Source organism: Dromiciops gliroides, chromosome 2 (assembly GCF_019393635.1).
Source record: "Dromiciops gliroides isolate mDroGli1 chromosome 2, mDroGli1.pri, whole genome shotgun sequence".
NCBI classification, from domain to species: Eukaryota; Metazoa; Chordata; class Mammalia; order Microbiotheria; family Microbiotheriidae; genus Dromiciops; species Dromiciops gliroides.
The window spans coordinates 547754432-547898610 of NC_057862.1; the positions used below are offsets into that span (position 1 = coordinate 547754432).

Below are 144179 nucleotides of genomic sequence, written 5' to 3' on the forward strand. Positions count from 1 at the left end.
CTCACTGAGGGCTCCTCTTGAAGGATTCTCCAATCTTACTAGTTATCTGGGTGCTTCCATCTCAGGATATTCATTCTCCAAAGATCAGGAAAGAAGAAAGATGCCAGGAACAGAGGCACCGGAGGTTTTCATGGATGCATGGAGTTGAGTGTGGAGACAAAGCAACTGCACCTGGTGCTCTTTCCCCCAGCCCATGGGCTTACATTAATTCTCCCTCCTCAAAAGCCATCTTTTGCATTCATACTCAGGTCTGACTCAGTCAACGCACAAAGAGGTGACAGGGAAAAGTCAGGAGATGCTTATTCATGCTCTCAAGTCAGGGGAAGGGCCTTTTCATTAACTTCACCAAGGTTCCACATGTATTAGAACATAGCAGACTCTGATGTTAGGAATGACTGAAGGCAAAAGAAAAGTGGGATGGCAGAGATAGTAGCAGTAGTAGTAGGCCCCCACCAGTCACAGACAACCATGGATCAGTGCCTTGAAAAGCCACAGGCCACAGTGTGGCAGTGCAGTCCAATACAGGAGCTGCAGCTCCTGAGCGACATAACCAGTAACTGCCGCATCCCGTGTTGTATCTACCCCATGAGGAGTAGCTGGAGTGTCCTCTCCAGGGTGCTGGCCTGGGCGGATCAATATGGAAAACAAGCTGTTGCCAATGCAGCAGGTTTTCCCTCTCTGTGACATTGGTGGATCCAAAGGAGAGGCAGAGCCAGTACAGTTTGGCACCAGTGCCTCCGCAGGAGTTGCCAGAGGGATGTGATGCCCAACATCCAACTTCCTAAGGGACTCGGACTCCTGATTTTTCCTCGGGGTTAACTCCCGAAGCCTTTCCCATATATGGGTATAGCTGCAAGGCAGCAGAGGTTTAAAATCAGGGTTTCCTTCCCCTAGGGGAGTTGCCTGCCAAAGCTAAAGAGCCCCACCTGCCCGAAGACTTCACAGGACCTTGTTTTCATGTAGAAGACAAAGGGACAGTGTAGAGCTGCACTTCTGGGCACTGCATTCTTAGTCTTAGCACCATTCCATGCTCTGTGAATTATCTACACCTCCAGTGCCAACTGAGTAAAGGGACAGAACATCAGCCCCACCATTCCTTCTTCTCTCTACTCTATGGCAGCCCATTAATACCCTGCTCAGGAAGCATCAAAGCCCTGGAAAGAGATTCCTCCGTTCTGCCCTTCTGAAGTAGGCTGGTCAAATTTGTCCCCTTCTCCAAAGGGAGAGGGGGTATAGGGAAAACATCATCAGAAAGAGCCTGAGTCATCGATGGATCCAGAGATGTAGTCATGGGCATGAGATGGCAGAGATACTGTCATGGAAACAACAAACATGAACTTGGACAGATTTTGAGGGAGGACAGAAGGACCTGGGCATACTCTGGTCTGTGGGGTCACAGAGAGTAGGGCACGACTGAAATGACTGAACAACAATAACAAATGAAGAATATAAATAATTTGCCTCAAATCATACAATAGTAAGGGGCAAAATCCAGGATATTAACCCAGGTCTCATGGTCCCACATCCAATACTCACTTCCTTCTCCAAGCTGTGACTCCATATGGGCCACATATGGAGTAGTGATGTATGTTTGTGTATGTTGTCAACACCTCTTACTCATGCAATGTCATGTGGCTTTATTTTTAAACCTTTTGAAATAGAATAGAAATACATTAAAAACAATGGTGAACCAAGCATCATCCCACCATGAGTGGGCACCTCACAAATAGGAGTATCTCAGATCAGCATCAATCATCATCTCACTTTTTTTTTTAGCACATTAAGGTTTATTATATACATATAATGTAATGATCAGTCAATGTCACCTCATTTTGGACCCCAAAGCAACTTAAGAAAAAACCTAAGAGGAGATACTTGAAGTCATCCTTCTGTTCTTTGTCTAGGATAGAGTTGCCATGCCCTTATTTTGTCCCACGGTAGGTTGGCATGTGGTCTAGCTGACTTACTGTGTAGAGAAAAGATTAGAAAAATCCCCATCTGTACCTATCAGAAAAACACCAACCCACCTCCCTCAGGTTTGCCCTGGCCTATCTGCTTCCCATACACATTTGGTACCACCTATTTCTAGCCCAAATTCTTATTTTTATAAGGGCTCTGCTACTGTTGGAGGTAGCCTTCCTCTGAGGCCCTAGAAAAGACAGGGGCTAAGGTCAAGGAGCTTGAAGCCACCCAGAGAATCTCTGACATAAGCTTTTCCTCTAATTGCATATCTTGGGGTGCCCTAGTCTCACATTCACAACTAGAACTAGCATGGATCCTTCAGGGCATTATCTCAAGCATCAGAATATGTGGGAGATGTGTTTCCTTCCCTACCCAGCAAAACGCCAGCAATCTGCCCTGCCCACTGCCTCATTCATCCTTTTTCTCCCAGGCCCACCTTCCCACCAAGATCAGTTGCTTCTCCCCAGCATGTGCTACCTCCCCTGATGGACCTTATTATAAGATTTAGCCAGAAGGAAGGTCTAAAGACAGTGGCAGGGTAGTAAGGAATGGGCCAACTCCTGGCTCTGTGGGTCAGTGGTAACAAGAGAAGGAGGAGTTGGTCTTGGAGAGGATTACAGAAGATGTGGTATCTTTGGAAGGAAACTAAGTTTCAGTCATCTAGGGACCTCCAGTTCACCCTCCATCTTCTCTAATAAGTTCAGTGGCTGGCTCAGTCTTCTCCACTCCAACATTGCTCCCTTCAAACACCCTGGCTTCCCAGTACAGCAGTTTCCCCAACACCGATTTGATTTGTCTCACCCATGCAGCCACACATAGGAGTGGCCATGTTAGACAGTCCCAAACACACACCTAAATTGAATTTGCCCCAGGTGCCAAAATTTCTAGGTCTTCTCAGACTTCACAGGACCTTGTTTTCATGTAGAAAACAAAGGGACAGTGTAGAGCTGCACTTCTGGGCACTGCATTCTTAGTCTTAGCACCATGCCATGCTCCATGAATTATCTACACCTCCAGTGCCAACTGGGTAAAGGGACAGAACATCAGCCCCACCATTCCTTCTTCTCTCTACTCTATGGCAGCCCATTAATACCCTGCTCAGGAAGCATCAAAGCCCTGGAAAGAGATCCCCCCCTTCTGCCCTTCTGAGGTAGGCTGGTCAGATTTGGCCCCTTCTCCAAAGGGAGAGGGGGTGTAGGGAAAACATCATTGGAAAGAGCCTGAGTCATCGATGGATCCAGAGATGTAGTCATGGGCACCACAAAGACTGTGCCAGCTGTCTGCATTCTTAACTGGCTTCTCCTGACTCACTCTTCTCCTGGCTCTGCTCCTGACTCCCACTTTCTCCATTCCCCAACAGCCTTTTCATCCTGGAAGATGCCACTTCCTCCGAGGCCTTCTCACACTGGAAAAACCCTCCACCTGCAATTTTATCCTCTGATTGAGCGGTTCCTCCCCCAAAACTGCCATTTTGGGGATGTATCCAGACCAGATTCGTGCTTACTCTACTCCTGACTCCAGACTTCTCCATGCTTCTAAGTAGGTACCTTCTCCCTCCCAAGACTCCAACCTCCACTTCTCAGTTCCCTTTTAGGTGCTGCCTTTCCTTGAGGACAGCGGCTTTCTTTTTGCTTGTATTGGTGTATTCTCACCATTTAGTGCAGTGCCTGGTTTAATAAATGTATGTTGGCTTGGCTTCTGATTTGTAGTTATAGGTGGACAAGATTGGGGGTGGTGGTTCTTTTTTTTTTTTTTTTGCAGGGCAATGGGGGTTAAGTGACTTGCCCAGGGTCACACAGCTAGTGTCAAGTGTTTGAGGCCGGATTTGAACTCAGGTACTCCTGAATCCAGGGCCGGTGCTTTATCCACTGTGCCACCTAGCTGCCCCGGGGGTGGTAGTTCTTAATACATATAGTGCATTGGTTAACCAGGTATGAGTAGCTTGTTTATTCTGAACATCAGGTGAGAGGTGGGTCAGTGGGCAACTCCCAGCCTACGAACCCAGCAGGCAGCTGACTCCTGGTTGAATGACACATGTATTGCCATCTTTCCTCCACCCCCAAAAGAATCAGGACAAAAGGCTGGGAGCCAGGTGGCTGCAGGATAGACATGTCTTTGCCATAGTCTTTGATTTTATATGAATACATTAGTCTGAGGAGGGGAAGGGAGGAATTTTGAACTGAAAATAAAAAGCTGTCTGTGCTTTAAAAAAAAAAAAAAGACAGTTCTCTTAATGTGGACAGCATCTTTCTCCCCTGAGTCCTCATTCTTTGAAATAGCAAGGCTGCCCACTTTTCACAGATGAATGTGACTAACCAGGGATTGAGTTGAATATCAAAGATTATCTTAAATCTTCCCAGGACTCAGGGCTAGAAAACACCTTAGAGTACAACTGCTCCAAAACTTTCAGGAAAGTATAGACCAAAGGGGTTAGATAGATAACCCACTCAAAGGTTCCAAAACTGGTAAGCAGCAGAGGGCTCAGATCCTCATAATGACCAGGAATGGGCCAGCTAAATATTGATGGATGGGCTTAGCCCTTTTCAGAAATGGAAACCCATGATCAACTTGTTCTACCTCATATTTGCAAAAGAACACTAGATCTATGTGGCATAGGAAACCCTTCTTGTAGGTCCATTTTAGCTGTGTGGACTATATACTCCTTCCCCCAAAAAAGAATCATTTCCCTGACCTATGCAGTCAATGATTTTTCAATGGAATCCCAGTCAAGGTCTCTCGATCTATTGATTTACATGTTCAAGTATGCTCTTTGCAGAAAGGCATTGTCACACTACTAGGCAGAGTGGATTTAGGAAAGAAGTTAGAAAGTTCCTCTGGGCTTCTTTCTATTAAACTGCTCAGGTACTGATCACAATGGGAAAGGAAAATAAATGGGCTCACAGGGCACAAGTCTTGGCTCATCAAGTGGCAACTTTATGCCAACATTGGCATGAACCTTATCTGGAGCTGAAGAAAGATTCTGCTGCTACTGTCAGTGCCATATCAGAGAAATAGTACAGTTGACCAGGAAGACTGGGAGTTACATGGGAATGGAAGGTCCAACTGAGTTGGTGAGGGTGTGAAGCCTACTGGCACAGATTCCTCCATCTGCCTCTATTTCCAAGTAGGGCAGTTCAAGCCAGAGGCCCAGATATCTCTAAGAGTATCAATATAATCTCACCTTCCAGGCCTCCAAGGACCCATAAAGGAATCTACTCTGTACTCACTTTAGCAGCTACCTGACCCCACTTATTAGGTAGAGGTGAGTAGTGCCTCACCACTGGAGTCCTTTCTACTACTTCTGTGACTGGTTTGACAATAGTAGCCTGAAGTTAGATGAAGGTATTTCTGGATGAAAATTCTCTCAAGGTTCAAACTATTTCCTTTGCCATAGTATTTCTACATGTTCTCCTATATATACCCCTGAATTGGTCATAAGTTTTTTCCTTGTATGCAACCGGTTGAAGTTGGTTCTCTTAACTACAGGGTGATTGAGAACTCTCTCCTTCATAGTTTTCATTTATGATCTCTTGAAATATAGCTCTGGGAAACCAGGCTTTTTAAGGCCCATTGTGATTCAAATGGAGTTGCTTGACTATGTCTTTAAACCCAAATTACCCTGGCTTTCACTGATTGGTTGGTAATAGGACCCAGCCCAATCTTCACTAGCTCATTGTTTGGGTTTTGATGGCTTAGAGTGAGTGTAAATAGTAATTGTTTTTGTTCTGGCCAGAAACTCTGAGCATCCTCCCCTCCTAAATTATTTTTTTTTCTTGAGTAGGCAAACTAGGCCATCTTTTGCTTCATTTCTTACCTAGTCTTAATCACTGAATGGGTGTTGCCTCAAACAAACTGAGACCTGGTAAATACCTTAGCTTAAAAAGGCCAAGGTCTCCCATTGCATCCTGGGCCATCACCTGTTATGTTGATCTATGTCTTGCCAGTGGATTCAGATGACACTAGAGGAGAGAGTGAGGCTGATGACTTTACACAGCTCTGCCTCACTTAATTCACTTGTAATCAAGACATTACCTTCATGGTATCATTGGTCCTCTTTGAAAATGAAGGATGAGGGCAGGTAGGTGGCATACTGGATAAAGCACTGGTCCTGGATTCAGGAGGACCTGAGTTCAAATCCAGCCTCAGACACTCGGCACTTACTAGCTGTGTAACCCTGGGTAAGTCACTTAACCCTCACTGCCCCACAAAAAAAAAAAAAAAAAAAGAGGGAAAAAAGAGAGATAAGACTAAAGGAGGAGTACTTCCAGGCTTGTCTAAGAAAATGTTTGGGATGGAGTAGAGAGGAGTCAAATGTTCAAGTCAATTGTCTGTGATCATGGACAAGTCACTTAGCCTCTTCCAATCTAGTTTCCTAAACTGTAAAATGAGAGGGTTAGATTAGATGGCCTCTGAAGTCCCTTTCAGCTCTAGATCTATGACTATCTAAATGCAAGATATTACATATACTATTGTCTTCCCTCCCCAAACTGATCCATAAAGCCTGAAATTCCTTTACCTGAAGAAAATGCTCTAATTCCTCTAATGGAAATAAAAGGCTTGTAATAAATTCAGTCAAACAGTAGGATATTTAGTATTGGAACACCTAATAAATGCTGGTTGATTGATTTTTCCCATGGAGGAGGGGCTTAATGAGATAAATCTGAATGGAGAGGGAATGCCATTGAGAGATAAGAGGGGTAGGATGGTTGTGAGACCCCAAAGACAAAGTTGGTTGACTTTGTACCTTTGCCCCTACCCTGCTGGGCAGATATTTTATACCCTTCCCCACCCTCCATCCACACACCCTGGCAGCAGCTACACTTGGTAGACCAAGGTCCCTGAATTTACCTGGTTTCTAAATTATGGCATCTTAGAGACCCTACTCTGTTCTGCTCACCAAGCTTTTTCTCTTTTCACTTTGAAGCTTGCTTTTAAAGAATAGAAAAAAACAATGGCTTTTCAATAAGCCCTAGATGAGCATCTGGCTAGCTATGGACTCTTAAAAGTTCAGGTCCCTATAACATTTGTCTAAAAGCTTGCAGGTATCATTCAAACAAGAAGTTTCCCAGGCACTGGAGCTGATCCCTTTGATTAAGACAGAATAAATCAGGTCCCATAGTCAACCTGATTAGCCTTTGGCTGGTCTCACCTTATCCCCTGATGTTTGTGTACTCTTGGTTCCTGTCTTCCTGACCTTGACTACCAATTCTGGAAACAAACCCACTCTTACCCCCATCTCTTAGTGGCTTCCCACTTGGCTCTAATCCACAATTCCAGGGCTGACAGTATTTTGATTCACATACCTCTTGCTACCAATCTATCTCAATGTCTTAAGAACACAGATCTTACATTTAGAACTAGAAGGGCTTTCAAGGTCATCTAGTCCAATAATAGCCCAGAAAAGTGATTTGCATAAGGTCTTTTTTTTTTTAATGGTCCATGAAACCATACTTTTCATTGATTTTTAACATTCATTTTTTTTAAATTTTGAGTTCTGAAATCTCTCCCTCCTACCCATCTTTCCCCCACTGAGAAGGCAAGCAATTAAATCAATTATACATGTGAAATCAAGCAAAACAAATTTCCGTATTAGCCATGTTGCCAAAAAAAAGGCGAGGAAAATAAAGTGAAAAAAAAATATGCTTCAATCTGTACTCAGACTCCATCAGTTCTTTCACTGGAGGTAGATAGCATTTTTTTTTAGTGAGGCAATTGGGGTTAAGTGACTTGCCCAAGGTCACACAGCTAGTAAGTGTTAAGTGTCTGAGGCCGGATTTGAACTCAGGTACTCCTGACTCCAGGGCCAGTGCTCTATCCACTGCGCCACCTAGCTGCCCCAATAGCATTTTTCTTAAGTCCTTACCTTGGATCACTGTATTGATCAAAATAGCTAAGTCATCAAAACCATTGATTGTTGAACAATATCGCTGTTACTGTGTACAATGGTCCCTTGGTTCTGCTCACTTTGTGCAGTTCATGTAAGTTTTCCCAGGTTTTTCTGAAACCATCCTGCTTGTCATTTCTTATAGCACAATAGTATTCCAATCATATACCACAACCTGTTCAACCGTTCCCTAATGGAAGAGCATTTCCTCAATTTCCAATTCTTTGCAACCATTAAGAGCTGCTGTATTTTTGTACATATATGTTCTTTCCCTTTAGTCTCTTTGGAATGCCTAGTAATGGCATTGCTGGCTCAAAGAGTATGCACAGTTTTATAACCCTTTTGGCACAGTTCCAAATTGCTCTCCAGAATGACAGAATCAGTTAACTTCCAATTTTCCCACATCCCCTCCAACATTTGTCATTTTCCTTGTCATACTAGCAAATCTGATTGATGTGAGATGGTACACCAGAGTTTTTGTAATTTATATTTCTCTAAATATTAGTTGGTTAGAGCAATTTTTCATAAGGCTATAGATAGCTTTGATTTTTTCTTCTTCTGAAAAATACCTGTTCATATCCTTCGACCCTTTATCAATAGGGGAATGTGTTAAGATAATGGATTTAGCAGATACTCAGGGATAAGGCAACAGACTGTTGATTACTTACTAGACTGTAAGCACATCTGGCTGGTACTTAAGGATACTTAAGTAATTGTTCTCAGAAGCTAACAACTTTGAACTTTGACCACCTTCAGGCCCAGTGAACCAATCAGCTTGAAGAACCTCGCATTTCTGGGAGGGGAACAGGAAGGAGGAAGCGGAGGCTGTCAAGAGAGCTCAGCCTCTTTGGCTGGGAGAGATGTGGTGGCAGAGAACTTCAGAAGTGAAAGCTAGGGAAGTTTAGGATCGTCAGGTTATAGGAACTCTGTTCTCAATCTTTCTCTTTCTTTTACAATCTTTCAATAAACCCTTAAAAAACCTAAATTTGTTTATCAGTGATTTTAGTCAGTTTCCCCCCAAACTGGGGGGACAGATTAGAACCCACATTTAGAACTTTAAATTACACAGGAATGACTTGCATTTTTGTAAATTTAGCTCAGTTCCCTATATATTTGAGAAATAAGGCCTTTATCAGAGAAACTGGCTGTAAAATTTTTTTTCCAGTTTTCTGATTTCACACTACATACACATATTACATACAGATATAAATTGGAGAAATATTAATTGCTCATGGCTAGGCCAAAATGAATAAATGATTTAGACACAAAGTGTGATATCACAAGCAAATTAGTGGAGCATGGAAAATTTTACCTGTTGGATTTATGGATAAGGGAAGAATTTTGATTGCATGAAATTTAAAAAGATTTATACAAACAAAACCAATGCAGCCAAGATTGTGTCATAAAATAAATTTGGTTGGACGACTTCTTTGACTATTTTTCCAAACAGTTTATGTAGTACTGGAATTAATTTTCTTTAAATATTTGGGAGAATTCACTTGTAAATCTATCTGGTTCTGGAGACTTTTTCTTAGGGAGTCCATTGATGGCTTATCCAATTTCTTTTTCTAAGACAGAGTTATTTAAATATTATATTTCCTCTTCTGTTAATCTGGGCAATTTATATTTTTGTAAATATCCATTTCACCTAAATTGTCAGAATAATTTGCATAGGGTCTTAAAGTTAGGTAAAATAACAGAGTCAGGATTTAAATCAATGTCCTTTTACTTTATATCCAGCATTCTTTGCAATGAGCTCCACTAGGTAAAGACCCAAAAAGACACAGAAGACCTTTCCCAAAGTAAATGAACTCAAATTTATTTTAACTTACATCTTTCATCATTTTTGGGGGGTGGGGGGGTGGGAAACAACCCACATTTCCTACCCATTAGGAAAGTCTCTAATTCTTGGCTGGCTTCAGATCTCTTTTATTTCAGAGTCCAAAATGTATTGAAACAGACATCCAGCCAGATTACCTTTTTCTTAGACATAGCATAGACCAGTCTGGGTCAGACTAACTCTTGCTTCTCATTTTTCTATCTACTTGGACACATTCCCTCAGATTTTATGCTGGTTGCCACTAGATGGTGTGCCTGCTCATTTTTGTTGTGATCTCCACACCACATCCAGCCAATTTTTTTTAAACATTCTTTGTTACCCAAGTACATACAATAATGTGGCTTGCAATTATAATCACCTTTTTATAAGGGATTTTAAAAAATAACTATAAAAGGACAGTCCACCAAACCAAAGTTTATGTGCATCTGGGATCTCATCCCCACTTGTCCTACTTCCAATTTTTTTTACTCTAATTTAGAATTAAATTCTGATGTTTTTTAGATAAGAAATCCCCCAAGCCTGTAGCTGTACGAAGTTTCAGAACATGTCTCTGGTCTACAAGACAAAGTTTGTTCCTAGTACTTAGTCCTAATTAGTTAATGCTGTTCTATGCCACATAAGGACATGTAAAACTTCCTAGGGGCCTTTATAAACCATGTGCCCTTTCCTAAGTCAATAAAGACAGAAAATGGCATCTGTCCAGACTGAGATCCCATTTGTATTTCTGTCCCAATTAGGAAGAAACGGTCATCAAACAGAAGAAAAGTTTTATTTATTCTATTGCATATCCTCATTTTTCTTTTTGTGAATAGATAGTTTAAAGGAAAACTCATCCCTTCCTTTTCATCTCTTTTCTCCTGCAACCTAGATAATATCAGTCAATAACCAAATACTGAGGGTTTATTCTCTAAGCCCTGAATTTGGAAAACCATTAGCTTTTAATCCAATTAATCTTCTTGCTGGATTATTTAAATCTAGTTTAAAGCTTGTGAACTTTAGTTAGCTTAACCTCCCTCTCTACTCCTGTTTCCTGAACAGTGGAATATTTTAAAGAGCCGGTGAGAGAACTGGTAAAGCACTTTGTGAACCATAAACAGCTATATGTTTCAGCTATTGTTTTAATGATATAAAGAGTGGGATTCGATGATCTTTAAAAACCCTTCCAACTATCACCCAATTTTTCACAGCGTTTTAAATAGCAAATTAAAAAAAACAATTTTGATGTTTTTTTCTACAATGTTATTTTGTTTTCCTAGGATTAGGTTTGAACCAAACGAGTCGATTACCCTCCATTACCATATTATTACCATTGTTTACTTCACTCCAAACTTTTCTTTAACCATATCCCACTCTCAAAATATTATTCCAAACTTCTGACTGTATAATTGGACGATATCTTAGAGGCCATTTGGTACAGTGGACAGAATACCAGACTTGGAGCCAGAAAGACTAAATTCAAATCCTAATTCGCACATTTATTATATGAGCAAGTTACTTAGTATCTCAGTCTCAGCCTACTCTTTTATAAAAAGGGGATAATAATAGCATCTACCTCATAAGATTGTTATGAGGACCAAATATCTATAAAGTGCTTTTTAAACAACTCAGAGAACTTTATGTGAACTAATATCATCATCTTATGTCCTTTTATTCCTTTTATTGTCCTTTTATATGTCCTTTTATTCCTTTAATATAAAATTTCTGATCCATACACCAGATCAATGCATAAGACTTGGAAGCATATATGGTATCTACTTTGCATATTCATTAAGATTTAATAGATCTTTAGATCTTTGTTATTATGACACTACCTCGAATAGTAGGAATGAGAGTCATGATTTCTGAACTGGACCTACAGATAACTCTAATAGTAGCAAATATTACTATGGACTGGGCTTTCCAGGTGCTCCTTCTGCTCTGCCTGGAGAGTTCAAGCTCAGCCAAAGGCCTGAAGATATGGTTACAGTTCTAAGACATTCATGGTTTTCTCTTCAAGAGGAATTCTCTGATGCTGAATACAGATTGTTCTGGATAAACGTTTACTACCCCAACCAAAATGTAAACTCTTTGAGGGACTGTGTATAACAAAATGGGAAGCCCTGACAATATAAAGAGATGACTCCCTCAGCCAGATTCCCTGTCACCAGGGCCTTATTTTTTTCTTCTATCACCAAGCAAGGGGTTAAAAGGAAGAAGATAAAGTCTATCCTACTGTTAACTATCTTTCCCTACTTTCTCTTCTCTGAGAGTACTTTTTTCCTACCTTGTCCACCATAGCCCAGCATATAAGTAGTTCAAACACAAAACAAAACTACAGCAAATTCTGCAATACAACCCTGTACAGCTGAGGTAAAACACAAAAACATTCTCAAGCTACTCATCTAGGAAGCATTTAAATGATCACAAAGTCCTTATCCTTCATTCCCTTCCTGTCTACTCTGCATGTCCTTGTTGTTGGTCTCCAATCTCAGGGTTACAGTTCTTTTATTAATCTACCCTGCCTCTTAACTGTAGGCCTAGGCTGCATTCTTAAATTTCCCTGTTGCTGGCCATAGCAAACATCAGAAAACATCATGGCTACAGGTCCATCACACTTTGACTTCCCACTATCATGGGAACCAAAGGCTTCACCAACACAACCAATGCCCTGGATCCTCTGCACAGAGGAAACTCTGGAAGCCTTTCTTTTGGTTATGGTCATTCAGTTGAGACTGCTTGTGTCAATAAATACTTCCTGAGTTTTACCCAACCCTGGTTTTGTTTTTTTTTGTTTTTTTTTCTCATGCCTTTGCTTTTAATGCTAAGGCTCTTCTAGACAGCAGTTTCTCCACATTTTCTACTCTAGATCAACACATCTTGCATTCTTTCACTTCCAGATTTTCTAAAAGTATTCCATATCCTGGCATTGTCAAGCCTGTTCGGAGAGCCTTACTCTTTTGAAGGTCACCCCACTCCCTTTCTCGGGGATTCAATAACTCATATCACATTACTGATATAAAGACAATCATTACTTTGCCAAGGAAATCCCTCACTGCCATCCACTAAAACATTTTAAAATACACAAGACTCCACATTTATATTCCACACACCTACCATCAGGATCCCATATAGGACTGCATATCAATCATAACAACTTTTTGGTGTGCATGGTCTTTTTGTAACATTGTCTTACAGTCTTTGTAGCATCCACAGCACTTAACACAGTGCTAGACACATAGTAAACCCTCAAACATTTGCTGAATTCACTGAACTCATGGCATTTCTATCCAGTATGAATTCTCTTTTGTTGAGTAAATGTTGAGTGATCAGTGAAGACTTTTCCATATTTGCTGGCTTTACTGCCAGCATGAGTTTTTCGATGTTGAGAGAGAGAAGAGCTCTGACTGAAGGCTTTGTCGCATTCATTACACTTATAAGGTTTCTCTCCAGTATGAGTTTTCTGATGTTTCGTAAGGGATGAACTCTGGCTAAAGGCTTTCCCACATTCCTTGCATTTATAGGGTTTCTCTCCAGTATGAGTTCTCTGATGTCGTATAAGGGCTGAGCGGTCACTAAAGGCTTTCTCACAGTCATTACATTTGTAAGGTTTTTCTCCAGTATGAGTCCTCTGATGCTGAGTAAGAGCAGAGCAATAACCAAAGGCTTTCCCACACTCAGTACATTCATAGGGTTTCTCCCCAGTATGAGTCCTCTGATGTTGAATGAGCCCTGAGCGGTCACTGAAGGCTTTCCCGCATTCATTACATTTATAGGGTTTCTCTCCAGTATGAATTACCTGATGTTGAGTAAGAAACGTGCTTTGACTAAAGGCTTTCCCACATTCATTACACTCATAGGGTTTCTCTCCAGTATGAATCCTCTGATGTTGAGTAAGGTATGAGCTTTGATTAAAGGCTTTCCCACATTCATTACACTCATAGGGTTTCTCTCCAGTATGAATTATGTGATGCCGAATAAGGGCTGATCGGTGACTGAAGGCTTTCCCACATTCATTGCATTCATAGGGTTTCTCTCCAGTATGAATTCGCTGATGAAGGGTAAGGTGTATGCTCTGACTGAAACCTTTTCCACATTCATTACATTCATAAGGTTTTTCTCCAGTATGAATTCTCTGATGGAGGATAAAGGCTGAGCAGTAGCTAAAGGCTTTTCCACACTCGTTACATTTCCAAGGTTTCTTCCCTGTACAAATTCTCGGATCTTTAATCAGGTCTGAATTCTGTTTCAAGTTCTCTCCAAGTGTATCACATTTAAGAAGTCTCTCACCTGAAGGAATTTTCTGTGGTGTAACAATGAATGACCTCAGGCCAAAGTTTCTCCCAAACTCATTACACTGATGACTTCTATCCCCTGTAGTTTTCTTGTGGATAGCTGTGTCTTGGCTTAAATGTTTCTCATAGTTTCCCTGTTGCCCCTCTAACTGTCCTTCACATTGCCAGGTTTTTTCCAGCACAGAATCTGTTGTGAGTCTTTCCATTAACACCCCATGGGATGATTCTTCTTCAGAAATGTCCTGTCTTGAAATTAACTCCTCAGTTTCAGGTCTAATATCCCAATCTGAAAGAAATGGAAAATGTCAATGTCCCCTGTATTCTGTGTTAGAAGGGAACTACTTTAGTTGAAAGAGAATAATGAAACTGAAAACAATGCCTACATGGGGAGGAACCCGACAGTATGTAAATAAAGCTTTACATTCTTGGGAGAAGGGTACCAGAAATGGCTGTAAGCCCAAGGATAGGTGGGGTGGAAGGGCAGCTGCCACGCCAATTATTCCCTAAGCCTTTCTAAAGACATCAGGAAGCAGCCACGGGGACAGCATAAATGGGGTATTTTGACCAACTGAGGGTGTAGTGAAGGAAGAGTTAACATTGTGGTGACATAAGCTTAAAGAATCTGAGTGGCAATGTGACTGTTGGTGCTAGGGGTCTGGCAAAAGTTTTGAGTTGACAGAGAGCAAGAATAATTCAGAGGAGCTTTAGTGAATGCTACAGGAGAATGTCAGTAAATGCTAGGACAAGCAAGGAGATTCATCTGTGGTTTCTAAGAGACCATGTTCAATGATTTGGGTCCCACAACAAAATGCTGTGATGAGAAGTTACTTAAATCTGTTCTAATATTTCTTTGAACTTGGAGCAGGCATGATTATGAGTGACATGTTTGTGACTGAGTAAAGAAGTGATGTAAGAGGGGCCACAAGTCAGTAGAGAAAGAATAAAAAAGATACAAAGTCTGGAAAAATAACCAAAAACCTAAGAATCAGAGACTAGATAATATGAGATTTAAGAGTAGCTGAAAAAGGCAGATTGAGATCAGGATATGTTTCCTGGAAATGCCCAAATTCAACAAGCAAATCCAGCATAAATTCCTATTAGGGTTACTTTAACAGCACCCTCCCCTCCCCCCCCCCCCCCCCCCCCCCCCCCCCGCCCCAATCTATTCTGTATTTGTCTGTCAGACTAATCCTCACACTCAAAAACCTCCCATGCATCCAGAATAATGCCAGATTCTTAAATTTGGCCTTCCTATCCTTCCACACTCTAACCTGATGCTATCTCCTTGTCCTAACTCCACCATGATCCCTCTGTATCAGAGCGGTATTTGTCCTCTCTTCCAAGCCCAGTCTGTTCACTGCTGACCCCATGCCTTTGCTCATGTAGGTCTTTCTGACAGAGACTTTTTCCCCTTCTCTAATCTCTAGACATCCTCCAGGGACAAGCTCCAATTGTATAAACTCCACAAAGTCTTACTCAACACCAGCAGCCTACGTCAATCTCTCCCTTTGATACATTTCTAAAGTACTATCTGTATTATTTATTTGGGCACAGTCAACATGTGCCCTTGAATTGTTACTGAACTATTTCGTGGATATGTGTCTGCCTTATCTCTCTAACCTGTGGCTCTAGAGCAAAGCTTCTTAAACTGTGGGTCGTGACCCCATGTGGGGTCACATAAATGAATGGGGGGGGGTCATGAAAAATCTGGAAACAGTAAAAGCTTATGTATATCTATTTTATATACCTATAGACCCAGGGTCACATAAAAATTTCTTGGGAAAAAAGGAATCACGAGTGGAAAAAGTTTAAGAAGCCCTGTTCTAGAGGACAGGGGCTTGGTCCTCCATTATTTATATAGTCCCCAAGTACATGGCAAGAGTGCTATGCATAAAGCTGCCCAAAAAGTAAATTGTTAAGGGAAGGTGAGACATAAATATGACAACTAGCTAAAAAAAAAAAAACCTGTTCCAAAGAGAAAGTTATTCACACCACTTGGCACCCAATTAATCAAGAAATTATTTAGAATCTGCATGCCCAGCATTGGAAATAGAAATATAAGACATGGCTCCTTCTCTCTAGCTTACAGTACAGGTAGAGAGACAAGACCAATACCGTTAAGTGTATGTGTGTTGTAGTAGAAGACTACTGGACAGGGGAGTCAGGATATATGAGTTCTAATTCCAGCATGGCGCCAACTCACTGTATGATGCTGGAGAAGTCCCTCTGAGCCTCAAGTCCGTCTAACTCTAAAATTACATGGTTCTCACATAGTTTTACATGAAACAATTAGAATAATACTACCAAGTATCTAATCAAGTGAGATATTTTGTAGCACAAACTACAAGTATAATAAGAGTCCAGAGAAGGATGGGATTAATTTAGGCTGGAACAGTCAAGAAAGGATTTAAAGAACAGGGACTTGAACTGAATCTTTAAAAATTAGAAGATGGATGACAGAGGAGGAAAGGGGAGGGACTTTTGCTATGGAGGCCCAGACAACAGAGAGTTCAAGTTAGATCACAATGAGGAAAAAAAGTGAATATCTAAGGTAGGGGCCAGAGAAAAATAACAATAACAACCAGTGGCACAGACATTGTGCTTTAAGGTTTGCAAAGCACTTTGCAAGCCTTATCTCATTTATCTTCACCACAATCCTGGGAGATAGGGGCTATATTATTGACACTTTACAAATGAGAAAGCTGACACAGATAAAGGTTAAGTGGCTTGCTGTAGGTCACATATACAGTAAGTCTCTGAGATCAGATATAAACTCAGTCTTCCTGACTCGAGGTCCAGTACTCCACCCCTTGCACCACCCAGCTGGAAAGGACTTGAAAATTAATGCGGAAGAATTTAGATTTAATAAGGTAAGCAACAAGAAAAAGAGGTAAACAAGTCATGTGGTAAGGATGAAACAACAGCCTGGGTACCTCTGAGATACTAAGAGTAACAACAGCAGGAGGCCCCCAGCACATTGGCTGGACCCTCCATAAAGGTTTATGCTAAGACGTGGACAGAGTCACACAGAGTCACACGGGATGAGGCATCATAGAAGAGTTGCGCCTTGCAGCACTTGAGGCAGTAACTGCACAATACGAAGCAGAGCATTATCAAAGTGAGGAAAGCAAGAGGGACCATGTAACTAAATGAGCTGACATTAGCAAGGTAATGTTTACCTAGATAAGTGTAGATGCAGGATGCAGGAAGGACAAGGGTTGGGAAGAAAGGAAATCAGCTAGGAAGCTACTGCAGCAACCTGTGTCAGAAGTGAGGAGGCTCTGACTTGGATGATGGAAGTTGCCATTCAATGATTTAATTCAATTCAGTACCTACCATCCTGCAGGCAGACCCTCCCCTGGTCCCAAAGAGTTCAGTGGAGGAACTGTAAAAGGCAAATGTGATGAGTGAAGAAGAAAAGTCCAGGAAAAATACTATGAGAAACTGAAGGAAGAAGAAATTGTTCCGCCACGTACGTAAGGGCATTTGGGCCAGGTGGACTCTCCCTTCTCCACAGACACGGGAGAATCTGACTAGACTTCCACACAAAATACTTCAAAGCTACAACTCCCATCCACCAGTTGGACTGTTATTTCCAGTGACTCCCCCTTACCTATTTCCTACACTCACCTAGATGGGCACCTTTTGAGTCTTCTCTTTCCAGCATCCATGGCTCTTTTCCTCGTTCCAATTGGGAGATTGCATCAGGCTTAGAAATTGGAAGTCCTGTTAATGACAAAAGAAATGGATATTTATGCTGAGGATAACACAATCACTTATTTTTCAGGAAAAGGAGAACATGATGGAGTAATCTGGGAAAAATGTGAAGGGGTTCTGAACAGTATTCAGTATTATGTTCACAGGAAGCGGGGGGAGTTGTGATGCATTTGGAAAGCAACTGGTCCCTTTTAGCCTCCCAATTATAAGGATGGGAGCCTCTCACTAGCTCTTCAGGTATATGCAAGGAAAAGACACTTCAACCCAAGGTCACAATAAATTACCCACATCTAACTAGAAAAAGTGAAACGATTCCTAAATCCCAAAGCAAGCCAAAATTCAGCTAAATCCTACACTTCAGAAGCCCTCAGCTGTCACAGAAGTGAGAAGGCCCAAAGAACAGATTGACACGGGGAAATCGTCCTTACCCAACAAGACCAGGTTTCTATACCTCTCCAACATTACGTCCCTGTACAGGTTTCTTTGAGCAGGGTCCAGTTGTTCCCATTCCTCTTGAGTAAATTCCACAGCCATGTCCTTCAATGTCAATGATTTCTGAAAGATCAAATGCATTCCTACAGTTGGCAACACCAGAGTTGACAGAAGGGATAGACAAGAAATGCTCTTTACCAGAGTTACATATGCCAAGTCAAGTCTAAGTGTCTATTTATTACACAACTATCACTGCACTAAATTCTCTGGTAGATTCGACTACAGTATGAGGCACAGTCCACAACCTTGAAGCATATAATCCAGTTGTGGCTAAACACATACATGTGAAATTAAGCAACATAACATATGTAATCAAGTGCCAAATTATGTTCTCTAGACAAAAATGCTCTAGAGGTTCTACAGAGCTCTAAATACAATGGCAATAAAGAAAGCCTTTAAGGAGGTGGGATCAGAATTTGGCTGGAAGGTGTTCTCAAGAAAGCATTCCAGGTACCTGATGGTTTGAGAAAAGCACAGGTAAATATATTGAGACTTAAGAGTAAAGCACGTGATGGGAAAAAGAAGAAAATTAGTCCACCTGAAGCCAGAACTTCATGCTAGGAAGTTTTTACTCTAGTCCCTGTCTTGTTGTCTGTGTACTCTGTGATATCCTTTCTTCTGTAAACTTTTTTACATCTAAAAAAATCTTTAGGAACAGTCCATACATGTATCAAGAATTCTGTGATGAAAACAAGAAAGGAACAAGCAGGCTTTTGGCCTCAGTACCCCTTTAAACTCAAAAATTACTGAGGAAGGGGCAGCTAGGTGGCGCAGTGGATAAAGCACCAGCCCTGGATTCAGGAGGACCTGAGTTCAAATCTGATCTCAGACACTTGACACTTACTATCTGTGTGACCCTGGGCAAGTTACTTAACCCTCGCTGCCCTACCCCACCCCCCAAAAAATTTCTGAGGGCCCCAAAGAGATTTTGCTTATCAATATTTACAACATGGGAAATTAAAGCTGATAAATGTATATTAATTCAATAATACATAAATTAACTATTTTTTTAATTAGTGAGAACAGAAGTGCTTTATATGTTTCTGCAAATCTTTTTAATGTCCTACTTAACAGTGGACAGATGGATTCTCCTATCTGCTTTTGCACTGTCTGCTGCAATGTTGTTCTAGTTGAAATAAACACAGATGTGTAGTTGAAAAAGAGTATTTTAACAGGCAAATCACCTCTTAGTATTGTTATAAAAAGAGTTCTGGCCTTGTGGAACCTCTGAAATTTATTTCACTGATACAGAAATTCTAGTCTGAGTGACTAAGAGGCTAAATGCCTTGCCCATGGTCACATAGTCATTAGGTATCATAGGCAGGATTTAATCCCATGTCTTCCTAACTCCAAAAGCAGTCCAAACCGCCAAACCACATGATCTCTCATAACCTAAACAGACTTGTTAAATATGTGGGAACAATACAGTACTCTGTGGGGTCCTCAGACCTAGAGGAAGGCCTCAAGCATGTTAGCCAAGTCCTCCGTGGAGAATTTCACAAAAGCCATGAACAAGAATAACCCAGGACAAGAAGGCCTGAATGGATTAAGGTATACACTGGTAGAAGGAGGGCATACATCAATGTCACAGATTCACTGAAATACAGATGAAGGGTCATTATCATTACAATCTATATGCTGACCATTTTTATTCTTACTATAAATTATTAAATTCACAATCCTACATAAAGTGGTCTCGGAAGTAGTGGTTTCCTAAGTTTATTTTTCCCTGGGGCTCGATCCTACTAGTAAGTCAGTCATTGAGAGGCCATAGATCTGCAGAACTGAGTCTAAACCCAGTGACTCCTGGCAGACTACTTGAGTAAGCACATACAAAAAGGCTTTATGTAACTCATACCCAAGTGCTGATCCTAACACCAACTATAGGTGAGTAGACAGAAAGCTAGAACATTTCCACTGCCTTTCTCTTAAAATCTCTGTTTCAGTGAAATCCACTGACTGATGTTTTTAAAATTCTCAGACTTTTCCTTAAACAGTCTCCAAGAGGTCTCAAGGTTTTTTCCTAGTCCTGGCAAAATAGGGCCCAGCACTCCAGCTATGCCATTTTTTAAAACATAGACATTTTAACCCATTAAAAAAACTTAAGCGACACACAGGAAGACAGTCATTAGAAGTAACATACAAGACGAATTGTGACATGAGCAGGCCTCTCCCAGTCCATATAATCCAGCCTCCTTGCTCGCCCCCAGCACCTTCTCTCTGGGATGACCTCCAATTCACTCTGCATATACTTTGTAAACATAGCTGTTTCCATGTCATCTCCTCCATTAGACAGGGACATATAATTTCAGCATCTAGCACTGTCCTACATATTGTGGTAAAAATTATTTGCAGTAAAGATTAATAGTTGGGGCAGCTAGATGGCGCAGTCAATAGAGCACCAGCCCTGGAGTCAGGAGTACCTGAGTTCAAATCCGGCCTCAGACACTTAACACTTACTGGCTGTGTGATCCTGGGCAAGTCACTTAACCCCAATTGCCTCACAAAAAACCAAAAAATTTTTAAAATATATATATATTTAAAAGATTAATAGCAAAAGTTTTAGCTGAATCATTTGGGAGGGGCCACACCTGGCCCACCCTGAGATTACTTATGCTACTGAGAAGGACCTCCCCTTTTGGGGGAGGAAAACCAGAATGTGACCGGAAGGGAGGGAACTTCCGGGAGATGGGGTGTGTTCAAAGAGTTCAAGCTCTTTGGGCCTTGCAGGTGATGCTGGAGGGTCTTGGACCTGGCAGAGGCATGTGTTTTGCTCCATTTCAGGCAGCTGCGTTTCTAACGAACAACTGTAAACTGACTGGGGTTGGTGAGTTTAACCCTAAATTCCTCTGAACTAGCTTAATTGGGAACACTCTGGGATTGCATAGGCTAAGCTTAAAGTTAAGACTATCTATCTGTATTTCTACCTCCTTATTTCCTTAATTGGTTTCACCTTTGTGATTTAATTAATTCCCAAGTAATAAAACCTGATCCTTTATGAACTAAAGCTCAGAGGCTCCTTTTCTTATTGGCCTGGGAGGAATATATAAAAAGGAAAGTTCAAAGGGCAGATTAAACCTAAAAGAGTCCCTCATATTTTCGGGACCCCAACATTAAGGCGAGTCACCCAAATAATGCTCCATATATCCAATTTTGGCCCTCACAATATGGACAAGCAAATGTCTATTGAAGATGATACCCTGAATGTGTAATCATGGGTAATATCTTCATTTTACATTCTCATTTTTATAAAAGTCTTGGGGGGTGGGATTCAGACCTGTAATTTCGATGGAATGGGGAACCCTCAGCATAGAAATTCCCTCCACTGATAAAGAAATTCTAAGAAAATTGCCCGAGGGACTACAAGGCTGAATGCCTTGAAGCCCCAAACCAGCCCTTTATGTACTATCATTCAGAACCTAAATAGACCTGTAAAACATGTGGTAACAATACTATGCTCTCTACCCAATTCAATTCAATAGAGAATGAATGCCTACCATCTGTGCTTGACCCTGGAGAGAAAGAGAGGTGTCTGGGGAACACAAAGATAAAAACAAAGTCATCCCTGCCCTCAAGGAGGTAACATTCTACTGGTATTTGGGGGAGGGGGGGTTGGGATGGGACAGAGAGACAACAGCTGGAATGCAAGGTGCACACAGAAGTAAGATTTGGAAAGGGAGAGAGCACTGAGGTAGGGTTCTAGGAAGCTTCCAGGAGGTATAAATGGGTGAATATTGGTTAGGAAAATGCTAAAGAAGGAGGTCAGAACTACTATTCAACTGTAGAACACATTTTCTACCACTGGGCTCTTTGAAATGTACCAGGCAAGGGAAGAAAACGCATCCATTCTTTGAACAGATACACCATTTCCAGAAAGAAAAGAAACCATAAATCACCTGGGGCTTGGTGGTCAGGACCACAGCAGTCATTTGATCCTCCCCTGAGTTCTTCTTTTGGGAGAGGGCTGAATCTTGAGATGGCAAAGCTAGAGAAAAAAAAAAGAAGAAACTTTTAAGAGAGATCCATCTCCCCTGGTAGCTCCAAGGCTAAGTCGGAAATCCCCACACCTAATGGGAGTCCCCTCTAATATACTGCAATAACCCCTTATTGTTCTCCCTGCTTCCAGTCTCCTTACCTACAAATAGTTCCAACTTCCACACAGGTGTCCCCAAAAAAGTCCTTAAGCACAGGTCTGACCACATCATTCTCCTGCTCAAGAAAAATCAATGGTTTCCTATTGCCTCTAGACTAGAATACCAATTCTTCAGCTTGGTATTTAAGGTCCTTCATAATATGGAGCTTACCTCCCCTTCCAAATTTTTTATACATCACTACTCTCCTTCTTATAGTCTATAGTCCAGCCACTGGTCTGCTTGCTGTTTTCAGAATTCAGCATGCCATATACCACCTTCATGCCCATGCACAGGATTTCCCTCCTCAGAAGATTGAGCTTCCTGGAAAACTCACTTTATAAGCCGGCTGCTAGAGGAAGTCTCTTGGAAGTTTGTGCTCTCTCCTTCCTTCCTCAAATCTGTATCATATATACATGCACACATACACACTATGTGTGTGTGTATGTGTGTATATATACATATACATGTATATGTCCATGTGTGTTTACATGTTGCATCCTCAGGAAAATCTGAGTTTCTTGAGCGCAGATTGTTTTATGATTTTTTTTGTCTTTGTATCCCCAGCTCACCTTGCACATAGGAAGTCATCTAAAAAAATGCTAAATCATACACTACTGGGGGCAGCTAGGTGGCGCAGTGGATAGAGCACCGGCCCTGGCGTCAGGAGTACCTGAGTTCAAATCCAGCCTCAGACCCTTAACACTTACTAGCTGTGTGACCCTGGGCAAGTCACTTAGCCCCAATTACTTCACAAAAAAAAAAAAAATCATACACTACCATATCCCAAAAGAGGGAAATCAAACAGGAGCCAAGGAACTGATCCCACCATTGCCTAGCATCACAGAACAGCCATGAATGCTGACTTAAGTTCATTTAAATCTGACACTTTCCTTATCTTCATGGTAAACTGAAGTTAGGGCAGAGTGAAATAAGGAGAACAAGACAGATTACAACTATAATAATGTCAATGAAAAGAACATAAACTCTAGGTGCTTTTAATAATCAATCCTGGTTCAACAGAACAGATAACAAAACATACTTTCCCTCCATAACTGAGAGGCAGGACACAAAAGAGGCGCAACATTCATTCTAGAGCTGAAAGGGGCCTCAAAAGTCATCTTAATCCAACTCCCTTAAGGGAAACTAAGGTCCCAAAAGGCTATGACTTGCCCCTGTGAATCCAGATCATCTGACTTTTTTTGGTGGGGCAATGAGAGTCAAGTGACTTCCCAGGGTCACACAGCTAATGTCAAATGTCTGAGGCCGCATTTGAACTCAGGTCCTCCTGACTCCAGAGGAGGTGCTTTATCCACTTTGCCAGGTCATCTGACTTGAGGCAATGCCCTTTCTTCAGTACCATACATTATTATACAGGGTCCCTGTATCAGTTCTTTTGTCTTGACTGTTTTTCTTTGTTACAAGAGAAGGTTTGATTCCAAAACTAGAGATCTGGTGGTGGAGAGGCTCTATCCAGAAACAAGTGGGAAGTTAAAAATAAAAGCCATCAACCAAACTTTTTTTTCTTTATGACAATACAGGCCTGGTCTGGGAATCAAACCTATGTTATAAAGTCACAGTTCTACCTCCTATCTGCTGTGTGATATAGAGGCTAGCATTCAACTCTGCCTTTCATCTATGCCACTTGAAGGAAAAAATTCTTATGCTCTTCTTGAGCTTAGAGTATATGCAAAACATTAGTTTGTAGAACTCTTTCAAGAAATTGCCTTTTTAGATAGGCCATATTATATATAGAAATAGAAATATGTTCTTTCTATAAAAATACTTAAAAAGCCATGAATTCCTGCCTAATGACTCTGTCATTACCAAACAATGGCATCTTTTTTTTATTAAACTTTAATTCTTAAGTTAAAACACAAAATAAAAGTAGCATTTCCTTGTATACAGAAAGATTGCATCTGAAACTATGCATCTTGATTGTGTATGGCATGCTTTTCTTTTCAAATATTTGATAAAGTCAATGTGTAATTTTAGAAGCTGCTCTAATTTGTCTGTGAGTCTTTCTGGCCTGCTTTCTGTTCTCTTCTGTACAAAGTTAAAGATGCTTCAAAGACCCACTTTTCTTTTCTTTTCTTTCTCACTACCCCTAGCCTCCTCTGTACCATATATACCCAAACTGGTGGGGGGGGGGGAAGGAGACATTTCAACAAATACACAGTCAAGCAAAACAAATTCCCATGTTATGTTGGCTGTCTGAAAATGTGTGTCGTATTTTGTACCTTGAGTCAATCACTTGTGTCAGGAAATATGTAGCATATTTCATTATGCCTCCTCTGGAACTGTGATTGTTCACTGCATTGATCAGAGCTCTTAATTTTTTCAAAATTGTTCTTATTGATAATGCTATCATAATTATTCTCCTGGTCCTGCTCCTTTCACTGTATCAATTTATACAAATCTTCCCAGGTTTTTCTAAAATAGTCCCTTTCATCATTTCTTGACATAATATTCTATTGCATTCATACACGATAATTTGTTTAGTCATTTCTCAAGTAATGGACAAACCCTTAGCTTTCCAGTTCTTTGCTAAAACAAAAAAAGCTGATATATACATATATAAACACACACACATACATATATATACATATATACATACACACACATATACCTATCTTTGTGTATATGGGTTCTCCTCTTTCTTTAATCTTTTTGGAGTATAGGCCTAGTAGTGATAGCACTACCACTCAAAGGGTATATACTGTAGTATCTTAAGCAACGATTTTCTTCTATTCAAATCTATTTCCTAACATGTAAAATGGAAATGATATGTGCCTCAATGAATTTCTATAAGGATAACATAAGAATAAATATAAAAGTAATTTGACAAGAGAAAACTTAATTTAACAAACATTTATTAAACTGTGCTGGATACTAAGAATACGAAGATAAAAATTACAGTCTCTTACTTCAGAGTTTATATTCCACTGAAGGATACAACATATATACAGACTAGTACAAAAATAATCTGAGGAGAGAACATTAGAATCTAGGGGAATCAGGAATGAGCTGCTATAGGAGTTAGAGGGGTCCCCTTTAAGCGGAGGCTAAATGACCACTTTTTAAGTATAACATTATAGTGGGGATTCCTTTTGGTCTAGATGGCTACTAAGTTCCCTTCCAACAATAAAATTCTAGGATTTTAAAAAGATTTCCCATAGGATGAAGTACATGCACTGAACTTTAAAGGAAGCACAAGATTCTGCTAGGGAAAAATCAGTCTGCAAGCACTTATTAGGCACTTCCTACATGCTAGGCCCTGTACTAAGAGCTGGGGGTATAAAGAAAGGAGCTCACATTCCAAGAGGTGTGCAACATGTACATCAATACATACAAGATACATACAGAATAAATGGAGGATATCTCAGAGAAGAGGCTCTGGCAGCTGAGGAGACTGAGAAAGGCCTACTGCAGAAGGTAGCATTTGAGCTGTCTTGAAGAAAGCCAGGGATCCTAAGAGGCAGAGGTGAGGAGAGGAGAAAAAACATTACAAGCAGGGGTATATCCAGTGTCTAGGTAGAAAGACAAGAGGACAAAGAGCAGCAAGTAGTCCAGTAGAGCTGCACTGCAGAGTACATAGAGGGGAGTCAAATGTAACAAGACTGGAAGGTAGGAAGGGACCATATTGTGAAAACCTTTAAATGCCAATATAACTTTCTATCTGATTTTACAGGTAATGGGGAACCACTGTAGTTTACTGAGGGGGGAAGATGGCATGTATGACATGGTCAGACTTACATTTTAAGAACAAGCTTTGTGAGTGGAGAAAAGGAAACAGACGAGAGATGTTGTGAAGGTATTAACAAAAAGATCTGGTGATGGATTTTATATGTGGGGTGAGTATTGAGGATGACAGGTTATAAATCTGGGTGACTGGAAGGATAATGGCACCCTGACATTAACAGCGAAGTTCAAGAGGGGAAGGTTTAATTTGAATGTGTGGAGTTTGAGACGCCCATGGGGCATCCAGTTTGAGATATCTAAAAGGCAGTTGATGATATGGGACTGGATCTTAGGAGACTAGAGTGAAATACAGAGATCTGGCAGTCATCTACATAAAAATGAACATTAAACTCATGGGACCTGAGGAGATCACCATGTTATCCAGCACAGAGGGAAAAGAGAAGGGGGCCCATATTAGAGACTCGTGGAAGACTCATGATTTGTACATGTGCCATGGATGAAAAACCAGTAGAGGAGCCTCAAAAGAGACCATCGGACAGGCAGGAGGAGAAGGTGAACAAGTGTATCAAATTGTACAAAAAGGATGAGGATTAGGGAAAAACCCTTAGTTCCAGCAACTAAAAGATCACTGGTAACTTTGAAGAGAGCGATTCCAATGGAATGACTAGGTTAGAAGCTATACTCCAGAGGATTTACAAAAGAGATGAGAGGAAGTAGAGGCACCACATAGAGCTATATTTTTCAGAATTTAGCTGAGAAGGAGAAAAGAGATATAGGCTAACAAGCAGGGTTGGTAGGATCAAGAGTCTTTTAAGAATGGAGGAGACATAGGCATGTTTGTAGGCATCAAGAAAGAAGCCATTGTAGATAGGAAAGAGAATGAAGATTAGAAAGAGACTAAGGATTAGACTGAAGACTGAAAAGAAGCTGGAAAATATTTTGTAAGATATGTTATAGTGAGGATTCCTTTTGGGCACAAGTTATGATAAATGACCACTAGAGTCACTTCCAATACTTAAAATTCTGTGATTCCCATATTCTGTTTGATATTGGGGGCAGGTAAACTGCTGGAGAAAGTGAAAGAGGAAAGAACCAAGGGTATGCGTAAAGAAGCTGACCTTGATCACAAGAAGGGCCACTTCTTCACTAGACTGGAGTGAAAAAGATAGTGGGAGAAGATGTAGGAAAGATGTAAGAAGAGAAAGAGAGAAGAGGGAGCTCCTGTCAAATGGACTTAATTTTTTCAGTAAAGTAGGAAGCAAGGTCCTCAGCTGAGAAGGCAGGTGGAGGTGATACCTCAGGGCAGCTTAAAATCTTTGGAACAGATGCTATGTAGAATGGGATACAGAGTCAATTACAGAGAGCAGAAGGATTGCCTTGCTGCAGTGAGAGGCCAGCTGAGATTCCATAACATAATCTACAGTGGATCCAATTAAGGTTTCTGACATCCTCCAGTTCACTCAGCAGTAGGGGGAAAGGAAAGGAGGCAGAGAGTAAGAGTAATACTGGATCAGGGTTTGGTGGGGTATGATCAGTAATAGAACAATGCGGTGCTTTTCCCCCCAAGATGGCACTGAAAGTGAAGAAGGACGTGGCTGCCCCCAAAACAGAAGCCAAATTAAAGGCCTTGAAAAACAAGAAGGGGGTTTTAAAGGATATATAGCCACAAAAAGGGGGAAAAATGTGCATGTCCTCCACCTTCTGGAAACTCAAGTCCCTTCAGGATTGGAGACAGTCCAAATACACTAAGAAAAGTGCCCCCAGGAGGAACAAGCACAATCAACATGCATCATCAAGTTTCTCTTAATCAATGAATTTGATATGAAGAAGGAGACCACCACCAACCTGGTATTATTCATTGTGGCCAGCAAATGCCAGATAAAAGGAGACTATAAAGAAGCCATATGACATTAGCACAGCCAAGATCAACGCACACTTCTGGCCTGATGAAGAGAAGCTGACATCCGATTTGCCCCAGACTAAGAAATTTTGGATCCTGCCACAAAAAATAAAATCATCTCAACAACCAACTCGCTTCACATATACAATAAATTTCCTAGCATACACTTTAGAAAATGGGGCAAGGGACTCGAGAGTAGAGGACACTGTAGAGTTCAAATCATTCACTAAGGTGTTGAGATCAGGAAAGAAGCAGGATGTAGGCAAGGCAGGGGGAACAACCTGGGAAAGAACTGAGGGATGGAAAGACTGGAGGTCACGGTGAGGACAAAGAGGTCAGGCTTGTAAGGCACAGGGAAACATGGGATGATACAAGAGCTGATAAGACACAAGAATTTCAGAGTCCATGAACATGGAGGTAGAACATTTGTAAGTGGTGGCAAGATCATGAGTAGGACTACCATCTCTGTGTGTAGCTAAGTGAAAGCATAGATCATAGAAATTCAGTTGACTGAGGAACTAGAAAACTAGGGCATTTAAGGGAATGTTAATATTTAAGTTGAGGTCCCCAAGTTGTACTAGCATTGTACAGGCATTGGAGTGTAAAGAAAGGCTGTGAGTCAGCCATGAACTCACTATGAGGGAGAATGTCCTGAGGGGTCACTAGATAAACCATCACCAGAACCCAGACCGGCACTAAATCTGGATAGTGTGAACTTGTCGAAGAAAAGACTGCTAAGCAAGGGTGTCAGAGAGAAGACCATTGGCGGCAATGGGAAGTAATGAGCATTCCGACTCCCCTGCCACAACCAGTGAATTGGGGAGCTCAAACTATAGTCAGAACCCAAAAGGGTGATGAGAGAAGCACAATGATCAGAAGGAAGCCTGATCTGAGTGACTTACAGAAGATGGAAAGGCTGAGAAAAGAAGAGATTAAATTTGAAATGAAAGTTTGTTAACTACAGAGCAGACTCTACCGAGGGCACAGCACAGGCTGTTCAAGAGTGGGACAAGGCAAGGGAAAGAGGAGGCCTGAAGTGAATGGGAACAAGAAAGTGGGCCCCTGAGGCTGGGGGCAAGGGCAGTGCAGGGGGAAGGGTTAGTAGCAAGAGGTTCTGCATCACCATAATGGGGAGAGTAATGTTAGCCATTGAGGGATGAGTTCAAGCAGAGTATCAGTGAATGGGGACAGAAGCACTGAGGGAGAGAGGGGAGGCTGTGCTCCTTCATTTCTCAAGGCCCATCTTCATCTGAGGTAGAGCCTCGTATGGGGCCTGCTTGGCTCCAGCTAAGCTTCCTCTCAGTAGGCATAAGGAGGACATATGACCTCAGCTCTGGGAAGAAGGGGCATTCTAGGCATAGGAAACAGCATGTGCAATGAATGGCACCAACTGGACACAGAATGCCAAATTCTGGGGACACCAAATATGCCAGTTTGGCCTTCATACGGAATGTGTAAAGGGGAATAATGTGAAATAATGTGAAATAAGTTTGGAAAATAGAGGCTGGAGTCACACTAACCAAGCTGAGGGGGTTTTATTTTATTCTAGAAGAAACAGAGAGCCACTAATTCCCAACTCTTATAGTAAAAAGCTTAGAAAGAAGTAGAGTGCTTGAGCTCTCCTTAACTTCCAAACCCCACCATAGGTGAAACCAATGCTTAGGAGAGTGCAACATAGTATATATAAATAAAGGAAGGTGAAAACTAAGCTGAAAAAAAGAAAATCTCTTGAAATCCCTAACATCTCCCTTACTAAGCTTCCTAGCTCTTTAATTATCATACTCAGTAGCCTCCTTAAAGTGTTTTTCTACTTTCCCCACCCTTGGGAGATTAACCCCTGTTCTACTTGGCCCCATCCTTCTTTTAATCCTTACCTCTCTCTTCAAGAGATTGGGGTAATTTTTCCATGGTCACCCCTTCCCTGCTGCCTTGATATGTATAATTTCACTCAAGTCCTGATCTCCCAGGTATAATAAAGGGAAATCTCTCTAGTACCAAAAGCTCCAACTTCTTATGGCTCCAGCCTCTTTCCTGAAGTTCTCTCTGGGAGTCAGACCTGTCTCCTTCCTAGGATGAATTACAACTGTGAAGGTATCTTCTACTTTCATTCTCAAATTCTCAACTTGTCCAGGGAAATGAGGATTTGATAGTTTTAGGAGTAATTTTCTTCAGTTAGGTTCTTTTTTCTGAAGTTCACATTTCTTTCCCAAAGTTAATCAGCCTCGTGGAATATCCAGGCTGTTCCCCAGCCTCTAGCAGGAGCTACCAGGAGGAATAAGAGAGCAGCCCATGATAGGATGCTATCAACCAAAGAGATCCACCAGCCTCATCCACGGCCCTTGAAGAGGTAGCCCAGAGACCCTGGAACACACAAATGACAAGGTGAGCATCAAGCAACTGTGAACTGCCTTCAAATAGGCACAAAGAGTTCATTCAAAAACACACCTTTGGGGGGCGGCTAGGTGCGGCAGTGGATAAAGCATGGGCCCTGGATTCAGGAGTACCTGAGTTCAAATCCAGCCTCAGACACTTGACACTTACTAGCTGTGTGACCCTGGGCAAGTCACTTAATGCCCATTGCCCCAGGGGGAAAAAAAACACACCTATGGTATAATAAAACTAACTCATGCTCTGGAGATGGAATTAGGAAAACATGCATTTGAATGCCACTTTAGGCACTTACTACTGTCAAAAGTGAATTTTGGGAAGAACATAACTGACTCTATTTTATGACACTGTCTCCTTCATCATCTCCCTTCCCATAATCTTTTTTATTTCCTGATAAAAGTATTTTATTATTTTCCAGTTACATGTAGAGATAGTTTTCAACATTTGTTTATATAAGATTTCAAATTTCAAATTTTTCTCCCTCCCTCCCCTAGACAGCAGGTAATCTGATATAGGAGATATATATATATATATATACACATATATAATAACATTAAACATATTTCTGCATTAGTCATGTTATAAAAGAATCAGAGCAAAAAAAGGAAAAACCTCAAAAAAGAAAAACAGCATCAAAAACAAAAGAAATAGTATGGTTCAATCAGCATCCATATTCCACAGTTCTCCATAATCGCTTTACAATTTAGAATAATTCCAGGAACTCACCCACTTCTCTTTATTCATATAATAAGGCATAGAGTAGGAGCTTAACAAATGCTAATTAACTGATAAAGAAAATACAGTTATTCCTTCCACATCAAGGGGGTTAGGGGAAGACACCCCCACAATCGAAAAATCTGTGTAAAATTGTTTGGCCCTCACTTCATGCCAGAGAAGGTCGGAATTTTTTCTTTTTCTTTTATGGGATGTTTAGAGTATTAAAAGATGAAATATGTGGATGTAAAACTATACATATATTTTATGCAATTTGAGTTTCTAAACATTTTCTGTGTCGTCTACGGCTTCTGCAAAACTCCCCCAAAATTCCCATTTAGTTTTTTAAGGCAAGTCACAATTTATTGATACTGCAATGGGGAAAGTCATGATGTAAAAGGGATAACTGTATTGTCTTCTCCTGTCTAATGTAAATGGCTATGCTAAAGGCTTTTATAACAGCTGGAGCATAATGGGGTTTTTTTTCCTTTTACTAAAAAAGTAACTTTTCCTTTCAATATGTCCTACTTGATTTTACCCAAAATTCTTCATCAAGCTGCTCAAGAGAAGTGGGGGGGAATAATGGATTCCACAGATGATATATATGATATACATACACATATACCTACACACACACATATTTGTAAATTCTTGCAACACCATCTGTGTGACCCTAGCCTAGCCAAGTCACTTAACCAGACTGTTTGTAAATCTGTAAAACAGAATAAAAACATCTACATGGTGGTAGTGTGAGGCTCAAAAAAGATAATATAAGTCAAGTACTTTGCAAACTTTAAGGCAGGACTAACAAGGTACTTTTTTGTTTTGTTAGGCAACGGGAGTTAAGTGACTTGCCCAGGGTCACACAGCTAATAAGTGTCAAGTGTCTGAGGCCAGATTTGAACTCAGGTCTTCCTGAATCCAGGGCCGGTGCTTTATCCACTACACCACCTATCTGCCCCCTTAACAAGGTACTTTTTTTCAGAACTACTTTGTAAGATAAGCACACAAACAAATAGATACACATCAAGACACAAACTCTCCCTGCTCTTCTTCCAACAAGTCATTATAGTACCCTTGATCTTGGGCTGGAAGGACCTCAGAAACAGATTTACAAATAAGGAAACTGGCGACTACGGAGGTTTGAGGACTTGTCCAACGTCACACAGTGGTGGGATCCGAAAAATGTCTAATAATAATAATAATAGCTAACATTTATATAGAGCTTACTATGTGCCAAGCACTTTACAATTATATCATTTGATCCTTACAACTTTGGGAGGTAGGTGCTACTATGAGCCCCATTTAACAGAGGGGGAAACCGAGGCAAACAAGGGTTAAGTGACTTGCCCAAGGTCACACAGCTAGAAAGTATGTAAAGCTGAATTTGTACTCAGGTCTTCCTGACTCTGGACCCCAAACCTACCTGCCCCAATCTCTTTCCTCCTTAGTCATAAATTCCCAAACCCGACCCTCGAGAGTGTCTGGGGAGCTCGCACTAGCTCAAACACAACCACACATGAACATACAAGACCACACAAAACAGTTAAGTCCCAAAACGTAAAAACACACAACACACGCGCAAGCGCCAAACCCAAGCCAGGAGCGAGGGGCGCCCATAGCGCATGCGCGTGTTGTCCCGCTCAGCCCCTCCCCCAAACGCTAAATCAGAGGCCAAAGGCTCCCGCCAAAACCCAGAGATTAAGGTTAGATGCCCGTGCAAGGAGGAACCGGGAGCTTCTTCCTCCAGTCATAGATCCCTTGTCCCCCTCCCCCACCTCGAGGGCACACACACCCACATACATATTCTCCAGTCTTAACTCACCTCCCACGCGGGAGCCGGACCAGACTAACAAAAGGACCTACGAGAGACCGGAAACGGAATTTCCCTTGGCTCTTAGAATCCCCCTTACCGATCAAACTACAATTCCCAGAATCCTTCGGGCTTTGTTACTTCCTGCTTCCATACTCCCATTCCCACAAAACTACTAGAATACTAAATCGGATAAGACTTTGTGCCCTGTTGCTTCCTTCGAGGGAGGTTTCATGCTTCCGCCTTCCCTGACCCGCATTCATTTATATTCCCGGTTGACCTCGGTCCCGGAACTGTTCGGAAACTTGGGCTTTGCTCAGATCAGAAAAATTGCCCCTGAGCAGCTTCGACCCTGCAACCAAGACCCGGTGGTTACCATGGAAACCAGCCCCACTCTGCCTGCCAATGACTTTATTCTTTCTGGCTCCTGGGGAAGGGTGGCCCAGGGCAAGAGTGAGCCCTAATCTCTTTCCCTTTACCTAAGTGTGTTTGATGTTTGTACTTGGAGGCTTAGAGACTAGAGTCCCAGCTAAACCACTTAGCAACTAATTCATCTGGAGCAGATCCCTTAACTTCTCAAGTTACCTCATAAGAAAAGTGGGGACAATAATCCTACAATTTACCATTTATGAATCGCCTGCCAAGTCCCTAGGGATACAAAGGCAAAACAATGAAAGCCTCCCCGGCTTAAAGAAACTTAATAAAAGGTCATTTGACATGGAAAAAAGTGTCCAATGTGGATAAATCACCGGCCCTGGATTCAGAAGGACCTGAGTTCAAATCTGACCTCAGACACTTGACACTAGCTCTGTGACCCTGGGCAAGTCACTCATTGGCCTGCAAAAAAAGAAAAAAAGTGTCCAAAATGTACGTACTCTAACCTACTGCTTGGCATATACCCCCTAGGAAGTCACTGTAAAAATCCGGAACCTGGACTCAATGGACTCTGTCTTCTGTCTTTTTCTTTGTTCCCTTCTCTCTTATTCTCAACAAGAGGAGGAGGTAGAGAGAGAACTCAAGCCTCTCTGGCCAACCAAATCTGTATGGCAACTAGGAACAGTAAGAGAGGGTGTGTTACAACCTCTCTTTTAACACAGCTCTGAAGTCTATTATTTGACTTCTCCATTTTCTTGGTTCATCAGGAGGGTTCTGTGAGAGGCCTCTCTTTATGTTCTGGTTAATGACCAAATTTTCATCTTCTGTCATTAAGCAGTAATCAGGTATAGTACAGACTATAGACTTCGATCTCGACTCAAAATCATATTAGCTTGGCTCCTTGGAGCATGGCTACTACTTCTCTACCTCAGGAGTCTAGAGTGTAACCCTGAAGAGGGAGGAGGTATTTTCTAATACTATTTGTTCATGAGCCCTCATCTCTGTGCAACCCAATACTAAATGACCAGAAAACAACTTCCCAATATCAATCAACATCACTTACCTTTTACAAAGGAGTATTTACTGAGAAAGTATAGTAGTGACCAAACTACAACAAACTCAGATGGACTCACACTCCCCTCTACACACTCTGTCCTTGGGGAGAGTAGACTTAAAAGTGATTCCTACAAAACATCTCCCCTAAAGAAGTGGGAGGTTAGGGTTATTTCCTGGCTCTGAAAATCCTTTACTCCCTTTGCAATCTCTACCAAATTCACTTCTGGGTGTGGAATAGCCATTGTTCCCTTGCTGGCAGGACACAATGTCGCAGCTACCAGGTTGGTTTACTACTGGGCTGGGCCAAGTAGGTTTCTCCTCAGAACTGGCTCTTCCCTGGATGCAGCTACTATAGCTACCAGTAGACTCTATACTCTCCAGTTTCTGGACTTATGATGGCTTTTCTGACATTTCTAACCTCCCATGGTCATAACTTTCTGTAACCTGGGCTTCAGTAGGCTGGCATAGAATAAATCCCAGTTCTGTGGTGATCACCGCCAGCACCTGAACTGGGGACAAACAGTATATGCCAGAAACAAACAACACTAAACCCATTTCTCAGAGCTAGGATAAAAGAAAGGTAGCAAGGGAAGCAAAGTCCTTTCTCACTGGTTCAGTTCATGGCATCTACATTGGGCACAAGAGATAGGAGTCGCCAAAAAGATGGCAGAAAAGAGAATTAATGACTCAGTCTCATCAGTTTTAAAGACTTGAGCAGCCAATCAAAGGAGGTCACCCCCACCTCCATGGTAGAAACATAGCAGACTTTATGTTAGGCAGCTTAATAGAAGGAAAGGAGGAAGGATGCAAGGGAGAAAAACAGCAGAAATAATATTTTCTTTCAACATTTAGAGTGTTTTGTACCTATCACACTCATTCTTTTCTATACTAAACCTATTGTATGATAGATTAGTGTGTTATGGCATGGCCTTCTGCTGTATTGTAAGCTCAGTGACAATAAGAACCATGTCTTAATTTCATTTGTTATCTCTTTGGAAACTAACAATCCATTGCATATGATAGGAGTTTAATACATAGTTGTTGAATGAGCAAATCTAGGAACCTGGATATAAGCAACCATAAAAGCAATCACCTATCAGCAAGCATAATAATTAATTATTATTATTGAGCACCTACTCTGTGCTAGACACTGGGATACAGAGACAAACATGAAATAGTCCCTGCCCTCAAGGAGTTCACATTCTATCTGGGAGACACATGTAAAAAAAAGTATATATAGACTATATATAATGTAAATACCAGGCCAAAACAACTAAAAGACTAGGTATTGTCAAAGTACTATCCTACAACAAACCTAAGGTGTTTATAGTCCCACTCTCTCTATCCTCAGGGTCTGCTTAGCTTTGTGGGAGGGCCAGGTTTTTTAGGCAAATGCTTTGTAATCGTTGTTCTTGGCACAGCATTTGAGTAAATGACTTTTCTATAACCTTTAAAAAAAAATTTGTCAGCTATAAGAAGTAGCTGAAGAAATCAGAGAGAAAATAGGAAAACTTATATGAAAGAACAGAAAGTAAGGTGAACAGAACCAGGAAAAAATTATATATATATATGTGTGTGTGTGTGTGTGTGTACATATATACATACATACACATGTATACATATATATGTATATGTGTGTATATATACATATACCCACAATGACAACAAAATAGAAAAAAAAAAGGAAAGATGAATGCTATGTTAATTATAATGATGAAATGTGTGCCTAAAGAGGAGTGTGAGAAAATAATGGGATTTGGCAGATACTCAAAGGCCTCACCTGGAGATTAATCTAAACTGATTGAATTAAGTGAGAGTGATTGACTTTGCTGATTAGCCTACTTAAAGTTAATTATATTGTAACCACACCTGGCTGGCCCTTAAGTAGGTATTTTTCTCAGAAGCTAAGGACTTTGAACTCAGCCCCAGACCACCTTCAAGTCCAGTGAACCAATGGTTTTGGATGACGCTAACCAATCAGCTTGAAGCAGTGTGAAAGGACCACTTCTCTTCTGGACCTATAAAAAGCTTCCACACTCATTTTGCTCGAGCAGTTTGTGGTTGAAGCCGGCTTGTGGTGGAGGACTTGAGGAAGAACCAAACCAGGCTGGAACTCTAGGCTAGATAGGCCTTTTCTTAACTTTCTGAACTCCACCTGTTTTCCTTTTTACTAATACCTAGTATGGGGGCAGCTAGGTGGCGCAGTGGATAAAGCACCGACCCTGGATTCAGGAGTACCTGAGTTCAAATCCGGCCTCAGACACTTGACACTTACCAGCTGTGTGACCCTGGGCAAGTCACTTAACCCCCATTGCCCCACAAAAAAAACAAAAACAAAAACTAATACCTAGTATGCTTTAATAAATGCTTAATGCCCAAAGACTGATACTAAAGTTTCTAATTTAAGGTGACCACACATTTAGATTTTTAGACATCATAGGAGCAAAAAAAAAAAATGATATCATCTCTCCACTCCCACCCACCATCTTCGCAGAGGTAGGGAATGATAGGTATGGCTTACCTGCCTATATCATCAGGCTCAGTTGGTTAGTTTTGCTGAACTATTTTTCCTCTTTCTTCTTTGTTACAAGGGATAGTTCTATGGGTAGGGAACAAGGGAGGTATATATTCAGAAATGAAGGTTATATGAAAACAAGAGATGTTATAAAATTTAAAATGTAAAAAAGAAAAAGTTTGGTAGCAAAAGAGAAATTGAATAGTAACCATAGAGGGCAGCAGGTTCGAACAATAGGTTTAATATAGTAGATCTTTTAAAAAAACTTTATGAAATGTCTGGTTTCAGCTTGATTGTTAGAAATTTGACAGAGTGGCAGGCGTTGACCAAAGATTTCCCCAAATTCATTATGTTCCTGGTTTATTCACCAGCATGACGTCACTGATGTTGGATGACAGATGACTTGCTACTGAAAACTTTCCCACACACACTGCATTCATAGGGCTTCTCTCCGGTATGAATTCTCTGATGTCGAGTAAGGGATGAGTCATCAAAGAAGCATTTTCCACATTCACTACATTCATAAGGCTTCTCTCCAGTATAGGTCCTCTGATGTCGAGTAAGGGTTGAGAGACCAAAGAAGGCTTTGCCACATTTGTTACATTCATAGGGATTGTCTCCATTATGAGTTTTCTGATGTTGAATAAGGGAAGAATGGATGAAGAAGGCTTTCCCACCTTCATGGCATTTATGGGGCTTCCCTCCAATATGAATTATGTGATGTCTAATAAGGGCTGAGTGCTGACTGAAGGTTTTTCCACATTCATTACATACATAGGGTTTCTCTCCTGTATGAATTATACGATGTCGAACAAGGGCTGAGTGGTGACTGAAGGTTTTTCCACATTCATTGCATGCATGGACTCTCTACTGGAAATTTTCTTGCAAGTCATCATTACTTGCCTGAAACTTTTCTCTTGGGAAAAAGCTTTCTTCCAAATTTCCCCTGAAGTGTCCCTCCTTTGCCTCTCCAATCTTCTCTCAGGTACATGAATTCTTCCAAATACAAGCTCCACAGGAATGTCTCCTCTGAGTTTTCCCATTAATGTCTCTGGTGATTCTGCTTCCTCAGACCTATTGTGTTTTGGAGTTAACTCCTGAGTCCCAAGCCTATTTTCCCAATCTAAATCAAAGAGAAAACACAAATATCAAGTATTTCCTTACTGGATTGGATTATGTATTAGCAAAAGAATTGCAAAACTAAAAATAATGCTAATTATGTGTCTCTGGCATTGGTAGGCTCTCAAACTGCCCTATAATCTTAGGAGGAGAAAGAAAATAGGGGACAGAGTAGGTTGGTATACATAGCCCATTAAGCAAGGTGCACACATAGAGAGCTTATCCAGTAAGAGTAAAGAAGGGGGAAATGACCAGAGGGAGTTTTTTAAATGGTTAGAAAATATGCACAGTGACAGCAATATTGTTCCATGAAGAACTGTGAATAACTTAACTATTTTCAGTGACACAATGATCCAAGTCAATCCCAAAGGACTAATGATAAGGCATACTATCCACCTCCAAAGAGAGAACTGATATTGATTGAACATAGAATTAAATATGTTATTTTTCACTTTCTTTTTTTCTTTTATTCAAGTCTTCTTATACAAAATGACTAATATGTAAGTGTTTTATAAATTGCACATGTATAACCTATATCTTATTGTTTACCACCTCAGGGAGAGGGGAAGGGAGGGAGAGAAGAATAGAATTTGGAACTCAAAACTTTAAATAAAAATGTTTACTAAAAAAAAGGTTCGAGAATAGGGTATAAGTTGGAAAAAGAACGTCTAGTGAATAAAGAAAAGAAGTGGCCCCTTCAAATCATAAGAAGAGGGCAAGAACTCCTGGCTTGGAAAGGATCCCATGAAGATGGAGGCAAAAGAATCAAATGTGAGGAAAAAATGGCACCCCCTCCTCCCCAAAAAGGAAAAAGAGACTTTTCCAGTGGGTCCATGACAATAACAATTCCAGCAGTCCTTGGAGTCCCTGAGAGATTCCCAAATGAATTGCTGAGCTATTACTTCTAGTGAATCTCATCTGCCTGATTTTCTTCCACTTACCAGTAGAGGTATGTTGTGGGATCTCTTTTTCTGCAGTTCTATTTAGATTGAGTATCCATGGTTCTTCCCCTTGCTCCAACTGGAGAATCACATCAGGCTTAGAAATGGAAAACCCTGATCAACAAGTAAAGGAAATAGAGCTGGTTTTGCTGGGGACATATAACTGTTTCAGGGATCAGCCCCAACCCCTTAGGCAACTGGGTAGAACCTGGACCTGGAATCAGGAAGATCTGAATTTAAATCCAGTTTCATACAATTACTAGTTGTGTGACACTGGGCAAGTCATTTAACCTCTGTCTGCCTCAGTTTCTTTATCTGTAAAAGGGGGATAATAATAGCACCTACTTCCCAGGGTTGTTGTAAGGATAAAATAAAATATTTGGAAAGTGCTTAGCACAGTATCCAGCACAAAGTAGGAACTTAATAAATGTTTGTCCCCTCCCTTAGTCTGCAGAAAAGTGAAAAGGATATCATAAAACTCAGAAGGAGGTACAGAGATCTCTGAAGGGAAATTAAGGTTACATTGCCAGTAAGTAGCAGGTCCATTGGAATTCATTTATGGTCTCATTGACAGACAATTGGGAATCTCAGACGTATAAAATTACCTGAACTTTAACTTTAGGTGAGAAGCTCTGGCCTGGGAGAGCAGAGAATGAGGTTGGACAGCCTCAGGAAAAGAGGAATGAATCTGCCTGTCTTCAACTCTATAAAGACTTTTCACATAAGAATGGAAAGAATAAACAAACACCTGCATTGAGACCCAAGGGGGTTTAGGAATTACTCATCCTAGAACCAAAAGACTGAACAATGTAACAGTTCCACAGCTATTAACAATTAAGTAAATTGAGGTAGAAAATATGCACCAGTGGGTATATGGTCAAACCACTTAATAACATATTTTTTTAAAAACTTTGTTCCATTTAAATGTTTCAAAAAATTATGGTTCAATTTGGAGTTGAAAAGAAAGGGGTACATTGTCATAGAATCATAGTGTTTATTGTACATCTGATAGGACACCTTAGAGATTGATTTAGCCTAGAACAGTTTAAAAAAATAAAAGGATTTGTAGAACAGGGATTTGAACAAGAAGCAGCTTGGGATCATTGAAAGCAGTGCACAGTTTCCTAAGGGTTATCCAGTTTGTTCTCTTCCTGTTCAGTAATGAGCCTGGGCTACTGTCTATCCACAACACTTATCCAAAATAGAGTGTCCCAAAAGTCTTAGTGTAGTTTTAAACTATTAATGCTATCAAACTATTAAGCTTAAAACTACACCAAGACTCTTATATGTGCCAATAGACATGCAATGGGCCACCCATCCAACTATTTGTCATAATCTGGGTAATATGTATTCTTCATCCACTTGGGTTTTTCTATATGAATGTCTAGGGTGATCTTTTGAGTGATTGTGCATTTCATAGGATCATAGATTTGGACCTGGCAAAGATCTTTAAGACCATCAAATCCAACCCTCTTATTTAACAGATGAGAAAACAGAGGCACAGATAGTTTAGTTATCTTGCTCAGGTATCATATCTTCCTGTAGTCTTCTCTTCTCTGGGCTAATCATCCTCATTTCCTTCATTCCTCATATGACATGATTTGAAGACTCTTCACTATGCTGCTTCTAGATATTCTCCAGTTTATCAATGTCCTTAACATGTGGCATTCAGAACTAAATAGAACACTCCAGATTTGGTCTAGTCGGGGCAGAGTATAGCAGATGATAGTTCTAGACATGATGCCTCTCTTATTCATACTAAGATTAGGTTTTTTTTTTAATTTTTGCTGCTGTATCACTATGGACACATATTAAGCCTACAATCCATTAAAATTCCCAGATCTTTTTCAGGCAAACTGATATGTACTCATGAAGGCTTCATCCTGTGATCATGAAATTGATTTTTAGAAACCATGTAAGACATTATGCCTATATACTTAACTCAGATTGACAAATGGTTCTGTGACCTCATCAAATTGGGTATTCCCTCCAATGAAGAGAATTGCAGTCCATCCCTGCCTGCTTATCCTGTGTGATTCACATCCCTGTCTTCCCCTAAGTGCACCAGAGGGTGTCCATCCCACATGCTGGAGGCCTTCTTTTGACATTGTGAGGATACCAGTGAAACACATGGTCTGTCTTTGTTTATTCCTTGCTCTTGCCACCAAACTAACCCATCCTTTTTTCTCATCTGTTTATTTGATGACATCTTTTACTGTGTTTCTCTTTCATAATTCCTTTTTTAGACATTTGTTGCAGTCTACCCACAAGCACCATATGCCTCCCCAATGCTGTCTAGGTGATATTTATCTGTGTTGACAAAGAACCACCCCTGACTAATCTGGGTCTGGTCATTCAACTAATTCTGAATCCACCAAACTGTACTGTCATTTAGGCCACTTCAGTCTTGTCCAAAAGGCATGAGAGGCTTCGTCAAATGATTTATTAGTTAGACTATATCCACATGAACTCCCTGATCTTATAATCGAATTTAAAAAGGAAATGAAGTTAGTCTGAAGTGACTTGTTTCTGCTGAAGATGGGGATCTGGTACTCAGAAGAGTGGTCAGGACCGCAAGTGTAGATTTGGTGGTCATTTGCATAAAGGTGATAGTGGAATCTGTGGGAGAGAATGAAATGGCCAAAGGAGACAGTACAAAAGGAGAAGAAAAAGGACCAGAATAGATATTTGAAGAAACACCTACATTAAGAGAAAAGATGAGGAGACAGCAAGAGACAGAAAAGGGTGGTTAGAAAGGTAGAAGACCAAGCGAATGTAGTATCCCTGAAGTCTCTTCCAATTATCACCTATATATTTACCTATTTACAAGTAGACTGTAAACTCCTGGATGGTAAGGTCTGTTTTTCTTTCTTTGTATCCCCAGTCCTTTGCAAATGAGAGTATGCAGAAGGGGCAGGGAGCCTTAGAGGTTGCAGAGGGTGGAGGAAGCTGATGGTGTTCCTGTTGGATGGTCTCCTTCTCAGTGAAGCCTCTGACATAGACTCATCAGTGTCCCTTGATGCCTTTTAATTGTCCTCTTCTACTCTTGCTCTGAGCTATCCAAGGGAGCTCTAGAACTCACTCTTGCTTTCTTGACCAGACATTTCTGGATTCACCATGTGATGTCTCTCCTTATTACTTGCTGCCTCTCAAGCCTTTATTTTCATTTATAAATGTATAAGTGTCTCTAACCAGAGCCTGTTCCTTTTCTTTTGCCTTGACACACTCTAACATATCATGAAATCCTGCCCTTTACTCAACACTGACAAAAGCATTACTCTAACACCTTGAGTGTTGAACAAAGGCCACTAGAGTTTCAGAAGAACTCCCACAAGCTTCTAGTGTGTGACCATACTTAACACATATTAAAACATGAATGGGACCACAAGATTTAAAGGTAACTCTAGTCCCCTCCCTAGTAGTCTTCCTTTTTTTTTTTTTAGGACGATTAGGGTTAAGTGACTTGCCCAGGGTCACACAGCTAGTAAGTGTCAAGTGTCTGAGACTGGATTTGAACTCAGGTCCTCCTGAATCCAGGGCCAGTGCTTTATCCACTATGCCACCTACCTGCCCCCCTAGTAGTCTTCTCCAAGATGTAGTGTTACCCTACTGAGGGAAGAGAAGTATTTTCTAAAAACAGGGAAGATTTTTAATCTCAGGACAAAGTCATCCTTACCCAAAGAGATCATGTTTCTGTAATTCTCCAACATCACATCCCTGTACAAGTCCCTCTGAGAAGAGTTCAGTTGCTTCCACTCTTCCTGGGTGAAGTTCACAGCCACATCCTTGAATGTCACCAATTCCTAAAATACAAACATTTTTGCTCACCCATGGTCCTTTTCTCCCCATGACCTAGATGGAAGAGCACTGGGAGGAGTTTATGGTTCAGAAGTGGTATGGTAAGGTATGTGACCTGAAGAAGATAGTTCTTGATCTCTCTTATATTGTACCCATCAACAATTCACTGATGAAGGAGAACAAAAGTTAAGCAAAGCATGTTCCCTAGAACAGGGTCTTTTAACCTGGGGTCTGTGAACTTGTTTTTTTCTTTAATTTTGATAAATGCATTTCAATATAATTGTTTTCCTTTGTAATCTGATGTATTTCATGCTATGCATTTAAAAACATTACTCAAAGAAGGGTACACTTCACCAGTCTGTCCAAAGGATCTGTTAAACAAAACAGATTAAGAAACTGTGACCAAAAAGGAAGGAGATCTATTAGTACCAGATCTCAAATTATGCTATAAAACAGTAATTATACAAAGATTTGGTACTTGATGATTTGGTAAACTGATTGCCAAAATGGTCTGGTAAATTATTTGGTTAGAAAATAGAGAGGTTAGTTGGTTGAATAGATTAATTATATAACAATCAGCATAATAACTGGGTACCCAATAAACCCAAAGACCTCAGATACTAAGTAAAGGATTCACTATGTAATTAAAAACCTGTGGGGAAAACTGGAAAGCAGTTTGACAGAAAATGAGTATAGACCAACATTTCATATTATATACCAAGATAAGCTCCAAATGGATATATGACTTAAACAGAAAAGGTGACATCATAATCAAATTAGAGGATCTGGGAAAAAATTACCTTTCAGATCTATGGAAAGAATAAGGGTTTGTGACTAAATGAGTAATAGGAAATCACAGAAAATAAAATGAACAATTATTATATAAAATTGAAAAGATTTTGTAGAAATAAAAATCTAACAGTTAAAATTAGAAGGAAAATAGATAATTGGGAAAGATCATTGCAGTAAGTTTCTCTGAAAAAGGTCTCATATCCAAGATATATAAAGAATTGATTCAAATTTATAAGACTAAGAGCCATTCTCCAATACATAAATGGTCAAAGGATATGAAGAGGCAGTTTTTAAAGGAAGATATCTAAGTTATCAATAATCATATGAAAAGTGCTTCAAGCCATCAATAATTAGAGAAATACAAAAGCAGCTCTGAAGTTCTATCTCAAACCCATCAGACTGGCAAAGATGTAAAAAAAAAAGAATGGTAACAAATATTGGAGGATCTACTGTTGGTAGAGCTGTGCATTTCTGGAAAGCAATATTGAACTATGCCCCCAAAGTTACTAATATGTACATCCTCTTTGACCTAACTATACCACTGGTAGGCATATGCTGCCAAAGAAATCAGGTGAAGAGGAAAAGCACCCATATGTAAAAAATTTTTATAGCAGTTCTTTTCATAGTAACCCCAAACTGGAAATTAAGGGGATACCCACCTATTGGTGAATGGCTAAAAATTGTGGTATATTAATATAGTGGAATATTATTTTGCCCTAAGAAATGACGAAATGGATGGTTTCAAAGGAAACTGGGAAGATCTCTTATGACCTAATGCAGAGTGAAGTGAGGAGAACTGGGGAAATAATTTACACAATAATGACATTATAGGAAAAAAATAATGGAAAGACTTCAGAACTCTGCTTGATGCAATGATAAACTACTAGTTCAGAGGTCTGGAAATAAATTGCACCACCTACTCCTGCCAGAAAGGTGATGGACTTAAAATCCAGAATGAAATATGCATTTTTAGATATGACTGATGTGGGAATTTATTTTGGTGGACTATGTGAAAAATTAAAATAAATGTAAGAAAAGAATCCTTGGTCCTAGAGAGTCCATCATCTATTGGGATAGAACTAATTTCTTAGGTATGAGGAAGTAGGTCTTTGGTTACTGGAGGAGCAAATGAACAAAGAAGTTTCAGAACGAAGGAAGAAAAAGTAACCATAATCTGGAAAATGAGATGGAATGACGGCAAAAAAAGGGAGGGAAAGCTCATTTTACCCGGAACTTGGCTATCAGGAACACAGCTTCCATTCCCTGCTCTCCTATCCTCCCTTCTTGGGAAAAGAAAGAGTTTTGAGAAAGGAGGGCTGAAGAGAGGAAAAGGAAGCATAAGAAAGACTGATCTGCTTTATACCAGACTCAGTGGGCTAGAAGTCTCCTCACATCGATTGTACATATATAACCTATATCAGATTACTTGCTGTCTTGGGGAGGGTGGAGGGAGGGGAGGGAGAGAGAAAAATTTGAAACTAGAAATCTTATAAAAACAAATGTTGAAAACCATCTCTAAATGTAACTGGAAAATAATAAAATATTTATATGGAAAAAAAGAAATCTCTTCACATAAATTAAATATGAACCTCCCATCCCAGTAACAGGGAAGGCAAAGGCATAGTAGTCCTGCCTTCTCCCTGAATCAGAGCCATGGGCATTGATAATCATTAATAGTCATCAAATCATCCTGGGCAGGACTGACTTTGTGCCTGTGCTCATAGCATGTTGCACAAGACAGCTCTATTCCTGGGAGATGGAAAATGGCTTGAATTCACACCTCTATCCTCAACATGAACATATAACCTCATTTTGCATGGGTAACTGCTTTTAATGGGAGAAAATACTTTAATACCCTTTCTTGCCTCAAGAAAATATATGAAGAATCCATTCACTCACTCAGAAAATCAGTTTCATGGATATAACAGTATCAAAGAAACATCATGGTACATTGGAAAAAACATACAACTGGAACCTAGAATATCATACTGTTGTTACCAGTCTGCCCCACATAGACAACCCCAGCCAGGCACATTGCTTAACCTCCAATGTCCTCTTCTGTAAAATGGGGCTAATAATGAGGTAATGAGTGATCCCACTCATGAACATTAGTTTAATTACTTCATAATAATCCCTCCTCGATACCCAGGCTGTATAATATCAGTTTCTGAAAGGGTCACATGAGAAAATAGATGGGAAAGCATGTGAAATATTTAAAAATATCATATATTCACAAGGCCTTCTTGGTCTAACTCAACCCAATTCTCAGACCTACTGATTTAAGTCTGGAAACTCATTAACCTTTAGAGAAATACACTTTGTGGATTTCTGGTATATATGGAGATGGGTTAGTTATTCTCTCCATCCCTGTTCACTTTCCACATGAATAAAAGATAGAAATAGTGCCTCTCTCTCGTAGCTTTAGACTACACATTGAGCATTGCAAAACTGAAAGAAAAGAGAGTAAGCTAGAGGACACAATAAAGGGCCTTATTATGAAGTCCCAAGCAAACTCAATGAATGAGGGAGAGGGCAGCACTAGCTGAGCCAATTTTCCTCTTTCTAGCTCTATAAAAGCAGCTTTATGCACTGATAGGATAGAAGAAAAAACATACTGGAGCTGCAGTCAGAAGACTTGAATTCAATGAAAAGTTCCACCATTTACAAACTCTCAATCTCAACTCTTTGACTCTGTTTCCTCATCTGTAAAATGGAAATAATGCTCCCTTCCTTTGAAGGGTTGTTGTGAGGATAAATGAAGTGAAAGTGTTTCAAAAACTGTCAAGTTCTATTATGAGTTACTCCTCTTTCTCTCTAAGATCAACCATACTCATCCTTTATCCTCTGCCCAATCTCTTATCACCCTCACCTACTTTCTCATGCACATGGGTCACACTATCCATGAGAAAGTGACCTTCACTGCTCTTTCATGTGGTGCCTCCACTCAAGTTCTGATTTCCCTGTATAGAATGGTCAGTGATTTCTCCAACATCAGGTACGATAGGATATTTTCCTTTTAGGAGTCTCAAGTCTCAGCCATGAATGCCAGAGCTGCTGTCAGAGTTGGTTGAGCATCCTTCAAGTCCTTGCTTTCTTCCTGAAATTGAAACCACACGAAGATCCAATGAGTACTTTTTATGCTAGAGTGAATTTCTGTTGCTAGATGAAGTGCTTCTACTCAGGAATCAAATTTATGCCTATAAAATGTATGCATCATAAATAGAACATGTTTAATAAATGTCAGTTATGGGGCAGCTAGGTGGTGCAGTAGATAAAGCACTGGCCCTGGATTCAGGAGTACCTGAGTTCAAATCCAGTCTCAGACACTTGACACTTACTAGCTGTGTGACCCTGGGCAAGTCACTTAACTCCCATTGCCCCACCAAAATAAATAAATAAATAAATGTCAGTTGATTGAATTAATGGAACCAACTCTCTGGATCCCAGGTTGGATCCTATATAGATTCTACTAAGACCTGCTGAGAGAAGATAGGAGAAAGTCAACATCAGGGACCCAGAAAATACATCATCTGCCCTCTAGATCCTACAGAGATAGAAAAACTGTACATCAAATACAGGGTCTATTTATCAGATGAGCATGAGGGAGAAGTGATGGGCTGTTCTAAACATAAATAGAGCTTTGGTTCAGATACAGTGAAATACAGAGATAGATGATAGATAGATAGATAGATAGATAGATAGATAGATAGATAGATAGATAGATAGATAGATAGATAGATGATAGATAGATAGAAAGAAAGAAAAAGAAACAAAGAAAGAAAAGAATACACAGAGATGTGTAGAATCAATGCCAAACCCAAGAGACCCTAACCTAAAGACCTTTAGACACAGGATATGCCTACACCTCCAGGGATAGATTCTGAGAATTCTGTTCAGTTCAGTTTATCTAACATGAAGCACACATTATGTACAGGTATTTTCCTAGGTATTAGGGGTACAATATGAAAAATGGCATGGTCCTTTGCCTTTCAATCGACTAGGGAAAATGACATGTATACATAATACAAGGGAGAACAGGATAGAGATCTACAGAGTTCTAGGAACATTAGAGGATGGAGAGACTTTTAGGGGAGAGATTCTAGAAGGCCTCAGGTAGGAGATGGTACCTGAGCTAAGTCTTGAAGAAAGAAAAAGATTTCAACAGGTGGAATGGAGGAAGGCCTACATTATAGGTATGTAGGATGACTGGCATAAATATATGGAAGCAGAGAGTGGTGCGCTCAAATACCAAATAAGCCAAGAAGAGCTGCGTGAGATGAGGCTGGGGCTGGTAAGGTAGTTTGGGTCTAAATTAGGACATCTCAAATTTCTTTTTTTTTCTTTGACATCTCAAATTTCAAGGAAGGGCAGTGTCTGTATTTCATCCTAAAGGAAATAGGGAGACACCAAAAGTTTTTGAGCAGGTAAGTGACATAGTCAGACCCAATGACTTTTACCAGATATATAAAAGATGGACTGAAGAAGGAAGAAAGTAGAAGGAGAAAACCCAGTTAGGATCAGCTCAGCTATAGAGATAAAAACATTCCTTTCCCTCTTCCTTTGTTTTAGAATCCTTTCTTTGTAAGAAAGCTGAAAGATATTTATAAAAAAGAAACTACATGGGGCAGCTAGGTGGTGCAGTGGTTAGACCACCAGCCCTGGAGTCAGGAGGACCTGAGTTCAAATTTGACCTCAGATACTTAACACTTACTATGTGTGACCCTGGACAAGTCACTTAACCCCAATTCCCTTACAGAAAAAGAAAAAAAAAAGAAACTGCTAAATTGACATTTCCCTTGAGCAAGCTTAACCTGGGGTAGGTAGAGTTGACTGGCTGAGGTTCTGAATAGGACTGATGGCACTAACACCCAGGGTCACGTGGAGGGTGAAAGGAGTAGACACGGCCATGTGAAGTTTACTAACTCCCTTCAATTCTCACCACCATTCCTGTTACCCACCCCTAAGGACAAGGTAGAAGTACCTCCCACTTCCCTTGAGTAACTTTGAATATTTTGGATAGGGCAGAAGCCTGGTGAAGTAGAAATGCACTGAAATTGGAGTGAAAAGATCTGGGTCTAAATCTTGGCTCTGCTACTTACAATTGGTGAGCAAGTCATCTAACTTTTCATAGTTTCATGAACAGAAGACATTTGGAACAAGGACCCTGGGGTGGGGGGAAGATTTCTAGGCTTACTGTACTCTTCTCTGGATAGACCACATCTGGTCTGCAAACTGGAGCCTTTCCAGATAAGGATAACCAGGATGATGAGGGAGGGGACTCAGCTGTGTTACACAATGCCTGGCTAAAGGATGTAGGAACATACAACCGGGAGAAGGGAGGACTGAGCAGAGAGTGAGAGCTAAGCTAGAAGGATCATCATGTGGAACAGGATAGTGTCCCTAAGGGTAGAACCAGGGATAATGGGCATTCAAGTATAATAGGAATAACTTCCTTACAGTTAGAGCTGGCAAAGCAGAAAGGGTTTAGTGAGAGGTCGTGAACTGTCTACTACCAGGGGTATTTAAATACAGGCTTCCCTATTTAAACCACTTTTGGAGTATTAATACTTTGTATATATTTTTCATAATACTTATTGTAAATATTTTGTTTCCCCCAGCAGAATTCCCCCTTGAGATTAGGAGTTGTTTCATTTAGTTTTGCACACTCAAGTGTCTACCTAGCAAGCCCTTGATAAACGCTTGTTGATCAGATAATTCTGTTGCGGTATGGACACCAAGTTTATAAAGGACAGTGATAAACTATTCAGAGGAAGACAGTCAAGATGAGTACTTGTCGGGGATGCTTCCTGACAAGGTACAGGTTGGATTAGATGAGCTCTGAGGTTCCTTCTAACTATCAAATTCTATGATTTTATGACTGGGAGGCAGTGGAAAGAGAAAAGAAAGAATCAATGTGAAAAGTATATCGGAAGTAGGACCAACAGAACCTGATAATTAATTGAATATGACAGGTGAGAGAGAATCAAAGTAAATACCAAGGTTTCAAACACAGAAGACTGGGTGAACTGTAATTTCCCTGATAAAAAATGGCAAAATCGGGAGGAAAAGCAAGGTTGGGAGTAGTGCATAAGTTTTATACATATTGTTTTGGGTGCTAGAGAGACATCCAGGAGGTGTACTATAGGCAGCTAGAAAATCCAGGTCTGCAGCTTATGAGAAAGGGGGCTTGGATCCACAAATGTTCTCAGGGTCAGGTTCTACAGACTTAGGGAACTGGCTGAAAGGCAAGATTTAAAAGAAGGGTTCTCTACAATAAACTGTCTTCCCACAAGTGCCTAAAATTTCCCCAATTAGAGAAAAGAGTTAAATTAACACCATTCTTACAAAAGTCAGGGGACACAGCTATTAATCATTCACATTTTTGTGTGAATACAGGATTTTTGAGGTCCTGTCTCTTCTAGATGAGAAAGCTGGCATGGAATCCTTGCTTTGTCACTAACTATGATGGTGCAATCATAAGCAAGCCTTCAGAACTTCAGTTTCCTCTTCCATAAAATGGGACAATGGCTAACATGATGCTTAAGGTCCCTTTTAGCTCTTAAATTCTAAGATTTATTATCCCTGGGGACACTGGTGATACTGATAATAAAGATTTCTGAAGGAAACAAAAAGCATTTGTTTGAAGGAGGCAATGTAATTGAAAAGTAACTGAAAGCTTTCAGTTTATACAACAAATGAACACACTAGCAAGAATATTACAAAGTAAAAGGCAAACTTCTGGCACCATTTGCTTTATTCAGTATATGAGTAGATTTTTCAGTTCTATCGACTTTGTCAAGGCTGGGAGCGGGTCGGCTTAGAAGCAGCCAGCCAGCATTTGGCTGTTTGTTTCAGTTCTCTTAAAAAATAAAGGTGAATTATTCTCTTCATTTCAAGGCTCATTTGGAATCAAAGATACTAGGTGACAGCTCCTTATGATTAGACTAGTAGCAAGAAATGAGACACAGGCTCTAGAAAAAACAGTAAATAGGGGGCGACTAGGTGGTACAGTAGATAGAGCACTAGCCCTGGATTCAAGAGGACCTGAGTTCAAATTCAACCTCAGACACTTGACACTTAGCAGCTGTGTGACCCTGAGCAAGTCACTTAACCTTGATTGCTCTGCTTAAAAAAAAAAAAACACAGTAAACATTGAAAAACTATCTTCTATAGTAGAAAGAATCAGAAGCACAGGGTTTAAGTACCTCTCGCCACTTGCAAACTATATGATACCCTGGCAAATCACTACCTCTCTATGCCTGTTTCCTTGTCTTTAAAATGGCAGGATAGTTGTGGGAAAAGATTGTTTCACGAATTAATGCTCCATAAAAATGTTTTTTAAACTGTTGGATTAAGATGGGGCAGTCATAGCCAATGGGTACAATACAGTTACATTTTTCAGTATGGTATTTAGAGCAACTTATTTCTTAATATATTAGGTATATGCAGACAGGAAGGAGAATTAGCCCTTCCAGAGAAGGGTAGGACAACTGGAGGACTGCCTGCAATCCAAGAGATCTGAGAGTGGCCAGAGTGGAAGTCTCAGGAAGGTTGGGGGTAAGGGGAGAATTCAAAAGTAGCAGCCCAATGAATATGAAAATCATGATATATCACAAGATGTTGGAACTGAGGGAAAAACCCTTTGAGATTACTTAATCCAGTTCCCTCATTTTACAGCTGAGAAGAACAATGGCCAGAGGTTAAAGAATTTAGCCAAAAAACACATAGCCAAATCTGTGCAGAGCTAGGATATGACTGGGGTTTTCTAGTCTAGTGTTCTCTCCACTACATCTCAATGCTTCATCCACTTTCAAGTTTTGTTTGGGTAAAGGAACCAACTTTTCAGGTCCCACTGAAGGTCAGAATCTGACCTGGAGAGATGTGGCTTCTGCCTACAGCAGTGAGATCAGGTGGCAGGGGAAGCCATCCACAATGAGCTGGTCTCTCATTGATGGAGGAATTGGGGTTGTGCTAAAAAGAAAAGCTGTGGCCTAGGGTAGTTTATGTCTAGAGAATCTGCACAAACACACAGTTGATCAAAGTGGATGGTTTTGTCAGCCTCGCCCCCTCCCTTAATTCTACAGAAACTGTTCTCTCATGGGTTAACAATGACACCTCTCTGATGGAATATTATTGTGCTATAAGAAATGACATGAAGGATGACTTCAGAAAGGCCTGGAAAGACATGTATGAAATGATGTATTGTGAAGGGAGCAGAACCAAGAGAACATTGTACACAGAGGCAGCAATATTGTTTGATGAAGAGCTGTGAATGACTTGACTATTCACAATAATACAATGATCCAAGACAATCCCAAAGGACCATTGAAGAAACATACTATCCACCTCCAAAGAAAGAAATGATATTGATGGAACAGACTGAAGCATACTATTTTTCACTTTCTTTCATTTTTTCTTTTAATCAAGTTTTCTTGTACAAAATGACAAATATGGTAATGTTTTACATAATCATACATATATAACCCCTATCTGATTGTTTGCCACCTCAGGGAGGAGGCAAGGGGAAGGAGAAAAAGAGGGATAAAAATTGGAACTCAAAACTATTTAAAAAAATCAATGACACCTCTCCTGAACCCACCAAATCCAAAGGACTTTTCTTAGTTGTCATGCCCCTCTACTTTACATTAGAATTAAATAAATTATTCTTTCTACTGGGGAACCTCCACTCTTTCACCAACTTCCCTGTCACCTAAACTTATTTCTCATATCCCCTCCAGTCTTTACTGGAATTGGCCCTTACCTGAAGACATTGCATCCCTTGCCCCCTCTTTTTCCCCCTAAAATCAATGGGAAAATGTGTGTGTGAGAAGGGGCAGTAGTGAAGTGACCATCTTCACTACCCAATGTCACCTTTAGGTCATGGAAAAACTGGCCTGTCTCTCCTTCCACGTTTTCCACTGCAGAACTCTTCTTGGGGGGCTAGAAGGACCCTTAGCAATCACTTGGTCCAGGGGTTCTTAACGTTTTTTGTACCATGGGCAGAATGCATAAAATAAAATACATAGGGTCACAAAGAAAACCCAAGGATAGTAAAAATAAAGATGTGATATCTTTTTCATCCAAGTGCATGGGGGCCCCCTGAAATCTATCCACGACCCCATGCACCCCATATTAAGAACCTAGTTGAATCTAGTTCAACTCCTTTTTACACAGGAGGAAACTAAGTTAAAGAGAGGAAAGGAGGAGAAGGGAAGGCAAGACTAGGCAAGAAAAGGCAAGGCAAGTTTTAAGACAAGGGAAGGCAAGGGAGAGAGAAAAAGACAGAAAGGGGGTGGAGAAAGAAAGAGGAGAGAGAGAATGGGGGAAAGAGGGAGGGAGAGCAAGAGAAAGAGAATGGGAAGAGAAACAGAAGAGAGAAAGATGAGGGAGATAGAGACACGGAGGAGAGGGGAGGAGTGAGGGAGAGACGAAAAGACGGAGAGACAGGTGTCAAATACCACCTCCTCCAGGAAGCCCTCAGCTTCTTTCTGATTCCCATTGCTCTCGTTTGGTACCAGGTCATCTCCCTGGCCAGACTACCTACTCCGTATCCTCCTCATCCAGGTGACCCCTCCGACCCCTGTGAATGGGCCGGTATGAATGGCCCGAAGCTGCGAGCAGGCTGGAATTCACCGTACCTCCCGGTGCAAAAGCCATTAGGATGGATGGACACTGGCCTCTTGTCTGACCCTACCCTGTACATCCCGGAGGAGTTTCTCCCCAGCTCCAGAAACTCTCCTCAGAGTTCTCTCCTCCCCCGAAGCTGCTCAGTCACTTGTCCTCCCTCAGGTTCTCACCTCTCCGGCTGTCCCTTTTCGCCCAGACTCTGAGAAACCGGTTCTCTGCCCCGACTCGCAATCCTGGAACCCATCCTGGAATGACACTAAGCCTATGAGAATGTCTCCCCAGAACTACGATTCCCAGCAATCCTTTTGATCGATTCACTTCCGGTTTCCAGTCTATATTCCCCCAGGGCCTTAGCAACCCAAGTTCAAGAGCCTCACAGCACGTAGAAATGAGCCTGATCTAGGTAGAGATGCTGCGAAATTGAATCTCAAAGACAGTCGAATGGATTTCAGGAGTCAAAGACGGAGGATCCATCTGCGCAAGCGCGCTCGCTTGGCTCCTGTCATACTACATTGCTAAAACACTCGGATTCCGTTTAAAGCACCCTGCGAGTTAGTCATCATGGTAACAACCTCCATGGGTAATGTCATCCTCTTCCTGGTTTTTCTCGGGGAAGTTGTTTCACTTTGCAGAAGAATCTGAGACCCATATAGGTTAAACAAATGATCGTGAGAATAGGAAGTAGTTCAAGACCTAGGGTTCTCTTATTCCACATCTAGTGGGTTTTTTACTACACCAAAGATCCTTAAACTTTTTTGTTAGGCAGTCTGATGAAGTCTTTGGACTCCTGTAAATACTTTAAAATTCATATAATAAAATACACAGCATTACAAAGGAAATCAGTTATATTGAAATATAATTATCAAAATATTAAAAGAAAAATTTGTGATAGAGTAACATGTGTGCTTTATTATTAATGCATTAATATTAGTGTAGGTAGATTGAGAAGAAAAGGTTTGGAACGCATACTGTGATGGATGTCATAGAGAATCAGTCAGGGAAAAGTAAAATTATTGCCATGCAACAGTGATAGCTCTGTTAGGGTTTGGTAACGGAGTGGAACCGGTTATGCACAATTATATGACTTCCTCCAGTGGTTTTCAGCTGCACATGAGAAGGGGAGAAAACCGATGTAGGGAAGGGTTGGGTTTGGGAAAGAGATGAGAGGAGATAGGACAAGGTGGCAAGGAATTTAAGGATAGAGGACAGTATAATGTTTAATTAGTGTGTCAGACTGAATTCACTCTAGGATCTTCAGAGGAAAACAGAGGTAGCAAGCAGAGCTCCATCCACCCCGTGTAAATAACTAGGTAATACTATATATAGGTACCTACATGTTAATAACTAGATATATACATATAAACGCTAGGTAATACAAGATATGTAAAGTAAATCTCACAGGAAGAGGCATTATTGGGGAAGGGGGAATGGAAAAGGACTCTTCTAATTTTATTCCTCTCCGCGCTCCTCTTCTCCCCTACTACCTCAAGCGACAGGTCAGTTAGTGAGCATTTATTAATCGCTTACTAAGTATCAGGCAGTTAAGCACTGCAGATGCGAAGAAAGGCAAAATGAACAAGTCGGTCTCTGCTCTAAAGAAGTTCACCTTCCACAATGCCGCTTTATCTTGGCACACCCAGGAAGTCTGAGGAACATTGTCCAGACTCTGAACAAACTACCTGAACCTCTAGATTGTCCGTCCCCACTTCCCGCCCCCAACCCACACACTACACCAAGGAGCCCAGGGCTGACAAAGGATCAGAATGAGCTTCCACTGGGCTCGCACAAACACGCTCTCTGGGATCCGAGCACAAGAGGGAGGAATGGGGGAGCGCCTGGGGAGGGAGCCTCGGGAGCCACTCCAGGGTCCTGCCCCCGAGCCCTCAATCAGAATTGAGCACCTCACTGGGGGACCAAAGGCACGAAACCTGAACTGCGGTGCCGCCCAAGGGATTCTGGGAGTGGTAGTTCAATGATTGGGCTAAGCCAGCGCTTCCTTCCGGTCTGGAAGCTGGTTTCCTTTGTGGGTCCCGGACCGGTGCAGGGCGGGCCGGTCCACAATCGGGGGCGCCCGCGGCTAGCCGGGCCGGCAGCTGATCGAACGGACCCGGGTCATGGTGTGAGTGTCCGGGGTCCGGGGAGGGTTCTGGGGCCGGAGAAGGGCGACGTTGTGTGGTTCTGGGGGCCGAGGACCAGAGACCGGGAGAAATCTCCCTTCCTGGGCATGGATGGACCGGACTGACCCCCTTCCTTCCCCAGCAGTGGGGAGCTGAGGTGAGCCCAGCGGAGCCGTCCAGTACGTGGTTCTGCATCCAGTATGTGTGACTGCCGGGAGCGAGAGTTTGGAGTTGGGAGGATACGGAGGGGGAAAAAAAGGAGGGCGTGTATGTGTCCGTGTCAGTGTCCGTGTCCATGTCCGTGTCCGTGTCCGGGTGTGTGTCTATGTACACAGTCTAGCTCTGTGCGTGTGTACATTTAGCTGAGCCAGATTCTGGAGTTCTTTTTCTTCTTCCCGTTTGCAAACAGTGCCTCACTTTCCTCCCGATGCTACTTCTCATGCTATTAACTCCTTGTGACTGAAGGCGGTGGATCTCTGCCGTTCTGACACCAGCCTTCCGCGTGTCCCTCTTGAGAGTCTATGGGGAGAGCTGGTTCCTCCTATTGGAGAAACAGATCATTGGATCCTCAAGCTAAAGGGACGTCAGCGCCTAGATGAAGGAGCCTGGCTTAAGAATGAAGACCGAGCAGAAGTCTCCTGGGGCGTAGTGTATTCCTCCTAGAAAGACACCCAGACTTAAGCCTGACACCAGAGTTTCAGGGAAGAGCCCGCACAATCGATGCTGACACTGAGGGAATTGGTAGGATTCGTGATAATCATGTAAGAGAAAGGTCAGGATCTGGATGAAGTCACAAGATACACAGAGAAAATGGAACAGTGGATGTCCATGGAGCATTTGACTCAAATTCTTGAGGGAAAAGGTAAGAAATAATCAGACAAGATAAATGTTTATTAGGTGGAGAGGGGTATGAAGGAAACCATCTTCTCATTATGGGAAAGGGGTAAACGGGTCTCAGGGGAAGATACCCCTGGCCAAAGAATTGAGGAAAAGATTTCCCAATCTCAGTGTCATAGGATTAACAAATGAGAATATTCGAGACTTGAACATATTATATCAAGGGCATCCAGACTAGTACACCCCTTCTAGCCCTGCCTTGTATAGTTACAAACTTACCAAAGCCAGAGAGAACATCCCCCACAAGATACTTCCTTGAAGGGACCAGCCTAATTTTCTTGACTTTATTTTAACCTTTCCCTCCAGAACTTTATGCCACGTTGCTATTAGATCAGAGAAGCATAGGATCATAGATTTAGAGCTGAAAGGGACCTTAAAGACCCTGGTGGGGGCAGCTAGGTGGCACAGTGGATAAAGCACTGGCCTTGGATTCAGGAAGACCTGAATTCAAATCTTCCCTCAGACACTTGACACTACCTGGGTGACCCTGGGCAAGTCCCTTAACCCTCATTGCCCTGACCAAAAAAAAAACCCAAACTGTTTATAGAGGCTATCAGTACCACACCCCTTATTTTATAGACAGGAAACTAAGGCACAGAGAGGTTGAGTCTGAGGTAAGATTGGAACTCAGTTCTTCTTCACTACAAGTTCAGTGCCCTATCAATCCACTATACTATGAGTCTGTCAAAGGGATTTTTATTAAGTACTATTACATTTTCATATTATCCTCATGAGAGCCCTTTAAGACAGATAGAGCTTCAATATCTCTCTTTTATAGATTGGAAACAATGATTCAGTGAGGTAAGTGTTACAGTACTTAAGGTCAAGGTTATAGCACTATTTAGTGATAGCTGGCACTACCATATAGTTTAATGTACTCATAAAGTCATAATTTAGCAACCATAGAAATCACTGAGTCCACCCTTCTCATTTTTTAGATAAGGGATTAAGGGGTTTTGGGGGGGGGGTTTGCAGGGCAATGAGGGTTAAATGACTTGCCAGAGTCACACAGCTAGTAATTGTCAAGTGTCTGAGGTCGAATTTGAACTCAGGTCCTCCTGAATCCAGGGCTGGTGCTTTATCCACTGAGCCACCTAGCTGCCCCCTAGGAATTAAGGTTTAAAGGCATTGAGTGACTTGCCAAGGGTCACAGAGCTTGGTGATATAAGAACCAGGAACAGAATCCCCAGGTCTCCTTACTCCTAGTCTGGTGTTCTTTCTATTATCCCATGTGGCCTTCTGGTCTATGTTTTTTTCATTAGGCCAGTCTAAATTTCTCATAGTTAAGTTCTCATCGGTATGACAACATAGCTGCTTTCTCCAAAAGAATGAGCATATAATTCCTCACACAAATTGAGGGCAAAGAGGGGGCTTTTTTGTTGTTGTTGTTGTTGTTGTTATGGGAGAAGACTGAGCATCAAAGAAGTTGTTAATAGACTCAACATTGTACCCATCTGTGACCTCAAGAATATTTTGACTCCAGGACTACAGTCCTTTTACCTGGAATCTACCATGAGCTCAGAGTAGGGATCCTTGGCCACAGTGGTCACAGCCTCCTGTGACCTTCAATACGGCAGGCTTCTTCTGACTCCTTTTTGAACAAGTTCTTTCTTAGAAATACGGGGATCCTGGGCAGCTAGGTGGCACAGTGGATAAAACACTGGCCTTGGATTCAGGAGGACTTGAGTTCAAATCCAGCTTCAGACACTTGACACTTACTAGCTGTGTGATCCTGGGCAAGTCACTTAACCCTCATTTCCCTGGGTGGGGGGAGAAAGAAATATGGGGATCCAGCCTAACTTGGTGTGGTGGAGTTTGTAACCTACTGAGTATGATAACTATAAGATAGAATCAGCCACCCTTATGGCTTCTTTTATTCCTCCAGCTCCATCTTCTCAGGACCCTGGCTTTTCTCAAGAGGGAAGCCCAGAAGAAGAACAAATGACAATTCTTTTTCTAAAAGCCAGGTCGCAGGTGAGTTGGAGTTTTCTCTTTTTTTTGAAATGCCTAGATTGTGGATGCATTTAATCCCTTCTCTTGAAAACTCCTTTCTCCAAGAATTCCCCATACAGGCATTTATTTGAGTGCCATTTCTTCCCAGGGAGGTGGAGCTCATAATAGTGAATGACTCAGGGGCAGCTAGGTGGCACAGTGGATAAAGCACTGGCCCTGGATTCAGGAGGACCTGAGTTCAGATCCGACCTTGGACACTTGACACTTACTAGCTGTGTGACCCTGGGCAAGTCACTTAACCCTCATTGCCCTGCAAAAAAAAAAAATAGTGAATGACTTCATAGAAAATGCTCCCCTGTTATTGAGTACTCTCCTTTGGTGCCCCTGTCTTCCCTGTTTAATAGCCACTCATTCATTTAAAAAAACATTTGGGGGGGGGCAGCTAGATGGCACAGTGGATAGAGCACCGGCCCTGGATTCAGGAGTACCTGAGTTCAAATCCCGCCTCAGACACTTAATACTTACTAGCTGTGTGACCCTGGGCAAGTCTCTTAACCCCAAATTGCCTCACTAAAAAAAAAAAAAAGACATTTGGACCTACTGTGTGGTCAGTATTATGCTAAGTACACTGATGGATAGAAAATAAAAATAAGACACAGTCCTCACCCTAAATATGGTGGCCATATTACCACTAATAGCAGACCAACACAACAAAGGATTAGTTACAGAAGGAAGTTGATAATAAGTGCAAGATGAGCCCTATGTATAACAGGTGTGCTGGAATTTAAGAAAAGGTGAGAGCAGTATAAACTAGATTGGTCAGGAAAGGTAATGGAAGGGATGGGGTTTAAGGTGGTCCCAATGGATTTGTATAATATAGAGAGAGATTACATGCAGGAAAACCTACAGGACAGAAACTGAGGCAAAATTGATTGTCATTCACATGCACCAGTAAAGAGATAAGTTTGGCTTAAGGAAATTACTGTTGAGAAGTAATAGGTAATAAATTTGAATATGTAGAATTGTAACAAATGGTGGAGGGCCTTGAATGCCATCCTCAGTTTAGACTGTATACTGAAAATTATTAGATAGTTTTAAGAATAAAGAGTTTTAAATGCTTAAGATCTAATGAGGGAGGGGGCAGCTAGATGGCGCAGTGGTTAAAGGACCAGCCCTGGATTCAGGAGTACCTGAGTTCAAATCCGGCCTAAGACACTTGACACTTACTAGCTGTGTGACCCTGGGCAAGTCACTTAACCCCCATTGCCTTAAAAAAAAAAAAAAAAAGATCTAATGAGGGGGAAGAGACTAAAAAAGCTTCAGAGTTGCTAGTATAGAAGATAGGTAAGTCTTCCAGTAATAAAGGTGGATATGTTCAGACTTTGAAACACCCATTACAAAAGGTGAGATAATCAAAATGTTAATCCATAGGATCAGGTTGTGACTACAGGATTCTTCCCAGATTCTTTCCCGGTAGTTGTCAGGGCCTAGAAGCCAGGGGTTATAGCTTGTTCCATTACTTAATGGAAGTGAAATGTTTATGCTTTTCTGGATAAGAGGGGGGAAAAAAACACCAGAAAGACTTTTCACAGTGGTGGTTAAATGAGAGGCAACAGGATGTGGTAGAAAGAGTACTGGGCTTGTGGCCAGGAGAGACCTAGGTTCAAATGCCACCCTGACACACTAACAATATGACCAAAAGCAATTCCCTAAATCTCTTTTAACCTCTGAGTCTCATTAATACCTCTTGAAATCTAGTGCATCAAGTGATTGTGAAAATTAAATGAGCTTACATATGTTAAGGACTTTGCAAAATTTAAAGTGCTATAAATGTTAACTATTAATAATAGCAATAATAAATAATGGAGTTTCAACTTTCCTGACCTTATTATCCACAATACAAAAGTGCAGTGATGACTTATCCAATTGAGATTATTTTAAGCATACTTCCACGATAACAAAGCCATTATTTTGCAAAGTCTAATAACTTTTGGGCAACTCAGTTTCTAGGTACTGGATACTTTACTTCTGTAATCTGTAGTCTGTTCCAATGGTCCATTTTTACCTTTTGACCCAAAACAGATAGTTTTGATATCACAGTAATTGAATGGCTTTCAGATTTCATCAATGTGGATACTACTGTCAAAAGTGCAGATCCCAACCTGTCCATCCACACTTTCCCATCCTGTGATTCTTGCCCAGGTCATTCCATAAATTCTCCACAAGGGATCTATTTCTTGAAATTGTGGATACCAGTGGAGCAAGGGGGCTGGCTGTGTACTGGCTATTTCTTAATCTTTTCCTTGTCATGTATCTCTTAGATTTAATTACTTATGTCACTTAACACCAGAGAGACTGGGTATCATAATTCATAACTTTCCTGAGGTTACACATTGAATTTTACCACATACCTATATGTTCAATGCCAAATTGAAAATTAAAGGATGGGTTTTGTTCGTTTGTTTCTGAGAGAAGTATAGGAAATAAAGGCCATAGGATCATTGAATTTAGTAGAATTTTTTTTTACTAGCATTGTGTGTGTGTAAATGTGTTTTGATCTCTTTATTATACCATGAACATTTCCATATATTCCCTAAACGTATGCCCTCATCAGGGAGTCCTTCTTTGTAACAAAGAAAAAGAGTTAAACAAAACTAACCAACATAATGGCCACATCTGACTGTGTCTTCAGCATTCCACGCCTCTCATCCTGGTTACCCTCCCTAGTTACATGCCAGCTTTCCAGTGTCTTTCTGAAAGTGTGGCATCCAGAAGAAAACACAGAACTCCAGATGTGATCTCACCAGGATAGAATACAATGGGAGTTACTACCTTCCTTTATGGAGACCACACTACTGATGATCCAGGCTAGTTCAAATTAGGTTTTTTGGCTATAGCATTATGCTGTAGTCTCATGTTAAATTTGTAGTCACCTAAAGCCCCTAGGTTCTTTTCATCTGAACTGCTCTTTAATAAATACTTAAACATTTAAATACTCTTGCTAAAGCTTATAATTTATTGGCGACCACTCATTAGATTTTAGATAGTTTAGCTAGAATTTTAGCCCTAACAGATGGCTGACCACGAAGAGGAAAGCTGAATCTCTGTCTTCTGATCTTCCGGTTGAGTAAGAAATTTCCCCTACCCTGTCCCTTTGTGGTCGCCATTCGTTAGGGCTAAAATTCTAGCTAAACTATCTAAAATCTAATGAGTGGTCGCCAATAAATTATAAGCTTTAGCAAGAGTATTTAAATGTTTAAGTATTTATTAAAGAGCATTAGGATCAGAGAGAAAGGTAAAAATCTAACTATTTCTAAGAGACCCTATCATCTGACCCACCAAGCACAGTAGATAAAGCACTGGCCCTGGATTTGGGAGAATCTGAGTTTAAATCTGGCCTCAGACACTTGACACTTACTAGCTATGTGACCCTGGGCAAGTCTCTTAACCCTCATTACCCTAAAAAAGAAAAAGCAGACTCCATATTGTTTCTTTGGATGTGGAGAGCAATTTTCATCATGAGTCTTTTGGAATTATCTTGGATCATTGCATTGCTGAGAGGAGCTAAGTCTATCATAGTTGATCATCACACAATGTTATTGTTACTGTGTATAATGTTCTCCTGGTTCTGCTCACTTCACTCAGCATTAATTCATGTAAGTCTTTCCAGGTTTGTCTGAAATCTGCCTTCTCATCATTTCTTTTTTTTTTCTTTTTTTTGCGGGGCAATAAGGGTTAAGTGACTTGCCCAGGGTCACACAGCTAGTAAGTGTCAAGTGTCTGAAACTGGATTTGAACTCAGGTCCTCCTGAATCCAGGGCTGGTGTTTTATCCACTGTGCCACCTAGCTGCCCCCTGCTCATCATTTCTTATAGCACAGTAGTATTACATTCTATTCATATACTACAACTTGTTCAACCATTCCCCAGTTGATCCCCTCAATTTCCAATACTTTGCCACCACAAAAAGAGGTGCTATAAATATTTTTGTACATGTGGGTCCTTTTCCTTTTTTTATGATCTCTTTGAGATACAGAACTAGTTGTGGTATTGCTGCTTCAAAGAGTAGGCACAGTTTTATAGCCCTTTGGGCATAATTCCAAATTGCTCTCCAGAATGGTTGGATCAGTTCACAACTCAACCAACAATGCATTAGTGTTCCAATTTTCCCACGTCTTCTCCAGAATTTATAATTTTCCCTTTTTTGTCTTTTTAAGACTTTTGCAAAAGTTTACATATAGTACCTTGACTTAAAATTTGAAAAGTTGTCATTACTCTTTTTGAAAATCAATCAAAATTTGGTAGTATCTAGTCTTGTGGTGACTTTCCTATTCTCCACCATTGCTTTTATAAAATTATCAGCTACAGTCATATCTGCAAGTTCTTTCAGGGCTCTAAGACTTATCTCTTTTACTTGTGTCAGGTGATTGAATTCACTAAGAACAACCAGTTGCTCTTTTGTTATCTCTTTATTTAATTAAGTTTCAATTTTCCTTGGGTCTTTTTTGTTTTATCCTTAGATCAGTTTTCTTGGTAGAAGTAAAATTGGAATGAATTATTTAGAATGAAATATTTCTTCCTTCTTGCTATTGTCTATCACCTTTGTTCTCCCTTCAGATATCCTGCTCTCTTGTTCAGACTTTGCCTCCCAACACAACTTTTAAAAAGCATTTTTGTTGTGTTCAAGATTTTTTCTCACTTTTTTATATTCTTTAGTCTTCCTAATTCTATTTAAATTTTTTATTATTTCATTTAATATTTCTCAATTACATGTAAAAAATTTTAACATTCACTTTTTTAAATTTTGAGTTCCATATTCTCTCCTTCTCTTCTACCCTTCCCCTACCCCTAGAGAAATCAATCAGTAGGATAACAATTAGACATGTGAAGTCATGGAAAACATTTCCATACTAATCATATTACAAAAGAAAATACACACACACAAACAAACAAAAATGAAGAAAGTTTTAAAAAGTATGCTTCAATCTCTTCTCAAGAGTTCATCAGTTTTCTTTCTGGAAGTGGATAGCATTCTTCATCATGAGTCCTTTGAAATTGTCTTGGATCATTGCCTGATACTATTCCTTTTTTTTTTTTTGCGGGGCAATGGAGCTTAAGTGACTTGCCCAGGGTCACACAGCTAGTAAGTATCAAGTGTCTGAGGCTGGATTTGAACTCAGGTACTCCTGAATCTAGGGCCAGTGCTTTATCCACTGAGCCACCTAGCTTCCCCTGATACTATTCTTACAAGATTGTGTCACTATGTTTACACCTTTTACAATTTAAATTCATTGATGGGTTTCCTGTGCAATCAAATTAATTTCCATATTAATTTTTCGTGTTTTCTTCATTAGACTCATTTGTGTTTTCATTTTCAGAATTTTTCTTAAGAGCATACTGGTTCTTGAGTCAGCTTCCTGTGTTTCTTAAATTATTTTTTGCTAATCTGTATTTTTCTAAAATAATTGCTAATTATATATTAATGGCTATTGTACCTGTTTTGGTAGTAAGTATTTATTATTAATTAATGTTACATATTAGTGAAGTATTGACCATGTGACAGCACAAGCAGGAGAAAAGCCCCAGAAGATCCATGCTATTTCTCATAGAAACAGCACATGGTCTCAAGGCCTATGCACCCACATATCTCTACGCCAGAGAGTATGAGCAGAGAGAGAGAGAGAAGAGAGGAAAAGAGAGTGACCCTGGTGTGCCCAGGGATTTTATCCCCCTTAGATAGAGGTGGATCACCATACATTGATCTAAGCTAATTGGTTATAGCCTCACTTGGTTCCATGGATTGACATGACTTGGGGGGATGGTCTAGAGAGGGCAAATTCCTGCTGTCTAGGTCTGTTTCTTCCCCTAGCTAAACAAAAGAATCATTCTGCATTACTTTTGTTCACTTGGGCTTATTCCAGGCAAGGTTTAAAACTTCCTCCTAAGTATTGAACTTTCTGGGATAAGGGGGAGAGAGCAGCTAAAGCTAGGTTTCTGGGTCTCCAAGAAATACATTATTAAAAATTATTTTCTCACATTCCCTTATAAGTTCAAAGTTACAGGATCCTATCCATATTTTCCTTCAACTCTTTGAAATCCTCTCTCCAAAAATCTAGGATATAGGTCAGCCTATGCCTGTTCCCACAATTACCATGAACTCCCTAAGATAGTGTGGCTGTTTCTTCCCAATGTTCCTCTGGTTTCTACCTCAGTTCCTCCCTTTTGTGTCAGAATCATATCCAAAATATCAGTGGTTATAAATGCTTTTAGAAGTACTATACATACCATCTATCTATCCTGGTGCTATCAACTTCACAAATCATCCATGAGCCATATTTGGAGTAGGCTTATTGGGTAAGCAAGAGCATATTTGTTGTTTTAGGAATCAGTGGCCTTCAAGGATGTAGCTGTGGACTTCACCCAAGAGGAGTGGGGGCAACTGGATCCTGATCAGAGGGATCTGTACAGGGATGTGATGCTGGAGAACTATGGGAACCTGGTCTCGCTAGGTAAGGATGTCTTCCCTCTGTGATTCAGACTCTGTCCATTGGAGCATCTCCACTTCCTTGGTTTTTGGTTTTTTGTTGTTGTTGCTGGTGGTGGGGGGGGGGGTTGGGTTTTTTTTTTTTTTTTTGGTGAGGTGATTGGGGTTAAGTGACTTGCCCAGGGTCACACAGCTAGTAAGTGTCAAGTGTCTAAGGCTGGATTTGAACTCAGGTCCTCCTGACTCCAGAGCCAGTGCTCTATCCACTGCGCCACCTAGCTGCCCCAACACTTCCTTGGTTTTTAAAAGGTACTTAGCCAAGTTTTAGCGTGGGGCTCAGTGATTTATAACCTGTTTAGGGCCCAGAAACAGGGCAGTTCTGTTCCTACTTTTCAAATGAAAGGTCTGCTCTTTACAGAATGAAAAATGGGACTTCATTGTGCTATCCCAGATGTTTCAACTACCTTAACCTTTAAAGGACTTCTTATCTCCTTTGGACTCTTCCTATGCTGTCTTTTCTGTCATCTCACATCAAGGGGCCAGAACTTGAATATGCAATTGCCTTTGTCTCCAGCACAAACAAGTCCTATTTCTTTCTCCATGAACAGGGTTTCCAGTTTCTAAGCCATATGTGATCTCCCAGCTGGAACAAGGAGAAGAACCCTGGGTGGTAGAAAGAGAAGTCTCAAGAGGCATCTGTCTAGGTGAGTAAGTAAACACTAAGCAGATGGATTACAAAGAACATTTCATCTGATCTTTCACAGGAAGGGTCAACCTGTCCAGCTATTCATCAGGAGCCATCTTCAAAGGCCTGAAGGCCTGGGAACAATTTGAGACTATTTAGTATAAGCACCAAATTTGAATACAAGTCTTCCTGACTCTAGGCCCAACTCTCTGTACACTGCACCACCAGCTGCCTCAAAAAAGGCACAAAGAATAAAGCTATTTTTACTTTTGAGGAGTTTACATTCTATAAAGGATACACACACAGAGATATTAATTTATACATACAGTACATATACATATGTAGCATGTGTGTACTACATATGTATAGTATATAGTACACATATAATATAGAGTAACATGGGTTGTGTGGGGGTATGTATATACATGTACACTACAAAGTCAATACAAGGTAGTTAGGAAGGAGATGGGCCCAAGTAGTTGGGGGAATCAGAAAGAGTAGAATTCTGAGGTATAGGTGAAAAAAGTAAATGTTCTGAGAAATGAGAGATGGCCTACCATATGTGAGAAACAGAAAGAAAGCTAATTTGGTTAGACTGTAGAATGAGGGAAGAGGAATAATGAGGCTGGAAAGATAGGTCGGGGCCAGGTGTAAGGGACTTTAAAAGCCAAATAGAGGCATTTATATTTCATCTTGGAAGCAATTGGGAGGTTTTTTTGAGCCACTGCTCAAGTTTATTGAACAGGATAACAATATGGTCTAATCTGTACTTAAGGAAATTCACTGACAGCACTGTGAAAAACAAGATGGGCTGAAGTAAGGAGACATTTGAGACTGAGAAATCAATTAAGAGGTCATTACTGGGGCGGCTAGGTGGCGCAGTGGATAAAGCACCGGCCCTGGAGTCAGGAGTACCTGAGTTCAAATCCGGCCTCAGACACTTGACACTTACTAGCTGTGTGACCCTGGGCAAGTCACTTAACCCCCATTGCCCCTCAAAAAAAAAAAAAAGAGGTCATTACAATAGTATAGGAAAGAGGTGATGACCTGAACCAAGGTGGAGGTTGCCATCTACATAGAGAAGAAAGGGTCAGGTGTGAGAGATGTAACTATAGAAACATCAAGATTTGGCTACTGATTGAGTATTAGTTGAAAGAGAATGAAGTGTTGAGGATAACACTAACATTATAAATCCAAGTCTAGAAGAATGGTGGTTCCTTTAGTAGGAATAGGGAATTTTGTAATGGGGTGGATTTGAAATAATGGTTTCTATTTTATACATGTTTGATTTGAGATGAGGAATGTTAATCTAGTGGTAGTATTCAAGAGAAATTTAAACTGGGAGGGTGTGGAGGTAGAGAAACAAATTAGAAACTCCTTACAATCTAGCATAGGTGGTGGTGACCTTGATTCTGATCTACTGTGCTTAGTTTGGTTCCATGGTCACCATTTTGACCTTATAATCCTTCCTGATGGGTTCTCCTTATCTGAGCTTAATTTATACATCCTTGTTCTTTTACTTCTTCTCTGCTGACATTTCCTATCTCTATAGATTACATGACTTTTTTTATGAGCTCTCAAAGAAATATGTATATTATATACATCATTTACAGTTTTATCATAACATCCTGAGTACAAGGAACAAGGGACATTTGATTTTTATATTTCTTTCAGACTTGGAGACCAGGACTGAAATCAAGGAATCCACAAAGCAGAATATTTCTGAAGGATTATCTCAGGAAGTGGTAATAAAAAGATTCACAAAGGATAGCCTTTGGAATTCTAAGTCAGGTGATGCCTGGGAACATGAAACTTGGCTACAGGGGCAGCAGAAAAGCCAGGAAACACATTTAAGGGAAGTAGTGATCAACCACAAGCAATCAGCAATCTGGGGAAAAGACCATGGGTGTAATGACCTTGGAAAAAATTTTAATTTAAGTTCCATCCTTGTTGCAAAACAAAAAGTTCCTATGGGAGAGAAATCCTATAAATATGATGCAAATGGAAATAACTTCCGACAAAATCCACTAACAGTTGGCCATCAGAAAATTGATTTGCGGAACAAGCCTTGTAAATGTAATGAATGCGGAAAAGCCTTCCGTTATCACTCAGAACTTACTCGACACAGGAGAACTCATACTGGAGAGAAGCCCTATGAATGTAATGAGTGTGGCAGAGGCTTCAGTCAGAGCTCATCTCTTACTCTACATCTGAGATTTCACACTGGAGAGAAACCCCATAAATGTAAAGAATGTGGGAAAGCATTCAGGCACACCTCATCCCTGGTCAAACATCAGAGAAGTCATACTGGGGAGAAACCTTATGAATGCAATGAATGTGGGAAGGCCTTCAGCCGGAGTACACACCTTACTGAACATCAGAGAATTCATACTGGAGAGAAACCTTATAAATGTAATGAATGTGGGAAAACCTTCAGCCGGAGTACACACCTTACTGAACACCAGACAATTCATACTAGAGAGAAACCCTATAAATGTAATGAATGTGGGCAGGCCTTCAGTCACACCTCCTCCCTTGTTAAACATCAGAGAATTCATACTGGGGAGAAACCCTATGAATGTAATGAATGTGGGAAAGCCTTTAGTCGACGAACACACCTTACTCAACATCAGACAATTCATACTGGGGAGAAACCCTATGAATGTAACGAATGTGGAAAAGCCTTCAGTCACATATTGTTTCTTACAAAACATCGGAAAATTCATACTGAAGAGAAACCCTATGAATGTGATGAATGTGGGAAAGCCTTCAGTCATACTTCATCCCTTATTAAGCATCAGAGAACTCACACTGGAGAGAAACCCTATAAATGTAATGAATGTGGGAAAGCCTTCAGCCACACTTCATCCCTTAATAAACATCAGAGAACTCATACTGGAGAAAAACCCTATGAATGTAATGAATGTGGAAAGGCCTTCAGTCAAAGCTCATCTCTTGCACTACACCAGAGTTGTCATACTGGAGAGAGACCCTATACATGCAGTGAATGTGGGAAAGCCTTCAGTCACACCGCATCCCTTATTAAGCATCAAAGAACTCATACTGGAGAAAAACCCTATGAATGTAATCAGTGTGGGAAAGCCTTCAGCCAGAGCTCATCCCTTATTAAACACCAGAGAACTCATACTGGGGAAAAACCCTATGGATGTAATGAATGTGGAAAGGCCTTCAGCCAGAGCTCATCCCTATTTAAACATCAGAGAACTCATAGAATCATAAAATATTAGTGTCAGAAGACACCTTCTTGTGTGTGTAGTTAACCCCTTTCTTCAAGGTCACCCAGCTTATCAATGGCAGAGCTAGGCCTAAAAGCTAAGTTTCCTGACTCACACTTCTTTGCTCCTTCCATTGTCCCACATTACCTCTACCTTATATTGTATAGAAATGTCATGAATTAAAATATATGGTAATAACAACTCACAGTTATATAACATTTAAGGTTTGAAGATTGTTTTCTTAACAGCCCTGTAAGGTAGGTAGTGAAGTATTATCCCCATTTTAAAGATGAAAAAGCTGAGGCTCAGAGAGGCTAAGTGATTTATCCAAGGTCACATAGCTAGTTCAGTATTAGAACCAAGATTTGAATCTTAGTCCCCTATATCCAAGTCCAGTGAACTTTCCATAACCCTGTGCTACTCACATGTATGGGAAACAATCTTCAGTGTGCTGGTCCCTTGTCATGGTTGAGACTAAGGTACGTTAGAGGAAAGGAAATGGATCAGAAGATACTGCCAAGAATGCAGGGTTTGCTGATCTTGTGACACAGTCTCATCAGAGCCATCTCCCCTTGATGTTCTGTGTCCAAGACTTCTGGCAGGTCGACAACATGTCTTGGCACATCAGACTTGCTAGAGGAACAATCACAGCATAAGGAAAACCCATAAGCACAAAGAACAACATCTAAGAGCACTCCACATGCATTTATTGTGATTAAGCAAGATCCCATCCACCTGCCTCCTGTCCTTTCCCTCCCAACACCATCAGCCCTGCACAGGTGGTATGGACCAACCTTCAAACATGAAGTAACAGTCAGTTCTCCCTCCTTTTGTGTGCTGGCTGCAGATGTTGTCAGCATGCCAGAAGACTACTCAGTGCACACTTGAGCACAGTTCCTGCTTTTCACAGACTAACCCCAAGCCCTTCCTTGCTAGGCAACATTGAGTCACTTGGGTCCTTACTACATATCGGGGAATTCGGGGCGGGGGGGGGGGGCATTATTAACAGTGGCTATAGGACAGCCTCAAGTATAATTTACCCTCATATATCAGAGACATCCCACTGGATAGTAGACATGAAAATGTAATGGCAGTGAGGAAAGTGTCTCTTGTGCTTAGTTATTCCTCTGCTCAAATACCTTCAGTGGTCCCCCCATGGCCTTCAAAGATAAAATCTACACTCATTGACTTGGCAGTCCAAAAGTTACCATAATCTTGCTACAGTTTACTCATGACTTTAGCCCAACTGGTTTGCTCATTTTCGCTGATCCACCTTTCACTTTGCTGCCTCAGCTCTTTTACTCATAGAGTTCCAATGCTGTGGAATGCTCTCTCCATCAATTCTCTGCCCATCCAACAAAAACCAGCTCCAATCCCACCTCTCCAAAAGACTTTCTCAATCTCCCCCTCTCACATTGAGTGACTTTCCCCTACTCTGAACTCCTCTAAGAATTATTGTCTGTATGATTCATTTGGTAATTAATCTTGTACTTCTTGTGGTGTCTCTTGTTGACTTGAACTGTTATTTAAATACATAAATGTTATTTAATTTTCCACACATGAAGCTCTTTGAGAGTTGGGACTATCTTATATGTCTTCGTAGCCCACATAGCACTTAGCACAGTGCCTTGCACATTATGGGTGCTCAATACAACTTGATTTATTTGGCATCTGAACTTTATGAAAATAAAATAACTTGTTTTGCATCCATTTTCTTATGCTGCTTAAAAATGATGAAATTTTCTAGTGGATTTTTTTTCTGTCTGATCATACTTGAGAGACTATGGAAAATTTCCCCTATAAGGGAGCCTCAAGGCCTATAGTTGATCTAAAGCATTTAAAATGTCTTCTAATTAATAGCTTCTTTCAAAAGATAAATATTACAAAGCCTTTTAGAGATGGGATGGAAATAGGGGGAACTCTATTTTTATTTGAAGAAATGAAAATATAGTTTATCCCCAGCTTTTACATTACAACAAACTTCAAAATGGAGTGGGGTTGAGTACTGATCAGTCTTTTGAAGAACACTTCTTTCACTCCTTGCTTTTGGAGCAATTTCTCAATAATATTCTTAAAATGTTCTAATATTACCATAAAATTCCAACTGGTTTAGTTCTGTGTTTTACCAATATAAGGATAATTAGCATATAAGATCCTCTAGAGTAAGAACCACATCATAACATCTACTAGATGATTTTGGACTCTATTATAGGGGGGTGATAAATACTTATTGAAAGACATCAGCGCTCTTCTTCCTAGGACTCTCCATGCATGCTCTCCTCTTGGCACAATATGCTGGGGAAAGACATTAAATGGATAGAACTCCTGATACAGTTACCCCAAAACAGCAATAAGCAACCCCTGGAGCGGCAAAACCCACAAAAAGATGAACTGAGATTATTTTCCAGCCAAAGACAGCTTAGAGTCCAACCCCATGATCATGCAGATATAGTCTCCAGGCAGAAATATATCCCCGAGCCTCCGAATCAGCTGTAGCACCAGAGTCTTCTGGAACTAAGCTTATGGCCAGGTGAGAGGGCTGAATGGCTGGCCGGGGGCGGGAGGAGGAATATAGGGGTGTCTGTGGGACATAAGGAGGAATTCAGCTATCCCACCCCAGTGGGGAACCAGGAAGAAATCTTGAGTGGCAGGAGGCCCAGGTCGGGGAAGTACGCAGGCTCATCTGAGCTAAGAACCACAGCGCAAAAAGTTTTACTGGCTCGTTATTTGCTGGCAATTTGGCTTGAGGTTATCTTTGGACCAGAGAACAGGCCAGGCAAGAGAAAAAACCTTCCCTTCCTCAAATAGAAACACCTGGGACCCTCTAAAGCTTGGAACAGTGTAGCTTGGAAGTAGGGCCCCACTGTCAGAGGGCATTAAAAGTCAAGTAAAAGACAGCAAGATGAGCAAGCAAAGAAAGTTGAGAACTATAGAAAGTTTCTTTAGCAACGAGGAAGATCAAGGTGCACCTTCAGAAGAGGATAAAAACCTCAGGGCCCCTATATCCAAAGCTTCCAATAAAAATATGAATTGGTCTCAGGCCATGGAAGCGCTCAAAAGGGACTTTGAAGAGAAAGCAGGAGAGATAGAAGGAAGATTTAGAAAGGTAGAGGAAAGAATGAAAAGAGAAATGAGTGATGCAGGAGAGTCATGAGAAGAGTCAACAGCTTGAAAAGCCAAATGGAAAAGGAGATACAAAAGCTTTCAGAAGAAAATAATTGCCTAAGAATTAGGATTGAACAAATGGAAGCTAGTGACTTTATGAGAAACCAAGACACAATAAAGCAAATCCAAATGAATAAGAAAATAGAGGGTAATATGAAATATCTCCTTGGAAAAACTAAAATAGTTGTAAATAGCAGTACAAATAAATTAGAACCAAAAACATTTCATAAAGTTTGAGGTTTCATAGAATCATATAGCCTTAGAGTTTAAAGGAAACTTAGAAATCATCTAGTTAAACCTCTTGCCCAATACAAAAATTACTTCTACCACATCTCTGAAGATGGTCATCCAGCCTCAATTTGAACATGGGAGGTATATGAACTCTACCTAAGACTTTTTCAAGGCTCGGGAGACTAAGTTCTACCCTAAGCTGAGGTAAAAGAGATACTGAAGAATGAGGCGAAAACAGAAAACAACCAGTATTACAAATAATAGAGAAAGATTTATTATAAGCAACTCATACGTGGGTAGGTACATAATGGCTGGAAAACAGAAATGGAACCCCATACCATCCTGTTCTAAGAGACCCTCTTTTATGGGGAGGGGCAAACAAAGCATGCATAAGAGAGACCAGGTGTACACATATGCTTCCCTGGGAAATTATTGATAAGGGAATCCCTGAAACTGCCAAGGATAGGCTAACAATATGACAGTGTGCCAGGAAGATGAACATGTGCACATACTTCCCTTTATGTAACAGAGTGAATGAGAGGCCAGGTTTCCTAACAGGGTGAATGGGAAGTTAGATTTCCTTGTGTGTCCCAGGCATACAGTTAAAGTCATAATGTCCTACAACATATGTAGAGACAGAAGAGTGATAGCCTACTTATTTATGAGCCAAATATATATATATATTTTTTTTATTTCCGAACCTGACATAGATAAGTTTGAAAAAGAAAATTATGTTAATTTTACTAATGACTAGTGATAAAATATTAAGCAAATAATTATACCCCATAAAGCCAATTAAGGTTTGTAAATATATAATATATATGTAGATATTTGTATAAAATCTCATTAGATAAAATATTAATAGATGAAATTCCATAACATTTGCTTTCTTTTTATGTCTTGAGTATTTATTTGTTTATTTATTTATTTTTAAACAATAAACATTTTTATTTAAAGTTTTGAGTTCCAAATTTTATTCCTCCTTCCCTCTCTCCTCCTCTCACCCCTCTCTGAGGTGGCAAGCAATCAGATATAGGTTATATATGTGCAATCATGTAAAACATTGCCATATTAGTCATTTTGTATAAGAAAACGAATAAAAGAAAAAAATGAAAGAAAGTGAAAAATAACATGCTTCAGTCTGTGTTCCATCAATATCAGTTCTTTCTTTGGGGATGGATAGTATGCTTGATCATTAGTCCTCTGGGATTGTCTTGGATCATTGTACTGCTGAGAATAGGTCATTCACAGTTCTTTATCAAATAATACTTCTGTCACTATGAACAACGTTCTCCTGGTTCTGCTCACTTCACTATACATCAGTTCATACAAATCTTCCCAGGTCTTCCTGAAATCATTCTGCTTGTCATTTCTTATATAGCACAATAATATTCCATCACCATCATATACCATAGCTTAGCCATTTGATAGGCATTCCTTTGATTTCCAATTCTTAGCTACCACAAAAAGAGCTGCTATAAATATTTTTGTATAAAGAGGTCTTTTTCTCTTTGGTATGTCTTTGGGATATAAACTTAGCAGTAGTATTGCTGGGTCAAAGGGCATGATAAGGTGGCGCAGTGGATAGAACACCGGCCCTGGAGTCAGGAGTACCTGAGTTCAAATCCGGCCTCAGACACTTAACACACACTTACTAGCTGTGTGACCCTGGGCAAGTCACTTAACCCCAATTGCCTCACTAAAAAAAAAAAAAAAAAACAAAAACAAAAAACAAAAAACAAAGGGCATGATAGCCCTTTAGGCATAGTTCCAAATTGCTCTCCAGAATGGTTGGATCAATTCACAACTCCACCAAGAGTGGATTAGTGTCCCAGTTTTCCCACATCCCCTCCAACATCCAATATTTTCCTTTTTTGTTATATTTGCCACTCTGATGGGTGTGAGGTGATATATCAGAGTTGCATAACATTTACTTTCACAAAAGCAATTATTCATTGCAACCATGTAAGATTTGTACCTTTGATATAAATATGGGTTAATTACAAATAATATAATAATTTCTATAAATAATGAAGATCCTTGTAATGGATGCAGAAAAGGCTTTTGATAGAATATAATATTATTGTAATAAAATTTAAATGCATATGATAATTTTTGTAATTCTTAACAAAAATCCCTTTTAAGTGCTGGGAAGATACAAAGTTTAATTGAGTCCTTACATTCATGGAACTTACAGTCTCAGTATTCAAATATTCAAATGCATCCATGATCCCATCAATTTGTATGTTTTCTCCAACTGTGCAAATTACAACCCATCCATGACTACTCATTCTGTATGACTCTTGTACCTATCCTCCTTAGGTTTGGAATAGGGGCTCTACCAAATAGGTTAGAAACCTAATTAAATTTCTCCTAGTATAGTAAAGATACCAGTGGAGCATGTGGCCTATCCACATGACATTCCTCAGTCTCACTATGTGACTAGGTCACTAGATTTTTATATCATACTTTTCCCTGATAACATCTTTTACTCCCAGTCTTCTTCAGAGTTCCTCATTAGTTGTATATAATGAAGCCTGCTGTGGTAAGAGCAACAATTGCTAAGGTCTCTGAATGTATATTTAGTTTTTCCACTAAAAAGCAGCAAAATCTTATTTAAGATTTGATTGGTCCAGGGGACTAAGGCTTGATTTATTAATATGACTTCCTGGTCACCTGAGTACAAGTCCAGCACACAAGGGGTCGTTGGTTCCTCAGGTTTGACATACACTGCTGACTGGGGCATAACTCTCTTCAGGTAATGAAATTGTACCCTAATATATCAGTGTTATATCCTTTCTGAGTATCCTTTCCATGCTATTGTTAAGTAAACATCCTTTTGTTAAATATGTGTTCCATGACTGTCTCATCTCATCCAATATCAAGAATCAACCATGGCTTTAATAGCTTAAAACTACACTAAAATGTTTACCCTGTGGGTAGATGGAGATAGCCAGCTAACTAGCTGGATAGATTGATGGATGGATAGCTACACTGATGGATAAGTTCTATAGGTTGTCCATCTAACTACATATTATAATTTGGGCAATAGACATTCTTCATCCACTTAGTCTTTCTTGTATGGATGATCAATTCAAACTCAAGTATTTGTAGATCTCTTCCATGAGTCTCTGCAGTATTTCTGAACATTTCTGCTGCTACCAGTAGAATATAAAGAAAAACATCTGTAGTACCTCAATATCCATTGAGAATCCATCTTCAAATCAGACTCTGCATTGTATCACTTCTATCACAATGATAAATACCTTTGTCAAGTATACATCTCTGTTTTATGCCTCACCTGATATTTATGATTCTAGTCATTCAACGAGATCATTCAAAAAGGTTATTTATGTTGTTATATCTTTTAAGGAATCTTGAATGCTTTGATGTTTGGATAAGATATAGCTTTTTTGGAAAAGAGCCTTTAAAGTGTCTTTTTCATAATCAACAAACATTAAGCATTGGAACTTACTGTGCATCTTTCATCTAATTACGTGATGATAAGGATATGGTTTATCTTCCTGTCCATTAATATCCTCATCTAGATTGCCCTTACTGTCTCACAAGAGGATATGATACTTATATAGGTAACCAAACACAAAATAGTACATGATAATTGCATTAGAGAGATGTACAGTAGAGTAATAAATGAGGTTTGAGGTTCTGATATGCAATGAAATGGACAGCCTATTGAATGAGTTCATCAGTACAGATCTCTTGGACAAGTATTACAGGAAGGCAACAGAATGTGTATAGGATGGAATAGAAAGAAGAAAGGAGGCTAGATTGCTCTTAAGAATCTGTAAAACTCAAACAGGCATGTCCAAAATTTAGTAAATGAGTTCACAAGAGTAGTATGTGTTAGTGTTTGATGCTGTCACAATTTGTATATTTAGTGATATTGCAGGAACTTCTTTCTAATTCTTTGTTCTTTAATGGCTAGGTTTACTTTTTAAAATAAATTTTGTTGGGGGCAGCTAGGTGGCACAGTGGATAAAGCAATGGACCTGGATTCAGGAGGACGTGAGTTCAAATCTGGCCTCAGGCACTTGACACTTACTAGTTGTGTGACCCTGGGCAAGTCACTTAACCCTCATTGGCCCTCAAAACAAACAAATAAATAAATTTTGTCGATAGCTTCTGTTTTGCATTGTCTATATTTCACTGTCACCTTTCTTTTTTCCTTTCCTTTTGTGTGTGTGTGTGTGTGTGTTTTGTTTTGGTTTTTTTTGGTGAGGCAATTGGGGGGGTCACACAGCTAGTAAGTGTCAAGTGTCTGAGGCTGGATTTGAACTCAGGTCCTCCTGAATCCAGGGCCAGTGCTCTATCCACTGCACCACCTAGCTGCCCTCTTTTTCCCTTTTCAAAGAGCCATCCCATATAACAAGAATATTTTTAAAAGAAGAGAAAGAAATCAGCAAAACTGATTAATATATTTTTAAAAAATATATGGAGCATTCCACATCTATGAGCCACCCCACACACACCTCTGCAAAGGATTTGGGGGAGGTGTCTGCTCATATCTCTTCTTTAGGGCTATGCTTGTTTTTTTGTAATTCTGCAAAATTCATTTTTGATTATTTTGTGTTTGTTCTTTCCATTTACAATGTGTGTATGTATGTATGTATTTTAGCTCTGCTCCACTCCACAGAAGTTCATGTCTTCCCATGCTTCTCTGTATTAATCACGTTCATAGTTTCTTATAGCTTAGTAATATTCCATTACATTTATGTACCACAATTTGTTTAACCATTTCCTAATCAATGGACATAAACTTTGTTTTCAGTTTTTTTGCTACCATAAGTAGCTCTACTATAAATATTTTGGTACGTATGTTAACTTTCTCCTTATCAATGACTACTTTGGGGTATAATGGCTAGTAGTTGAATCTCTGGAACAAAGGGTATATACAATTTAGTCATTTTATTGGCAGAACTCTAAATTGATTTCCAAAATGATTGTACCAATTCATAGCTCCACCAACAATGCACAATTCTCCAGCATTGAGTAGTTTCATGTTTTGTCATTTTTGTCTGTTTGCAGGGTGTGAAGTGAAAACTCAAGGCTCTCTTGATTTCTGTTTCTCTTATTGTTAGTGATTTGGATCTTTCTTGCATACGATTGTTAATAGTTTGAAATTCATCTTTTGAGAACTGTCTCTTCATATCTTTTGACCACCAATCTAATCTAGAGGCAACTAGGTGGCACCATAGTGCACAGAGTGCTGGACCTGGAGGCAGGAAGACCCAAGTTCAAATCTTGCTTCAGATGCTTACTAATTGGGTGATCCTGGGCAAGTCAGTTATCTTTGCCTCCATTTCCTTAATTGTAAAATGAAATAATCATAGCATCTATCTCTCAGGGTTGTTGTAAGGATCAAATATATGTAAGGCACTTAAAACAATACCTAGCACATATATAAATGCTTATTCTCTTCCCTTTCCCCATTGGGAAATGGCTTTTGGATATCTATCTATCTACATATGCATATATATAAATATTGTATATGTGTGTATAGTTTATATATGAGCATATAAACACATATACATATATTCCATATACATATACATATACATTTATGTCTGTTCATTGTCTATATAACTTGGTTACCAAACCCTTATCTAAGAAAATTGATACAAAAAATTTTTCCCATTCAACCATTTGCCTTCTTATCTAGATGCATTAATTTTATGTAAAAGTTTTTTTAATTTTATGTAATCAAAACTCTTTTATCTTTTGTTTTTGTTTTTTGCAGGGCAATGAGGGTTAAGTGACTTGCCGAGGGTCACAAGCTAGTAAGTGTCAAGTGTCTGAGGTCAGATTTGAACTCAGGTCCTCCTGAGAATATTGGTCTAAGCTTAATTTCTATCTACTTTCCCATTTTCCCCAGTGTTTCCTATCAAATAGGAAGTTCTTTCCTAAGTAATATATGGTTTGGGTTTGTTCAAACACTAGATTATTGAATTCCATTGTTTCTGATTTCCTTTCCCTATCCATTGATTTTCTTCTCTATTTTTAAATCATTAACAAATGGTTTTTGATGATTGCTGCTTTACATTGTTATTTGAAGTCTGGACATGTTATTACCCCCTTTGTTTTTAACTTTTCTCATTATTTCTCTTATATTCTACATATTTTGTTTCTTCAAATTATTTTTATGATTTTGTTGGGTGCTGTAAAATATTCCTTTGGTAATTTCATTGGAGTAGCACTAAAATATAGATTAACTTGGCAGTATTGTCATTTTTATCATATTGGCTTGGCACATTCATGAGCACTAAGTATTCCTCCAGATATTTAAGTTGTTCTTTATTTCTCTAAGAAGTACTTTGTAACTGAATCTATCCAAGTATTGAAACTATTTTGATAGATTGATCCCCAAGTATTTCAACTCATTTTGTAGTTATTTGGAATGGGATTTCCTTTTCTATTACTGCCTCTTAAATTTTGTCATCATTATATAGAAATTATGTTGATTTTTATGAGTTCATTTTGTAGCTTAACTTTGCCAAAGATATTATCTCAATTACTATCTTTGATGATTCCCTAAAATTTTCTAAGTAAACAATCAGATCATCAGCAAATACAGATATTTTTATCTCTTCTATCTTTATGCTTGTAATTTTTAATTTCATGAGTTATGCTATTACTTGCATTTTCTAGAATTACATAAATTTTTTGTTTATTATATCACCTTCATTTTCTTTTTTTTTTCTTTTTTTGGTGAGGCAATTGGGGTTAAGTGACTTGCCCAGGGTCACACAGCAAGTAAGTGTTAAGTGTCTGAGGCCGGATTTGAACTCAGATACTCCTGACTCCAGGGCTGGTGCTCTATCCACTGTGCCACCTAGCTGCCCCTCACCTTCATTTTCAAATATATCTCTTCCCTCATCCCTCCCCATTGAGTTATCCCTAGTAACAAAGGTTATAAAAAAGGGGAAAAAAAGTAGTTTAGTAAAATCAACCAATGTAGCAGCTCAGTCTCAGTCTATACAATATTTCACATGCAGAATCCCTCACATCTGTGAAGAAAGAGAAATACATTCTTTTGAGTTTTCTCCAGGGCTAAGCTTGGTCATTATAATTGTACAGCATTGTTTCTTTGTTCTTTCAAATTATATTATGGCCATTCATATTGTCTTCTTGGTTTTGCTTACTTCATTCTGTATCATTTCATATAAGTCTCCCCATGCTTCTCTCAATCCTTCATATTTATGGTTTCTTGCATTGATTTTTTGTAAAAAAAATTAAAATTTATAATCAAAAGTGTCTTTTATTTTTTTTATTTCCCAATTATTTGGTTATAAATTCATGAAATCTCCCCTAATCATAATTCTGCTTTAGAGTTTAATCCTGGGTTTCAAATCTATTCTCCCATTCTGAAATGAAAACAAAAATATCATCTGTTTTCTATATTGTAAAGAAGGAAAATGCTATGAGTAGAAAAAAGATAATGAAATTATTTAATTTCAGTCTACTGAAAATTCATGCTAGTGGCAACTTTCAAAAACTTGCAAACCAGGGCAGGGTAGAAGCAAGGAAAGGGTTACAAGTGCTCCAAGAAAGGTAAACAGAGAATATGAGATGATCTATATAGGAACCTGCCAGAGTTAATAAGAACAATAGGTCATGTGGTACAAAAGGTTGATAAACAATAATACCCAAGAACAAATCAGAAAAAAGCAGAGGGTCTGAGAAAAATGAATCAATAAGGAGTAGGGAGGGCAATGGCTGATGGGTGGCAAAAGTTTAATATGAAAAGAAGAGAATTAGGAGAATCTCAATTGAGGAAAAAGTAACTATCACCCCCACCTTTCTGAAAAGAAGGCTTTTCCTACCAGGGTCTTTGGTAGCACATTTGCCTTGGGGCATCTGTCTTAAGGTTGCTGAGAACTCTCAATAAATTGCTGGGTTGTTGTTGCCAAGGATTCTTATCTGTTGACTTTAGCCTCACTCCCTTCCTTGCTTACTGGAAGTGGTACTTCTTGGGCCTTCTCTCTTCATATCAGGTATCTATGTCCTTTCCCCTTTCTCTGATAGGAGAATGATGTTTAGAAATGGGAAGCCCAATTGGAAGTTCTAGCTGGAGTGGGGAATTCATGTCCAGGAAAAGTAAGAAACAGGCTGGAGGGGCAGCTAGGTGGCGTAGTGGATAAAGCACCGGCCCTGGATTCAGGAATTCCTGAGTTCAAATCCGGCCTCAGACACTTGACACTTACTAGCTGTGTGACCCTGGGCAAGTCACTTAACCCCCATTGCCCTGCCAAAAAAAAAAAAGTTAATTAAAAAAAAAAAAAAGAAACAGGCTGACTTGGTAGTGTAGACCTAGATTGTGGATAACCTTGAATGTTAGGCTACAGTCAAACTTAATCCTATTAGCAGTAGAGACCCATTAAAAGCTTTGAACAGATATGTGTAATAATCACAGGAAAAAAAGCACTTATATAGCATGTACTATGTGCCAGGCACTTTGCCTAGCCCCTTTTACAAATATTATGTCATTTGATACTAACAACAATCATGGCAAGTAAGTGCTATTATTATTCCCATTTTAAAATTGAGGAAATTGAAGAAGAGAATTGACCAAGGTCACACAGATAGTAAGTGTCAGAAGCTAGATTTGAGTTCCTGACTCCAGGCCCAATGTTCTATCCATTGTGCCACCAGCTTCCTTTAATAGCAATGTTTAATAAACTTAATCAAGCAAAAATATGTAGGATGGATTATATAAGAATTTGGAGGTAGGAGGTCAGGTAATAAAGTAATGCCCAGGCATAGTGACCAGACATAGATAAGGGCCTTACCTGAGGAGGTACCAGTGTGAATGAAAAGGAAAGGATATTTGGAAGAAAAACTATAAAGAAAAAATGGACAGGCTTTGGTCTAATATGAATTTAAGGTTGGGTCTGGAAAATAAATATATAGTTGATGCCATTGACAGAAATGGATCACTTGGAAAGAGAAACTGATTTGAGATGAGGAAAGTAAGTTTGGTTATGGCTGTATTAAGTTGAAGATGATGGGGGAAAACCAAATGAAGATGTCCTCATTATCATAGAATATAAAGACAAATGTTCTCACTCATGAGTTAAGATGCTGGGGAGGAAAGACCAGGGGTTCAGGGCTCCTGCCCAACCTTGGCACAAATATTTTGGCCTTACCCACCTCAGTTATGAGGAACTAATTATATTTCTCAACCCAGATACACTACGGTTTTGATAGCCTGTTTCCCATTTTTATGTGCCCCATTTGGCCTTTTTATACTTACTTGTCCCCTCATATCAAGCATGTTGGTCCCCCTTGCATCCTCTATTTGATCAGATCCCACTGATAATGTTATGTTACAGTACATTTAGACTTTCTTTCTCTGGTTTAGTAAGAATTACCTGGTATTGCAGTATCAACAACATTGTGTGCTGATCAACTATGATAGAATTAACTCTTCTCAGCAATACAATGGTCCAAGATAGTTCCAAACGACTCATGATGAGAAATGCTCTCCACATCCAGATAAAAGAACTGTGGAATCTAGATGCAGATTGAACCATACTATTTCTATTTGGTTTTGTCTTTTGAGGTTTTTCCTTTTTGCTCTGATTTTTCTTACACAGCATGACTAATGCAGAAATATGTTTAATGTGATTGTACATATATAACCTATATCAGATTGCTTGCTGTCTTGGGGAGAGGGGAGAGAGGGGAGGGAGAAAAATTTGAAACTAGAAATCTTATAAAAACATGTTGAAAGCTATCTCTACATGTAACTGGAAAATAATAAAAATACTTTTATGAAAAAAAAAAAGAATCACCTTGGTGTTGTCACTCCAAATTTAAGTTTAGGGCAGGGGGTTTGTGGGATGGGGAAACACATGTAAATTTAGTGGTTGGTTGCCTATCCAAATTAATCATTTAATTTCCAGGACTCTATTGCAGAGCTCTGAAATAGCTGTGGATTTGGAATCATTAGCACACAGATAACTAAAACCATGAGAATAAGGCTTTTCCAAGGAATAAGTGCAAAGATACAAAGCCAGGGAATAGAACCTTAGGGAAAACCCATTTACAGGCAAGAAGGAAAAAAACACAACCATTGGAGAGATAGAAGAGGTATAAATGTCATTAAAACAAAGAAGAATTCAAAGGAGATAGTAGTCAAAAGCGTTACATAGAGAAGTTGAAACACTAAAAATTTAAAGAAAAAAGACTTATAGAAGAAACACTAAAATGAAGTCAAACACGGTATAAAAAATAGCCAGTCTTGACCCTTGAGAAGAATAGAATGTGTATTCCTTCTTTCCTTGAAGATATGGGGAGCTATGGGTGCAGAACATTAGATACAGCACACAATACCAGGTGTGGAGACTATGTCAGGTGGTTTTGCTCAGCTGTTTTACTTTGTTAGAAGAAAAGGTGTTTGGGGGTGGTAGCACCGGACATATTCAGAAACAACTGATGTAAAAGCAAAAGGCTTTTGAAATCAATTTTTAAAAAATCACCAGTACCCTATAAGAGAAGTCATACTCAAGGGCAAAAGGTTAAGTAGTACATGGGTAATGAAAAAGTAGAGGCAAAGCTTGTGGGAGGAGTGATAGCCCTCCTATCACACCTGCAGGTGAGGCTGGACCACATGCTTGTATCAACCAAATATTCCAAGAACTAGAATGCAAAAGGACCCAGGTTAGGAGAAATGGGTTGGATCCAAAGTAAGTTTCTAAGAGAAGTGGAACTGAAACCCATAAAAAGAGCTGGAATAGGGACAGCTAGGTGACGCAGTGGATAAAGCACTGGCCCTGAAGTCAGGAGGACCTGAGTTCAAATCCAGCCTCAGACACTTAACACTTACTAGCTGTGTGACCCTAGGCAAGTCACTTAACCCCAATTGCCTCACCAAAAAAAAAAAAAAAGCTGGAATAGACAAATGAATCAGTAAATGAATAAAAAAGTCAGGTAAAGTACTTTAGTATTTGTCACACATGCTAGGCACATGGATGCAAAAACAAGACAATCTCTCTGCCCTCAATGAGCTAGAGAAAATTTTTTTCTCTAATTAGAATGCTTTATATATATATATATAAACATATAATATAATATATATATATAATATATAATATAATAATAATATATAATATAATATAATGCTTTATATATATATATATACACACACAATATGTATACATACACATGTGATTAATGCATCTACATATATATATACACACACATACACACACAGAGATATACACATATACATATATGGAGGGGGATGGCCTGGGAAGTCACTGAAATTTTAAGTAGAGGCATAGTGAAATTGACTGCCATTTCCTTTCCAGTGACAAAGATATATTGAGTTCATTACTGTTTCCAGAGCAAAAGGTAGAAAGGGGGTGAAAGGCAATAGTCTGAGTAGGGATGGCAAAGGACTGAATGAGACATGAAGCATGGTCTGGGGCTAGATAGATATAGTGGGTTAGATGAATTGACCCTAGTGGATCAACAGCTCCAAGGAAGATGGGGGCCTGAGCTGACTTAGTCTCTGGAGGAAGTCTGGATAAGGGGAAAGCAGGGGAAGGAAAGATGACAAGATGTCCAGGTTTCCTAGTAGATAACTGATTGGGATACAAAGCATGATCTGAGATCATCTTTATGTTCTATAGAAGATTTGAATGTTTATCATAAGCTGTTCTTGAATGGCCTAAAATAATTAAAACCCTGCTGTGAATTTGATACTTTTAGCTATAGGGTCCCATTAATAGAGGGCATGGCAAAAAAAATATTTATAATCAGGTAGGGGAAGATTTATGTCTTAAAGAGGATGAAGGAAACTAAAGTTTCTTTTTGAGTTGTATCTCTCTCAAGTTGAGACCAACAATGATAGCAAGAGACATTTCTGGAAAGGTTTTTAGTTAATTTTGTATTTAGAGCACTTGAGGCCAGGCTCAAGACATAGTACCCATAGTCCACTTACTCAGAGAGTTTGATAGCAAAAGGAAGAAGAAAACTGAATAGCAAACAAAAATGTTAATAGGCTTGAACAAAGGGTTTATTTAGGTTAGGGGAGATCAACATAAAGTTTTTAAGGGGGTCTGTTGTCCCACCTTGACTCTTGAGCATTTAATAAAGTGATAAGTCTGGCTGAAGTTTTCCCTCAATTCATGATATTCCTAGGGTTATTCTTTGGCATAACGTCGTTGATGCTGGATAACAGACGACTTGCGACTGAAAACTTTCCCACATACACTACATTCATAAGGTTTTTCTCCGGTATGAGTTATTTGATGTCGGTTAAGATGCCTTCTCAAGTTGAAGGCTTTCCCACATTCGCTGCATTCATAGAGCTTCTCTTTACTATGAATTTTCTGATGTTGTGTAAGGGATGATCTGTCAAAGAAGGCCTTCCCGCATTCATCACATTCATAGGGTTTTTCTCCAGTATGAATTCTCTCATGTATGATAAGAGTTGAGCGATCAAAGAAGGCCTTCCCACACTCATTACATTCATAGGGTCTTTGTCCTGTGTGAGTCATTTGATGTCTCCTAAGGCTACTGCTATGTCTGAAGGCTTTCCCACATTCATTACATTTGTAGGGACTCTCTCCAGTATGAATTCTCTGATGTCTGGTAAGATTTGAGCAGTTAAAGAAGGCTTTCCCACATTCATCACATTCATAGGGCTTCTCTCCAGTATGAATTCTCTCATGTATAGTAAGGGATGAACAGTCAAAGAAAGCTTTCCCACATTCATTACATTCATAAGGTCTTTCTCCTGTGTGAGTAATCTGATGTCTCCGAAGGCTACTTCTGTGTCTGAAAGTTTTTCCACATAGATTACATTCAGGGCCTCTCTCCTTACTGGAATTTTTTTGCTCATTTATTGGCATTTTCTTGAGATTTCTCTTGTGGGAAATAGATTTTCTCCTTGTCTTCCCTTCAGAATTTTCTCTTTTCTTCTCCAATCTAACCTCTGGTACAGTAACTTCTCTTGTGAATCTTTCCATTAACATCCCTGATGATTCTACTTCAGAAATATCCTGTTTTGGAGTTGACCCCTGGGTCTTGGTTTTACTCTCGCTGTCTGAAACAAAAAGAAAACACAAATTAATGTATTCCATGGGCTTTTTAAAAGGAAAATCTCTGATGGAAAGCGGATAAGATAAAAAAAAATCTCCTGGGTCACCCACATTATTGGTTGGTCTCCTAAATAGCCTCATAAACTGAGAAGTTAGAAGATAGGAGATAAAGAATTGGGAAGAAGAGAAAGGTAAGAGAAAGATGAGCAAAAAAAAATATAATCAAGCCTATCCAGCAGTTAAGCTAATCTGATTCTCATTGTTCTTAAGAGGAGAAGATGTTGATGAGGAGAAATATCCAAGAATGCCTATAGATGAGGATATGATCTAGGAAGATGAAACTTTCATTGAAAAAAAGGATGGTTTTGGGGAAGAATAATGAAAGGAAGAGTTGGTGGATAACAAAATAAGAAGAAAAGCAGAAGAATCACAGTTGAGGAAAAACAAATCTTCCACCCCCAGTGCCACAAAATGGGAAACAGCTTTCCAGTATGCGTCCTGGAAATCAACAATCTCAGCAGACCTTAGGGCCACTGAGAAGGCCCCCTCACTAAAAACCTGGGCTATTATTTCCATTAAGTTCTACCTGTCAGTCTCTCTCTTACTCACCCACATAGGTATTTCTTGAGACCTCTCTTTCTTCAATTCTTTGTAGATCAAGCATGCATGGCTCTTCTCCTTGCTCCAATTGGAAGATCACATCAGGTTTAGAAATGGAGAACCCTGTTTATAAAGAAGGGAATAAAACGCAGAAGTTTGTCCTGTAGGTACAAAAATTGTTACAAAAGTCAATCCTGGCCTTTTTCCCCTTCATATTGCCACTCCACTTCACTTTGCTGCCTCCCTACTGAGACAAGATAGAAAAGTGAAGAATCACAGAGATTTCTGAAGGAGGGTCAGGCTTATTTCTAGAATCTTTGGGAAAAACGGACAAGGTACCTCTTGTGGGGAATGGTTACAAATGAAGCTGCTCATTTCCAGCTACTGAACCATTAACTGTAGAATTTTCAAAAAGAAATCTTTGGTCTGAGTCATAAATACAGTTGAGCAATTCAGAGGCTCTCCAACTCTTCCCAGTTCTCTTTGATATTCCTGCACCTTAAGTGCTGCTCAAGATGGAAGACCCTTCTTCCTTTATAAAGCTATCCACTAGGCCTTGCCTTATTTTCTTCTTTCCTTGATTTTTTTTCATGGGCAAAACTGGGATAAACTTTTTTTTAAAGTATTTTATTATTTCCAGTTACATATAAAGATAATTTTCAATATTTTTTTTCCACAGGATTTTTAGTTCCCAAATTTTTTTCTCCCACCTTCCCTTCCCTCCCTCCTCCCCAAGATAGAAAGCAGTTTAATATAGGTTGCATATGTACATTCACATTAAGCATATTTCTACATTAGTCATATTGTGAAAGAAGAATCAGAGCACATGGGAAGAACCTCAAAAAAGAAGGAAAAAAAACAGTCCAAAAGTAGAAACAGTATGGTTCAATCTGCATTCATAATTCACAGTTCTTTTTTTCTGGATGGTGAGAACATTTTCTATCATGAGTTCTTTGAAGCTGTTATGGATTGTTGCACTGCTGAGAAAAGCCAAGTCTATCCCCGTTGTTCATCACACAATGTTGCTGTTACTGTGTATAATGTTCTCCTGATTCTGCTCCTCTCACAGTCAGCATCAGTTCATGTAAGTCCTTCCAGGTTTCTCTGAACTCCTCCTGTTCATCATTTCTTACAGCACAATAGTATTCCATTACATTCATATACCACAACTTGTTTAGCCATTCCCCTATTGATGGGCATTCCCTTGATTTCCAATTCTTTGCCACCACAAAGAGAGCTGCCATAAATATTTTTGTACGTGTGGGTCCTTTTCCCTTTTCTATGGTCTCTTTGGGATACAGACCTAGCAGTGGTACCACTGGGTCAAAGGGTATGAACAGTCCCATAGCCCTTTGGGCATAGTTGGGATAAACTTTCTTTAGTTTATTTCCTATCCTTCTCAGTGGTTCACCAGATCTTAGACATGCTATTTTTATCTTTTCTTTTAAAAAAAACTTTAAAAATAAAATCTTTCTTTTATTGGCAACTTATTCCTAGCTCTTTTCTCTTCCATCCCCTACAGCTGAAAAAGAGGAAAAAAAAATCCCTTGTAACAAACATGAATCAAACAAAATAAATTTCCACATTAACCTTGTCTGAAAATGTCTATCGGGGCAGCTAGGTGGTGCAGTACATAAAGCACCAGCCCTGGATTCAGGAGGACCTGAGTTCAAATCCGGCCTCAGACACTTGCCACTTACTAGCTGTGTGACCCTAGGCAAGTCACTTAACCCTCACTGCCCATCAAAAAGAAAAGAAAAGAAAAGAAAATGTATATCTTATTCTGGATCTTTAGTCCATCTGTCAGAAGGTGGGCAGCATGCTTAATTATTGGTCCTATGGAATTATGCCATTGCACTGATTTAAGTTTTTCAAAGTTCACATTGCTTTTCTGTATGCAGCCCTTCCTAGCCCTCCCCTCTGACTGTTTTGAGAAAAATAAATTTTTCTTCAATTTATTGTTCAAGATTCTCCTTAAGGTGAACACAGAAAATATACTGATGCCTTTTTTCACCTCCATCTTTACTTTAGGTTCTCTTACTGCTAGCTTGCCCAAATTCTAATTTTTTCTTCCCCATATCTCCTCACCATAATATATAACACAAGTATTTCAGTTTCTCCTTAATGCTAGTTGGATGCTTGGTTTTACATTTTGAGGTATTTGAAGAAGGATCTCGACTTTTAATTCCACATATGGTTCTTCCCTTCTCTGACCTAGAAAGGTCTTTCCTTCAACTTCTAAATTAATGTTCTTTCTCTGACTTATACCTATTTTTCCTGTTATTATTCTTGAAATATTCAGATCTTCTGAGGTCCTTATTTTCTCCAGGATGCCATTATTTACCTGTGCCTTGTAAAAGCAATAACACCTTATGCTCACCTTCATAGTCAGAGAGCAGTCATTGTAATTTCAAAGCATTTCCTATGGACATGGCATAAAGGTGACCCAGTGTTCTCAAAAGCTATGCCAATTGAATATATAAGCTCTGATAGCTAACCTGAAAAGGCTTCAAGAATGGTTGGACCAGTTCTCAGCTCTATCAACAATGCATTACTTTGCCTATTTTTCCACATCCCCTTCACATTTTCCTTTTCTGTCATGTTAGTCAGTCTGATGAGTGTAATGTGGTACCTTGGAGTTGTTTTAATTTGCATTTCTCTAAAAACAGTGACTTAAAGAATTTTTTCATGTATAGGTAGCTTTGATTTCTTCTTCTGAAAATTGTCTGTTCATATATCCTTTGTGATTATTTATCAATTAGGAAATGGCTCTTATTTTTGTAAATTTGACTCAATTTCCCATTTATTTGAGAAATGAGACTTTATCAGAAAAACCTTCTGTAAATTTTTTTTCTCCCAGTTTCCTGCTTCCATTCTAATTTTGGCTACATTAGCTTTGTTTGTGCAAAGTGCTTTTAATTTAATGTAATAAAAATAAATATTTATCTCCTGTGATCCTCTTCTATTTCTTGTTTGGTTATAAACTCTTCCCATATCCACAGATCTCACAGGTAATTTTTCCATGCTTCCTTAATTTGCTTATAATATCACCCTTTATGTCTAAATCATGTACCCCTTCTGAGCTTATCTTGGTATATTATGTGAGATGTTAGTCTATGCCTATTTTTTGCCAAACTTGCTTTCTAGTTTTTCCAGCAGTTTTTGTTGAACAGTGAGTTCTTGCCTCAATAGCTTGGATCTTTGAGTTTATCAAATACTAGGTTACTGTGGTCATTTACTTGTATATATCTTGTACCTAATCCATTCCATTGATCAACCACTCTTTTCTCATTCAGTACTACACTGTTTTGATGATTACCACTTTGTAGTATAGTTTGAGATCTGGAATAAGCACTTAGTTTTTAAAATTAATTATTTCCCTTTATGTCAGAAGACAATTTTCTTGATACTGTATAGATTCTGAATTGCAGAATGAAATAATCCTTACCCAGTGAGATGAGGTTTCTATAGTTCTCCAACATTACATCTCTATACAGGGCCCTCTGAGCAGAGTTCAGTTGTTGCCACTCCTCTTGAGTGAAGTTTACAGCCACATCCTTAAATGTCACTGATTCCTGAAACAAACACATTCATGCTCACCCACAGACCCCTCCCTCCCCTCCTGGGGAAAAGGAGTTCATTAAATGCACTACAGAGATAGATGGAGTAGACAGGAAGTAGGTTTGATGACATCAAAGGTTCTAAGTACAGTGTGCTTTGGAATAAGGCAAGAGGTAGAGGTACGCGGCCTAAGGCAGAAAGTATCTTGTCTCCAAGTCCCTGTGCCTATCACTGGGCCTCAGTAAGGGAAGGCACTAGAGGAGAGAGCATTTCTTACAGCCCATCATGCACCAAGATGGGGCCAGTTTCCTAGGGATGAAGAATTGGGGGTTCTGGCTCCTGGCAGAGATGCTTCATGATAAGGGAAGAGAAAGTAAAAGTACATATTCTGGAAATTGTGATTGCATTTCAGGAAAGATCAATTCACCTGGGGCCTGGCTGTCAGCAACACAGAAGCCATCTCTTCTACTGTGTTTCCCTCTAGGAGAAAGTCAAGGTCCAGGGATGCAGGGCTGTTGAAAGAGAATGAGGACATGAGGGAGCCTGGACTTGTTTTGCAATTCCCAGACTTGGGGCAGCTAGGTGGCCCAGTGGATAAAGCACCAGCCCTGGATTCAGGAGTTCCTGAGTTCAAATGCGGCCTCAGACACTTGACACTTACTGGCTGTGTGACCTGGGGCAAGTCATTTAACCCTCATTGCCCCACAAAAAAAAAAGAAAAAGAAAAAAAAAAGAAATTGCAATTCCCAGACTCTGTGTAACAGCTTGGTATGATTTTTCCCACCTCCTTAATCCCACACAAAAAGATGGGAGAGAAGGACCCCAGGCATAGCCGCTCTGCTCCCTCTCCAGATAAGGATCAAGGATCAAGGGACTGGAGACACTGGTTCTGGGCCATTACCGGGGACAGTTCAGTTTTAGAGTTAGGAATGTGGCTTGATTCAACAACTCTGTCCTCACCTGATTCAGTGTACTACAGTGAAAAGAGATCACTGACTCTGGAGGCAAAGTACCTGAATTCAAATACTTATTCTGTCACTTAACATCTATGTGACCTTGGCAAGTCACTTCAGTTCTCTGGCTCTCAGTTTCCTCACCTGTAAAATGAAACTAGTCGGATTTGATGGCCTCCAAGGTCCTTTCAAGCTCTATTCCTATGACCTACATACCTTAACCCATCTGCCTCCAGCCTCCTTCACTGAAGGAAAATCATTCTCATTCTCTTCCTTGTTTCACATATTTTATGAAGAAGTAAGTCTCTGACTTCCAAAATAGCCTCATGGACACATGACACAGAATCAGAGATGGGTTGGGTAGCTGTGCCTCTGATTATCCATGGAATCTTGGCTTATCATCTGCTCTCTGGCCATGACGTGGGACTAAAAGCAGAGGGAGGGGGGCAGCTAGGTGGCGCAGTGGATAAAGCACCGGCCCTGGATTCAGGAGTACCTGAGTTCAAATCTGGCCTCAGACACTTGACACTTACTAGCTGTGTGACCCTGGGCAAGTCACTTAACCCCCATAGCCCCGCAAAAAAAATAAAGTAAAATAAAAGCAGAGGGAGTGAAAACAGAAACCACCCAACCAAAATCTGTTTCATGACTGTTAGTGACCCTCATACCATTGAACCAATGAATCTGAAAAGGGGAAAGGCTCTCAGAGACCATCTGGTGTACTTGGTACCTGAACGAAAATCCCCTCCAGAGTGTGCCTGTCTACCAAGGGGAAGCCTCTTCTGGATAGCTCTGATTGCAGGAAGCTTTTCCCCACATCATGCCTGAATCTGCCTTCTCACAGCTCTTCCCCAATGACTATAACAGTGTAAATGGAAAGAACAACAAAACAAGTGGGAAAATGCTGTGAAATTGTGACAAAACTTGGCTCCAAAAGTTAAGAGAATGCATCTTCCTCTATTTTTTGCAGAGGCAGGTAACCATGGGTTACTGCAGGTGTCAGATTTGATCAAAGTATTAATTGGTTTTTATTGAATTTGTTTAACAGAGAATGTCTATCTATGGGAGGACATATATACATATATATTTACATGTATGTGTATATATATAAATGAAGGTGATATAAGAACAAAAAATGCTGATTTTTCAATCTCTCCCATAGTCAATATTATTGTATTTAACAAGATAGTAACAAAGCTGTCTTTATTTGAACTCCTGTTTTGCTTTCTAATGTGTATTTTTAAAATATTTTACTTAAGTCCTTTTTTTGGTATTTGTTTACTTCTTCACAAAGATCACACACCTCCTCCCTCCATTTCCTAATCTGACTTTCCTAAAATGTGGCTCTGCCCCCCTACTCCACCCTCCATCCCAGAGGTTCTAAACATCCCTTGGTTTCAAATGATCTTCATATGGCATCTTTACCAACTTGGCTGCCTAACTCTAGACAATTTCTAGAAAGGGTGATCTTCCTCTTCCTCTTATGCTATCCCCTCTACCCTTTCATCTTAACTTCTTCTATCACCTTTGAGATCTCAATCGCACAATTATCCCCTTCCTCTCCTGAATCTTCAATCTCTTCCTCTCCATAGGTTCTTTTCTTCTATTGTTAAGCAACCATAGGTCTCCTCTGAGAGTTTATCTTAAATAAACTCATTTTTAACCCTACATTCCCTTTAGGCATTTTTCCTTTCTTTCATTGTAAAACCCCTCAAATGTTTTATTTATGCTACTGGATCACACCATACCATACATAATAAACACTTAATAAGCATTCCTTGAAAAGAATATGAAAATAACTTAAATTTATACCAGTTAATATGATTATATATTTAATGAGATACATAATCATTTTGGTGCATGGTAAAAAGGCATACGTGGTAAACAGATTAATACAGTAAATATTTACTAAAAAAAATTCAAGCATGTCTAGGAGTCAGCTAGAGGAAAAGCAGTCCTAACAGGTGGAAAGAGAACAGAATGTTTGTGGCCTACAACCCCTTAATGTGCCACTAGAAGATGACCATTGGTCGGCTTTCCCATTCCCTATAAGAATGTCTTATTTTAGATGCACATGTTAGCTCACTCTTAAGTCTCCCAAATAAAATTTAAACTCCTTAAGAGCAGGGGATGGTGTTTTGGGGGCTTGGGGCCTTATGTTCCCAGTGCCAGACATGTAGTAAGTACATAATAAATGGTTATTGAATGAACTGAAAAGCAGTGAAGTAGCCAATTTACATGATCTCAGAAAACTGAGAGAGATAAAGGAATCTGCTCAGGATTACATGGTTAATAAACAGAAGCGCTAGGAATACCAACCCAGATCTAATTCCCAATCCAGTCCTTTACATCACATCCCATTATCAGAGGTCTGAACATGCTGAGGTCATTAGCAATAAGGTCCCCCTGTGGACTCCAGCTGGGCAGCAATAGGCTGAATTCAGAAAGATTAAGTTGGACTGAGGGTGGGAGAGACTGGAGGCAGAGAGAGCTGGGCAGATGTGCTGGACTAGAATGGCAGCAATGGGAATGAAGAGAAAATTGTCAAACTGCAGAGTTCCTTCTTTTTTTTTGTTTTTTTACAGGGCAATGGGGTTAAGTGACTTGCCCAGGGTCACACTGCTAGTAAGTGTCAAGTGTCTGAGGCTGGATTTGAACTCAGGCACTCCTGAATCCAGGGCTGGTGCTTTATCCACTATGCCACCTAGCCACCCTGCAGAGTTCCTTCTAAAGGATAAAAACAACAAGATTCAGTAACACATTGGGCAGGGAGGAGTTAGTCAAAGTCTGAAAGACTTCTACCTGGAAGCCTGGAGGAATGAGGTGCCAGACTCCTCTATTGAATCCAATTCAGTCATTTTAATCATCCACATGTACTCATTATGCACCTGCTGTATGCACTGTGCTAAGAACTGGGGAAACAAAGGAAAGGAAAAAAACAGCCCTCATAACACATACATAAAATTTAGTTCAGGCATGTTCAGAGAAACCCTGACCAGCACATAAATACCTGCAGTCACAGTGCTCCCCACTGGGCTTCCTTCAAGACTTAGCTCAAATTTCATCTGCAAGAGGGTCTTTCAGTCCTTCTCTTTCCTACCCCCTTTCCTCTGAGATTACCTCTCATATACACTTATATACTGTATATTTTGTAGACAGCTGCTTATATGTTGTCTCCCCCTTTAGAAGTTGGTAGAGACTGTATACCAGTGCTTAGCATAGTGCGTGGTAGACAGTATGCACTTAATAAACGCTTACTTCCATCTTCCACTCAGCTGTCAAAAGTGATCTTCCTCAAGCTCCAGTCTGACCATGCTATTCCCTTCACCTCACCCCCCAACACACATTCAATACACTCCTGTGGCTCCCGATAGTCTCCAGGATCAAACGCGGAATCACAAAAGGGCGTTCCTAACCTTTCATAACCCAGTCCCCTCTTACCTCCTACCTCCATCCCCCATCGAGCACTCTTCCGTCCAGTGCTGCCGGCCTCTTTGCTGTCCCGTGCACAAGACCCCTCACCCCTCGTGTCTAGGCATTCTCCCCGGCTCTCTCCCACACCGGGAGTGCTCTCCACCTGCATCTCCACCTCCCCGCTCCCTGCTGGTCCCTGCTCCGGGCTGACTTTACCTTTTCTCAATGTTGCACTGCCTTCCCATTTATCCTGTATGTATGATGCTTGCGGGTCATGTTGTCCCTCACCCCGCCCCCGAGGGCAGGGAATGCCTTTTGCCTTCCTTGGTAATCCTGGTGCTTAGCACTGTGCCTGACACACTGCCGGCACTTAAAGTATCGATTGGCTCAGTGGACAGTTCCCTATCGATCCTGTCTATAGCTTGTTCCTACACGTTTGCTTGTTGTCTCTCCCATTGGACTGTAAGTTCCTTCAGGGCAAAGCCTGCCTTTGGGCTCCTTTTGCATAGCTAGAGCTTACCGTGGTGACTGGCACACAGTGCCCGTTTAATTAATATCGATCGTGTCTCCGTCTGATTATTTCCTACTTATCCCGTCTATAGCTTGTCTCCCCCATTAGACTGTAAGCTTCTCGAGGGCAGGGGCTGCCTTTGCCTCTTTTTGTCTTCCCAGCGCCTAGCACAGAGCCTGGCACACAGTAGGCGCTTAATAAATGCGGGACGCCTTGACCAGACTGGTTGACGGACACCTAAACAGACTCCCCAAGCCGCGAACCCAGGCTCCCGCTGCAGCAGCCTGGAGGAAAGACCGCTTCAAAGCGATATGGGGATCCCTCCCCGCCTTCTCGGGCGCCCGCTGCTCCCCCCGCCACAACCCCTCTCCACACAAGCACAATCACAGTCGCGCGCGCGGCAGACGCGGCGTGGGCTTTACCTCCAGATCAAGGGTGGTCCAAAATCCGGAGAACGGAGTCCGACGCAGAACTGCGCGTGCGTCCTCATTCCTCCTACCCGCAGCCTTCTTCGGGCCTCTTCCGCTTCCTCGGTCCAGACTTCATTTCCCAAAGGCCTCAGGGGCGCTCTGTTCCCAGGCAGGGTTGGAGGCAGATTCTGGGAAATTGAATCCCCCCTCGCCTCTATGGATTCTGGGAAATATAGTCCTACCTGGACCGCTCCTTGGCAGAGATGATGTACAGAGACGTGACCAAAGTGTAAATCTGTTTTGATTTACTATGCTAATTTGTTGTAAGGGAGGGCTTGGGCAGGGGAGGGATGGGAGTAGTGATAGTGATGCACAAAAGAAAAAGAAGGAAAAGAATACAGCATAGATGGTTTTTAAAATAAATTGTGAATTTAACAAATGCCAAATCAGATGAGCATTTTCATGTACAAGTTCATGTACATATTCAGCGGAGGACTGAATATGAAGCCATGAATCCGTTATAACTTTTATTTTTAAATATAACAAATTCGTTATGTTATTTTCAAAGCCCTCCTGCTTGTCTGTTTCCCACTGACTTTTTCTGTGATCTGTGCATTTTTAAATGCCCCCAATGACACTCCTTTCCTTCTTTATGTTTTTAAATCCATTTAAATAATCCTAGCCCTAGTTCTTCTCAATCCCCCAGACTCTCCCCACCCCGACATAATGAAATGAAGAAAAACAAAATTCCTTGTGTCAAATACACATAGTCAAGCAAAACAAGTCTCTATGTTGGTCATGGCTGAAAATGTGTGTCTCATTCTGCTTCTTAAGCCAATCATCTTTCTTCATCATCAGTCTTCCAGCATGATAGTTGGTCATTGATTGCACTGACTAAATTCTCAAATCTTTCCTAGCTGCTCTTTACAATGTTATTATTTATTTAAATTGTTCCCTGGATTCTGCTTACTTTACTCTGCATCAGTTTATGCAAATCATCCCAGGTTTTTCTGAAACCACCTCTGTTGTCATTTCTTACTATGCAATAATATCCCATTAACTTTTTACAATCCCAGATTGATGGGCATACTCTTAGTTTCCTTTTTAAAAATTAGACTAGCTAATAGTTTATTTTGTATTTTTTAAGGATACTAGTTTATCAATCCAATGGATTTTTTTTTTGCTTTTCAGAATTTTGATTGTGTTGTTTAACTATGATTTTTTTTTCATTTGTTGCATTTCTAGGTTTACCCAATTCATTTATCTCTTCTTTCTCTTTTTTGTTGAACATGTTTAAAAATATACATTTTAGGGGCAGCTAGATGGCGCAGTGGATACAGCACTGACCCTGGATTCAGGAGTACCTGAGTTCAAATCTGGCCTCAGACACTTAACACTTACTATCTGTGTGACCCTGGGCAAGTCACTTAACCCCAATTGCCCCGCAAAAAAACCAAAACAAAATATACATTTTACCTAAGGATTTATTTTGGCTGCCTTCCCCAAATTTTCAAATGCATATTTATATATTTATTTGCAAGGCAATGAGGGTTAAATTACTTAACTTGCCCAGGGTCATACAGCTAGAAAGTGTCAAGTGTCTGAGTGTGGATTTGAACTCAGGTCTTCCTGAATCCAGGGCTGTTGCTTTATCCACTGTGCCACCTAGCTGCCCCCCAAATGTATATTTATCACAATTTTCTTTGATGAAATTATTTTCCATTTCTGAAATTTGTTCTTTGACCTACTATTAGTATTTAGTCCCAATTAATTTTATTACTTTCTTATTTTTAATATGATTTTATTATGCTGAGAATATTATTTTATTATGCTTTGCTACATTTGTTTGTGGGTGTTTTTTTTTAATGTCCTAACCTACTGCCAATTTAAAGGAGCCATGCACAGCTGTTAAATATTTATACTCCTTTCCATTCCAAATCAGTAATTAACAGAGTTAGCATATGTAATCTTTCTAAAATTTGATTCAGGACCTTAATTTCTTTCTTGTTTTCTTTTTTGATTTGTCTAGGTCTTATAAGTATACATTGAGTTCCCAACTATTATAGTTTTACTGTCTACTTCCTTCTATAAATCATTTAACTTTTTCTTTAGGTATTTAGATGCTGTGCCATTCAGTACATATATATTAATACATTGTCCCTGGTGCCTTTAAATGTGGTAGTTTCCCAGTTTATCTTTTTTAATCCAGTCTGCTCTTACTTTTTCCTTTTCTCAGATTATGATTATTACCTCTGCTTTTTATAAGTTCACCAGAAGCATAATTAATTTTGCTCTAGCCCACCAGTTTTAAAGCTGTGTGAATCCTTATGTTTTTAAGTGTGTAAACAACATATTGGATTCTGCTTTCTGATCCTTTCTGCTATCCTCTTCCATTGTATAGATGAGTCCATCCTGTTCATGGTCACTGTGTATTTCCTTCCCTCCTGTCATCTTGTGCTTTTTCCTTTCTTTGCCTCCCCAATATCCTCTTTTCTTTGGGGGAGGGGGGCAATGAGAGTTAAGTGACTTGCCCAGGGTCACACAGCTAGTAAGTGTCAAGTGTCTCAAGCCAGATTTGAACTCCTGAATCCAGGGCTGGTGCTTTATCCACTGTACCACCTACCTGCCCCCCAATATCCTCTTTTTTGGTAAGGCAATGAGGGTTAAGTGACTTGCCCAGGGTCACACAGCTAGTAATTGTTAAGTGTCTGAGGTCGGATTTGAACTCAGGTCCTCCTGAATTCAGGGCTGGTGCTCTATCCACTGTTCCACCTAGCTGCCCCCCCCCCAATATCCTCTTAATAAAGACACTACCAATATGTCCATTTGAAAAGAGTAATGAAAGGGGGGTGTGTTCGGTACTAGTGTAATATTTGCTACAATTGCTTTCTGCTTTCCTATCTTCTCTTCCCCTCCCTAAGACCCCCAAATCAGGCCCTTTCCTGCCCTGTACTTCCCTTTCTTTCCCTTTCCTTTTCTTTCTCTCCCTTCTTCCCTTCCTTTCTCTCCCTCTCCATCCTCCCCTTTCTTTTTGTCCCTCCACAACCCATCCTCTGATGTTAGAGTTTCTTTTACTTAATTCTAATCTCTCCTTGAATCTATCCAGTGCTGAACACAAGGGTTGGTTTATAGTAAGCTCTTAACAAATGCTTGTTGGCTGACAGAACCATGGGTCTCCTACTTTTAGATTCTCCAATTTATCCCCCACATAGCTGCCCAGATAAATTTCCTAAGGAGCACAGATTGATATGCTGGTAAATGTTTCACAACTGGTTTCCCAGAAATAAAAATGTATTTATGATATACTTTTAAGTTTAATCTTCATTATTAATGTTTACTCCATCACTTTCTAAAGGCTAGATAATAAAGAAAACAATGATTCAAGCCTTGATTTGTAGCATTTGTCTATGTCCAAGGTGTAAATGCCCACACTGACAATTTAACAATTGACTCTCTCAAGCCAATTTGAGCTGAGACCAACACACCCTTGGCTAATTCTCTACTGATAAGGGGAGAAAGCATGTGGGTCCTTAGGATTCCCCTGTAAAGAATTACACTCTCACACGAGTCCTAGTTAGGAATAAAAATTGACTTGAGAGAGTCAATTGTTAAATTGTCAGTGTGGGCATGTACACCTTGGACATAGACAAATGCTACAAATCTTTGGCTAACTATTACCTGTGGGATAAAATACAAAACCTTTGCCAGGCTTTAGAGAACTCCACAATCTAGCTCCAGTCCATTTTTTCTAGCCTTATTTATACTCCATGTACTCTTACTATCCAATCAGACTGGATTGCTAGCTGTTTCCTGAACTCATTCCATTTCCCCACATCAATGCATTCTCACAAACCTTCCCCTTATTGGAATTCATTCCCTTCTTACACACACCTCTTTGAAGCGTTATTTTTGCAACTCATGACCCAACTCCAATCACACAAGATGCTGGGCTCTCACAGACAAGGTTTTATCCTGGCAGCTTAACATAAGAAGGTATTTTTTTTCCTCATCTGTTCGTTGCTTCCACATGTTATTACTATAGGAAGTCTCCAAATATAGATCAAGTAAAACTCACATTTAGATTCCCCCAAAATGTGGGTAAGAGTTTTATACAAGCACTCAAGGTAGCATATGCAAACCATGCATAGAGCAACTTTTACTGAATCCCAAAGAAAATGCAGACTATACAAAGGATTCCTAGTGTTAAGGGTTAAAATTCTAGCTAGTCTGTCTAAAATATCTAATGAGTGGTCGCCAATCAATTACAAGCTTTAGCAAGAGTTAGACTTTTAAGCATTTATTAAGGAGAATAAGAATTTGGTAAAGAGAGAAAGGCCTAGATTCCTATCTATTAAAGGGAGAGCACATTTCTAGCTCCCTTCTCCGCCAGCGTCCTCAGGAAAGAGCCCTAGAGTCAGCGCCAGTCTCTTCCTTCCTCCTCCCACTAGTCTGCGTCACTTCCTCCCCACCAAAGAAAAGACTCCTGGTCTTGCCCTCAAAGACCTTCGCTTCATGGGCAGAACTCTTCTACAGTAAGTATCCAGCAAGTGGCGTCATTCCAATCGTTACACTAGGAACCCCTAAAAAGATTTAGATCATATTAAGCACTTAAATAGCCTATTGCCTCCCCCTGGGGATGAAATGAACTTGAGGTTGCCATAGGGGAAACCTTTTAACATTCTGTTTCCTCTTTCCCTCTGGTCCTAAACAATGCCCCTCCCCCATATTCATAGTACCACCTTGTGGTTTAGACTCCCTTTACAAAGTAAAGATACTTTGGGGGCTGCTAACAAGTAATCCCTTTTCAATTGAACTAGATCTGTCTGATTAACTAGTTAGCTTTGCTTAACAAGTAGAAAGTTGCTCAGAAACTATGTAGATAGATTTCTTTCTCCAAGAAGCAGGCTGTTGATATAATCTTTCCTCTCTAAGAGGCTGGTGCACAAATTCTCCAATTTAAGAGTTTTTGGTTTGGGGATTATCTATGAGGCATTCATTCCCAAAGCTAACACTGCCCAAGAAATTTTCCTTTTCTGACTAGAGAGCTACCTAAAAATGTTCTACCTAAAACATTTACTTATCCCCCCCTTTTTTTATGAGGCAATTGGGGTTAAGTGACTTGCCCAGGGTCACACAGCTAGTAAGTGTTAAGTGTCTGAGGCCAGATTTGAACTCAGGTACTCCTGAACCCAGGGCCGGTGTTCTATCCTCTGCACCACCTAGTTGCCCTATCCCTTTTCTTTGACAATGAGTTCAAAAGCATTGTTCATATACTACCCTACTGGGCCAAGCAAAAGTGCAAATTCTGCTTTTACCATATTGGTTATTATGCTTCTTTGGGAAATCTCAGTGCCCTGGATGCTGCTATCTCTTGGGCTGGGAAAGTCCCCTCATATGAATTCTCCAATCTCTGACCTTGCTCAGAGAACAGAGACTTTGAAGGTACCCCTTAAAAGTCTTCAAAGACAATGCCCTGATGAGTGAAATGTATTTCCACACCCAGCTGTGTGTGTGTTCTTCCCTTCTTTTACTAGTTCAAATACTGTGAAGTTCAATTGTCACTGACTCCTCCCACCCCTTTCTCTTTGCTTGTACAGATTTCTACATTCATACTGCAATTATGCAAAAATAATTTTCCCCATACTTCCTGTCCCTTTCCCTATCCTAGTGTATTCCTTTTCCCCTTCCTTTCCATTCTTTTAAGATCATCAAAATATAATAAAAGCACTTCCAAGCTTTCTATCTAATTAGACTTCCTCTATAACCCCTGATGATGATTATAGGGTTCTGAGGAGACACATGTATCCTCTCTCCATATTGTCCTTATTTAGTCCCTTATGATTGCTCATGTTTACCTTTTAATGTTTCTTTTAAATACCATATTTGTACTCTAACATTTCTATGCTTCTCTTTACATCAGGAATGCTTGGAAGTCCTCTATTTCATTAAAAATCTATTTTTCCCGGGGCAGCTAGGTGGCACAGTGGATAGAGCACCGGCCCTGGATTCAGGAGGACCTGAGTTCAAATCCGGCCTCAGACACTTAACACTTACTAGCTGTGTGACCCTGGGCAAGTCACTTAACCCCAATTGCCTCACTTAAAAAAAAAAATCTGTTTTTCCCTCTGTAGGATTATTCCCAGTTTTATTGAGTAAATTATTCTTAGTTGTAAGTCTATATCCTTTGCTGTCTGGAATATCATATTCCAAGCTCTCAGTTCCTTTATAGTGGTGGCTGCTAAATTGTTTGTGATTTTGACTGTGGCTCCTTGCTACTTGAATTCTTTCTTTCTGGATGCTTATGGTATTTTTTTCCTCTGGAAGCTCTAGATTTTGGCTATATTTTTTGTGGGAGTTTCTATTTTGGAGTTTCTTTCAGGAAATAACCAGCAGATTCTTTCTATTTTTACTTTTTCCTTTAGTTCAAATAGATCTGGAAGTTTTCTTTTAAGATTTCTTGCAACATGATGTCAAGGCTCTTCCCCCTCCCCCCCCCCCCAGCTTTCTGGTAGTCAAACGAGTTTTAAATAATCTCTTTTTTATCTGTTTTCCAGGTCAGTTTTTGCTTTGAGGTACCTTACATTTTCTTCTATTTTTTTCAGTCTTTTATCTTTTTTGTTTTAATATTTCTTGTTGTCTCTTATAATCATTCTCTTTTATTTAATCCATTCTGATTTTTAGGAAATTTGTATCTTGCATAAAGTTTCCTATATGTGGTATCAAGTTGTTAATTCTTATCCAATCCTTTCTTTCATGGTTCTCATTTTTTTTCTTATTTTCTTTTTCCTTCTAGAACTCTGATTTCATTTATAAAAATATTTTAAAACTCTTGCTTTATCTCTTCTAGGAATTCTAATTGAACTTTTACTCAAGCTGTGTTTTTCTTTGAGGTTTTGCTTATAGGTGTTTTGGAGTCATTTTCTTCTTTTTGTGTCTTGAGCTTCCCTGTCACCACAATAGCTTTTTTTTTTAATGGTGGGATTCTTTTGTTGTTATTGTTTGTTCATTCCTCCAATCTACTTCCCGATTTCAAACTTTATGTTAGGTTTAGCTCTACACACTTCTGGAAGAAATTTCTGGGCTAAGCATATGTTCTCTGGTGTCCTGGTTCTGCTGCTACTTTTTTGGATTATTGAGTGTTCTTTTATTCAAGTATTTCAGTATCTACAGATCAGGCTAGGGACCTCCTGGTCAAAGCTCTGCAAGTTCTGCCCTGGGTTTGGGTTTGACCAACAAACCTGTAGGCTTGATCCTGGTTGGAGTTCTTGTAGACTGATGCTAGACTCAGCCACTGTCAGCCAGCTGGAAAACTGCAAGTTCAGAGTGATAGAACTATAGGCTTCCCTTTGATATGGGATTCCTAACCTTTGTTATTCTTTGAGCTTCAGATTAAGCTGGAAGCTGGAACTGAGACCTTGTTCCACTCCTAGGGTCAAAGCCAAACAGTTGCTGCTTGTTCAGTACATGTGCTGCATGTGGCCACTCTTAACTAGAATGTGTCCCCAGTGACTACAGACAAATTTTCCTATCTCTTTTTTGTCAACCTGGGAAGAAAGAATGACTTGCTGTGATATTTTTATTGGATTTCCCAACAAAGACAAGTTTGGCATATTTTCCAAATGTGTATGGAGAGGTTGAGGGGGGCAACTTTGTTGTACTTCTTCCTGCTATTCTGTCATCTTGTCCCTACCTCTGGCATTCCCTCCTTGATATAAATTGAAACCATCTCACGTGTGCAATTCTTGGTGATGTTCATGCAGAGATCCTCCACAGAGGATCCATTCAGTATGCTAGATGTGTTCTTCTAGGTCTTTTTTACATCTTGTGGGTGCCAGGACAGGGCCAGCCATATGACATTTTTGCCACGTGACTTCCTTTTCTGACCTTACATTTATATCATTATATCTCCCTATGCCACTTCTTGTTAGGTGGCATAGATAGATCATCATTGAAAATATTCTATAGGTGACTTGTACCCACCATGAATCTCTCCATGACTCTTCTGGTTATCTAAAAGTTAAATTTGTTGAGAAATTGTAGTGTTGCAAATTTGCAACTAAACAGCATCACAAAGAAAAATTTCTGGGCAGCTAGATGGCGCAGTGGTTAAAAGGCTGGCCCTGGATTCAGGAGTACCTGAGTTCAAATCCAGCCTCAGACACTTGACACTAGCTGTGTGGCCCTGGGCAAGTCACTTAACCCCCATTGCCCCGCAAAAAAAAAAAAAAAAAAAAACCAAGAACAAATAAAAAAATCTGTTAAAGAGACAGTGGATTACCAAGGTAATCTGGTTAGTCTTTTTGTCTTTGTGGAGATTCTCAGGGTACAAGGAAATAATTCACAAAGGGAAGCTGGCAGAACAAATGCTGAGATTCTAGCTCAATAAAGAAAACGCCATTCCTTCACTGAGGTCCTGAGGCAAGCAGCACTGGGAACTGAGAGGCAGCTCAGGATTGAACTGGATAGTGAGGAGCAGAATCCACTGTCCAAGATCATCTGAGGACTGCCAATTGTTATGAATCCTGTTTGCTAGGAGACTGGTGATCTGGGATACACCATCTTTTCCATTTTCCCTTCATCCACAGGTAATGAGGAGGGGAGAATAAATACCCTTGCACTTATCTCTCTTTACCAGTGAGTTGCTTGTGCTCAGAACTTTTTTTTCTTCTATCTTCTCTAAAGATCTAGGAGAGAGCAGACAGGAGGAGAATAATTTATATTTTCTTTTGCATTTTAATTCCATTATTAAAATTATTTGATTGCATTCTGAATTTTTAATCTAGTTAGTGCCAAGGGAAGAAACCAGCAAAACTGAAATATATAATGAATTTGGAATAATGAGGCAAAAAATGTATATGTACACGTGTGTATATGTATGCATTTATACACACATATATGTGCATATACATTTAATCTTTTATCACTATTTCATTTCTGGGATGATAATTGGGACCTGAGAACAAGAACAAATTGCCACCCAATGAGATGTCACACTGGGGCAGGGAAAGACACCCATCCTAATTCAGGGTGTCAGCCTGATGAAAGGCATCATGTGCAAAGGCCATGAAAGTCAGGAAAATCTTTACTGGAACACTCCTTGGTGTTTCATTCCTCTCTGCACTCCACTAACTCTCTAGATAGATTTCTTTCACCATCATACCCTGGCAGCCTCTCATCTGGGAAGATGCCTCTACCACCAAGTCCCAGAAGCCTTTTTTTTTTTTCAGTGAGGCAATTGGGGTTAAGTGACAGCTAGTAAGTGTCAAGTGTCTGAGGTCGGATTTGAACTCAGGTTCTCCTGACTCCGGGACCAGTGCTCTATGCACTGTGCCACCTAGCTCCCTCCCCCCCCCCCCCACCCCAAGCCTTCTTATCCAAGAAGTTCCCTCTGCAGGGAGATCCCCATGGTACTTTCCTCTGGTTGGTCAGTTTTTCCCAAAACATTTATTTTAAGGAAGCATCCAGGCTAGCCATTTTCACTCCTTCATTCCTCCCCAGGGTCCATTGCTGACTCTCTGGACTTCTTTCTCCATGCCCCCCATGCTGGCACCTTCTCCTGCCTCACCTCCCACCCCCCCATCCCCACCTCTACTCCACACCATTTTTAGCTTCCTTTTATGTGTTGTCTTCACTGTTACATATTGTTTTCTTTACTGTTATATATATTAATATTAATTATATATACTGTTATATATTAAAATGTAAGCTATTGGGGCAGCTAGATGGCACAGTGCTTAAAGCACTGGCCCTGGATTCAGGAGTACCTGAGTTCAAATCTCACCTCAGACATTTGACACTTACTAGCTGTGTGACCCTGGGCAAGTCACTTAACCCCCATTGCCTAAAATATATTTTTTTAAAATGTAAGCTATTTATTTGTATTTGTATTCCTAGAACTTAGCACTGGCAGCTAGGTGGTACAGAGGATAGAGTGATGGATCTGGAGTCGGAAGACTCATTTTCCTGAGTTCAAATCTGCTCTCAGACACTTACTAGCTGTGTGATTCTGGGCAAGTCCCTTAACCCTGTTTGCTTCAGTTTCCTCATCTGTAAAATGAGCTGGAGAATGAAATGGAAACCGCTCCAGTATCTTTGCCAAGAAAATCTCAAATGCAGTCATGAAGAGTCAGACATGACTGAAAAACAACTGAATGACAAACATTTAACAGTGCTAGGCATATAGCAAGCTCTTAACAAATGCTTTTTGACTTAAATAATATATTTCACTAAACCCCTTGTTTAGATTTTTACCTATGTAACAACATGTATAAGCAATATTCTGAGTGAATATCACACAGTATTTACCCCACATATGTGTCACATGTTTATATTAGAATAATTTTTTGTGCTAAAGGGTAGCTGATATTGTTAACTATTTTGTAGTTTCACAAATGTAATTCAGCTTGCTCTTTCAGATCTGGCCTCACACACCTATTAGCTATGTAACCCTGAGCAAGTCACTTAACCTTTGTTTGCCTCAGTTTCAATTGTAAAATGAAAATAATAGTATCTACCTCACAGGGTTGTTGCTGGGATCAAATGAGATAATACTTGTAAAAGTTAATTAGCACAGCACCTGACACCAAGTAGGCACTATATAAATGCTTATTCCCTCCTTCCCCCTCTATCTAATTGGATTCTTTATATGACCTCCAGTGAAATTAGGGTTCTGAGGAGATATTTATATATCCCCCATTAGAATGTAAACACTTTCTTCTTGTTTAATCCCTTATGCTTGGTCATGGATAATTAACTTTTTTGTTTTGTTTTGTTTTCGGTAAGGCAATTAGGGTTAAGTGACTTGCCCAGGGTCACACAGCTAGTGTTAAGTGTCTGAGGCCGGATTTGAACTCAGGTACTCCTGAATCCAGGGCCGGTGCTTTATCCACTGCACCACCTAGCTGCCCCTGATAATTATCTTTTACTCCTCTTCACTCCTGTTTTTAAATTTCAAAGTTTCTTCTTAGCTCTGGTCTTTTCATCAGGAATGCTTGAAAGTACCCTATTTTATTGATGGCCTATTTTTTCCCTCTGTAGTATTATACTTCTTCTGGGTTAGTTCTTCTTGGTTGTAAACCTATATGTTTTGCCTCAAGTTAGAATATCATATTCCAAGCTCTTTGCTCCTTGGTAGAGGTTGCTGCTAAATCGTGTATGATGTTGCCTGTGTTTCCTTGCTACTTAATATTTCTGGCTGTCTGCAGTATTTTACTTTGACTTAGAAGGTCTGGATTTTGGATATCATGTTCCCTGGAATTTTGTTGATTGAAAGGGGGAAGTAAGGACATTTGTGAATCACTGATGATTTCTCCCATAACAGGTTCTAAGCTGGCAACAAAGTGGGGATGGAGCCCCATGATGTCAGAAACATGCACACAGTGTTTAACTATTCTAGTCAGTCAATCGAGAATGTCCATCTATGAAATATGACTGGACTAGATGTACTCTTAAGGTGCTATTCAGCTCTAAATCTATGCTCCTATAATCAGAGCACTAGGGAGAGTACTGGGGTGGGTGTGTGTGGGTGGTTGTCACACTGGGGAGGCCAAGGAGTGGTGATCAGAATCCATGGGTCTAGAAAAGCAAGTTTGGCTCTCAAACCTATTCCATACTCTCAGATTCATCCTTTGGGGTCACTAGATAATGGACAGATTTCTCTACTCTATGAGAGCATATGGATTAATGTTCTGAGATGAAATTCAATAATGTCTGTTCCCTTCCAATGTTTTCTTTTTTTCCCCCTCCAATGTTTTCTTCCCCCCCCCCCCAATGTTTCCAACAGGCTCTGCCTAATTAGAATACTTTCCAGGGACTGTTCTTCCCATTCCTCAGTCCCAGCCCAATCCAGGCAGGAAGTCAGCAGGGAGAGAGCCTAGAAACTCAACCAGAATGCTTGGCTAATCCTCTTTGAGGTCCCAGGGGAAAAGACCTGTTCTTTCAAGAATCCTTTTAAGGGTCCTTGCCCTGTCCATAGGCATGGGTCTTAGACATGGGCTCTTTTTCATTGTCCTTATAGATCTCCCCACTCCCTGTCCCCAAAGATGAGGCCTGGAGGTTTCACTAGATTTATCTCTGCTGGTGGTAGCAATAAAGTGTGTTCAAGGGCATAGCTAGAATTAGTTACCAAAACTGGATTTCCTGTGCTTATTTTACTCCAGAGCTAGAATTAGCAGTGTCACATTTAGAAGAGAAGGTAATTCCATATCTTTGCCAAGAAAACCTATATGGGATCATGAAGAGTTGAACATTATTGAACAACATCTTTGGCCAGCTAGGTGGTACATTAGATAAAGCACTGGGCCTGGAGTCAAGAAGACTAATTTTCCTGAGTTTACATCTGGTCTTAGACACTTACTAGCTGTGTGACCCTGGGCAAGTCAATTCACCCTGGTTGCTTCACTTTCCTTATCTGTGAAATGAGCTGGAGAAGGAAATGGCAAACCACCCCAGTATCCTTACCAAGGAAACACCAAATAGGGTCACCAAGAGTTAGACACAACTGAAATGAGTGAACAACAGAGGAGTCGAAAAGGAAGGGAAATTTTTTTAGGTGTAAGTAACTATCAACAATTACTGTGGTGTAGAATTCCCAAGTTGCAGCTGGAAGCAACTACAAGTGAAACTTTCCTGTACCCTCAAAAGATGAGGATGGACTGGGCAGCATCTTGCCTGGAGGATCAATCAATGACAAGAGTCAGGGTCAAATAAGCACCTTTCAGAGAGAAAAACAAAGTGGAGCCAATTCCTCTCTCCAGTAAAGGAAACTGAGTCGGGGGTTTGGGGAGCAGGGGTGGTGGTGTCATAGTCTGTCCTAATTCTTTTCCCCTCCCCAACCCAAGGTCAGTCTTAGTGGTTTGATTTGCTTGTAAATTCAACTTCCACACAGGAGTCGGTGAATGTTGTGATTTAAGAGTGTTAGGAAGCCCCTGCTGCCTAAAAATATCTGTCTCAGATAACCCAAAATTCTACCATGTCAGGGTGTTATCAAGCAAACAAGGAGTATTATATTATGTTAAGGTGTGGCAATCAATCATTCATACCTTAGTATGAATTAGTTAAAGCAGCAGGAATGAAAGTAGTGGAAAAGTGACAGTAATTTTAAACCAGGACTGAGAGGCTGATGAAGGAGCGTTTATATAAAGCAGAATGGGATAGTCTTAGAGGAGGCCTGATGGAAGTCAAAGACTTAAGCCGCATAAGAACCTCAGAACAAGGTAGGCAAAGGGGCCAGACAGGAAAAAGTGGGAATGAGTATGGTATTTAGAGGGACAGTGAAGAGAGTAAGGGGCTAAAGTGTTTGAAGATAAGGTTTAAGAGATAGGCTATTGCCTTGTTAAAGATCTTAAATGGCAGACAAAGTTTAGACCTGATGTTACAGACAAGAAGGAAACACCTGGGGCTTTTGAGCTAGGAGATGATATTTTAGGAATGTTAGTCTGTCAGCTGTATGCAAGATACATGATGGGAGAATTACAAGTAGGCAGACCAAAAGGCCCCAACTCTGCTCATGGCAGAGGAAACGCAGAGAAATGGGCAAATCAGAGTTAATGTTTACTGGTGGCCCATTGAGTCATTCCTTTATTTCACAAATATTTATTGAGCACCTACTATGTGCAAGGCACTGAGGAAAACACAAAAGTCCTGACTAAGAGCAGTGGACTTGGAGTTGGATGGCCAGCATTCCAGTGCTGTACTGCCTATTACTCAGACTGATATGGTCTCAGGGTCTGTGAAATGAAGGAATTGCGCTAGATGACCTCTAAGGTTCTTTATGGCTCTAAATGATATTTTATATAAAGATAACTAAAAATGACAGCATATAAGAGCTACCACTTATACTATTTTAAAGGGTTTTATATATATATGTCTGTGTGTATATATATATATATATATTATATATATATATAATCACTTGGGCTCCATAGCTCTGTGAAGTAAATATTACCTCCCTTTACCTCTCCATTTTAGAGATGAGCAAACTGAGGATCAGAGAAGTGGCATGTATGATTGATCATCCAGAAAGTAATAAGGGTCAAGGACAGGATTTGAACCCAGACCTTCTTCAAGTATAACACTCCCCATTCTGCCACACTGCCTCTCTAGGAGGAATAGTACAAATAAAGTTTTCTAGGTACAAAAGAAGGCTACAGTAGTGCAGTAGAGAGAGAGAGAACTTACTTCCAGGTGGGGGGGATCAGGAAGGGCTTTATGGAGAGCTGGAATTTGAGGTGAGTGAATAGAGGTGGGATGATGAGGGCAATCCAGGCAAAAGAAATATCCACTCGTGTGAGCCAGAAATCAGAGAAACAGTACAAGGGGGAGAGGGTCAAGGGTTAACATGGAACTCTGGCTGGAAGAGGAATCAGGCTATGGAGACACTTGAATGTTGGGCTGAGTCTAGACTTAACCCTTTGGCAGATAAGACCTAATGAAAGTTTTTGAACCAGAGTGAGGAATAATCCCTGCAGTGTTGAGCAAAATTAACCCATCAGCTGTGTGCAAAATGGACTGAATGAGAGCCTCAAGGTAAAGAATTTAGGAAAGCCACAGTAGAATGAGTAAGAGGAGATAAGGATTATAAAAGGAAAGCCTTAATCAGAGTGGGAGGACTGGGTGTGAAAGAAAACGTAAAGGAAAAAGACTGGCCTTGGTTCAAAATGGTTCCAGGTTTTGGACTGGGAAATAGAACCTTGTGGCCACTGATAGACATGAGTGAGTCACGAAGTAAAAGTGGTTTGGGACACGGAAGATGACAAGTTCGTTTTCTGATGTGTTAATAGTCAGACAAAACATGGCATAGTGGGTAAAAAGCTGGTGTTCTCATCAACACAACTTGGTTCTGCTCTTATATTTGATACATAATAGTTGTATGGCCCAGGGCACATCATCAAACTTCCCGGTGCTCTAGGGCAGCTAGGTGGCACAGTGGATAGAACGCCACTGGGGTCAGGAGGACCTGAGTTCATATGGGACCCGAGACACTTGCTAGCTGTGTGACCACAGGCAAGTCACTTAACCTGTTTGCCTTAGTTTCCTCATCTGTAAAGTAGAGATAATAATGGCAGCTACTTCCCAAGATTGTTGTGAGGATTGAGATAATGTTTGTAAAATACTTAAAGTACTATCTAAATGCTAGCTTTTATGATTATTTCTATAAGTTGCAGGGAAGTTACCAACTTGCATTTCAAGCAGTAGTTGTTTGACCAAGGAGTTCCCTATCCCAGTGAAGTCAGTCTTTGTCTTCTAAGTTTAAAGTGATAGAGGAACAGCGGCAGCTAGGTGGCACAGTGGATAAAGCACTGGGCCTGGATTCAGGAGTACCTGAGTTCAAATCCAGCCTCAGATACTTGATACTAGCTGTGTGACCCTGGGCAAGTCACTTAACACCCGTTGCCCCACACCCCCTCCAAAAAAAAAGTGATAGAGGAACAACCAAACTGAGATTTACCTCAAGTAGTTAGTACCATATGACAGGAGCACAGGTAAGAGTCTTGATCATCAGTTCTTTAAGATGCCAGAAGAGGAAATGACTGCTATCCCATGCCGCCAAGTTAAAAGAAGGCCACAAATGCCCTACCCTCATCATAAGCCAACTCATATCAGTTAGGAAGAACTAAGAACATTCTTCAAACCAGTTCCCTCATGGTTTTGATATATACCATTTCCTGCTTTCACTTGCCCCTTGGACTTGTCTTTACCTTCATGGATGTGCTTACTAGTCCCCTGGCATCCTGCACTTGGCCAAAACCCACGTGTTTTGTTGCTGAAGCTCTATGTACAGAACAAGTGGAAAAGAAGAGGAATGCTGGTTTGCTGGCTGGGCTGGTCACCTGGCCAGATGAATCTCTTAACTTTCAGTGTCCTCATTCTGACATCAATGATGAACTAAGAATGAGAAACATGGTGGTGGTAACCAAAAGTATTAAGTATTTTTTCCTAAAGGAGAAATTTGTAGAGATAAAACCAAGGGACAGCCTCTAGGGGGGAAAAAACCCAACAAACTAGTTACAGGTAAGAAAGAAAAAAGGGTAATGTACCTCCAAGGTGAAAGATATGAAAGTGAGGGTAGATTGTTATAGAAACACAGGAAAGTTTGAAGGAGGCAGTCAAAAGTGTCATGTGGAGCAGAAAGGCAGTAGGTAATGAATAATACTAGGCCACTGAATTCTGATGAGGGAACTGAATGAGTAATGAGAAAGTAAAGGCAGTAGGTAGGTTCAGTTGGAGGGGAGAACACTATCTCTTTGTCAGAGTGGGAAGCCCAGCAACCAATAGACCTAGAAGCAAGTGATAGTGGGTCAGAGATAGTCCATTAGGTCTGAAAGCTAGAGTTGATGATAACTGGTTTCAAAGGGCCAAAGTCCAAGGACATGAAGCATCCTAAGAATCAAGATATGGGAAGACCTCGATCTGGAGTTAAGGGTTAAATTCCAGGAAAGCTGCCAAGTGGAGTAGAGTGGAGTCATCAGCTTGTGGGCTAGGTGCTTTTTCACAATGGACAGAGAATATTTATAGTCCTGCTGTCCGGGTCTCCAGGTTCTTCAAGGGATTAGGTGTTCTGCTTTAGGTGGAGGCTTCCACTGCCTTGGGGCTCTAAGCCATCAGTAAGTATGAGGCCCAATATATATGAACAAATAAGGGAGCGTGTATGTCTATGGGAGATTTAGGATTCTCTTTCAGTGTATGTGTCTCACCCCTCACATCCCTTTTCTCTTTAAGATGAGCCCTTACAATGACTAGGGAAGACTGGCTTTGGTGTTCTTAGAGCTACATTTTGCATGTGAGATGCCTGACTAAATTCATGATATGGTACCTATAGGTCATTTGTTCAAGGAATTAGGAAGCAAAAGAAAGGGAAAAAAATAGAATAGCAACTAGAAATAGTAGCAGATTTAAGAAACATTTAAGATCGATATCCCCATCTTATATTTTAATGGGGTCTCTTGTCCCACCTTAAATATTGGCAATAGAATAAAGTAAAAAGGATAAATGAATTTTCCCCAAAATTCATAATATTCCCAGGGTTATTCTTTGGCATAACGTCGTTGATGTTGGATAACGGATGACTTGCTACTGAAAACCTTTCCACATACGCTACATTCATAGGGTTTCTCTCCAGTATGAGTTCTCTGATGTCGGTTAAGATGACTTCTTTGATTGAAGGCTTTCCCACATTCATTGCACTCAAAGGGCTTCTCTTTACTGTGAATTTTCTGATGTTGAGTAAGGGATGAGCGGTCAAAGAAGGCTTTCCCACATTCATTACATTTGAAGGGAGTCTCTCCAGTATGCGTCCTCTGATGTCGAATGAGGGATGAGAGGCCAAAGAAGGCTTTGTCACATTCATTACACTCATGAGGCTTCTCTCCAGTATGCGTCAGCTGATGTCGGGTAAGTATGCTTTTTTGGCTAAAGGCTTTTCCACATTCATGACATTCATAGGGACTCTCACCAGTATGAATCCTTTGATGTCGAGTGAGAGAAGATCTGTCAAAGAAGGCCTTCCCACATTCATCACATTCGTAGGGCTTCTCTCCAGTATGAATTCTCTCATGAACAGCCAGGGATGAGCGGTCATAGAAAGCTTTTCCACATTCACTACATTCATAAGGACTTTCTCCTGTGTGGGTCATCTCATGTCTCCTAAGACTGCTGCTGTGGCTGAAGGCCTTCCCACATTCCTTACATTTATAGGGCTTCTCCCCAGTATGAGTTCTCTGGTGTCGGGTAAGGGAAGAGCGATCAAAAAAGGATTTCCTGCATTGATTACATTCATGGCCCCTCTCTTTAGTGGGTTTTTTGGTAGGATTTATAGATTTTGGCTTGAAACCTCTCTCACGAGAAAGGGGTTTTTCTCTTGTCTTCCCTTCAGAGTTTGCCTTCTGTTTCTCCACTCTGTCCTCAGATACAGAAATTTCTCTTCTGATTCTTTCTGTTAATGTGCCTGGTGATCCTCCTCCTTTTTCAGAAATGTTCTGCTTTGAAGTTGATTTCTGGATTTCAAGCATATACTCCCAGCCTGAAACCAAGAGAACACACAAATGTAATTTATGATAAGGAAAAAAGTATTCTCATTCTGGAAAGAAAATAAAATGCTCTAGTGGAAAAAAAGGAGAATTAAACCAAAAATAATGAGTACTTGGCATTCATGTTATTGGGCAGATCTCCAAATCAGTCTTGTAAACTATGGAAAGTCAAGGAAAGAAGAGAGGGGAGGGGAGCGGAGTATAGAACCAGGGAGCCTGGAGGCATGTGAGCAGAAAATATGAGAGAACCCATCCAGGAGTATGGTAGCATATTGTTGTGATCCTCTTTAAGTGGAGGGGATGGTAATGAGTAGAAATATCAAGGAAAGAATAAGAATTAGAATGGATCTGGGAAGATACAATTGTATTGGGTAAGGAATGGTGGTCTTTGGAAAAGAAAGAGAAGGAAAGGGCTGGAGGCTGGAAACATAAAAAGAGAATCTGGGGAATCATATTTAAGGACAAAGTGAGACTCTGCTCCACCCCCTCAGTCACAAAATGTAAGAAAGCAATAACCGTCTCAGCAATCCCTGGGTAACTAAGGAGATTTCTTTCACTCAACATCTGGGCTGTTATTTCCAGTGAGTCCCATCTGTGCGGTTCTCTTCTACAAGCAGCCATAACAACACTGGGTTTGGAGACTGGAAGACCTGAGTTCAAGTCCGGTCTCAGATACTTACCAGGCAAGCCCCTTAACCTGTCTGCTTCAGTTTCCTCAACTATAAAATGAGGATAATTACAGCATCTATTTCACAGGTTTGTTGTGAAAATCAAATGAAATATTTGTAGAAAAGTGCATGGCACAGTGCCTGGGACATAGTAAGCATCATATCAATGCGTATCCCCCTCCCCTTTCCTCCTTTAACTTACTTACCCAGACAAGTATTTCTTGGGACTGCTTTTTCTTCAGTTCCTTGCAAATCAAGTATCCAAGGCTCTTTCCCTTGCTCCAATTGGAAAATCACATCAGGTTTAGAAATGGGAAGCCCTGTTTATAGGGAAGGGAATGGAAGAGAACAGTTTGAATCTGTCCCCAAAGTCAGTCCTATGACCTTTTTCTGCAAGGAAAGAAGGAAAATATAGACATATATAGCAGAATTTAAAGGACCTACACCATAGTCCATGTTGCCTCCCTACAGATACAGAACATGACAGAAAAATCTAGAAGCAATAGCAGAGATGTGGGAACAAGCCTTAGGCTTGTGGGGTGCAGTAAATTACCTATTTTCAACTCCATGAACTGAAGAACTTTAATTTTATAAATAGGAACAGAAATACCTGGTCTCCAAGGCCCACAAAGAATAGCAATCTCTTGGCTGAATCACAAGCCCCAACTCAAGATAACCGAGTCAGGGGCTCCACAGCCATCACCAATCTTTAAAATATAAAGACACCCAAAGAGCAGCTGAAGCGGTAGCCCCTCCTACTCTCTAGACCTCCTTGTTTCCTGGTGTTCTGTTATTTCCCCCCTTTACAGATACAATTAGCTCACACTTTCTTTAGTCCAGCTTTAATTTGACCAAACTCTGGTCACATGACCTTTCTGTAACGTGCCTTTCTTCCTCCTTCCCTCCTATTTGGTTTTTAGAATAGAAAGTTTCTCTTCTATTTAGGGTCCAGGGTTCCCCATAAACTGCAAGTAGAAAACAGATGGACACTTTAGCCACTTTCATCTTTTCTCTGTGTCTCTGGGCTAAGAAAATCCCATTTTTTTCTACTATATTATCTAATCATAGACTATCACAGTTTCCAGTTTCCCTCTAAAGGGCTCACAGATGTTCTCTTACACATTTTGTCTGTCTGAGGTATTTGAGGGAATTCTTGATGTCTGTATGTGCCATATTAAGATCCCACCTGTGTCTCTTCCCAGGTCTGAAATACTTGCTAGATTTTCACCTGCTTATAAATGCGTGTGCTTTTCCTACCACATTGTTGTTGTTCAGTTGTTTCAATCGTGTCTAATTCTTTGTGACCCCATTTGGGGTTTTCTTGGCAGAGATACAGGAGTGGTTTGCCATTTACTTCTCCAGCTCATTTGGCAGTTGAGGAAATGGAGGCAAACAGGGTTAAGTGACTTGCCCAGGATCACACAGCCAGTATCTGAGGTCAGCTTTTAACTCAGGTCTTCTTGCCTGCAGGCTTGTCGCCCTGTCCACTGCACCACGTAGCTGCCCCTTTCTACCACACAGGGTAACTAATCTTCCTGTTATCATTCTTGAAGCACTCAGATCTTTTGAGGTCCTTGTTCTCTCTGACCCTATAGTTTACCTAGTTTTTGTGCAAACAATAGCACCTGTCATTGTCACAATTATGGTTCAAAACATTTCTTACAAACATATTAAAATTCCTCCACTCAAGTCCTATTCTGCTTCACTGAGGCACACAGCTGATGCTAATTTCTCCACGGACTCTGACAGGCTTCATATCCAGCTGGAAAGGCTTCAAAGAGGGGCCTGCTGACAGACTTGGTGGCTGCTGTCAAGGTCAGACTGGCTAAGTTTGGACAGACTCATCACCAGTTTGCTGGCTGAAGACTAAACTTGTTGGTCACATAGACTCACAAAGACGTCTGTGCATCTCTAGAGGGCTTGTGATCTGGGTTACCTCCACTAATCCTCACAGTACTCAAGTAACTCTCACAAGCCCCCATGAAACTAACTCTAGGCCTCTATCCCTGAACTGACCGAGCTGACTTCCAACCTCTGCTCAGGCACCACCTCCTGGATAGAGCATTTCCTCACGCCCCCAGGTGTTAATATTCTCTCCCTCCTCAAACTACCTGGTCTTTACCTATCTGTGTACATGCTGTACCCCATTCTCCCAGCAGAATGTAAATGCCAGGCAGTGACTGCTTTTTGTTTCTGCCTTGGTTCTCCCCAATGCCTTGTATACATCAGGCACTTAATGAATGTTGACTGAATTAAATTTACTTACTTCCATTTAGTGAAGAGCTGTATTTTCTTAATAGAGGGCAGATTCTGAATCACGGGGTGAAGCCATCCTTACCCAGTGAGACGAGGTTTCTATAGTTCTCCAGCATCACGTCCCTGTAGAGGTCCCTCTGAGCAGGAGTCAGTTGCTGCCACTCTTCCTGGGTGAAGTTTACAGCCACATCCTTGAACGTGACTGATTCCTGAAACAAATAGACTCTGGTTCATTGGGGAACCCCGCATCCCTAGGGAAAGGGAGCCAATTAGAAATATTTAGGTAGTTTAGACATATAAGTGGTTCTGATGAGGATAAAGGACAAGTCCTGTGTGCTGTGGAATAAGGTAGAGGCATGTGACCCAAGACAGGAAATACCTTGTCCCCAAATCATTGTGCCCATCACTGGGCTTCACTAAGGGAGAGAACCCTCCTTATGGTGGGCCCACTTTCCTAGAAATGAATACCTGGGGCTCTGATCCCTGGATGAGCCCCAGCTGGATAGAGAAGATCCCTGGTGAGGGAAGGAAAAGCAGATACACTCTGGAAAATGGGATTGAATTTCAAGAGAAAAATCCAAGTTACCTGGGACCTGGTTGTCAGGAACATGGGAGCCATTTCTTCTTCTTCCTCTTCTTCCAGATTCCCCTCTTAAAAAAAGGCAGAATCTTGAGAATTCAGGGCTGGGGAAAAAGAAAGAAGACATGAGGAAGCCTGGTCTTGTCTAATTACTCCTAAACTCATGAGGCCAGAAATCTCAGGTGAGTATGGCTTTCTTACCTTTTCCATACCCTATAAAGACAGAGGTCAGAAAGAGCACAGATGTGGCTGTCTTGTCCGTTTTCAAGAGCAGAAGAAAGGATCAAGAATATTAATGCCTGGGGCTTCCACTCTGGGTCTACAGTTACAATACACTGCAGGGGAAAGAGTTCCGTGTCTGAGTCAGGACACATGGCTATGTGATTTGTAACAAGACTCAACCTTTCTGTGCCTCAGTTGTTTTTAAAGGGCATTTCTTCCCTTCTACACTCTTCCCTGTTTCACATGAGATATAAAGAATAAATATTTTGACTCCCCCAGCTGCCTTATGGCTACTTTATATGAGCTTTCATCAAAGAGTTAGCACAGTAGAGAAGGAACAATACAGAAGGAGGAATCAGGACACTTGGCTCTACCTATGTAGGTATGTGGCCTCAGGCAAATCACACCTCATTTCCTATCTGTGAAATGGGGATAGCAAAACACCACATGGTTAAAAAATACCGAGAGTGTTCCTACAGACTATTCATTAAAATCATCTTTGATATTTTTCTTAGGAACACTTCATATCAGAGAATCTCAGAAACCACTGAATCCAACCTGTAGCTGAACAAGAACCCATTTGACCACACACCTGACAAGTTGTCATCTGGCTGGCGGTTGAGGACTTAGTCTAGGAAGGGGAAACAATCCTGCATCCCCTAGATGCCCATTCTGCTTCTGCATAACTCTCACTGGATTTTCTCTTCCTTTCTCTGAGGCTAAGGGCTCTTCTCAATTTTCATGCATTCCTCTGCGTCCTGCCTTCTGGGTCCTAGCAGAACCTCCAGGTAAAGTCTCCCCAGTTCTTTCCATTGATCACCATTTCATGTGTTTTCCAGAAGGCTGAAGTCCCCTATTGTGTACGCTGGTCCCCTCCTGGACCCACTCTAGCTCAAGTCTGTCTTAAGCTGTATGCCTAGAACATAACATGGAACTTCACATATCTTGATCACGCGGTAGCATCACTGCCTCTCTCTTTCTGGGGACTGTGTCACTATTAATGTTCTATAGGACAGCATTAGCATTTCAGGCTGCTGTCACCCATTGAGCTTCTTCACTTTAGGATGCTGTACACTGCCCCCTTCTTACATATGGGCAACTCAAGTGAACGGCTGCCGTGACATGGAGGTTTTGAAGGATCCATTTATCCTACGTGTGGCCTAGGACTGGCGCCAGCTTGGTGGCACCTGGATGTTGTGCCAAGTCTGAGACCAGGACCAGCGCTGATCCCCCTGCTGTGGCCTTAGAGACCATGACTGCCAAGGACCAGCAACCACAACTACATTTCGACCTTAGCCTTGGCTCCTGTCCTTGGTGTCTCTTAGGAATTAGGTCTTCAAATCATCAGTCAATCAACAAACATTTATTAAGCAGTAAGACACTGGTGATACATTTTAAAAAATGAAACCACCCCTATACCCAAGGCACTTAATTCTAATGGAGGTGGCACAACATCTACACATATAAACAAAATATGTACAAAATAGTTAAAGTCATTTTGGGAGGTAAACCCTAGCAGCTGTGACCCCCCCCCCCAACCAGAAAACATCAGACTCAGGAAGTGGCATCTGAGCTGAGATCTGAAGAAAAGTCTGGGGTGAAAAGCCAGTTTATTCTTAGCAGGGCAGACAGCCCGTGCAAAGACAGCTACACGTATCAGGAGAGAAAACAGTATGTGTGAGGAGTAAAAGCAGTGCCTGGCACAAGCAGACACTCATTTAATAAGTGCTTGTTGATTGACTGAAGGTCAGGTCAGATGGACTTCAGGCCACAATAAAGTGAGTTGTGTATAATGAGGTTGGCAAGGTATATTGAGGCCAGTTTTTGAAGGACTTTAGATACCAATCAGAGGAATTTATATTTTATTCTAAAGGTAAGAAATAACTATTGGAGTTTTGAGGGGAAGGAGGTGATATGATCAGGCCTGTGCTTTAAGGAAAATCACCGTGGCAGCTGTTTGGTTAATAGATAGGAGATGGGAGAGACTTGAAACAAGAAAATCAATTAGGAAGCTACTGCCACAGTCTGGGAAAGAGATGGTGAGGTTCGGAATTAGGGTAATGGCCATGTGAATAGAGAGAAGGGTCCAAATGCTACAGATGTGGGGACATAGAATCAATAAGACCTGGTTGTATATGGTGGGGGGAGGCAAGGGATAACCCTGAAGTTGCAAGCCTGGAAGACTCCAAGGTGGTGTTGTCCACAATATAAACAGTGAAGTGAGGGCTCTGCTTTGACCACAAACATAACTGTTTCCCTAGATTCTGCCTTCAGCCTTCTCCTATTGCCATAGGCCCCTTGAAGATAGCATCTATCCCCAGGGCTTCCACTATCACCTCTATAAAGAATGGCACTCAGACCTGCTCTCTTTCCTTAATCCCGGTCTTCCTTATCCAGCTCTGTGATCTGCTTATCCCTTTCTCCAAAACAGGAACAGTTCTTCTTCCTCCATTCCATCCCCCCATCAAAAGCCTCACTATCGAGTGAGAAGAGTTTAGAATGAGGGGTGCTGATTTGGGAGTCACCAGCAGAGAAATCATAATCGAGGCCATTCAATATGGTGTTCTCACCATAAACAGTTATATAGAAAGTGAAGCAGGGAAGGCTGAAAGAGGAGCCTTATGGAATGCTGACAGTTAGTGGTGGGAAGAAGAAGAGGCAGGGGACAAACCAGGAAAGTCAGTGTCAACAGAAACCAGGGGAGAGAAGAGAAGTTTCAAGGACTGGTGAGTCATCGATCCATCAATGAAGAAATAGGCACTGAAATCCAAGAAAGTACAAAACATAGTCCCTGTTCTCTAGGAGTTGACAATCTACTTAAGGGACATAAGTGTGTGTATGTCTGTGTGTTCATATGTGTATGTGTTTACCTATATGTGCGTGTGTATATATAAACATGAAATAACAACAATGGACCATCAACAATAAAAGTCAAAATGATGAGGACAATAAACAGTAGTAGGTCCCCCCGTTTTTGTTCTGCTACCCTGCATGGAATGCCTTCCCTCTCTCTTTCAGGGGATACAAATTCATATTTCCAGGTGGCAAGATGAAGAAAAGCCTCGTGGAGGTGGGCTTTAGAGGGCAAGAGGCCTCAATGTCATGTCATTTGCCGACTGGTAAGAGGAGGACAGAGGATTGGATGATGAGCTAATGTCCCGATTTTCCAAAAAGGGAAGAGTATGAAATCTGCAAACTATGGGCTGGTGAGTTTCACTTCAATTCCTACAAAAATTCAACACTTTTTTAAAAACCAAAGGAATGGTAAAATCTAAAATTGAGGCAATTTTTCCATTCACTGAACTGTTACCCATTCCACAGACATTTATTAAATGATCAATATGGTAAACAGACCCAAAGAACCAAAGACATAAACAAGACATTTCTTACCCGTAAGGAGCTTACGTTCTCCTAAGGCGAGGCTTCTTACACTTTTTCCACTAGCAACCCCTTTTTACCGGAGAACTTTTTATGCAGCCCCGGATATATAGATATATAGGTATATAACAAAGCTTCTTAACCTTTTACCATGGCCAAATTTTTCTCAATCCCCACATTCAGTTACTCGACCCCATATGGGTCTCAACCCACAGTTTAAGAAGCTTTGTCCTAAGGAATACAGCATATACACTAATACATAAATACACTGTGATTTCAGAAAGAAGACAGAACAAATGATGGGAGGGAAGAAAGAAAGCCTCATCAGGGAAAAGGTGACTTCATCGTGGATAATGTGAAGGGAGGCTAAAGGAAGAATTCTGAAAAGTAAAGATGTGGAATATATCAATTCACAAAATCCAGAATCTGAGTTCAAAGGCCATCCTGTCAAATGCATTTTTTTTTGGGCGGGGCAATGAGGGTTAAGTGACTTGCCCAGGGTCACACAGCTAATAAGTGTCAAGTGTCTGAGGTCAGATTTGAACTCAGGTCCTCCTGAATCCAGGGCCAGTGCTTTATCCACTACGCCACCTAGCTGCCTCCTCTGTCAAATGCATTTCTAAACAAGAATCTTTTGTACACCATATACCCCAACACAGTTATCTTCCCTGTATCTGAAGATTGTCAGTGAGGGGGAACCTATTAATTCCCAAGGAATTCATTTTACATTTGGCTAATTTTAATTGTTATGAAGTCTTAATGTACTCTTTGCAACTGCTTTCCTAGTGTTCCTAGTTTGGCCATATGGAACCAAGCAAAAGAAACCTCATCAAATGAGATACTACTTATAAAGCACTTAACAGTGCCTGGCACATAGTAAGCACTTAATAAAAATTTCTTCCCTCCCTAATTCCTTTTTAACATGACAGTCCTTCAAATAATGTGAAGACCTATTCCTCATAAGTCTTCCCTCTTCCAGGATCAACATATCTTATGCCTTCAACAAATGCTCATTTGGCATGGAAACCTTCCGGCTAGATACTCCCCATCTCATCAATGTTCCTTCTAAAACGGGGTGCCTAGAACTGAACAGAATACTCCAGATGTGGCCTCCCCAGGGCAGAGAACAGTGGAACTCTCACCTTCCTCAGAATAATAGCAGGCACATTTCTATAGACTTTAGGGATTTTGGAGTGCTCTTCCCCACCACATCTCACTGCCTTCCTAGTGCTTGGAATTCTTTCTTCCCTAATGGAACCTAATCTTAGCTGTTTTGATCCACACAGAGTTGTACATACAAAGACCACTGAAATGAGGGTGGTCCGTGTGTGTGTGTGTGGGGGGGGGGCACTGTGTTAAAACGCTTTACCAGTATCTCACTTAATTTAATATTCAATGTTTTTTGAATGAAGGTATGAAATCAGGGGCTGTGTAAACACCTCTTTACAAGGACTACACTCCCCACTCCCCCTTGAGTTAGACTGATAAATTAAACTAAGATAAATTGGGCTGAAAGTGGGAGAAATTAGGGGCAGTTAGACCAGCTGGACAGAGGAGGTGATGAGGGTCTGGACTAGGATGGAAGCAGTGGGAATGTGAAGGTCACCCCGAGAGCCCCTTCTGAACCAGGGGTTCCATGAACGTTGAAGGGGGAAACCAACCACATCTTTATTAATTGGTGTCTTTTGCAATTCTATGTATTTCATTTGGTCCGAGAAGCCCCCTGACCCAGCACTGGGTCCTGGAGCCGAAAAGAGAGTGGCAGCAGCCCTGGGGGACCTGCCTGATCCCCCCCCCCTCCCGTCTTTGACTCCCCAGTGCCTGGCACGGGTCCCCGCATAGAGGAAGTGCTTAATAAATGCCCGTGGACGGACAGCCTGGAAGCTGAGAGGATGGGGTTGCCAGACTTCCCACATGGGGATACCCAGATCCGCACCCGCAGGGACACCTGCACGTTCGGCGCCACCCATGATGACCCACGAAAGGACACGAACACACACGAGAGCGGACACGAGAGAGGTCCCAGCTAGGGTGCTGCCTGGGAGGAGATAGGGGCACCTCGGCTCCCCACTGCCCCCCACCCCACCCGCATCCCCGCCGCGGGGGTCCTTGCCCCCAGCTCCCCACTAGCCTCTTGTGACACAATCTCAATATCCCACACCTACGCAAGCGTGAGCCGACAGAGCGGCCTTTACCTCCAGACCAAGGATGGTCCAAAGTCCTATACTTCGGTTCCAACACGCTACTACGCCTGCGCACCCGTTACCACCTCAAGCCGCCCAGAATTCCACCCCTGGACTCCATTTCCCGGAGGTCTCCGGGGCGCTTCGCCCCAGTCTCTCCTGGAGATGGATTCTGGGAAATCGAGTCTGAATAGGAGACTATATGGCAATAAGACTTCTGGGAAATGTAGTCCTCTATTTGTCAGCACTGTATTGCCTTTGGGATGAAGCAGGAAGCCGTGAATGGTTTCGAATGGTGTGATTGCATGACAAGTCACAGAAACACAGCTGTGTCCATTGAAGGCCCAGCAAAAACATTTTCGAGCACAGTCTCATGTAATGGAGAGCTTTTAACTGGGATGAGATGCTAAAGTCAGACACTGGAAAAGGAACAACTCTAAAGTGTAATCTGAGCATCAGAACATCTAGATCTCAGCTTCAAAGTGTAGGGCTGCTATTCCACAACTTGATTATGTAGCTTACTCTTACTGTTCCTTTTAACAAACCACCACCAGCCCGTTTTAAAAAATTTCCCATAAAAAAATGTATGTCTGGATAAAGCACCAGCCCTGGATTCAGGAGGACCTGAGTTCAAATCCGGCCTCAGACACTTTGACACTTACTAGCTGTGTGACCCTGGGTAAGTCACTTAACCCTCATTGCCCCCCAAAAACCCCCAAAAAGAAACCAAAAAATGTATGTCAAGTTGGCAAACAAGCACTTACCATACGCCATGCATTGTACTAAGCACGGATGATGCAAAGAAAGTCAAAAAGATAGTCTTTATCTCAAGGAACTCACAATGTAATGGGGGTGGGAATATGCAAATGGAAAGTGCCCCCCCTTTGGCCTAGTGATCTGATCTCAAAGTCTTCTTTTTTTTTTTAGTGAGGCAATTGGGGTTAAGTGACTTGCCCAGGGTCACACAGCTAGTAAGTGTTAAGTGTCTGAGGCCGGATTTGAATTCAGGTACTCCAGGGCCGGTGCTCTATCCACTGCGCCACCTAGCCACCCCTGATCTCAAAATCTTAAAGCCCCTTAGAGCCCCCTATTTCTCTCTCTCTGTTTTTTCTCTAGAGAGAGGCAATAACAGGAAGCTACTATCCCCCTTTCTAAATATAGGCATATCAACTTAAAAATTGCTTCATAGGGTCTGCACCAAGATATTATGTAAATATGATAAATTGTTGCTGAAACGGGAAATTTTGCAAAATAATCTACGGCTGAACCCCTGAGGTTGGGGCACTCTGACCCAGGAGAGAGACTTATCGCTGAACAACCCAGGAGAAAGACTTATCACTGAACATCCCAGGAGAAAGATTTATTGCTGAACATATAGTATTAATCCAATTACCGCATTTTGCTCAAATTAGATGTCTGTAAAAATATATATAAATAAAATTTATATATGTATAAAAACTGCTTGGTTTCCTAATCTCGGTGTGTCACACCTCCTGGTTGTCCCAGTGAGTGTGGTACGCCTTTCTTTCAAAAGAAATAAAATCAGTGCTTTGGCCTCCTTTCTCCTCGAGTCTCTATTACAGGGGTCAGTGGGTGTACTTCCCATCCCACTCAGTATGAACAAGATATATATAGGATAACTTGAATATAATCTCATGGGAAGAACACTGGCATTCAGAAACTCTAGGAAAGGCTTCTTGAAAAAGATGGAATTTGAGCTAAGACGAAAAGGAAGCCAGGGAAGGTAGAGACAAAGAAGGAGAGGATTCTGGGCATGGGGGAGAGCCAGTGAGAATGCATGGCAGGTCAGCGTCACTGGATTGTAGACTCCATGGAGAATAAAATGTAAGAAGGCTGAAAGGGGCCAGGCTTTAAAAGCCGAATGGAGGGCTGTATATTTGGTCCTGAAGGGAATAGAGAATCACAGGAGTTTACTGGCACAGCCCCACTTTAGGAAGTGCACTGACAGCTGAAAGGAGGATGGGCTGGGGTGAGGACACTGTCCTGGCGTCAGGTGAGGAGAGCCCTGCCTGGTCTTCAGAGACCTTCAATAACCCAGCCCCTCCTACCTCTCCAGTCCTCTTACCCCCCCCCCCCCCCCCCCCCCCCCCCCCCCCCCCCCCCGCTCTCCCAAACGTACTCTTTGATCCAGTGACAAGTGGCTATGAAAAGGTGCTTCATCCCCCGGCTAGAGGCATCTTCTCTGGCTTTTCCCCAGGCCTAGAATGCTCTCCCTCTTCTGTTCTGACGACTGACCTCCCTGGCTTCCTTTAAACATCAACTAAAATTTCATTTTTTACTGGAAACCTTCTCCAACCCCTCCTAATTCTAGGGCCTTCCCTCTGTTAACTATTTCCTATTTATCCTGCATATAGCTTGCTTTGTATATATTTGTTTGCACATTGTCTCCCTCATTGGATTATAAGCTCTTTTAGGGCAGGGACAATCTTTTGTCTCATTTTGCATCCCTAGTGCTTAGCACAGTGCCTGGCACTTGGTAGGTCCTTAATAAAGTTTGACTGGTTGATTGACTAGGGTTGTGGCAGTGTTAGAATAAAGGGGGCATCTATGTACAAGAGATATTTTCAAGGTTAAACTAATAGGACTCAACAACAGATTGAATGGGTGAGAAAGTATGAGGAGTCCAGATTGGGTAATACTTTAATAAATTTTATTTCCTTGTTTACAAAGAAATGTTTTTAAAACTTAAAAAACAACACTTAAGTCTGCACATGTGAACCAATCATTTTGGGAAAGTATTCCTCTTAGTAGGAATTTTTTGGTTTCAGTTCTCAGTATAGTCAGAATTTAACATTGCCATAACCACTAGGTCAGCTAGATGATGCAGTGGATAGAGTACAGGGCCTAGAATCAGGAAGACCCGAGTTCAAATCCAGCCTCAGATACTTACTAGCTGTGTGACCCTAGGCAAGTCGCTTAACCCTGTTTGCCTCAGTTTCTCATCTGTAAAATGAGCTGGAGAAGGAAATAGCAAATCATTCCAGTATTTTTGCCAAGAAAACCCCAAATGGGGACATGAAGAGTCAGACACAATTAAACAACTTTTGTTGTTTCTTTTGAGTTACTTGGACTATTATGGATAAAACCTCAAGGGTTGTTTTTTTAAATGTTTATGTTACCATCTTGTTTAAAGTACCATAATAATTTCTAATGATTCTGAAGATTCTGCAGTAGGATTAAGTAGATGTCAATCCCTGACCTCCATAAGCATGTTTGACTCCAGCACCACACACACCTGTCTAATGGGAGTGAGGACCTTTCCTCCATCTCACTTCCTCCTATCTACAGAAGCCCCATAGGTTTGTTTTGTAGTGGCACCTGTTCATTTTACATTATCTCGGCCTTACTTTACATAGTGATGCTATTTAATTTGTAAGATCATGAGTCCCCTCGGGGATAGATCCACATTCTAGATTCTTTAAAAATAAAAGAGGTTTGATGCAGTTCATCTAATTTGCCAAGGCAACACTGAATCTGATACCGTTCTAGATTCTGATTTGTTTTTTCCCAGTGTCAAGATCAACATCAAATTAAAAATAAAATGGCAAAAAATTAAAGTTGTTATTTTCACTGAAATGGTGATTAATACTGCAAATAGACTTAGAAGCAAAAATATTTCATAAAATTTTAATTTTCATTAAATCATGTGGTCTTAAAGTTCAATGGAAACTTAGAGGTCATCTAGTTTAAACTCTTGCCCAATCCCCGAGTCCCTTCCCCCACACCCCAACAGATGGGTCATCTCTGCTAGAATGTTTGAGGTATGAGGACTCTACACCACATCCTCAGACTCCACAGTCACCACAACTGGTCATGGTGAGCAAGAGCTCTGATAAAATCTCTGACACCAAATCCCCTCAAGCTAGGCCTTATCTGGCCCAGGAAGTAGGGAAGCCAGACATCTTACCCACTTCCCTTACAGGACTAGCCCCACCTACTTGCCAATGAAGCTGCTACCTGATATATAGGGCACTGGGCAGGGCTCACCGAAAAGGAAAGGGAAGGAATGAGGGACAAGGGGTAGAAGGGAGAGGATGTGATGTGCTCTTCCTCATAGATAGAGAATGAAGTCTCTATCCACGCCCCTGGCATGGCTACTCGTAGAGAGCAGCAACCACAATTGTATATGATAGGTGCAGCTCCTTCTATATGGAAGAGACTAGAATAAGACCTGGACAAATGCTACAAGTATAAAAAGGATAAGGAAACAATGTCTACTGGGGATCACTGGTATTGGCAGTTTTCAAAAGCAGACTAATCTGTAAACTGAGGAGAGGTGGAAGTGGGAGAAAAGAGGTGAACAGGAGACAAGTGGGGGGAATGTTGCTAGCCCAATAAACAAACTAAATCAGATAGCCCACCTAAGAGCTTAGTAGAGATAGGAAGGTCAAGTGGAGCAGAAGACTGAGGAGTAGGAATATCAAAGAATGAATCAGAGAAAAGATAAGATCTAGGAAAAATAAACAGCCAGTGAGTAAGGAAAGAAGAAGTGGAGAAGACAAGAACTAGCAGAAGGTAGATATTATATATAAAAAGAGAAGTACAAGAATTCCAATTGGGGAAAAAGTGACCACACCTTGCAACTTGCTTAAAAAGAAGGATCTTCCAGACTGGATCTCAGGCAGCACATCTGCCTTGGGGTACATCGTCCTGGGGCTTCTGAGAACTCCCTCCAACTAAACCACTGAGAGCTGCTCTTTTTAATGACTCCCATCTGTCTCTCATTGCTCTCATTCACTTCCTCATTTACCTGAGTTGGTATTTCCTGCGGCCTCTCTCTTTAGAACATGCATTCCCGTCTCTTCCTCTTGCTCCAATAAATGGGCAACAGTTGGTAGCTCGGGCTGAAGTGACGAATTCATGAAGAAGAAAAGTGAGAAGTACGTTGGCTTAATTGGCTGAAGCCAGATTGTGGGAAGCCTCGCATGCTAAGTCAAGGAAGTTGGACTTCATCCTAGTGGCAGTAGAGCTGGTGGCTAACAGAAGGAGAAGGGAATCTTTTAATCTCAAATCCATATGAGCCCCACCAAGTAAAAAGTATGGCCTTTTTTTAATACCTGAGCCCCCACAAGCAGTGGGAGAGCAGCATTATATTCACTGTAGGGCTATAAATTATTCAATTCCATTGGACAATAGCACATAACCAACATTCACTCTAATCCATCTTCCACTAAGTTGTCATGGTTGAGTTTTCCCAAGTATAGGTCTAACCATGCCCCTTCCCTGCTCTCTACCTCCAGGGTCAAATATAAATCCTCTGGTATTTAAAGTTCTACATGACCTGGCTCCTACTTACTGTCCCAATCTTCCTACCCATTACTCCCTTCTATGCACCATCTACACTCTCCTACCTGCTTTCTGCTACCCTGGGCTTTTGCAATGGCTGCCCCCATGCCTGGAATGCTTTAGACCTTTCCTTGGACCCTGCCTCCTTATCTCCCTAGATTCTTTCAAGAGAGTTCAAATCCCATCTTCTGGAGGCCTTTCCTGGGCCTCCCATCTTCTGGTGCCTTCCCCACTTCCATCTACTCTGTATATGCCTTGCATGTACCTATACTGTCTCCCTCAGAACGTGCGCTCCTAGAGAGCAGGGATTGTTTTTGCCTTTTTTGGTATCCACAGGGTTTTGCACAGTGCCTAGAAGATAGTAAGAATTCAATGAATGCTTGTTGATTGATTTAGGCTTGAATGAGATGTCAAGCTGGCCCCAGACCATCCCAACCTTAGGATTAGGATTAGTTATTCACTAGGAAAAATTGACCTACCTGAACATCTTGCCAAGGAAGAAAAATGCTTTAGGAGGATAAGGAGACTTTAAGTTTCCTCTTGAGTATTTGTGCCCCCTCAGATGGAGGCCCAACAAGGCCAAGGAAAGTCCACTGTTTAGAAAGGTTTTCAGTTCATTTTGTACTTAGAGTATCTGACACCAAGCTCATAACACACCATCCACAGACCACTTGCTCTTTTGCTTGGCAGCAAAAGAAGAAAAACATTAAATAGCAAGCAGAAATAGTAATAAGTCTGAACAACAGGTTTATTTAAAATAAGGGAGATTAATCATAAGTTTTTATGTGGTCTCTCATCATGCCTAGAATCTGGAGCATTTAATAAAGTGACAAGTTTGGCTGAAGCTTTCCCAGAATTCACGGGTCATTCTTTGGCATAACGTCGCTGATGTTGGATGACAGATGACTTGTGACTGAAAATTTTTCCACATACACCACATTCATAGGGTTTCTCCCCAGTGTGAGTTATTTGATGTCGTTTAAGATTTCTTTTTTGGATAAAGGTTTTTCCACATTCACTGCATTCATATGGCTTCTCTTTACTATGAATCTTCTGATGTTGAGTAAGAGATGATCTGTCAAAGAAGGCTTTCCCACACTGATCACATTCATAGGGCTTTTCCCCAGTATGAATTCTCTGATGTCGATTAAGATGCGAGCGGTCAAAGAAGGCTTTTCCACATTCATCACATTCATAGGGCTTCTCTCCAGTATGAATTCTCTCATGTATAGTAAGGGATGAACAGTCAAAGAAAGCTTTCCCACATTCATTACATTCATAAGGTCTTTCTCCTGTGTGAGTAATCTGATGTCTCCGAAGGCTACTTATGTGTCTGAAAGTTTTCCCACATATATTACATTCAGAGCCTCTCTCCTTACTGGGATTTTTGGAGGCATTGATTGAAACTTTCTTGAAATCCCTCTCTTGGGAAAGAGATTTTTCCAATGTCTTCCCTTCAGAATTTTCTCTTTTCTTCTCCAATCTAACCTCAGGTACTTCTCTTGTGGATTTTTTTGTTACTATCTCTGGTGATTTGATTTCTTCTGAAATGTTCTGCTTCGGAACTGACTTATAGGTCTTGGGCATTTTCTCCCAGCCTGAAACTTAGAGAAAATAATATAAATTAATATAGTAATAATAAATATAATAAGTAATATAAATTAAGCTATTCTCTGTGCTGTTTAAAAGGAAAATGATCTGGTAAATATGGATATTGATGCTAAAACCGTATCATCCATATAGTAATATATGGATATAGTCAATATCAACAGTACTGAAATTAAGAAGAGGCTAGGAACTGGAGTAGTACAAAGAGGAAAGAATTAGGGAGAGGGGGAAGCAATCAGCAAGGTAAGCAAAAAAATATGATTGAGCTTATTCAGAAATAGGTTTAACATTACTCTCAGCATCCTTAAAAAATAGGGGATACTACTGAGTAGGAATAATAAGGAAGACATAAGGGTTAGGATGGAATTTAGACAGATACCCTTTCAGTGAGTAATGAAGGATGACCTCCAGATAACATGTAGTGAGGTAAAGGATATGCAGCTAAAAAGTGAGAAGGGAAGTAGAAGCAACAAAGTTAAGGAAAAACAGATTTCCCTCACCCACAAATACAAGATGGGGAACAAAAACATCCCTGATTGGGTCCATGGCAACCAAATTCTCAGTAGGCCTCAGGGTCACTCCTCACTAAACACCTGAGACATTCTTTCTTTTAAGTCCCTGGCAGTCTCTCTCTTACCCAAAGAGGTATCTCTTGGGATCTCTTTCCCTTCAGTTCCTTGCACATCAAGCATCCAAGGTTCTTGTCCTTGTTCCAACTGAAAGATCACATCAGGTTTGGAAATATGGAATCCTGTTTACAGAGAAGGGAATGAGACTTAGCAGTTTGTCCTGGAGACACAGAATTGTCACAGAAGCCAATCCTGGCCCTTTTTCTGCAAAGAGAAGGGAAATATATTTATCTAATATGAAAACTTTAAGAACTACATCATCTAGTACAGTCTCATTTTATATAGGAGGGAACATGCTTAAGCAAGGTAATTTATATTCTCAGGATAGCAGGGCTATTAAGCAAAAGAGCTGACTGGGACGAATCTATTTTCTTCTGACTCTCCCTCTTTCCAACCATTCTACTTTGTTAGGACAGGAAAGCAAAGACAGGAGTTACAACAGGTTTCTGAAGGAGGCTTATTTGCAGAGCCTCTGGGAATGGAGGCCAGGAAAGGAACAACTTGGGGTGAGGGGGGGGTTTAACAAATGAAGTCACCTATTTTCAACTTTATTCATAGTAGAACTTTCAAAAAGGATTGGAAATTTCTGCTCTCAATCACAAGACAAAATCCAGATAAGCAAGTGAAGAGCTGCACAGCTCTTAGTAATTCCCTCTAATACACCAGCACCCCTGGAGCTGTCAAGATGGTAGCCCCTCCCTATGATACTTAATCTTAGGGTGAAGCTATCCTTACCCAGAGAGATGAGATTTCTATAGTTCTCCAGCATGACATCCCTGTAGAGGTCCCTCTGAGCAGGATTTAGTTGTCCCCACTCTTCCTGAGTGAAGTTTACAGCCACATCCTTGAATGTCACTGATTCCTGAAATAAACACATTCTGGTTCACCCATGGACTCCTCACTCCTGGGGAAAAGGAGTTGACAAGAAGCACTAAAGAGAGAGATGGGACAGACAGGAGGTAGGGCTGATAATGTTAAAGGCTTTGAGTACTGTGGAGTAAGGAAGAAAGCATCTTGTCTCCAAGTCCCTGTGCCTATCACCGGGACACACTGAGGGAAGGCAGTAGAGGAGGGAGCATTCCATACATCACACTTCAGAAGGATGGGGCCAGTTTCCTAGGGATGAAGAATCGGGGGTTCTGGTTCCTGGATGGGATAGAGCTGGGCAGAGATGCTTCATGATGAAGGAAGAAAAAGGAAGCACATTCTGTATATTGTGGCATTTTAAGAAAGATCAATTCACCTGGGATCTCGCTGCCAAGAACACAGGAGCCATTTCTTCTATATTCCCCTCTTGGAGAAAGGCAAAGTGCAGAGAATGCAGGGCTAGGGGAAGAAAAAGAGGACATGAGGGAGTCTTATCTTCTCTTGCAATTTCCAGAGTCAACAGGCTAAAACTATACATAAGAGTTTGATGTGATTTTCCCATCTCCTTCACATTGGGTCAGAAAGAGCCCAGACAAAACTGCTCTGCCCTTTCCTTGGGTAAAAGACAAGGATCAAGGATATTACTATCTGACTCCTTTATGTTCCTGTGCTTCTAGAACATTACAAGGAACAGAGTTGTTTCTAAGACAGGAAACATTCCATGAATTGACAGATCTCTTATCCACTGGCTATAGGATTTGGGACACAGAATGCAATATCTCTGGGCCACTAACCTCCTTTAACTGAGGCCAAGTAATTTTCATTCTCTTCCCTGTCTCACACACTCTTTGTAAAGAATCAAGAGTTAGACTTTCAAAGTGGCCACATGGACACATGACATTAGAATCAGAGAGGAAGCTGAGTAGCTGTACCAGTGATTATTATCTATGAGGCCAAAGGCAAATCATTTAGCTTCTTATTTGTCATTGACCCATAAAATGAAACTAAAAAGCCCTAAGAGTGATGACAGAAACTACTTGCCAAAACCTGTTTCACTGCTTTTACTAAAACCTCCTATCAGAGAAACACTGAATCTTGGGGTTGGAAAAGAAGCTCAGAGGCCAGGCAATCCCATGTGTACTTGAACACAAAGCTTTTCAACAACATACTTGATGAGCAGTCACACAGCTTGTGAGAACTCCTAGTAAGGGGGCACCTGCTCTCTCCATTCTACTTCTGGACAGCTCTAGTCATTGGAAGCTTCTCCCTTATATGAAGACAAAATCTGCCTCTTTACTCTTTACTGTTCTTGACCCCTCCAAACAGAATGAGTCCAATCCCTTTCTACGTAAGCTTCTCATCTTTCCTCTTAAGTCTTCTCTCCTCCAATCTAAACATAAACAGTTCCTCCCATTGTTCTTTGTATGGCATATTCTCTAGTCCTTTGGGTTGTGATACAATAAGCAAGTGTCTGAATAGTCGAAATTGCCCTCCCTTTTCATTATGTTTTTTTGTTTCCACCTTTTCTAGTGATTTTTAAATTTCTTTCCTTTTTCCTTATGAACTTAAACAAAAAGATACTAACATAAAAAGGACAAAAAGACTGCATATGAAATCATAAATTCACATGTAGTTTTTTGAAAGTATACATTATTATTGTGCTGTAAGAAACAATGAATATGAATAATACAGAGAAACTTATTTCCTCCCACTGTTGGGCCAAAAGTGCCAGCTTCACTTTACTCCAACCTCACCACCTTCCACCCCCAAGTGACTCTTATCCTGATCCAGGCAGTAGCTTCCTTTTCAGTATGCATTGCCTAACAAGATTCCCAATCCTGAACCTGGAAGATGGGCTCTGAAGCAGACCTAACACCAGAGCACTGCTGGATGGCATCGCTGAGAACCACTTGTCTCGTTTGGATGCCTCTGGACTACGGTCTCCCCTGGACTATCCCACCATTAGTTTACATGCTAGCTACAAGGTCCTAAATGCCTCTCCACAAGAGCACTTGTATGTCATAGTGAATGTTCATTTTAAAGGGGAAGAAAAAGATGTGCCTGTGGTTGAAGGGGAAGAAGATGATGTCAATGATGAAGATACTGGGGTTGTTCATTGAGTTCAGACTTGTATCAAGTGATAAATCAGCATTTGAAGCATTGTTTGCTTCAATGTGTGAATGTCTAGTTTTACATCCAAGCTTGAGGATGAAGAATCAGATGGTCATGTTAAAAAAGAATATGATGTGGAGACACAAACTAGGACAGAGGATTAGTCCTGCATTTCATATCTACCAAGGACTGTCTCTTTTAACTATAGAAGGGCACACAACCCTGGAGTCATTATAAGGATGTTTTGTTCAGTTAGTGAGTAGCACAACTTAATATGGAGAGATATGAGTCAGTAAGAGATTATGAAGATGGGATAGAGACAGATACCACATGAAGTGTTGTCACAGTGCTTGAGGATACAAATGCTGACCATTTAAGATGACTTAATGTTGAAATAAAAATCCCCAAGTTAACAAAGGAGAGAAATTTCTGATCTTTCCACAATGAATCACCTTTTCCCCTTCTCCCAAAATGGCCTGAAACAGTTCTTTCTTTAAATGTTCTTATACTGTGGTTTTACAAGATACCACCAGCAGAAGCCTGCAATCTTTTTTTTTTTTTTTGAGGCAATTGGGATTAAGTGACTTGCCCAGGGTCACACAGCTAGTAAGTGTTAAGTGTCTGAGGCCAGATTTGAACTCAGGTCCTCCTGAATCCAGGGCCAGTGTTCTACCCAATGCGCCACCTAGTTGCCCTCTTTTTTTTTAATTAAAAGTTTCTTTTTTTTCATTTTCATTTTTTTTTTTTTGGTGGGGCAATGAGGGTTAAGTGACTTGCCCAGGGTCATACAGCTAGTAAGTGTCAAATGTCTGAGGCCGGATTTGAACTCGGGTCCTTCTGACTCCAGGGCCGGTGCTCTATCCACTGCTCCACCTAGCTGCCCACCTGTAATCTTTAATAACAGAAGTGGATTAATTCACTCCCAAAGCCTTCTTTAGTCTATCACTGACTTGAGTCCCACGCCCAGTTACAATCATCTTGGTCTATAATTCGCTCTCACTATCTTCTATAAGACTTCATGTATTATGTTTTATAGCTAGCATTTATATAACACTTTATGGTTTACAAAGCACTTTACAAATATTATCTCATTTTATCTCCACAATAATGCTGAAAGGTATTGCTATTATTGTATTTATTTTACAGATAAGCAAACTGTGGAAGACAGAGGTTAATTGACATGGCCACAGTCACACAGCTAGTAAATTTTCTGAGGCCAGATTTGAACTTAGTATTTTCTGATTCCAGGTCCAGTGCTTCATCTATTGTGTCACATAACTGTTTAAGGTTTACGTGATGCATAAAACAGAGAATCCAGAGGTATAGAAAAGAGCTGAGGGTAGGAGGATGTATATCCAGAATATTTGATCTAAGAGGCAATACTTAGTCTGTGGGAAGAAGAGACTAGGAAGACTCTAAGTCTCCTCTCTGGGCCTTTGTACCTGGGCCCCATCAAGTAACTATTCACAAGGAATATCTTTAAAAATCTGTGGCCTAATTAGTAATTTAAAGCCTTCATCTGTAAGTAGCCTATTTAACTACTCTACCACAACCTCCAGAGGAGCTTCTGACAAGCTTTTGCTATTTTTACTTTTGCCCAAAAGATGTATTATAGAACTCCAGTATGTTAAGACACATTGGCCTCAAAAGCTGTACCTTCCTTAGCTCCTATGAAGATTTAGTGAATCTGTGATGAGGTCCTCAAAATAATGCCAGTGAAAATCCTTTTATGCCTTTGTAACATCTAAATAAATAAAACTGGGTTTTATATGCTTAAAAAAAAAGAATATAGAGAATCAAGCAAAGATACATAAACTGGTACAAGCAAGTTAGCAGAACCAAGCAAACGATATGCCCCAAGGTTACAACAAAAAAATTAAAATTGATCATTGTGACCAATGTTGACCAATCTTGGCTCCAAAGGTGATAGGACAAGGCACTGCCCTCCATTCTTTACAGAGGTTTGGGACAATCATTGTGAAACAATGCCTATGACATCTGATTAAAGAAGTTCCTCTATGCTAACACCAATCCATTGAAATCTGCTCTTTGATTCTGGACATTTAACCAGCTTAAAAGTGTATAACTGGGGGGCAGCTAGGTGGTGCAATGGATAGAGCACCGGCCCTGGATTCAAGAAGACCTGAGTTCGAATCTGGCCTCAGACACTTAACACCTACTAGCTGTGTGACCCTGGGCAAGTCACTTAACCCCAATTGCCTCACACACACACACAAAAGTGTATAACTGTACTATTATCTAGTTTATGTTTCTTTATCTACAATCCCTGCATAAGATTTTGTCAAATGTATAGTTGGAACCTAATTCTATATCCTCCATATAACATTTCCCAATCTAGCTAATCTATTTTTAAAAAAACCAACAAAAACAAAGACATTCATTATGGCATTGAGGTTCTCAACCAGAGGAAGGAAAGCCTGGGAACAGTTAAAAATTTTTTTGGTATTTAAATATAATTGTCTTCCTTTGTAATATAATGTATTTATACACTTAAAAATATTATTCTGGGGCAGCTAGGTGGCACAGTGGATAAAGCACTGGCCCGGGATTCAGGAGGACCTGAGTTCAAATCCAGCCTCAGACACTTGACACTTACTAGCTGTGTGACCCTGGGAAAGTCACTTAACCCTCACTGCCCCACAAAAGAAAATAAGAAATAAAAAATAGAATAAATAAAAATAAAAATATTATTCTGAAGAGTCCATAAGCTTCATCAGACTGACAGTTAAAGGATCTGTAACTAGGTTAAACTCCAGATCTAGCATGACTTGTTTTATTTTTTTTTACAGAAACAAATGATTTATTTTAAGCACTGTAAATCCCAAATTTTGATAATTTTAGATATTAATTATAATATGAACTTTCTACAATAAGATCACAAGGCAAACATAGGAGCCATGCTACCATCTAACTTGCTACTTGTTGTTCAGTAGTTTCAGTCATGTCTTACTCTCTGTGACCACATTTGGGGTTTTCTTGGTGTAATGGAATTTATTAATTTGATCATTGACAATGCTATGCTAAGGTTTAGTAAAAATACAGCAATTCAAACAGTTAAAGAAGAGAATCCAGCTTTCCAGACCAGAATCCAGACCAGAGTCCAGAATCCAGTTTCCAACTGATGACATCTTACCACTTCAAGAAGACAAAAGAACTCAGAGACTTTATATGTTTTGTTAGTTTTTACTATCTCCTTTCAGTTATAATATACACTATCTGTAACATGTACTCTCTGCAGAGGCTCTCCCTTTGCAAGACTAATGTCAAAGTGTCGGTTCATGAGGACAAAAAAAATCGCCCCTCTGGACAAAACTTTCCTCTCTTCCTTTTCTATATTGTTGTTCACATATTATTAGTTAGCAATAGTTATTATATTATTTTTACTGTTCCGTCAAGGAAATATTTTGTTTCTTGAGGAACAAAAGGGGGGAATGTGGTAAAAAGTTTTAATGGTCGGTTAGATAATGGAGATGCCAGTTTTTTTTTTTAGGACCACCCTTTTGGGGAGGAGACCAACAGCATGAGCTACGCATGCCAGTCTGCCTGCGACGCATGCCAGATTGCCTGCTGAGCACTCGACTTCTGGGGTGCGAGCTTAAAAGGCAAGGAGAGAACGGAAGTGGGGCTTTTTTCCTGCTCCGCTGGTCTCCTGGCTGCGCTGCACAGACAGACGCAGACTGGAGTTTGACTCGGCCCGGCTCTTGGTTAACAGCACGCGCTTGACTCGGTCTCTCTCCCCAAAGGTGGCCTTTGGCTTTTGGTGAGTTTTATACGGAATATAGACTAAGGCTAACTTAAGACGATTTGTATTGTATTTCTACTTTCCTATCCTTCTAATCAACATCACCTTGTGACTACCATACAATAAAAGCTCTATCTAGAAAACCAGAAGCTTCTTCCATTTACTAGTCTGGGAGATAAATTAAGGGAAAGGTTAAGTAGGGTAGATTTATGATCTAATATCCAATTTTAGTCTCACATTGGTAAAGATATTTGAGTGGTTTGCTATTTCCTTCTCCAGCTCATTTTATGGATAAAGAAACTGAGGCAAACAGGGCTAAATGATTTGCCCAGGGTCACAGGGCTAGTAAGTGTCTGAGGCTAGATTTGAATTCAGGAAGATAAGACTAGGGCTAGATAGATTTGGGAAACAGACAGACAGACAGACAGACAGACAGACAGACAGACAGACAGACAGATAGATAGATAGATAGATAGATAATTATAAATAAAGTTCATGAGGTCACCAGGTAACAGTGTGAAGAAAATTTTAAAAGGCCCAAGACAGCCTTTTATACTCAGTTAATACACAGTTAAGGGATGATATAGATGATGAACCAGCAAAGACAACTGAAGAAACCAGATATGTAGAAGGAAAATTAACAAAGAACAGTGTCACAAAAGAACACAGAGGAGAGAATAGTGCCAATATACCATGTTTAAAAAAGATGAAAACTGGGGGCAGCTAGGTAGTGCAGTAGATAAAGCACTGGCCCTGGATTCAGGAGGACCTGAGTTCAAATCCAGCCTCAGATACTTGACACTTACTAGCTGTGTGACCCTGGGCAAGTCACTTAACCCTCACTGCCCCACCAAAAAAAAAAAAAAAAAAGGATGAAAACTGAGAACAGATCATTACTTTATCAATTGAGAGATCATTGGTAATCTTAGAAAAAGTAATTTCCATTGAAGTCAGAAGACAAATTGCAAAGGGTTAAGAATTGAGTGAAAGACCTGACACCTATCAGATTGGCTGAAATGACAAAAAAAGAAGATAATAAATGTTGGAGAAGCTGTGGGAAAATTGGAACACTAATTCATTGTTGGTGGAGCTGTGAACCGATCCAACCATTCTGGAGAGCAATTTGGAATTATGCCCAAAGGGCTATAAAGCTGTGCATACCCTTTGACCGAGCAATTCCACTTTTAGGTCTTTTTCCCAAAGAAATCATGGAAAGGGGAAAGGGACCCACATGTACAAAAATATTTATAGCTGCTCTTTACATGGTAGCAAGGAATTGGAAGTTGAGGGGGTGCCCATCAATTGGGGAATGGCTGGACAAGTTGTGGTATATGAATACAATGGAATACTATTGTGCTGTAAGAAATGATGAGCAGGAGGAGTTCAGAGAAACCTGGAGGGTCTTACATGCACTGATGATGAGTGAGATGAGCAGAACCAGAAGAACATTGTACACAGTATCATCAACATTGAGTGTTGAACTACTGTGATGGACTATATTCTTCTCACCAATGCAATGGTACAGAAGAGTTCCAGGGAACTCATGATAGAAGAGGATCTCCAAATCCAAGAAAAAAAAAAAAAAGAACTGTGGAGTATAGATGCTGATTGAACCATACTATTTCTTTTGTTTTGGGTGCTGTTGGTTTTTTTTTTTCTATTTTGAGGTTTTGCATTACTGCCCTGAATTTTTCTCTTATAAGAGGATTAATGCAGAAATAGGATTAATGTTATTATGGATATATATATATATGTGTGTGTGTGTGTGTATATATATATATATATGTGTATATAGATATATAGATATAACCTATATCAGATTACCTGCTGTCTAGGGGAGGGGGGGGAGAAAAATCTGAAATTGTAAAGCTTGTATAAACAAAAGTTGAGAACTATCTTTACATGTAACGGAAAAAAAATAAAATACCTTATATGTAAAAAAAACAAAGATAATAAATAGGAAATTTGCAAAATAAAAAAAAGAATTGAGTGAAAGAACAGGAATTAAGAGAAGTTTGACTATAAAAGAGAGATAAGACAATAATAGTTTGGGAAATGGTAAAGTCTAGTGAGATTTTTTTTTTTAAGGATTGGAATATATTTGTAGGCAACAGGGAAGGAGCTAATAAATAGGGATAGCCTAAATATTAGCGAGAGAAATGTGATGATTGTAAGCCCATCTGCCAGAGAAGATAGGAGAGGATAGGATCAAGGATACCTGTACAGAGGGGTTTGAGGGAAAAGATAATGATTTCAGTTTCAGATATGTTAAGTTTGAGATGCCTCTGGAACAACTAGATGGAAATTTCTAATAGGCAGATGGAGATGTGTAACTGGAGTTAAGATGTTGGTCTTATTAAGTAGGGTCATCCCTTTATGATAGATTGAAACAAAAGAGAATGTGGGATGAAGTGAAGGTATTTTGAGATGTAGACAAGCAGAGAAGAGGGAGTACATGATGAACCTCCTCTATTCTCTCAGTATAACATGAGAAGAAATCCTCAGTAAAGAGGGTGAGGGAGAAGATGGTATATTACCATTTTTTTCCTCCCAAGAATCACCAAAATTGGGTAGTGGTCATCAGGCCAGCCAATTCTTATGAAGTACTCTCTCATGTCCTACACACATGCTCCTGAAAGACAGCAAAACTTTCTGGTATTTATGATAAAATGATAAATAGGTGCTTTGGTAATCCTCAGCAGAGTATCACCTACTACCACTATTACCTTCTTTTTCTCACCATTAGTGGATGACTTCCGAACCGAAGGCAACTATGAATCTATATCGTCATTCTTCCAGTTCTTTCACATTAAAGAAAGAAAAAAAAGGATTCATATGTACAAAAATATTTATAGCAACTCATTTCATAGTAGCCCAAAACTGAAAACTAAGGGGGTACCCATCTATTGAGGAATGACTAAACAAATGGTGGTATATGAATGTGATGAAATATTATGCCCTAAGAAATTACAAAATGAATGGTTCCAGAGAAAACTAGGAAGAGCTCTATGAACTGATGCATAATGAAGTAAAAAGAACTAGGAGAACAATTTCTACAATTACAGCCTTTTCACTTTTCTTTCTAGAATGACAAACTTGGATTTTGTAGTTACATAGGTGTTACATGGTACTGGCAGAACAACAACATAATACTATCTCTGAAGATTCCATCAAAATTCTCTTTGTCTTCCATACTTACATAAAGCAAGTTCCAGGGTCTCCTGTTTTTACTTTGGTAGCTCTCTTGGATAACCTTTATGTAACTACTGCTTATCTGTAAGACTAGAACTGCATATATAAGGGGAATCCACCCACTCATAAGGTCATGCTGCTGCTCTCCAGAACCTTTCCTCTATCTACTTTATTGGAAGTCAGGCACTCTGGCCTCACTTGGTGGTTAAGATGTAATTTATTTAGTGGAAAGAGGGACACAAGACACATGAACACAAGATGCAAGATCACAAAAGGATGTGAAAAATTCAATTGCCTAATAAGAATTATTTGTATACCTTGTCTCCAGAACCTTCCCTCTACTTCTTTGGACCCAGTATTTTTCTAAGAGTCATATGAGATAAATGATAAGAAAGCAGGTTAAAAATATTAAAAGGGACAGAAGAAATCTTATAATTGTTAGTCTAATTCTCAAAACCAATGATCTAAGATGGAAACAGCATAAACTTTTAGAGGTATACCTTCTGTGGGTGCAAGGGAATAAATAAATGGTGCTTTTAATATTAATAACCAAAGAAGATGACTTCTCATCTTTCCTTTGGATTCTGTGTTATTACACATAAAGAAACTGAAAGGATAGAATAAACTAGGACATCTTCTATCTTCTTAACATTTTCTATGTTATGACTCCCTTTGGCAGTCAGTCTGGTGAAGCCTATGGTCCATGAGGTTCATGTCAGCTGCTCCCCGCTCCTTGTTTGTACACCCTGATTATATGAGATCATTTCCCTACCTTTCTTTTCCCTTCTCCCCTCCCCCCATATTAATTTCTCCTTTATTTTCATTCTTTTATGGGGGGGGGGGGTTAAACGGGGCAATGAGGGTTAAGTGACTTGCCCAGGGTCATACAGCTAGTAAGTTTCAAGTATCTGAGGCCAGATTTGAACTCAGGTCCTCCTGAAGCCAGGGCTGGTGCTTTATCCACTGCACCACCTAGCTGCCCCCCATTTCTATTCTTTTCTTAAAACCATCAATACACAACACAATCACTCCAATTAGACTAATTAGACTCCTTTATAACTTTTCATGATGATAGGATTCAGGGGAAACATATGTACCATCTCCTCATATTAGAATATAGACAATTTATCCTTGTTTAGTCTTTTAACATTATTTATTTCTGTTTATTTTTAATGGTATATAATATTTGAAATTCTCCACTCCTTTTTAGTGTGGTTGCTGAATTGTGTGATCTCAACTATGGCTCCTTGCTAGCTCAATTCCTTCTTTCTGGATGCTTGCAGAATGTTTTTTTCCCCCTTTGACCTGAAAGCTCTTGGTTTTAATATAATATTCCTGGAAGTTTTCATTTTGAAGTTTCTTTTGGGAGGTGACTAGCAGATTTTTATTTCCATTTTGCCCTCTGGTTCCAAAAGATGAAGGCGGTTTTCTTTTAAGATTTCTCGGAAGTATGATATCTATGCTATTTTTTTTTTTGGTCATGGCATTCAGGTTGTCCAATGATTCCTAAATTTTTTCAGCCTTCTGACTTTATTTTAATTTTTTTTTGTCTAATGGAGTCATTAGCTTCTATTTAGTCCATTTGAATTTTGAAGGAGTTTGTTGCTTAGGCAAGGTTTTTTGTATCTCTTGTTAATATCTTTTCCACTTTCTTCTTCCACTGCTTTCCTTTCTTTTTCAATATTTTCCTCTAGTGCTCTTATTTCACTGATTAAAACATTTTTAAACTCCTTTTTAATGTCTAGTTTCATCTCTTCCTGGAATGAATTTTTGCCTAAGCTTTTTTGGTTTTTTGAGGTTTTGCTTGTAGATATTTTGGAGTCATTTTCTTCTTTTGGGATTGTATCTTGAATGTCCCTGTTACCATAACAGTTTTTCATGGTGAGATTTTTGCTTGTTTCTCTGTTCATTCTTTTAGCCTATTTTCTGACTTGACGTTAGGGCCAGGCTTTTGCTCTTCTGTAGGGATGGGATGGATGGTCTTGGGGTATTGAATTTTGTGCTATCCTAGAATTCCAAGGACAGCTCAGGGTGAGGATCTGCAAGTTTTCAGGTGCTCCCAAAATCAGACCCATTTCAGACCCACAGCAATGTCTGATCATTGCCCTACTGTTCTGAGCTCTGCAAGTTCCTGACCTGCATTTGGGTCTAAGTAACAAGAGACTAAAGCTAGACAGAGCCCTTTTAGCCAGCTAGGAAGCTCTGGTTCTATGGGACAGATCTGTAGGCTTTTCTTTTGTCTGGGATTGCTACACTTGGCATTCCTCTGCAGGCTTCAGACTGGGCTGTAAGCTGTAAATAAGACTCTATTTGCTTCTAAGCTTTTTCCTTTCAAGCTAGGATCTTTGGCAGCTTCTTACCCCTGAGCACAGGTCCCCTTCTGAAGTTTGCCCTGGATCTTTGAACTGGAACTGTGAGAGTCAGAATTGCCAGTTAGCACCTATCCCCACAGAGGTGCCTTGGTGTGAATGACACCTCCTCTTGCTCCCCATTTCTACTGAAGGCACCACAGTCCTTCCAGTCACCCATGTTGACAATCTTGGAGTCAATAAGATTGATTATTCCTTCTCCTTCAACCTCCATATCCAATCAATTCCCAAGCTGTCAATTTGACCTCTTACTTTTATCCCTTTTTTATAACTCACACAGTCTCTATCCTACTTCAGGTGCTTATTACCCCTTGCCTATACTATTGCAATAGCCTCCTAATTAGTTTCTCCAGTCACTTCCCTGCCCAACCTATCAACTATGTAGCTACCAAATTGATATTCCTAAAACACAGATTTCACCAGTACTGCTGGAGTAACCAGTAAGTTCCTGTGTGAACTCAATCTAAATAGTGATATATTGAATTCATGAAGATTAGTTTGGGTTAAGAATGGGAGACCTTAGAGGCAAGAAGATGATCTAGATCATGGGTTCCTAGTGTCCAAAGAAACTGTGCAATGAAGGATAGATTTCAGGGGGTCCGAGAACTTGAATGTGAGAAAAAAATTACATCTTTATTTTCATTAGCTTCTAACAGACATTTAGAATTTCCTTCAGTTATTTAAAAACATGCTGAGTCCAAAGGCTTCACCTAACTCCCAAAAGGGTCCATGACACAAAAAGATTAAGAACCCCTGATCTAGATACATGAAAAGTGATGAGTGACTGGGACTAGTGAAAAGGATGGGTAGAGGGAATTCCCTGAATGAGCAAACTCCTTCTACCAGTGGAGGTCAGCACTTTCTCAGCAACTTACAATCTTTGATAGTTGCCTAGAGCATAGAGATCATGTTTTAGAGAGATGGTACTTGAACCCAGATCTTCAGGTTTCCAAGACCCCCAACCTCTATCCATTGTACCACCCTGGCTTTGGGAGTAAGAATAGGTCAACATTTAGTGTGCCTTCTAAAGAATCAAAAAGCAAAACAAAACAAAACAAAAACACACACCAAAAAAACAAAAACAAAGAACAAAAAAACCTTGGTAACACAATGGATGGAGAAGCCTCTCTCTACTCCAGTCCAACCTCCACTCATCCATCAGTGATCCTAAATCAGATCCATCCCCATCGCACTCACCCCCTACTCAAGAAACTCTAGTGGTTCCCTGGCACCTCCAGGATCAAATACAAATACTCTGGCATTCAAAGCCCTTCACAACCTAGCCCCCTCCCACCTTTCTAATCTTCTCACACCCCAACAGATACTCTTGGACCCGGCCACACTGGCCTCCTAGCTCTTCCTCAAATCCTGGCTGTCTCCCATGCCTGGCACGCCCTCTCTTCTTCCATTCCCCTCCAAATTCTAGTGCCTTCCCTCCGTTAATTATTTACAATTTATCCAATTTGCTTTCAACTGGAATCTAAATTCCAAATTAGCTCGTCTGTGCCTAGGTGTTGTAAACTCCTCGAGGGCAGGGACACGGCTTTCACCTCTTTTTGTATCACCCAGGCTTAGCAAAAAAGTGGGAGTTTAATTAAAGTTTACTGACTATTGAAAGGATGAGCAAAAAGGCTGTCAAGCCTCAAAAGAAAGGTGAAGGATGGCGGCCCCCACACCCTCAGCTCCCTCGGCTGCAGCAGGGCGTGAGTCAGTATGGTTTGTGATGGTCTCCCGCAGGGGCGTGGAGAGGCTTCGAGGGGCTCTCCCCGCCCCATTCCACGCCCCATGGCAGGCAGACCACACTGACCTCGGGCCCCTCGTGACACAATCACCCAGACACGCGCAAGCGCGAACGCAGAGCGTACTTTACCTCCAAAACGATGCTTGCTCAGACACCAACAGAGGACTGATTGCACCTGCCGCGCCGTTTCCGCTTCTGGAGCTTTCGGCCGAAATGGATTCTGGGAAACTTCAACTCTGAGGGATTCTGGGAAATGTAGTCTCAGCTGGACCATCTCTTGATAGAAATGATTTGCGGGGAATCGAGAGTTTACAATAGGGCCAATGCGTGCTTTGTACATTTATCCTAAGTGTAAGGTTTTATTTGAAGGAGGTACAGAGTTGTGGGAAGGTATTCCTGTGTGTCTGTGTATCTGAGTGTCAGTGATGGTTGGGGAAACGGAGGGATGGGGGGGGGGGAGGGGGCGGGGAGGGAATGTTGTATTCTAACCAAAGATTCCATTCCAAAAGATCCAAAGATCTTGGAATACACTATTCCAAATGGCAAAAGCACCGAACAAGTTTGGAGAGGGTAATGATAGTGACGTACAAAAGGAAAAGAAGAGCCAATGACGCATTTTTAAAAGACATAAACAATGATCCCCTCATTTTAGCTGTCAATTCAATGGTTCTTCTGCTTTAAGTTTTTTTAACCATCTCTTTGATTTGGGGGGTTACTATCTTGGTGTTTCGCTACGGGCTTTTGTTTTGTTACTTTCACGGTTTGTTTGTTTGTTTGGATTGTTGGGGGCTTTTTTACTGGTGTACCCAATTCATGGATCCCTTCTTTTAAAGTGTTTAGGGGTATAAACTTTCCCTTGAGAATTGCTTTCACTGTAGTCCAAAGTTCTTGTACATTATATATTAATAGATGAATTTTTCTGCAAGACTCAATTAAACAAACATTTAAGGGTAAACCGT

The 144179-nt window shown here is 40.5% G+C and overlaps 4 protein-coding genes and 2 pseudogenes across 14 annotated transcripts; 2 read left to right on the top strand and 4 right to left on the bottom strand.

Moving 5' to 3' along the window:
- Nucleotides 1–10541: 10541 nt before the first annotated feature.
- Nucleotides 10542–53315, bottom strand: LOC122742899 (zinc finger protein 501-like). 4 transcript variants are annotated; one of them, XM_043987474.1, is made up of 9 exons: nt 53207–53315; nt 46279–46506; nt 42496–42622; nt 36766–36843; nt 29773–30259; nt 22063–22151; nt 18103–18229; nt 17588–17683; nt 10542–14243 (listed from the first exon to the last, which is right to left on the bottom strand). In XM_043987474.1, the coding sequence occupies exons 5-9, from the start codon at nt 29804–29806 to the stop codon at nt 12949–12951; spliced, it is 1641 nt and encodes a 546-aa protein (XP_043843409.1). In that variant the 5' UTR covers nt 29807–30259; nt 36766–36843; nt 42496–42622; nt 46279–46506; nt 53207–53315; the 3' UTR covers nt 10542–12948. The 4 variants fall into 4 exon arrangements, with proteins under 4 accessions (XP_043843409.1, XP_043843410.1, XP_043843411.1 ...); XM_043987475.1 differs by lacking the exons at nt 36766–36843; nt 42496–42622; nt 46279–46506; nt 53207–53315 and adding an exon at nt 32826–32866; XM_043987476.1 differs by lacking the exons at nt 29773–30259; nt 36766–36843; nt 42496–42622; nt 46279–46506; nt 53207–53315 and adding an exon at nt 25660–27157.
- Nucleotides 36985–44669, bottom strand: LOC122739280 (annotated as a pseudogene).
- Nucleotides 53316–55071: 1756 nt separating the features above from the next.
- On the top strand, nt 55072–70195 carry LOC122742898 (zinc finger protein 883-like). The gene is made up of 6 exons (XM_043987473.1): nt 55072–55310; nt 55563–56015; nt 57936–58024; nt 64385–64511; nt 65095–65190; nt 66846–70195. The coding sequence occupies exons 2-6, from the start codon at nt 55964–55966 to the stop codon at nt 68417–68419; spliced, it is 1938 nt and encodes a 645-aa protein (XP_043843408.1). The 5' UTR covers nt 55072–55310; nt 55563–55963; the 3' UTR covers nt 68420–70195.
- Nucleotides 70196–83809: 13614 nt separating this feature from the next.
- On the bottom strand, nt 83810–94418 carry LOC122742903 (zinc finger protein 2-like). Of its 2 annotated transcripts, XM_043987488.1 has the most exons (6): nt 94332–94418; nt 92787–92896; nt 89459–89543; nt 88919–89045; nt 85480–85593; nt 83810–84875 (listed from the first exon to the last, which is right to left on the bottom strand). In XM_043987488.1, the coding sequence occupies exons 2-6, from the start codon at nt 92855–92857 to the stop codon at nt 83971–83973; spliced, it is 1302 nt and encodes a 433-aa protein (XP_043843423.1). In that variant the 5' UTR covers nt 92858–92896; nt 94332–94418; the 3' UTR covers nt 83810–83970. The 2 variants fall into 2 exon arrangements, with proteins under 2 accessions (XP_043843423.1, XP_043843424.1); XM_043987489.1 differs by lacking the exon at nt 92787–92896 and having other exon boundaries at nt 94332–94396.
- A 16876-nt stretch (nt 94419–111294) lies between these two features.
- LOC122742905 (zinc finger protein 2-like) lies at nt 111295–143404 on the bottom strand. Of its 7 annotated transcripts, none has more exons than XM_043987493.1 (6): nt 127419–127807; nt 126404–126629; nt 115856–115953; nt 115352–115478; nt 113220–113333; nt 111295–112338 (listed from the first exon to the last, which is right to left on the bottom strand). In XM_043987493.1, exons 3-6 carry the CDS (start codon nt 115886–115888, stop codon nt 111344–111346), a joined length of 1269 nt encoding a protein of 422 aa, XP_043843428.1. In that variant the 5' UTR covers nt 115889–115953; nt 126404–126629; nt 127419–127807; the 3' UTR covers nt 111295–111343. The 7 variants fall into 7 exon arrangements, 6 of the variants coding, with proteins under 6 accessions (XP_043843428.1, XP_043843427.1, XP_043843429.1 ...); XR_006354958.1 differs by lacking the exons at nt 111295–112338; nt 113220–113333; nt 115352–115478; nt 115856–115953 and adding exons at nt 129185–129298; nt 129912–130038; nt 130420–130502; nt 143350–143404 and having other exon boundaries at nt 125335–126629; nt 127419–128543; XM_043987492.1 differs by lacking the exons at nt 126404–126629; nt 127419–127807 and adding an exon at nt 121645–121701.
- On the top strand, nt 131216–132392 carry LOC122739282 (annotated as a pseudogene).
- Nucleotides 143405–144179: the final 775 nt, after the last annotated feature.

Bases quoted from the DNA above. Each gene is read 5' to 3' on its own strand.
- LOC122742905 (XM_043987493.1), bottom strand. From the start codon at position 115,888: ATGGCTCCCATGTTCCTGACAACCAGGTCCCAG. The intron at 115,479-115,855 runs GTAACTTGGATT...TATTTGTTTCAG, and splicing joins TCCTGACAACCAGGTCCCAG to GAATCAGTCACGTTCAAGGA. The intron at 112,339-113,219 runs GTAAGTAAGTTA...TCTTGGTTTCAG, and splicing joins CCCAAGAAATACTTGTCTGG to GCTGGGAGTATATGCTTGAA.
- LOC122742898 (XM_043987473.1), top strand. From the start codon at position 55,964: ATGGAACAGTGGATGTCCATGGAGCATTTGACTCAAATTCTTGAGGGA. The intron at 58,025-64,384 runs GTGAGTTGGAGT...TTGTTGTTTTAG, and splicing joins TTCTAAAAGCCAGGTCGCAG to GAATCAGTGGCCTTCAAGGA. The intron at 65,191-66,845 runs GTGAGTAAGTAA...TATTTCTTTCAG, and splicing joins CTCAAGAGGCATCTGTCTAG to ACTTGGAGACCAGGACTGAA.
- LOC122742903 (XM_043987488.1), bottom strand. From the start codon at position 92,857: ATGTGGATGATTAAAATGACTGAATTGGATTCAATAGAGGAGTCTGGC. The intron at 89,046-89,458 runs GTGAATTGATCT...TGTTTGTTTCAG, and splicing joins TGCTGACAGCCAGGCCCCAG to GAATCAGTGACATTTAAGGA. The intron at 84,876-85,479 runs GTGAGTAAGAGA...TTTTTGTTTCAG, and splicing joins CTCAAGAAATACCTATGTGG to ACAGCGAGAGTAAAACCAAG.
- LOC122742899 (XM_043987474.1), bottom strand. From the start codon at position 29,806: ATGGAAAAATTACCCCAATCTCTTGAAGAGAGAG. The intron at 18,230-22,062 runs GTGATTTATGGT...TTGATCTTTCAG, and splicing joins TCCTGACCACCAAGCCCCAG to AAATCATTGACATTGAAGGA. The intron at 14,244-17,587 runs GTGAGTGTAGGA...CATTTCTTTCAG, and splicing joins CTCAAAAGGTGCCCATCTAG to ATTGGGATATTAGACCTGAA.